This window comes from Hakea prostrata, chromosome 9, assembly GCF_041222555.1.
Source record: "Hakea prostrata isolate BN-2017 chromosome 9, UWA_Hpros_2, whole genome shotgun sequence".
NCBI lineage: Eukaryota > Viridiplantae > Streptophyta > Magnoliopsida > Proteales > Proteaceae > Hakea > Hakea prostrata.
The window spans coordinates 57974422-58076476 of NC_142608.1; the positions used below are offsets into that span (position 1 = coordinate 57974422).

The 102055-nt window shown below is 35.4% G+C and overlaps 9 protein-coding genes, 1 long non-coding RNA gene and 1 other non-coding gene across 14 annotated transcripts; 6 read left to right on the forward strand and 5 right to left on the reverse strand.

The window, feature by feature from the left end:
- Positions 1–5349: 5349 nt before the first annotated feature.
- TRNAD-GUC (transfer RNA aspartic acid (anticodon GUC)) lies at positions 5350–5421 on the forward strand. Its single transcript has one exon. It is a non-coding gene; the product is annotated as a tRNA-Asp (tRNA).
- Positions 5422–7088: 1667 nt separating this feature from the next.
- On the reverse strand, positions 7089–14970 carry LOC149005730 (uncharacterized). Of its 3 annotated transcripts, none has more exons than XR_016175668.1 (4): positions 14827–14970; positions 11909–11995; positions 8860–10462; positions 7089–7949 (listed from the first exon to the last, which is right to left on the reverse strand). XR_016175668.1 is itself a non-coding variant. In XM_089169353.1 (3 exons), the coding sequence occupies exons 2-3, from the start codon at positions 11962–11964 to the stop codon at positions 9526–9528; spliced, it is 993 nt and encodes a 330-aa protein (XP_089025479.1). In that variant the 5' UTR covers positions 11965–11995; positions 14827–14970; the 3' UTR covers positions 8377–9525. The 3 variants fall into 3 exon arrangements, 1 of the variants encoding a protein (XP_089025479.1); XR_016175669.1 differs by having other exon boundaries at positions 11909–12262; XM_089169353.1 differs by lacking the exon at positions 7089–7949 and having other exon boundaries at positions 8377–10462.
- Positions 14971–17302: 2332 nt separating this feature from the next.
- On the reverse strand, positions 17303–21063 carry LOC149005731 (uncharacterized). Its single transcript, XM_089135984.1, has 2 exons — positions 20174–21063; positions 17303–18191 (listed from the first exon to the last, which is right to left on the reverse strand). The coding sequence occupies exons 1-2, from the start codon at positions 21061–21063 to the stop codon at positions 17303–17305; spliced, it is 1779 nt and encodes a 592-aa protein (XP_088992110.1).
- A 2210-nt stretch (positions 21064–23273) lies between these two features.
- On the forward strand, positions 23274–23567 carry SMP1 (seed maturation protein). The gene has a single exon (XM_089135985.1). It carries the CDS (start codon positions 23274–23276, stop codon positions 23565–23567), a length of 294 nt encoding a protein of 97 aa, XP_088992111.1.
- A 4541-nt stretch (positions 23568–28108) lies between these two features.
- On the forward strand, positions 28109–34440 carry LOC149005733 (diphthamide synthesis DPH2 family protein). The gene is made up of 3 exons (XM_089167916.1): positions 28109–28358; positions 28467–28632; positions 32617–34440. The coding sequence occupies exon 3, from the start codon at positions 32737–32739 to the stop codon at positions 34114–34116; it is 1380 nt and encodes a 459-aa protein (XP_089024042.1). The 5' UTR covers positions 28109–28358; positions 28467–28632; positions 32617–32736; the 3' UTR covers positions 34117–34440.
- Positions 34441–35282: 842 nt separating this feature from the next.
- Positions 35283–40657, reverse strand: LOC149005734 (putative peptide/nitrate transporter At3g43790). Its single transcript, XM_089167917.1, has 17 exons — positions 40186–40657; positions 39651–39691; positions 39496–39556; positions 39301–39403; positions 39098–39200; positions 38957–39010; positions 38758–38820; positions 38356–38405; positions 38191–38266; positions 37916–38107; positions 37641–37728; positions 37416–37501; positions 37223–37330; positions 36409–36453; positions 36188–36276; positions 35998–36041; positions 35283–35673 (listed from the first exon to the last, which is right to left on the reverse strand). Exons 1-17 carry the CDS (start codon positions 40334–40336, stop codon positions 35549–35551), a joined length of 1479 nt encoding a protein of 492 aa, XP_089024043.1. The 5' UTR covers positions 40337–40657; the 3' UTR covers positions 35283–35548.
- A 10838-nt stretch (positions 40658–51495) lies between these two features.
- LOC149005735 (putative 12-oxophytodienoate reductase 11) lies at positions 51496–55042 on the forward strand. Its single transcript, XM_089167690.1, has 5 exons — positions 51496–51670; positions 53367–53507; positions 53592–53722; positions 53848–54021; positions 54133–55042. The coding sequence occupies exons 1-5, from the start codon at positions 51558–51560 to the stop codon at positions 54738–54740; spliced, it is 1167 nt and encodes a 388-aa protein (XP_089023816.1). The 5' UTR covers positions 51496–51557; the 3' UTR covers positions 54741–55042.
- A 1270-nt stretch (positions 55043–56312) lies between these two features.
- LOC149005736 (putative peptide/nitrate transporter At3g43790) lies at positions 56313–63694 on the reverse strand. The gene is made up of 17 exons (XM_089169152.1): positions 63167–63694; positions 62716–62756; positions 62551–62611; positions 62361–62463; positions 62151–62253; positions 61996–62049; positions 61829–61891; positions 60518–60567; positions 60320–60395; positions 60009–60200; positions 59560–59647; positions 59300–59385; positions 59092–59199; positions 58849–58893; positions 58648–58736; positions 57998–58041; positions 56313–56915 (listed from the first exon to the last, which is right to left on the reverse strand). Exons 1-17 carry the CDS (start codon positions 63315–63317, stop codon positions 56791–56793), a joined length of 1479 nt encoding a protein of 492 aa, XP_089025278.1. The 5' UTR covers positions 63318–63694; the 3' UTR covers positions 56313–56790.
- Positions 63695–69838: 6144 nt separating this feature from the next.
- Positions 69839–78026, forward strand: LOC149005737 (putative 12-oxophytodienoate reductase 11). Of its 2 annotated transcripts, none has more exons than XM_089167694.1 (6): positions 69839–69938; positions 76116–76180; positions 76403–76543; positions 76643–76773; positions 76884–77033; positions 77237–78026. In XM_089167694.1, the coding sequence occupies exons 1-6, from the start codon at positions 69891–69893 to the stop codon at positions 77827–77829; spliced, it is 1128 nt and encodes a 375-aa protein (XP_089023820.1). In that variant the 5' UTR covers positions 69839–69890; the 3' UTR covers positions 77830–78026. The 2 variants fall into 2 exon arrangements, with proteins under 2 accessions (XP_089023820.1, XP_089023819.1); XM_089167693.1 differs by lacking the exon at positions 69839–69938 and adding an exon at positions 70786–70865 and having other exon boundaries at positions 76065–76180.
- A 961-nt stretch (positions 78027–78987) lies between these two features.
- On the reverse strand, positions 78988–80793 carry LOC149005738 (uncharacterized). The gene is made up of 3 exons (XR_016175692.1): positions 80623–80793; positions 80457–80519; positions 78988–79068 (listed from the first exon to the last, which is right to left on the reverse strand). It is a non-coding gene; the product is annotated as an uncharacterized LOC149005738 (long non-coding RNA).
- Positions 80794–87654: 6861 nt separating this feature from the next.
- LOC149005739 (putative 12-oxophytodienoate reductase 11) lies at positions 87655–89767 on the forward strand. The gene is made up of 5 exons (XM_089167691.1): positions 87655–87866; positions 88093–88233; positions 88332–88462; positions 88573–88746; positions 88949–89767. Exons 1-5 carry the CDS (start codon positions 87754–87756, stop codon positions 89539–89541), a joined length of 1152 nt encoding a protein of 383 aa, XP_089023817.1. The 5' UTR covers positions 87655–87753; the 3' UTR covers positions 89542–89767.
- Positions 89768–102055: the final 12288 nt, after the last annotated feature.

A 102055-nucleotide genomic window follows, 5' to 3' on the forward strand; every position in this document is an offset into this window, starting at 1 on the left:
TTAGTATTCTCCTCCCCCACCCTCCTATATCCGGATTTTTATTTGCGGCAACCATTACTACCAGCAATTGGTGGTCCAAATTTTGCCACATATACAAAACACGATCGAACAGTGTCAATTGAAAATGTGGGGGTTTAGTTGTAAATATAACTTTACTTTTTTTACACTAAAGGGTTTTTTATTTTGCAAATTTACAAAAGAAACCCTGATTCTACCAAACTCTAATCATTGGTTCAAAAGCCCTCGATTGAGCCGAGTTCGATTATAACATGAATCAAAGCAAATTTACAACTTTCCCTTCCCTCCCTTTTGTTTAGTGGTTTAAACCCCTCAAATCGAAGCACAACTTTAACACAAAGTTCACAACATCTGATTGCAATAAATTTGATTCGATTTCCCCTTTTTCGAAATGGAAAATCACTAAGCTGCAATAGAGGTGGGAATATCAAAATTTTCTCATAGGGAATCAAAAAAGGGGTTGTGGGTTACATAAATACAAATAGAAGGTACTTGTTGTGTTCCATCTACATCTTTGATCGGCCTCCAATCATTGACCATTGCCATTCTGCCGATGGCAGAGAAGGAACTGGGGGGAGAAGATCTTCACCATCATTAACCATTACCATTCTGCCAATGGCCCAGAAGGAAACAGGACCAGAGAAGAATAAATTGGGAATGACTCTTCAACATCTTCATCTTCTCACTATTTCTCTTCACCATTCGAAGGTTATTCATTTCACAGGATTTCTGAAGGGGTGAAGAATCGAATTGATCTAGGGCTTGCGAAATGAATGATTAGCGTTTGATAGAATCAAGGGTTTCTTTTGTAAATTTACAAAATCGAAAAACCCTTTAGTGTAAAAAAAAATCATATTTACAACTAAACCCCTGCATTTTCAATTGACACTATTCAATCGTATTCTGTATATGGCAAAATCTGGACTACCAACTGTTGGCAACAGTGGCTATCCTCCCTATGGCAGTGGATATCAAGTACCTAGTGGGTTTCTCTGCTTGCTATATACCTAAAAGGTCCAACCTTGTTGCAGACTGGCCCCAAGATATCGGCCTAGCTCCACTTAGTGGTTGCTTGACCTTTGTTCAGCTTCCACTCTAACCATGATGAATAAATTGCATTTCTTCCATAAAAGCCAACATGTTGAGGCTATGGGCCCAACTATTTCGAGACAAATAATTTGAGGTGTATTCACATCCAAAATTCAATTTAGACATCTTACTTGTTAACATATCTAACACATGCTTTGTTTGCATTCAAACATGAAGCTACATTAAAAATATATATATCCATACTATGAAGTTGCATGTTAGTTGATGGATCGAGATCATTGAGGAAGATCAACCTCGAAGGAATTCGGTATCTTGTACGGCTTTGCAAATTTCTATTCTTGGTTGGTGCTCTTTGATTCCTCCTGGTAAATTTCTACTACTTTCTTGACAATAAAAAAAATAAAAAGGGATCTAGTTGATGAAAAATTTTGCAGGATGATCAAAAAAATATGTCTATGTCATATATATACTAGTTTTCTTATATATGGAAAGTTTCTACTAGTTTGTTGCAGAAACCAAGAAAACGGCTTTGCAACTTAAAGCTTTGTAATTTTGATGAATACGATTTCACGACTGTCTTATCCGCTATTGGGCATTTGGGCCCTAGCCCTTATGGGCTTAAATGATGGAATTACCATTTTAGCCCCTTCTTACGATATTATTAGGGTTTCGCCGTTCGTTGCTCCCCTGAAACCGCGACCTCTATAAATACCCAGAGAAGGTTTTAAAGAGACTCCTCCATGATATACGAACCCTGAAAGAATAGGCGAAGGTTACAGAGACAGAGAGCGAAGATGAGAGCCAAGGTATGTGGTTCTGTCAATCCTCAATCACATCGTTGCCTATTTCTTGCTGCCATCGCATTCCCTTTTTCTATTCGATTATGTGTTTGATCGATTTTACAAATAACTTTTCAAATCGATCGACCGCTAGATGTCTATGGTTTTTCGGTGACTTCGTTTCTTGCCGAGAAGCTTTTTCATAATTTTGTGGTGGATTGGCTCCTTATGAATATGTTTAAGATTAGGGTTTTTGTCGTTTATTGAATCTAGGGTTCTGTAGTTTCTCTTGATCATGATTTCCGCCTTTTTGCTTTTTTCTACATTGTTTTTAGGTTTTAGGTTTATGCCAAGTTTCTACAACAAAATCTTTCGGTAGTGGTGTTATGTATTTCAAGTTTTTTTATGATTATATATCCACGTTAATGGCCTTAATAATGCATTTTTCTCGTTTTGTTCTGTTATCGAACGAAGAATATGCATTTTTTTTTTGGGTACTTACTGTTGAATTTTATCGGAAGAAACAATGATTCTACTCGGATTGCCATTAAACCTATATTTTGATTTTGTGATGCTATGTTCTCTTCTCTAATTCCTTAATTCTCTCGTGATGAATTTTGTAACTTGTTGCATTTATTTCCTTGCAATTGTTTGATTCTCTGGGATCTTGTGTTTGCTAACTTCATCTAACTTTTGACATTTTGGGTTTCCTTGTTTAATGATTTGACACCTATGTATTAGATTGGAAGTAATGTTTGGGCTCTAGAGCAAAATTTGCAGCTCTGCTTATTTTGCATCCTGTTCTGTCAAAAAATAGAATTTTTTTCAACTATTGAAGTCGTTCATTTGCCATTGCATTATTCAATATATGAAGAAAATTTTTGAGATCCATTCCTGTTCCAAGTTTGATAGTTATTAGTTTTTATTTTTGGGATACAATTACATAGTGAAGTCTCTAAGAACCTTGTGCTTATTATGGTTGCAGTGGAAGAAGAAGCGTATGAGGAGACTCAAGAGAAAGCGCCGAAAGATGAGGCAGAGATCCAAGTAGATTGGTAGCAATGGTTGGTTGACACACTAAGATGGTTTGACTTGCCCATTACTCCTGTCATCTCCTTGCTGTAAAGGATGGATGGGTTGATGGAAGGTGGATCATAATTGTGCCAACTTCCCTTTTCTCCTTTTTGCAGTTAAAAACAATGTAGCCTAGCTTTTAATATCCGAGTAAAGACGAGTATCGAGTTGTTCCTTTTTTTTTCAGTGAGTTGTTTTGGATTATCTGGAATCTTCTATTGGTTTAATAGAGTTTGTGTTTGAGATTTGTGTTCACAATGCTTTGTTCTTGAAGTTTGTTTCACAGTGGGTTCGACTAATCCATTGTTTGGATTTTTATGTCGTGGTGCCGGGATTGATGGGTTTGGCAGCAATAGTACTAAATAACTACCATGGCTAAGATATCAGAGAAATTTATCTTGCCATTTTTTAGGGTCTCTGATATGCTTCCATCCCTTCTAATAGTATAAATGGAGGCCTCGTCCGTATATACTAGTAAAGCTCAACCATTGTTTGTTATGATCCTCAGAAACCACTTCTTGGGAGGCAAAGTGACAAATTGGGTGGGTATAAAGTGGTTAAACAGCAGCACTTCCCACTAATCTTGGAGCTCGACTTCAGTGCTGCAAACGATGGAGATTTCAATCTCAACTGTTCGTTTTTCAAAAGTATAAAAACACACTTTTTGGAACTAGATCCCGACTTTTGCTGCAGGGGTTGCGGCACTCAAACAATTTCACTAATCTTGTATAACCTGTTTGTTTTTCAAAAGTATAAAAACACACTCTTTGGAACTAGATCTCGACTTTTTGCTGCAGGGGTTGTGGCACTCAAACAATTTCACTAATCTTGTATAACCTGTAAAACCCTGAATGTAGGATTTGCCTCTGCTCAAGGATGAGTTCGTATAGGAATCAAGAGTAGAGGCCTTCTTTGTCATTTTCTATAAGAGCTGAAATGCTGTCATAGTTTTTCCCTTCCTACACAAGCTGGATATGACATTCCAATGGAAGTCATGTATGGAAATGTTTCATTACCTAGCTCTGGACTTCTCTCTCCCTGCAGAGCACAGCGAGAGCATTATAAATCCCATCATTAGGATTACAGCACCGATACATCATTTGGTCCAGACACTTAGCCACTAGATTCATCCTCTTCTCTTAATGAATTGAGCAAGTATTGGGTTGTAGGTGACACAATTTGGCTTAAATCCACACCTCATCATCTCCTTCAGGGACTCAAGAGCATGATCATTACGACTCTGTTCAGTGTGAACAAATAAAGATGTTGTATGCAACTACGGATGGACTATCCATCTCAGCCAGAAGCTGATTTGCCTTTTTCCACATCCTCTCGAAGCATTGACTCCTCAAAAAGAATGTCATAAGAATCATGAGGACGGTTTCACAGACCAGGAAATGGAGCAGAACTAATTAAAGAGTATTGTGCCCAGGCCATAGATGCTTGGTGGTGGCACCAGTGTCATAGGCAAGAAGTCTCTTTATCAGTTTGGTCACGACTGGACAGTGGTCACTTTAAATGTAATGTAGATACTTCCACAAATGGGAGAAGCTACAATCAAGTGGGAGGCCTAATTTGTGGGTCAATTGGAGTTTATTTGGGAGGCTTCGTGCAATGCATAGCTGACGGTAGTGTCGTGGAAGCTGAACTTGAAGCTATCGGTATAGGAATTTGATTAGGTATCTCTATAAACCTGATAACTCTTGACGTGGAGTTCGATTCTCAATAGGTGATTGATATGTTAAGAAGTAAGCGCATGTATGGAAAATTGTCTAGGGTGGTGGAGGAAATTTGATAAGTGTTGGACCTTCTGGATCTATAAGATTCAACCACATATGCAGAAGCTCTAACATTGCTGCTGATGGAATGGCAAAGATGCCGACAAAGTCAAAGAATCCTTCGCTTTTCTATCCAGATCCCCCTTTAAAAATTGCAAAAATCCTAATGGCAGACAACCAACAAGTTTAGTAGTTTAGTACTCTAGGTTCTTAAACTCTGTTTACGTAACCTTAAGAAAAAGAAAAAAAATTAAAAATTCCTAAAGAACTTGATTGCTTCTTTAGTTCTACCTTCCTAGCACAATCCGATTAGCATAACATTGTGGCTTACCAAATTAGGCTTTTCACCATTTGCAATTATTTCATCCAACAGCTGCATTGCCTCATCCACTCTCTCTCCCTGTAAGCGGGTTATAGCAAGTGTGTACACTTGGGAGCAGCCCCTCACAGGCTTATCAAAAACTGCATACTCTGTTGCAGGTTCCCATGAGTACAATCCCTCTAACAAAGTAAATTATAAGAAAAACTGTAGGGAAGCACTTCTGTTTGGTGATTGCATTGACGGACACAGAGAGAGAAAAAGAGGGGAAAATTAAAAAAAAAATTGACATACAAATAAAGAGAAAGATATAGGTACTATAAACCAACAGGTCGTTGTAGTATAGTGGTAAGTATTCCCGCCTGTCACGCGGGTGACCCGGGTTCGATCCCCGGCAGCGGCGTTTATTTTTAAAGCCTCTCCTTTTAGCAGGAAAAAAGCATAATTTGGTTTACTTCTAAATTTGTTGTTATCATTTCTTCTAGCCGTCTATCATCCATCCAACGGTAGCCTTGGTTGGAAAACTGAAAATATATCCTTTTAATTAATTCGTTTGCAAAAAAAAAAAAAAAAAAAAAAAAAAGGCGTCTAATTGTTTTTTCAAAAATTTTTGGATATACAATCCGCTTGAAGGACCTCCTCTAAACTTTGAAGAACATCCTGAGCACTCAGGATCAAGAGCAAATTTGGATATTCAATCAGCAACTTTATTTGCATCACGTTCCACATGAACGCAACAACCACCAAGATAAACACTAATCTTATCCGCTAGGTGTGCAAACCTACCACGATCTATACAACAAGGATCCAAGAGGGAGTCAGGCTCAAGATGAAGGGGAACAAACCTCTCATCCACCACTAATTTCAAGCCCTCACAGATGGCTAGAACACAGCCAAGGTGAATTTTCTGAACAAAGCCTCCCACAAACGTACCTTCAGATCCCGGAAAATACTGCCCATCTTCGCCGTGTCTCCCCTCCGGTGCACTGATGTATCTACATTGGCCTTTATCGAACCCATCGGAGTGAGACTCCACCTCACCATTGACCTTGCCGTAGAGATGCAACTGGTCCAAAAACCAAAACTCCACTCCACCATCGTAGCTCCATAGTCCAAGGCTACCATAGACAATAGTGACGAGCTAATACTGGAGGAGTTGCTATCTTTAACCTTCGTAGGTAGTAAACTGTTTTTCCCATACCTTCCATCACATATGTAGGACGAGTTCACTTCTAATCTATCTTTGCAATGCTCAGAGGAGACACTCCTCCACAATATGTGAAGGAAGGGTATGAGCGTGTGAGGGGGAGCATAGAGAATCTGAACTCAAGGGTAGAGTTCAACTATGCTCCTCTCACACCTAATGCTAGTAGAAGATTCTAACTCTTGAAGAAGTGTGACCTCATTTTCAAGTAACATCTCTTCCTGTTATATTGATTTTCCAATGAAAACAATCTACTTCTAGGCTACGATTAAATAAAAATCAGGCCCTTCTCCAAATTCAGCCAAAATATGTTCACCTGCATTGACCCATGCAGTCAGCAAATCTCAACCCAATCAACACGGATAGGCTTTTGATTCCCTAGAAGTCCTTCTTCAAGAACCATAGAACAATAAGCTATCTGATCATCTTACCCAAAAACACTGAACTAACAAAAAAGCCAAAAAAACAAAAAAAGCTCAAATAAATTCAAATAAATCGCATCTAATCGCAGCTACTTTCAAGTATTCCTAGGAACTAGGGGCAACTTTAGAAAAGGAAATTCTGACTCCAACCATTATTAATCTTGAAACAGCTATACTGTTCAACAGGATAGTGGTGTCTGGCCTTGCGTAATACTAAAAACATGTATAACAAATTCCACATGGATGAGCAGACTTCCAATCAATCTCTGGCTGCAAATGCAGGGACTCTTGAGTTCACTTTTGGGAGCCAAACTCTAGTATATCAATCTCAACAACTGCACTGAAAAGTGTTGCCACAAAAGAATTCCACCTGGTTAGATGCGCTGAAATTAAAGAACTTGGAAACTAATGACAAGAGAAGATGTTTAAGCAGAATACCTCTAGCTGCATCAACCTAACCAACAATGATTTCCAGAGACTCAGGGCCTCGCACCTTCTTAGTCGATGATCCCTTATCAACTTGATTACCCCCTTGGGGTTCACGGAAGTTTGTTAGAACTTGAAAGGAAATATTTCAATTATCCAATCATCAAAAGATATAAATATAAGATTCTACAAACAACAATAACAAATCCCACCAACTTAGCCTACAGGTAGAGTAATATATCCATCAGTAACTCATTTTCTATACCGAGCCACTTTTGAAAAACTTCAGCCCCAATATCCTCATTGACATATTCTTTTCCTTCTTTGACCACCAATCAATTAACATTGCTTAAAATTTAATACCTCCAAACTGTAAGCAGTTTCAACAACTATAAATGGTCAATCTAACTGTAAATGCTTACACATACTAAGTTTACAGAAGAATTAGAACGAAAAAAATACGCTTGGAGAAAACAGAAAACACACACACACAAACACAAAGAAAAAGAAAGCATAGGTGATTAACATTGATGTCCTGATGGTTATTTGGGAATTACTGATATATTGTTCCCGTCAGTTTTATGTCTCTGTAAGAATGACATGTACTATGGGTCGTTGCTCTGGACATATCTTACCACAGGTTGGATTGACATTCAAGCGTAGATGAAGTATCACACCTAAGAGCCTCTCCCCACTTGCACTTTCACATTCATCGTTAAAGAATTTTTGGATGTCTGTATTGCAAGCCCTGATAGATGCATCAACTGACAAAAGAATAAATGCTACCGGTACGTACAGTGATTTCCTCACAGATTAACCTCTCAATCAAGACCTTTCTGCGTGCAAATTCCATGGTAGTCTGATATCTCTTTTGAAAGCCTGGATAAAAACACAAGTAGATCACTACTTCCAGTTTATCTCTAATTGATACATGTGAATAGAATTAGAAGGTTCAGTATATAAGTTCCAAGAAAACTTGCTTCAAATGGAACAAACACTTCCTTGTGATGCACTTAACCCACCTTCATCAAAGGCAGGTCAAACTAAAGCAGTCATCTAAAGAAAAAGAATTATATCCGATAGTTTGCAAGTAAAGCTGAACTGAAGAGTTTTTACCCAAGGTTGCAGTTCACCTGCATCTACCAATACCTAGAATTAAGAGGTCATGAGTTCAACTCCTTCAGCCTACCTGCTGGGAGAAATAAAAGAAAGCTAAAGAGGCTCCCCCCCCCCCCTTTTCTTTCTTTCTTTTCTTCTTTTTTTTTTTTTTTTTTTTTTGGTGGGGGGGGGGGAGGAATGGTTGGGTGCCACATCTACAAATTGAATTCATTTGGCTCATAAGAGTACAAGATACAAAAGAAAAAGAATATCGCAATAGAAGTAGAGACAAAAAAAGAATCATTGAGGAAAGGAAGCCCAAATCTTTTACATGGATACATCCAAAAGGGTTGGAACCTGTAAGCAGAAAATTCATAGCACCATTACGAGATCCCCAAAAGTCAAAACTGCCCCTGGGCTAGACTTGTAATTTGATCTAGCAAAATATTTTTATGACTTCTTGAGGATTTCGGCTGATAATGAACCAGGATTATCCAGTCCACTTACATTTGTGCAGAGATTTCTTTGAAGAACCAAAAGCTACTGATGATGATTCCAAATCCCACCCAATTGCATGTACAAAATGATATGGTATCAGAACCATTCCACAATGTAATTAAAGACACAGGTTTAAAATACTTCTGCAGAGAAATATGTTTTGGTAAACATTACTAAACAAAGGGTAACTTACAGCCATAAATTCCAACTGTCGTCATAATCGAACTCCTGATTGCCATCAAAGGGACTAATGGTGCAACTCCAAACACCAGTAGAGAGAGTCAAATATATCATCTTCTGATCCCTTGCAGAAACAGGACATATTGCTCATCACATCCAATTTGTATATATATTAACCTCCAATTAGTGACTCAAATAAAAAGAGTCACAGATTAAATTGACATGGTGAAAACCATTTTCCTCTTCTTCTTCTCTTCATTCGGTATTGAGGATCCTTTTCCACGAAAGTGACTACTGATGCAAATTTAAATTCTTAAATAAAGATCAACTAAAATATCTTCTTCCCATTTAAAAAGACTGGAAACCTTCACATTATGCACCACCCAAATCATCATGTACCATTCCTACACATTACGATTTTTCATCCTCCAGTAGCTCACACAGAGAAGCCAATTCCACATTCAATTCATAAGGTGAAAGCCATTTGTCCTTTTCTCAACAGCCAAGACTCCATTATGTAAATTCCGATATTTCATCTCTCCTCTCAATTGTTTAGCTGCGCAGTAGTTATAAGGAAATAAATTCAAATGTGCAACATTCAGATAGTGTGTGAACATCTCTCTATGTCTGGAGTTGAAAATTCAATTTATGTTTAAACTCCAGAAAATTTGATGATACCTCAGTTTACAAGTTTTCCATGAATTTCTCGCATTAATAACTTGGAATTGTCAACAAGATATTTGCTAGCATAGACAATATCAGGGCAAAGTTCATGCCTTGGTGTTGGCTTGAGTGATCTCAACTGAACAAGAGGCTCTGAGATGTGAGACTTGCAGCAGAGCTCCCTTGCAGGTTGGACATGTTCCCACCAAAAGTCAGATAGAGCAACTTTCAGAAGATTCCAGTACTCTGCATCTCTGTTTACTCTGAATAAACTGCTCCCATTAGGAGTCCAGACATAGAAATCCATCCAGTCACGGTCCAATATTTCCATTAATCCCTGAGCTTGTGGAATGCAATAAAGAGGGATTCGTTTCCATGGGAAAGCCTTCTTTATGTCACCACCAAAAAATGGACACTTAATCTCCAGCACCCCACGAGAAGGTAAACCATAAAAAGTCTGGTCAACCACCCCATCAGGTGAGGCTGCAAGCCATTCATCTTCACGATTCTTCGTCCCGTAGATCTGAAATTCAGGAAAAGAGACACTGTTTCCTGTTATCAGCTTATACCATTCAAGTGCTTTCTCTTCGTTTATATTGTTCCAACAGGTAGCAAGGTTCCCAGTGAAAGGCTCAATAGCCCCAAGCTTTTCCAGCCAGAGCTGGACTCTTCTGCGTGGCCAGAATCCAACAGCTCCGCCAAAGGTGCTTGCAGTCAATTTACGCATTCTTAGTTCCTGCCAATTTTTAAACCAGTGCTGTAGGGAACTAGATTGAAGAATTGAAGGGGTTCCCTCCTTTACAGTTTTTGTACATTGACCAAATTGACAGAAATGACTGCCTGATTGATGGTGGAAATTGCAGCTATGCATAAGTAACCTTCTGTTTCTTGGCTGTGCAAAGCAATTTCGGCAGTAGTTTCTTCTGTTACCAGGATTCATGATAAGAGAAAACCTGTAGGCAAAGCATGGTTTGTCAATGAAAAATACACAACATACAATGGCTTCCCTGGTCATGAAAGGTAAACTAGTTATTGACAGGTAGAGAGAGAAATTATAGGATAAAGAGGTAGTTCTACATAATTTGCTGAATCCTCAGACACATGTTCTTCAACAATAAAGGAAAAGAATTACTGCAAAAACACGACACAGGAATAGCGTGTGAGATTTAAGTACTACATCAAAGAGAAAATTACTGAGGCAAAGCTGAGTAGGAAAATTGCCCCTGGACTCTGCTTGTGTGGAAGCCTTCAGCACTGGATTGGCCCTTGTCAAAGAGAAAACAGTTGGTTGGCTGCTTGATATGCACGGAAAGAGTACAATGCTCTCGCAGAAAATGGCTTTTGAACAGGATATTTCACGTACATATAAATGTTAAATGACAAACTGTGCTTCACCCATTCATTCAATAGGCGTCTGTAATTAGTTGCATGAACAACAGTTACAAAACGAAAGTAGTAAACCAAACTCTTCAGCAACAGGCAATCATCTCCGCAAATATATGGATTGCATAAAAAATAAAAATCAAGGAAAATTCCAGTCAGAGTTTTTTTTTTTTTTTTTTTTTAAGGGGGGGGGGGATGAATGAAAAAATTCCACTCAAAGTTTGAATACCTACAAGTGCATTCTCCACCTTCAATAAGACTCTTAATTTAAGCACAATAAATCCTCCTAAACTTATCTCCCTTTTGCCCATGTAAATAAATACCTCCAATTTATGAATTTCCCTCATTTAAAAGTTATCGTATACTATTTACATTTTCACCATCTATCCCAGCTTTCTAATATACACAAATTGATAATAATTCATACAAGGTACCAATATATGCGTGGTAATCTCACTAGCAATGTATCTATAAACCCTTTTTTTTTTTTTTTTGGGGGGGGGGGGGGGGATGTCAACAAAAAAGTACCAAACACGCTTATTAGAAGTAAAAAAAAAACGACTTACTTCATTTCAACAGAATCCAACAGTTTATATATTTGCTAAAAGGTTCTCTGAACCAACGCATTTCCTATGCTGGAGCATATGACTTTTCATTTTTCAAGTAAAGAATGGACCCAAAAAAAGGGGATGTGAAAGATATCTAACTTGCTTCACTCTTCTAAGAATTTATGAAGTCAAGAAAATAAAGAGTCAATACGACTGAGTCAAACCAAAATAAAAACATGACAGCATGGCTACAAGAGGCAACTAAAATTTACAGCTTCCATTAATCAACCACAAACAAATTCTCAAAATATACCCCAAAAAAAAAAAAACGAAAAGCTAAGAATTATATTGGTCTAAGATGTTACCCAGAAAACAGAAATCAGAAGTGAAATTTCAAGGTATGATTTGGGTTTTCTATCTACTTGAAGCAACTTATCTATCAAGAAAATCAGAAAGAGATGAACTAACCTTAACAAAAATCCACTGCACATGAATCTCCTGGAGCTCACCCGTGCCAGCAGCATTGCAGCTACAGCTCAGCGTCATAGGTGTTTCCTAGAGAAAATAACCAAGTTCCTATCAATAAGATGAATCTAGTTCAAGCTCATAGCATGAGAGCCAATATATGGACAACTATGTCTGAACAAAATTTTCCTTTAAGTGGATAAAACAAAAGGGTGGCCAACAACCCCCAAAAAGAGAAATATTTTAATATCAAAATTTATAAAATTCTCTCTTTGAGGTACTACTTCATCACTTTTCATTTCTCCTCTTACGCTTTTGCTTCATTTCCATAGATACACAAATCATCAACCAGCCATCCTACAGCACCAACAAAAGAATTTGATGCAAATAACATAACCCAGTGATAAAGTTGTCAAGGTGACCTAAGGCAGTGAAGCAGCAGCTAAGCACATAGACAAAAAGGTGCATGCTTAAGCAATGAAGCCATGAATGAGTGGATTAACCTAGACGGTGAAGTTTAGAGTTATATTGTGCAATACATTTACATATGGAATTACAAGTTGGCATAACCATGGAACTACAAAATCACTGAACCACATAGTTGCATACTTGCATACTCATGTAATCACAGAAATATATAGGTTGGGAAAAGAACTCCTGAGCGGCAGTGAGAAAGAGATGAGATCTATATGTGCATGTGATGGGAAAAGAACTAAAGAAGTCAGGTTTTGGTGTTTTCATCAGAAAGATGCAACTTTTTTTTTCACCTTCTGTTTTTTCATCTGCCTCAAAGAACAAACAAGACACCATTGGTGCTGATCAATCATATTCTATGCTTGTTCTTATTCCCCAGCTCAGTCCCTCAAAAACAAACTGATTGAGCCAAACAAATTTCTGTTCTATAACTCCTGAAGAACAGAAGAACATGAGAATTATACACCAGTACTCTTACCAAACAGGACCTAATGTCCCAAAACGACCTACATGATGCCCAGATCCCAAGGTTCCCATCTTAAGAAGTCAAAGAAACACTATCAACAGCACAGGTCCAGAAATCTACCTCTACACCTGACGGACAACTGGACAACCCTGCCAATGACTCCGGCTAGCATTTGAATTTTAATTCTCAAACCAGATAATCCTGGCTTAAATGTTTGTAATTGAAGAAATGCATTTGTATGCACTGTTTGGCCCCTCCAATCATGTCACCAGGAATTGGAGAATTAAGTTTATTGACATATTTCTGGAATACAATTCTCATAAGCATTATACTGATATGATATGAGTCATAAAATCACTTGAGTGGAAATGTTGTGGGTTTAAGTCCTGCACAGATCGCTAGCACGCGATGTATCCCATGCCCTGTGCATCAAGGTACAGTCAGCATTGATACAAATAGAGGAGCTGAGTAATTTGTTTCCTGCATGTAAGCCTTCCTTCTTTTTTTATAAATAATCAAACAAACTGATACAATTTATGCAGTGTCCCGTAGAGTTGTGCAAAAGAGCATTTTACCTATATATGATCCTGCTAGCAAGCAAGGTTTAAAGTATCGGTATCAAGTATCGTATCGGTAAGGTGATTTTAAGAGACGTATCGTCCTATATCGAGTATTATATCGCTCTGACTAATATATTTTAGTATAATTCAATGGAGAGACGTATCGAGATGTATCGTATCGTTTGGGTCAAATATGGATATGTATCGGCTAGTATTGTATGGTATCGTGGGATACTTTAAACCTTGCTAGCAAGTAGCTAATATAGATAAGGTGCATCAACAATACCCCAAGATCAAGTGAAAATTCAAATTCATGAGTTGAGGTACTGCTGTAGGAGCCATCCACAACCACCTCCAAGGGATGGAAACCTACCTAAATGTACCCAACATAGAAGAAATGACCCCAAGTGCCCAACAAGCCAAACTTATCATCTCAGAAAACTGAAACATGAGTACACAACAAAAGATCTCAACTCTAGCAGACAAGCTATCATTTATATGCACAAACAAAGATAAAACCCCATACTAGTCCCACTAACTTCTCTGTAATGTACCGAATCAAAAAGGATGATTTGGAAGAACCCAAATAAATGAACATTGAAAAAAAATGAACTAGAGAGAAGAACCAGTAGTGATTGTTGAAAACGTAGCAATCAAATAAGCCATACAGGTAATTAAATTTATTGTGCAGTAATCAGACATTGGGGGAAAAAAGACAGATTTTTTTTTAAGAGAAGAGAGCCATGATGGTAATTTATTCTGATAATTGTTGCTGCTAATCAAGTACTCTCAGGATTTTGGTTTTCCTAATCTTGTCGTCTGATTGACAGAAAGAGATTGAGGACCTACGGTATAACCTCAGAAACCTTTCTTCCGCTTCTGATGATGGTGCTCTCAAGTTAAAGGAAGAATATCTCCAAAAATTATATGTCCTTGAAGTTGAGGTTAGTACCCCTACTTGGGTGTTCTCCTAGCTTACCTCACATGTTCCAGAACTGAATTTTTTTTCTTTCCTTCTTTTCCCCACTACGTCTCAGAGTTGAAGAAAAAGCAAGGTGCACAGTCTCAACTTTTGAGACAAAAACAGAGAAGTGATGAAGCAGCCAAACGGTTACAGGAGCTAATTCAGAGAATAAAGTCCCAAAAAGGTGTCTTCTTCGTAATCATAAAGATGATAAGCGGGTTGGAAATATACCAAGTATCATAGCTCCTTAATACAGATGATCATACAAACATTTCGCCAAACAGCTCAAGGGTATCCAAGCAATTATCACAAATAAATTTAAAAAAAATCATTAACTTTTTAAGGTTCAAAATACAACTTAATTGAACAAACAATATTCATCAGCTTTTATAGCATACAACTTTAACTGGACAAACAATATAAGGATTACTGCTTTTATTCTCACTAACATTCTTACCTAAGAATTCGATAGAGAAGGGAACAATTTTTTTATGACGACCGCGAGGAAAACAGTGAAAACAGCAACAACGACGGCAGTGCCAACCGCGACCGCGGTTACAGTGACGATGACGGCGACGGAGTAGAGAACAGAGTCGAGAGAAGAGAGACTTACGGTTGTGAGTCGAGACGAGTTGCAAGTTGCAACGCGATTTTGCTTCAGTCCACGATTCAGCCAGCCGTTGGATTATTTTGAAAAGATCGTAGCCGTTGCATCTGTTTAGTCAACAAACCGCTCGGGTAAAGTGAACAAACCGTTTTAAGAAAGCCGACCGGACGAACCAACACATTTTTCAAACAATTTTGAAAATGCCAAAAGAGAAGAACGCGTCTTTCTACCATAATTTCAGAGGAAGAAGAAGCTCTGAAAAACACTAGGCGTAGATTCGACCCATTTCTGAAGAAGAAGTTATTGGAATATCAGTGCAAGGAATCCTGGTTTCTTCTTCTTCCATGATCAAGTTGCAAATTGTGCATGTGATTTCCCCTTTGTAGTCTTTTATTTAAAAAGTTAAATCTCATCGGTAGTTATACTTAATGAGGACATACCCAGAGAGGCCTGAGGTTGAGAATGAAATAACACTTAGAAGAACAGAGACTAGAGACAGAACAGAGAATTCAGAGAGAGAGAGAGAGAGAGAGGAAGAAAAAATGTGGTTGCTATGGGAGTGGAGAAAGAAGGTGAGGCGTATACATATAGTGCAGGAAAGGACACTTAACTAGTACCGCCAGCTCCATGAGATTCAGGTTTGTTAGAACAAACATCACAAAATAGTGAATAGAAAAATAAACAAAATGAAAACACACTGAAATTTAATGTGGTTCACACACCTATGTGGTATATTACATCCACAAGTGAAAAAAGAAGAACAAAATGAAATCTCACAACCAATAGCTGAGAACGGCGTTACAAAAACTTTTACCCAAAACCCTAATCGAAAATCTCAAATATTTCAATAATGTGGTAGGTGAATATAAGATACATATATATGGACTCCAATCAGGTAAAAACTTGTCGACCCATCAGGCCCAAGACCTCTGCTACCACCACAGATCTTCGCTACATATGATTCGAGTCGCCCACTAAAATATATCGGTGAGGGTTCATCTTTTAAATCAGGTACAAGAATTTAGGTCAAAACATAACAAGATTCAGCCAAACATGCCAAGACTATGTTATGTCACTTTCTTCTCCAACCACCTCCTTTGTTTACTGGATGGTGGGATTTGATACTTTAAATGAAGTAATATCTCTAGTGCTTTTAAATGTGACAAAATTGTATTTAAACATGTACATGCACTTAGTAGATGAGAAGGGAAAGGTGCATGCCAAGGTAACCGGTTTGAATTGTATTTCAATTTTTCAATCCACTAGAGCAGCCTAACCTTTGGTATGGTTTGTTACTTATTAACATAGCATTAGAATTGAATCTACAACCTTTTCATTAAGAGATATTGGTCTTACCAACCGAGCAAACTTGCAATGGTATACTGAACACTTTTTCCCTAAAATTTTTTTTAACCACCGGGGGGAAAAAAAAAAAAAACACAACCCCCCACCAAAAACCGCCCCACCCACCCCCCCTTTCTCCCCCCCCCCCCCCTTCTCCCCCCCCCCCCCCCCCCGGGGGGGGGGTGGGGGGGGAGCCACCCCAAAACCTTCCCCCCCCCCCCCCCCCCCCAAAAAAAAAACCAATGGTCTTCACAATATCCTCTTGTACCTCCATATCAACACCTTACTTTTTTTCTTAATTCTCTTCTTCCGTAACTACTCACAAACCTTTTTTACCCATAGAAGCCACTTTCCCTACCCAATCACTCATATCCAATCCTAACGATCAAAATGTAAACCAGTTTTCTAAACCAAACAATCCAAACTAAGGAACTCTTCTAAACTGATTGGGAAGTTTCAAGCTAATTTTAAGCTAAAACTATGCAGGAAGTTACCACCTTCATTCCAGAAGTTTGGGGCGTATAAATGTTTTTATAGATTGTAAGTTGAAATTCAAAAGTTTAAACCAAAAGAGGATCTATGTAACCAACAATTGGCCTAGCAGGGTCAATAAACAAAAAAGTATTGAACAATTTCGAAACTCCCTACTTGCAAAAGAAAATGACAAGTATTTTTTATTGACATCACCCTCATCAGCCAGCCTCCAGGGCAAAAAATGAAGTGCATGAGTTGGAAAAATAAAACTATAAGTAGTGTCATAAACCCATGAATTTTTAAAAAGCTTTTAACCAATAACTAAATAAATAAATTGAATTTAAGAAAAGCTTTTATCAATAAATAAATAAATTTGGGGAAAAAATTTCCTACACACAACTTAGGTTAATGTTTTCTTTGCCTATTACTAAGGTAAATCATGTATTTTCCTTTCTCAAAAATGAAAATATTAATATGTCTTCAATTCAAGAACATGAATCGATTCGCTTTAGATGGAAGCCAGCTGATGAATTGAAAATGGTTTACATAGGTGTCCAAGAGATGCTTGGTTGGACCAGATAGAATCAGCCAACAACATGTTCACCGCCTCTGTAGGATCATAAGAGTCCCACCACACGTGAGTGAGCCCGAACCCACGCCGATGATTTATAACGTTCATCATTCCCTTGTATACATCACAATATACGATATCTAAATCTCCCAATTCCAACCTAAGCATTGAAAGTTTTTGAGAGAGCATGCTATTGTACTCAATGATCAAGTCATTTAGCTCATCCACACAATGCCCATGCCCAACCAATTGAGTCCTATGCCCGTAAGTCCCTAACAGTACTCGAGGGCTGCAACCCAATGGCGCTATACCCATACAAACTATCTTCTTGGCACCTGAAAAGTAGAGTTCTTGAATGGCCTTCACCATTACACTCACGAGATCTTGAGCGTATCTCTCATCTGAATAGTCCATGGAGGATAAACGAAGGTAATCGTTCTTACCAATTGATAAGTAAAATAATGTCGATTTCATGAAATCTTTAAAGTTAGCATGAGACATCCCAACTTCTAGGAGTCTAATGGAATCCAGAGCGCGTTCAAGCTGAAGATTTAAGGGATCAGAGTTTCCTCTTATGGTAGCAGTAGAAGAACCAAAATTGATGATGGGAACCACATCTTTAACTCCGAACAATCCCATTCGGTTGAAGCCCATCTTCTTAGCGATCATCTCAGGAATAACGATGGGTTGCGAGCCATTGCATGGAAAGAATAGACTACCGACTGAAGAACTACTTCTACAATGCACTGTTGAGTCTCCGAGAATAAAAATGGCCGACCACTTTCGTGGTTTTGGGGCTTTATAAAGCATAGGAATTATCACTAGGCTGAAGAGTAAGATCACCAAGAAGAACAAATACTTGTAGTTCATGGGGAAGCCGATAGGGACAAGAAAACTCCACCTATTCCTTCTTCGATTTGTTGGTCGGTTCCCTCCCGCGTTTTCCATTGCTTAATTCTTAACTCAACAAGCTAGATAAGATACTAAGATCAATTTGATCGGTTCCCTTTTAACTCTTAAAGCAATGTAGTAATCAAGGGAAGATTATTTTTATTTTTGTCAAGAGAGATTTCAGCTACCTATAAATTATAAAAGGAGAGAGATTCTCTCCCAACAAACTAGGAAACCCTAGAAACAAGGTTACAACAATTTAGGATAGTTAAATAAAGTAAATTATATTTACATCTCTTCTGTTTGTAAATAACGACGTTTACACAATTTGAAATTTATTCCATGATGATTACATTTCTTATGTTTAGAATTATATAATAATTGTATGTTAGAATGACAGGGTTAAGTAATGAGGTAATATTCAATACCCTTAAAGAAGAAAGAAAAAAGAAAATTTGTGAAGTCTCCTATCTTTAGATTCTTTACTAGAAATTCTTTTGTTTTTTCCTAAGAAGTTTTCTAAAAAGTCTCCTAAATTAAAGAAAGTCGATTCACTCTAAGATTAACTGACTTATATGTATATTTCTATTTTTATTATTTTTTTTAAAACTTACCGTACTAGGCACAGAGAAAAGAAAATAAACAGAATTGATTTAGCATTATGCATTTCAATAGGGCCAAGAAATAATTTAAAAAAAAAACACTTTTTATTAACCTCACTCGTATAGGCTGCTAATGAGGGGCTTCACGGAAAAAAGAGGTGCATCAGTTGAAAGTGTAAAACTAAATCACTCTCTTCATTTTCATTTTTATTTTAAAGATTTTTGGAACATGTGATTTTTTTTTGCCAACCCCGGTTTTCAAGGCTTTGACCTGACTAATCCGGACTAATCCAGTGTTCAACCCGGGTCGCACACTTGGCTGTGGTCGGTGAGTCTCCCAGCAGGGATTTTTTACATCCACAAGATTTCGATACAGGAACCTTGCTTAAGTTGACCAACCCCCGTTGGTTGAAACATGTGATTTTTATATATTGGGATGAAAGTATTACATAATATACCATTAGAGTTGAATCCACAACCTCTTTATTAAGAGATATTGGTCTTACCAACCGAGCACCTTGCAATAGTAAATCCACTTTCCCTACCCAAATTCACCCATATCCAATCTTAATTGATAAAAATGTAAGCCTTTCTGAACCAAACAATCCAAACTAACCTTCTAAACCCTAGTTTTAAGCTGAAACCGTGCAGGAAGTTACCACCTTCATTCAAAAGTTTGGGGCGCAAAGAGTTTTATAGATTGTGGAAATTTAACAGTTTGAACCAAAGAAGGATCTATGCATGTAAACAATGATTGGTCAAATAGGGCCAAGAAAAAAATAAGTATTGAACAATTTCAAAACTCCTTACTTGCAAAAGAAAATGACAAGCTTTTGTATTGACATCACCTTCAACCCTCACGAATAAAAATGAAGTGCATGACTTGAAAATATAAAACTATATACACATATAAGTAGTCTCATAAGCCCATGAATTTAAGAAAAGCTTTTATCAATAAATAAATAAATAAATTTGGGGGGAAATTTCTTACACACAAACTAGGTTAATGTTTTCTTTGCCTACTGCTAAGCTAAATCATCTATTTTCCTTTCTCAAAAATGAAAATATTAAATTCAGTTCAAGTACACGAATGCTAAGCTAAATCATCTATTTTCCTTTCTCAAAAATGAAAATATTAAATTCAGTTCAAGTACACGAATGCGAGCAGCTTTAGATGGAAGCTAGTTGATGAATTGAAAGTGGCCTACATAGCTGTCCGAGAGATGCTTGGTTGGACCAAATAGAATCAGCCAACAACATGTTCATCATCTCTGAAGGATCATGCGAGTCCCACCACATAGAAGTGTACACATACCTATACCAATGATGTAAAATGTTCATCATCCCATTATATACATCACAATATACGATATCTAAATCTCCCAATTCCATCTTGAGCATTGAAAGTTTCTGAGAGAGCATGTTGTTGTACTCGATTATCAAGTCATTTAGCTGATTATCCACACAATGCCCCAATTGAGCCCTAAGCTCGTAACTCCTAAGCCCGAGACGCAACAGTGGTCGAGGGCTGCAACCCAATGGCGCTATACCCATACAAACTATCTTCTTGGCACCTGAAAAGTAAAGTTCTTTAATGGCCTTCACCATTACAGTCACGAGATCCTGAGCGAATCTCTCATTTGAATAGTCCATGGAGGATAAACGAAGGTAATCGTTCTTACCAATTGATAAGTAAAATAATGTCGATTTCATGAAATCTTTAAGGTCAGCTTGAGACATCCCAAGTTCTAGAAGTCTAATAGAATCCAGAGCACGTTCTACCTGGAGATATAAGGGATCAGGGTTTCCTCCTATGGTAGCAATAGAAGAACCAAAATTGATGATGGGAACCACATCTTTAACTCCGAACTGTTCTGTTCGGTTGAAGCCCATCTTCTTAGCGATAATCTCAGGAATAGCGATGGGTTTGGAACCATTGCATGGGAAGAATAGACTACCCACTAAAGAATTGCTTCTGCAATGCACTGTTGAGTCTCCGAGAATAAAAATGGCCGACCACTTTCGTGGTTTTGGGGGTTCTGGGGCTTTATAAAGTATTAAAATTATCAATATGCTGAATAGTAAGATCACCAAGAAGAACAAATACTTGTAGTTCAGGGGGAAGCGGATAGGAATAAGAAAACTCCACTTGTTCTTGAGATTTGTTGGTCGACTCCCTCCGGCATTTTCCATTCCCTCTGGCATTTTCCATTGCTTTTCAACTCAACAAGATGGAAAGATACTAAGATCAATTTGGAAACAATCTAACCTAGTTTTTCGTTCCCTCTTTATTCCTAAAGCAATGCAGTTAACCAACGGATTTATTTTTATGAAGAGAGATTACAGGTACGTATAAATAAGAAAAGGAGAGATTCTCTCCCTACAAACTATGAAACCCTAAAAACAAGATTACAACAATTTAGGACTCAACGAATTTATTTTTATGAAGACAGATTACAGGTACGTATAAATAAGAAAAGGAGAGATTCTCTCCCTACAAACTATGAAACCCTAAAAACAAAATTACAACAATTTAGGACTCTTAAAAAAGGTAAATTATATTTACACGTCTTGTGTTTGTAAACAACTATGTTTACACAACTTCCACTTGAAATCTATTCCACGATGTATACACTCCTTATGTTTTGAGTTATATAATAATGGTATCTCTTTTGTTAGAATATTAAGTTTTTTTTTTTTTTTTTTGGTAGTGAGAATATTAAGGTTAAGTAATGAGGTAACATTCCATACCCTTAAAAAAAAGTGTGAATTATTATTATTATTTTTTTGGATACTGGTGCTTTTTTAATATTGAAACTGAAATGCCGTCCGCAAAGATTGAAACCGAAGACCTCTCCAACCCTACATTGGTTAAAGTCTACTACCTTTACTATAAATTCTTTTTTTCCAAGAAGTTTTCTAAAAAGTTTCCTAAATTAAAGAAAGTCCATTCACTCTAAAATTAACTGACTTATATGTATATTTCTATTTTTTATTATTATTTTTTTAAAACTTAAGCACAAAGAAAAGAAAATAAACAGAATCAATTTAACTGTGACCCACTCCTTTTATTCAAGGAATAACATTTCCTTATCTTACTAAATTAGAACTTCCATAAAGTATCTAATTAATCACCGAATTCCAAACTCTCCCTCAAACTATGTGTGTATACAATATGAGAATATTACATATGCGAGTATACCATGCCTGTCTCACAGTTAGAATTTCATTTGAGAGAGAATTCTTTCACATTCAAATTAATGAGTGGGAGATGTATATTAATATTATTTGAATTTGAATTACAACTTGTTTATGATCAAACTCTACAACTTGTTGAGTTATTAATACTTTAACTATAACTCAAAATCTTCTTGATCTGTTGGAGATAAGATCAATTGAGGATAGAGTTAGCTACAGTCGATTAGAATTTGAATTTGAATTCAGAGACTTATCGTTTACCCTTCCCTGCAAAGTCATTGGTTGAGAACAGATAGTGAGCTTGAATTTTAAAATTTTGAATCTTGGAGCAGATAAGCCTTTGGTGAGAATGTCCGCCATTTGGTATCCTGTGGCCTGTGGGAACAAATCGGATTGAAAGATTTATTGTGGCGACTTGTTCACGAACAAAATGATAATCAATCAAGCTGGCCCGGATGAACCTCATTCCAAAAAAAAAAAAAATGATAGTCAATCTCGATGAGTTTGGTTCGTGCAGGAAAGACCGGATTAGCAGCAAGGTAAATAGCTCCAATATTATTGCAGTATAGAGTTGATGCAGAAGTGACAACCCCAAGTTCATGCAGTAGCTGACGTAACCATATCAACTTAGCGGTAGCATTAGCAACCCCTTTGTACTCAGATTCTGTAGAAGAGCGGGCCATAGTGGGTAATTTTTTGGAACTCCAATAAATCAAGTTAGGGCACAAGTAAACACAGTAGCCACTTGTAGATCATCGATCAATCGAGGATAGAGTTAATTATAGTGGATTTGAATTTTGAATTTGAATTCAGAGACTTATCCTTTAACCTATTCACATAATTTTGGGAAAAGCTTTTACCAAACATAAAAAGTTGAAAGAAAAGAAAAGAAAAAAAAATCCCACTCGCAGCTTAGGTTAATTAAATATCCATTTTCATACAAAGTCAATAATACCCTAGTTTTAGGAGGTGAATTTTCAGACAATCACAATTCACAAATTTAACCTTGTGAATACCCTTCTTAGGCCACCTCCGGGCCAATATTCAACCGGGTTAGCCCGGAAAGAGCTGCCACCCTTGTTAGTAACTTCTCAAACAAATGCCACGTACCCATACGAATTGACACTTGTTCACACTCACTCTTCCCTTCTATTTATGCCAACAACAATGCTGGATGTGATGAAAACCTTGCAAGAGAGAGAGAGATAACGGTGAAGATGGCAAAGAGCAACGAAGATTGGAAGTATGGAACAGCTCAGGCGAAGATATCACCTGAAGAGACAGTAAGGGTGCGATACAAGTCTGGCACTCCTATTGAAGGAGGAATGATCGCCCGGTCTGAACCGGTCGATCTCTTCTCCAGTGCTCGCAAAGTTTCCGAGGCCAAAAACTCCGATGATTCTGGACGTGTTTCTTCTTCTACTCAACAACAGTCACACCATAACGACGGCGAAAATGGAAAAGATCCAGACCGCAGCGGTGCTTCTGCCACCGCCCCAGCTGCCGGTTGAGCTTTTACTTGTTATAGGAAGAGGGTCTCAGCTTCCATTTCTAAGGATATGGTTGGTGTTCCCATGTACGTACGTAGTTCTCTGGTTGCCCTAGCTAGCTTCTAATTTCTGCTTTGCTTTATAAATAAATGAACGCTTGCTTTATTTATTGTCACGTGTTACTATCCTGGGTATAAAAAAAGATGATCATAAGAACTGATATGGGTAAGAAACTAATGAGGGGGGCTATTCTATAGATATGGTAGACGGGCCCATCCAATTCTTGTTTGTCCATTCCTCTTTAGTTCTTCTATTCAGCTATTCAGCGCGGGGTAGAGCAGCTTGATAGTTCGGCTCATAACTTTGAGGCTTGATAGCTGGGCTCATAACTTTGAGGTCACGGGTTCAAATCCAGTCTCCTCAACAATTTTAAAAATCAAATGGAAGTATGACTGTTAATTAGTAATTAATGAGAACCACTACGTGGATTATACCAAAAAATTTATCTTATTACATGTATTGCTTCAACATGGGCGGCAGCATGAATCGAACCCATGTCTTTTCCTTGGCAAAGAGAAATTTAACCATTTACTTTAACGCATTTAACGCATTCCGGGTAAGGGTGTCAATTTGGTTAAAAAACCGTTAAGCCGTACTGTACCAAACCGTTTAAACCGTACCATACCGAACCGTTTCCAAATTCGGTACGGTACGGTTATGGTATAAGGTATCATACCGTCAGTAAATACCGTTTAACATACTGTTAAACCAATTACCGATTACCGTTTACCGTACCGCATATTATACCGTATACCGTAAAGTTATTAACCCTTTAAAGTTTAAACCCTAAACTCATCTCACTCTTCACTTCATACCCACCTTACAGTCTCAATCTGCTTAATGAAAAGAAATTCTGCAGATATAAACATACAAGGAGACCCAGTGAATTATCAAGTTAATAATAGTTTTGATCCAGCTAGACAAGCTTATGACCCCAATTAGGGAGGCTGGGCTTCCAAGACTAGTCATTGGCCATTCCATAATGCATTATAACATCATTGGCAAGATGTTTAGAATGGTGGTTGTATTAATTCAATGACAATTCAACTTCACACGACTTGGTTGAGATATTTGAATTTTAAGTAATTTGCTGTTAGTTTTCTGTTTAGGTTTGATTTTCTCACTTGTTTCCATACAATACCATAACAAAACCGTACCGTATCCCGAACCGTGCTGTTTTTCCATACCGATTTTATACCAGTTTCATACCGTACCGTTTTTAAAAATATCATTTTCATACTGTACCATATAAATATGATTTGAGGTTTTCAAATTCAATACCGTATCATACCGTACCGAACTATTATTACCGTGCCGAATTGACACCCTTAATTCCGCGGCATCATACTGTCTCATGGTATAACTTTAAGGAAGGCGTGGGATATATTGGTCAAATAGTTCTTTCTGTTGCATGTGAGATGCATTCTGCGCATTCTCATTTGCTTGCTTGGCTTGCTTGTTAGAAAGGACTTGTGGAAACTTCGGATGCTTAGCCTGTACCAATGTCCAACTTCGCCCACTACGGGCTTCACTGTTCTCAGTCGTTGTCTTTCTTGCGCCCTGATTTTGAGGCCTTCAGTTGGCTGCTGGAACTTCGGGCTTGCCCCCTGGCTCTAAATAGAACAAGTCGGCCAGATGGCCCATCCTTGATAAGCTTGTCATGATGATCTTTAGTCCTCCTAGCCGAAGTTAGTTTCTTTGGCCTAACCACGTTCTCAAGCTGCTTTCCTTTTTCTGATGATTGAGGCTGGGGTTCCTTCTCTGTCCGTGGCCTCTTGTTGGTTTTCGGGGCCCTACCCCCCAAGCATTTCCACACTGATTGGGGCTATTCAATCTTCTTAACTTGCATCTCTTGCCTCTTTGTAGAATTGAGAATGAATGAAACTTAAATGAGTGATGTATAAAAAAGACGATCATATCAGAACTGATATGGGTAAGAAACTTATGAGGTTGTATTTTTCACCGTTTAAAATATAAAAGCTGTATTTAACCCTTTTATTTGGTCACCCCACAAAATGAAGTATAAATTATAGTCTTTCATTTTAATTAGGGATAATTATTGTTGTCACTTGTATTATAGCTTAATTATTAAAAGGACAGTGTTCTTTATGAAATTATTGTTGTCACCTTTAGTTCTAACAGTGTTAAAAGACCCTTACATTTGAATGTTTAATGTCTATTTTGTCATTCTAGAATTATGAAGTCAAAACACAATATTATTCTCACTTTTCTTATAAAAAAACCATATCAAATACCAATTCTGTGATTGAATTGGTATCATTTTGATTTCAAAAAAAGACTACCTAAATTTTTGTTTTTTTTGAATAAGAAAAAAAAACCTTCTTAAAATTGATAACGTTAAATTAGATAGTAAATAAATGAAAACCTAATGGAAGTAGGAACTTTATAAAACTAATAACATCAAATTAGAAAGTAAATAATAAAAACTAAAATCAAATTGAAAAGTAAATATAAAAAAATTAAAAAATAAGAAACTGTCAAATTAGAGTTAATTTTTCCTAATTATTATGGTACCAATATAATTTAATATAAAATATAAATCAGTAAAATAAAACTTTGGGATTATTTTGAAATTTGTAAATAAATAAAAACTATTACATCATCATTTAATTAACGGAGTTTAACGGTAAGACAACCGTAATTATAGGTAAAGTCTTAAGTTGAATTAGTAATTTCAAAAAGTGCAGGAGTTAAAGTAATAATAAAGCTATAACAGATGGGGACAACAATAATTATCCCTTTTGATTAAATATAGATCAAATTTTTTTTATAGTTCGCAAGTTTATATTGGGGGAATATTACTAATATAAGTACTGTTAGATGGGTGCGAATCCAAGACCTCCCATGAAAGTTTAGGCTTCCTTTTTATTTTTTATTTTTTAATGAGGTTTACCTTGGTTTGCAACACATCTACCACTCTTTAGGGGACTGGGAGATGGGAGGTTAGGATTCGTAATGAGTTTATCTTAATCAAGTTGGATCTGCCAAACTTCTAAATTAAATATGTTTGGTAAACGTGAAGTAGCGTAATTACATTTTTTTTTATGACTTTACTTTCAACAAGAATTGTCCTATATGCTCATACCTTCGTAATTTTTTTATATTTTTTTATAAGTAATTTATTTCAATTTAAAACCTCTTTTTTTTTTACCATTACAATTTAAGTTATCAAACACTAAAGACTACACTAAGAAAGAACGAGGATTAGAATCGCTCCAAAAATATTGCTGAGTCGAGGCACTTTTAGAAGCCAAGCAATCTGCTGCACAATTTCCTTTTCTAAGAGCATGTCTAAACTCAATCGAATCAAAGGAGGCTATAAGAACTCTACTATAAAGAATAACTTATATGATCTTTTAGGCAAGATCTTTGTTTTCTGTTGAATTAGCTTGATCACTTCAAGATTATCTCCTTCTACAATCAGATTTAATAAGCCAAGATTTCTTGTTCAGCAAAAAGCTTTTCTAAGTGCATAAGTTTCTGCTTCAATTGTTGTTATGTGGTCACATCCTTGATAAAAACAAAGATGCATTCTGCCAAGGTTATATCTGATAATACCTCCATACCCTATTAGCATAGAGTTATTTTGACTCCTCTTAGCTAAACCATTAATGTTGATTTTAGCCGGCCTTCTGGAGGGGCTATCCATTTGATTTCTCTCTTGTCCTCGTGTTTGTCTTCTTTGTTTTTCTTCATTTTGTAGTCTTGACTCTTGAGTAAGTTGAAATGCTTGTTGAACTATAACCCAAGGAATGAGAAATTTTCTTGCATGAATAGCATTGTTGCAATTCAACCAAATCAGCATAAACAATTCATATGCATCAAGAAGTTTGAGGTCAAATCTGCGTTCGAAGTTGGTAGCTATAGATGATTGTGTAGTTGTTGTTGTATGCCTTCATTATTATTCTAGAAATTTGAATTGGATTTGTAAATGTCTCGATTAGAATATCTCTTATACGGTGTTTGCTTTGTATTATTTTTAATTCTTACATTGTCAATGAAAGTTGACTCAGTGCAACGTAGAGTTGTTCTAATGGTTGAAACCAACACCTCTTAGTGAAGAAGTCAAGGGTTCGACTCTCGCTGAGGCTGAGGCATATTAATATCCCCATCTCCAGCTTAATAAAGCCCCTTTGTACCAAAAAAAAAAAAAAAAATTGATTCAGTTGGCAAAAACCAATACTTCATAGTGTGAATTTAAATTTAAAAGTTCAGTTCTTTCTTGGCCAAGGAAAAATCCGGCCCTATATTAAATAGCTGTAAAAACTCTAGAGAATGTAGTCTAGACAAACATCAGTTGAAGAAAGAAAGACAACATTGTCAACGAGCTCGACCCTTGCGAACGGCATTATATTTACAGTAAAAATATAAAAAAAAAAAATTTGTCAACGAATTATTGAAAAAAAAAACCAAAATTTTGCTAGACGAATGTTATATTTAAAAGCGTTTTATTACTCCATTATACCAGGCGTATTTTTGTCAAGAGGGAAGTATGGGGGAAGAAAACTGAAAACCTAACTGGGAAAAACGTTAGGAAGTGGACACTGCATGTTTTCATGTTCTTCTCAAACGAACCTCGTAACCCTAGTCGCTGGATTTCTCTTCTTCATCTTCTTTGCCTCCAGTGACTTGGTATATCGTAATTAGCTTGTTGGAGCGATTCATCTCTTCTGCATCTTGTTTGTCTCGACGTCCCCTGGTGGTGGGTCTGTGGGAAGCAGAGCTGTTAAGGTCAGTGAAATAATCGGTTTTTCCCATTAGGGTTCTTCTTTGGTCGTAGTATTCTCCTTGTTTTCGTCTTTTCTCTCGAATTTAATCAGATGGTTCTTCTCCTTATAGGGATGCTCTTTGTTCGTATATATTTATGTTCTAGTCAATCGAGAATAAACAACCGTGGATTTCAGACCTCTGGAATCTGATTTCTTGATTAACTATACCCTTCTGAACGAGGCTTATGAACGATGTGCTGAGGTCTGTGCCGAATATGCGAAGACATTTTACTTGGGTACTTTTCCTTTACTTCGTTTAGTTTTTCTCTTTCTGTTGGGCTTATTCTCTGTAGCTTGTCTCTCAACTCATTCTTGGTAAAGTTTGCTCCTTCACTGCTTCTGGTAATGGATTTTGAATTGTTTCTTGAATGAAAAACAGTTGTGATGGCTGGACATTTTAGGATTTTCTGACTGATTTTGATTTGGAATAATCTATTTTGTGGTATTTTTTTCCTCTTGAAGTTGTCATGGGGTATCTGGTTTGGTTCCTTGATGTCAAATCTTCAAATTTAGACGTGGAACACAGTATCTGTTTAGTTTTAGATCTTAATCAGACTCGCTTGGTTCTTTCTTATCCCCTTGTTATTGCTTCTGGAAATTACAGGAAAGTGTTTTCTAGTTTATTTCTGCTGTTAGAAGATTGGAGTTATGATTTCAAATTCAAGAAGATCATGACATCACTTAATCAAACTCTGAATTTTTCTTTCACGGACATTACTAATGACTCCAGAGAAGCAAAGGGCTGTGTGGGCAATATATGGCATGCTTAATTAGAGAATCCAGTTGTTTATGTCATTTATATAATTCTGTCTTGCAGTCTCATTCTGATCTTTTAAGCTTTTATCTGTCCCAATGTTGTGTGTGAGATTTGAGAGGAAAATGACTGGATTTGTGATAAGAATTGCAGTTTTCTTCAATCATGGATTGAACAACATATTTTTTACAGTTGCACTTCCAACCCGTGGGTAACTAAGTTGAACAATTTGATCAATTCAATGCTTTGAACAATTGAACACTCCATTGAGATAATTTTTGTTTTTGATGTACATCATAAATCTTGCCACAGGCTGAAGTGGATTAAGCCCAAAATCTCCCCCCACCCCCACCCCCACCCCCACCCCCACCCCCAAAAAAAAAAAAAAGAAGAAGTGATCCTCATAAACATGAAGCATCACAGGGATCCTGCCTCAGGTTCAACAGAGCAGTAAAACAATATGATGATTTGTAGTGTAACTAAGTCGAATCATCAAATCTGATCCTGATCGCACAAGAGTCTGATGATCCTGGACTTACAAATCAGGTACTCAACAGAGCAGCTAGCCCATCTTCTCAGAAAACAATATGATGATTTGTAGTGTAACTAAATCGAATCATCAAATTCTGATCTCTGATCGACACAATATGAGTCTTGATGATTTACTGTGTAACTAAGTTGTACAAATAAATAAAGAACCTACTCATGAACCAGTGAGTCTTCATGCGCTCAGACCATCATCTTCTCAGAACAGACCTAGATGCTCTTCCATTTTGAGCTAAAGACTTGCATGGGAATTTAATAATTAGCTTGAATGTATTTATGGACAGCAAGTGCAAACTAATAAGCAGCTCTCAATGGCTTTGTCAAAGATCTTCATGAAAATACCCTAAAGATAATAATACAACTTAATAACGATTCGTCCTAGTGCTAAAGATTTACCGAGATCCAAGATTTTAAAACCTATCGTGAGCTTGTACTTCCCACCATCTGGTAGAATTGCACTGTTGACAGAGAGTTTCTGAGTTTCCAACAGTCAAAGCATTAATTACTTTATCAAGGTACAATGGTGCAATTATAGTGTTAATTGCCATGAGAATCAATTTAGATATCTGGGTTTGCCTTTGTGGTCTAGATCAGAATCAAAGGAACAAAGAAAAATAGGGCAACTTGAGATAATACTTGCAATTAAAATCCACAATTTGTACAGACTTGAAGATGCTAATTGCAAGAGAAACCATGAGATGCACAAATTAAAGAATAGGTTATCAGTATTGAGTAAATTTTAATCATGAATATTTACAGTAGACTATTATCATATAGTAGACATTTTACTGAAAAGCAAACTAACAAGGGCAAGCTAAGCAATATTAAAGACATCTACTGAAAACCAAAACTATTTCTAGTTGAAACCCAAAACTAAAGATGCAAATATGAGCCTCAAATCTCTCTCCTCAAAGGAGCACAATCTGTACCATGGAACTTCTCCACTGAATTTCCAATTACATAAGATAAAATTGACACAAATATCCTTTGCAAAAACTCATCTAGTCTGTCTTCTCATACCAGAAACATCCTCTAGAAAACATAACCTCCCACAATTAAGGATTATGAAGTGGAAATCCTAATGGTCTTGATAGCAAATCCCTTAATGTATCCCTTTATCATTCTTTTGCACATTAAAGCACTGACCAAGGACATAAGATTAAGTTTAAAATGGAAACTGTAGAACCCCAAAATTGGAAGTACCTGCAAGACCAAAACCACCAAGAGCAACCATTCATTAAAGCATTGATCAACAACATAAATATATATTTTTGAATGGGCATCTGTGAAACCCCAAAACAAAGCACCCCAGGACAACCACTTCATTTCAGAGAGAGTTCTCAAAACCCAATATGTAAACTTAGGGCAACCTACCTCAGTAGCCAAACACACAGATTTTCCGATCCTTATTGAAAGCTAAATCTGTATTCCTTCCACTTTTACCAACTGCACTGCGAGACATCAAACTGATATGACGACTAGCAAAGAGGAGGGAGCGGAAAGAGACAAGATTTGTGTGATTTTTCAGATTTTTGTGATGAGAGAGGAGAGACAAGAACGGAGAGAGATTTTGGGATTTTTCAGATTTCGTGAGAGAGGAGAGACAAAAACAGAGAGAGATTTGAGGGATTCTTCAGATTTTGTTTCTAATTAGGCATCTAATTGTGACAATTGGATAATTAGATATCATATGTCACAATCTTAGACCCTAACCACAGGGAATTGCTAGGAGGGGGATTGTAGAGGATGTGGATCCGGATAATTAGTCGAAAATTTATCCAGTTCATTTGTCAGTAATGGACCATCCATTTCCCTATGGATGAGTGACACTTGTCCATAAATCACATTAAAGTGTTGTGATTAAATTAAATTAAAAAATTTCCATCTTCTAAATCTAACCTCAACCTATTTGATGCGATACATGTGTTACTCATCCATAAGGAAATGGATAGTCCATTTCCTTGTTAGAATGGACTGGTTGTAAATCCATAATTAGTCTTGTCTTTAGGTACAATAAAAGCAGAAGCCTCTTTTGTGTCATTCCATCTGTATATAAAAAGAGAAAGGGAGAGAGATTATGAGTAAGCAACCTTTGGTCAGTTTCTGGGAGCTTGAATTTGTAGTCTTAGAGTTTTCTGTAGAATAAAATTTTATTTCTTTTGTAGTTTCCCTGTTTTCTGAAACCTTCCCTGTTTTGATGAAATGATGGTGGTTCAATTTCTGACATATTATATGCTTTAATTTTGTTTGATTATTAATCAGAATTGCAAACATGGGCTGCTCTTTTGATCTTGTGCCACTGGCAAAATGATAATATATCCCATCTGTGTTTTAGAAAAATATTGGCATATTGCAGCACCATTGGCATATCCCATCTGTGTTTTAGAAATCTATTGGCATAGTGCATGGGCAGCTCCTTTTCTAGCTGAAGGTGATAAGGTCTGCATTACATTGCAGCACCATTGGCATGGCTACATTGAAAATTGATGTTTTGGTTTTATGATGAACTTTATTTTTTGGGTTCGTGGATATATGATGGGTGATTTTTTCTTACCTGTGATGATTATCTTTTATATTCATGGTTTTAGACATTATGAGTTATGACACATCTTTATTTTGTGGATTTCATGAATTTTATGATGGATACTGTGTAGGCATCTCTTTGATAGAAAAAAAATATGGGGCTAGAGAATGCTGTATTTTGTTTATTAGATTGTGAAGATCTATTATATAGGTCCATATTATTGCTTATGGAGAAGCCATATTGAATTCGTATTAAACATGTACATATCGTTGCTGCATATTTTATTCTGCCAGGTTTTTGTTAAAGTAATTTTGCTGCCTAGCTGTTTAACTCTTGTATATGTACTTGTATCATTGCCGTTCCTGAACTTACTAAGATTGTTAATCACTGTTACAGAATCAGATCACTTCGATTCCTAGCTTGGGCACAGTTCAAACTTCAGCGGTTAGCTTTCAAAGGTGAAGTAGGGTCTAATTCCTCTGAGATCTTCTTTTTTCTGCCACCCAGCTCTGCAAAATGGAGGACTCTCTTGTCCTCCCCTCCCAAGATCCTAAACCCCGACGAATCCCCAAACGTTTCATCAAGAACCAAATCCCAGATTCCATCACTAACAACCCCTCTCTTAATGCTGCTCTCTCTCTCCTGCCTTCCAATTACAACTTTGAAGTCCACAAATGCATTTGGCGTATCCTTTCCTCAGGTGCTAAACGTGTTGCTCTCCAATTTCCTGAAGGTCTCCTTATGTATTCCCTTGTTCTTTCCGATATCTTCAAGACCTTCGCTGATGTTGATGACTGTTTTGTCCTTGGTGACGTCACTTACGGCGCTTGCTGCGTTGATGATTTCTCTGCTACTGCCCTCAATGCTGATCTCCTAATTCATTATGGTCATAGTTGCTTGATACCAATCGATAACACCAAGGTCCCTTGTCTATACGTGTTCGTTGAAATCAAGATCGATGTAGACCGCCTTGTTGACACGGTTAAATTGAATATTGATTCTGTGGAGACCAAGAAGATTGCACTAGCTGGGACAATACAATTTGCAGCTGCAATTCGGGCTGCAAAGCCTTTGTTGGAAAGTGCTGGATTTGAGGTTTTGGTTCCACAGTCGAAGCCCTTGTCTGCTGGTGAAGTTCTTGGTTGTACTGCTCCCACGCTGCCGAGTGGTTCTGTAGATATGGTTATATTTGTTGCTGATGGGAGGTTTCATCTTGAAGCCTTCATGATTGCAAATCCAGCAATTACAGCTTTTAGGTATGATCCTTATCTTGGGGTCTTGTTCTTAGAGGAGTATGATCATGGTGGTATGAAGGATGTGAGGAAAAATGCAATTTTGCGGGCGAGGGAGGCTAGGAGTTGGGGGATTGTTCTTGGTACATTGGGGAGACAAGGAAATTCTAAAATTCTGGAACGGTTGCAGAAGAGGATGAGAGAGAAGGGTTTTGATTGGACCGTCATTTTGATGTCAGAATTATCGCCTGCAAGGATTGCTCTGTTTGGAGAATCTGTGGATGCCTGGATTCAGATTGCTTGTCCTAGGCTATCTATTGATTGGGGTGTGGCCTTTGAGAAGCCTCTTTTAACCCCATTTGAGGCAGAGATTGCTCTTGGATTTATTCCTGGTTGGTGGGAAAGAACACCTCGGACCTTGAAGTCCAGCTTGAATTGCAATGATGGTTCACCCTGTGAGAAGAATGAATCATGCTGCAGGAGGTGTGACAAGGGGGAAGTGAATGCTACAGGAGATGTGGCTACGGATTACCCGATGGATTATTATGCTCAGGATGGAGGGGAATGGAATTGCTCCTACTCTAAGAAGTCATCTCGTCCCCCACGAAGAAATCTTCAATCTTCTTGCGGTAATGGGAACACCTCTTGTAATGGTTGCAGTTGATTCATCAATATGATCATCACGCTAAGAGCGTATATTTAGTTGGATGTTTGAGGTTGAAAAAAAAAAACATTTTGTAGGGCATGGCATTCTCTTTTGTATGTATTTTACTATCATATTTATAAACTGAGTTTATTTTTTGGATTATTTTCGTCCCACAATGTCTTCTGCTTTTATAGTGGCTCTCATTTTCCAATTGTTGAGACTTGAAACATTTTACGATCTGGCTTCTCTTTTTGCTAAAGGTAGTTACACAGGCTGGGATTTCTTTTAGTAACCGCGTTGTGATTACTTATGGATTATCAAAATTTATAGACATTTAGAGCATTGGGACGTTCAGAATTCAATTATAGATTCTATGGATTGGCATACTATGGAATGCCAGGATTGAAAATCATTTATTGAGAAGGTCTTGTGGTACTGGCCCTCTCTTCTTCCTCTCAAGACTATAGGGAAACACGCACAACTCCAGCAAGGAATTCTCTAAACTCATTCAAAGCCTTCTGGGAGCTGTGACTAAAACAGGTCTAGTTACAAGGAAAGATTTCCTTCACCATGTTGTGAATATTCAACTTCTCCAAAACAGATTCTCTGTTATTAGAAGGACGAATTTGCTGTTTCATGTCTGTAACTGTTAAAGATCCTATTACACATTACCAGGGTTTTGATTTTCTGGAGGACGTTGGTAGTTTCCATTGTAAGTTGAGTGTTTTCACTGGCTTGTAGCCAGAAGTTGGATCATCTAGCCCTGCATTAGCATGGGGGCAAATGAAATGAGAGTACACATATAGGCATAAACAAAAGGGCAAGTTCTTTGCACTTCTCCCTTTTATTTTGAAGGGTGTGTTTTAAAGATTTGGGTTCTCATGTTAAACTTAGATGATATCTTGTATCTCTCACTGTTATTATGTTGCCCTTGTGCTCTGTTGCCTTTCCTGATCTTGGCAGTGAATGAAAGGGAAAATAAACCTGGTAAGCTGAGTAGCAGAGCATGAGAAACCACAACTAGAACCTCCAAGATGGCAGGAGTTCAAGTACCCATTGTTATTAGCAACCATTAATTTGCCTTTTTGAGTCACCTTGATTTACATGACTTTGGAACTCTTCCTTTCCACCTTAACCCCAATTGCTAGGAACCACACCTAGGGTTTAAAATTTGGAAGCAGACATTGATCCAAATTGATTCCTATGAAGCCCTAGAATCAACTTTCAAATGCAAAAACAGATAACTTGTATGATCGTTATTTTTGGATACAAAATCATGAGCTCTCACAATTATATTATGAAAAAACCAGTAATTGCACATACCGGTAAAGAAATAATATTTGCTCTTGAACAAAGAAAACAGTAAATTGAACCATCTACAGATCAGCTATTTCAAGCATGTAGTATAGGACAAGTATGATATACAACCAGACATCTCCAGTCTCTCCATTCACAAAGTTGGAACTTTTCCTTGGAATATTTTCCACTCACGGGGTGGTGGTAGGAACGGCTTGAAGGTCATCAGCACCCCAACAAAAGTAATTACATTTAAAACAAAGAAAACCGCATGATCACCTGCAATTCAATAAGCTCATCATCATTATCCATTTTAATTGGATTGAGGGATCATCATTATTTACCAACATAAATAAAGATTCATGCTTATGCTCAAACTAGTTCTCAAACATTCTTCCAGGGGTTGTGTGGTTCAGGTCAGGGTTAAAACCCTGATAATGCAGCTCACCCTTGCAGACTGGGTGATGTGAGCTTGCAAAGCAGAGAGACTTGTAAGAAGCACTCCATCCTCTAACCAGCTAAGCTAATGCAGGGGTGTTCTAAGAGGGTTTTCAATAATCCATGCATTGTATAGACTCCATAGTTAAGATTTAGATGTTATACCTGGGAGAAATGAAGCATTTAGGCGCTTTTGTGCCCATGAAAAGCTGCAAACATAAAAGCCCTAGGTTATTCTTGTAGCAATTTATTGTACTTGTACCTTGCAACATGAATTTTTTTTCTTCCTATTATCCACATGAATCTAAATCAGTTTTTATCATGGTTGATGTTTGTGTTTCACATGAATACTTACATGATACCTGCCCCCGCTGGACCCAATGCTTTGAAGAGAGACATTAAAGTCATAGAAATGCCATTTGCTGCTGCTCTTTGATGTTGGGGCTGCCATAGCAACATCATGTAAGATTCATCAGCAAAATATGAAATCAAAATCAGAAGAAAAAAGCACACCCAAATGGAAAAAAAAATGTTAAGACAAAGCTAAGATCAGACTAAGGAAAAAGTGAAACTTACAACTGCAACATTCTGCAAAATGAATAATCCAGTGATGGTGGACACCTGCTCAGGATTAAATTGTTAGTGAACAAGTGCTATGCCACAATCATTCAAGACAAAACTCTATCCTCTGCCTATGCTACACATTGACCTATGTGTGTGAAGGGATGTGTTAGCAGATAACAATAGTAGTATCTAGAGAGAACAGACAAAACCATATACCTATTCCTTCATTGGTTAGATTCTTTAGAGAAATATTTTGACTGTTATAATCGACCAGAGGGGAATATTAGATTTGTTTACTTTTGATTGATCGTTTGTGCTAAAAAATGGAGGTTATTCCATGACAATAGGCTCAAGATTAGAAGAAACAAACCTAAGACATTGGAAGGCATAAAGCATGAATTCAAGAATAAAAGAAAATGTCTTGATTACGTTCTCCCTTTGATAAGATTATCACCAAATGGTACTTAAAAGTTGAAGAGAACTAAATAGAACCATCTATTGATTTAGCTCGAAGTCGGGACTGTTGGGCTATTCAACATTGTCCTCAAATTTATACTATGAAATTAAATTGAAGAAAACACCAAACAGAGAAAAAGAACTTGAAGTTAAAGATTAAGAAGTGATCACACTAAAGCTTCAACGATGAAAGTTCTATGAGGAAAAGATATTTTTTTGGGTCATAGCTAGATTTTGTGAACAATGATCCTTGAATATGCATACAACATCCTTATGAGAGAGAGAGAGAGAGAGAGAGAGAGAGAGAGAGAGAGAGAGCTTATATATGAGAAAACAAGCACTAGCAGTTGAGAACTTGAGAAATACTTACAGATAAAGCATTCTTGAATATGCATACAACATTTAGTACCAAATCGAGAGTGAATCCAGATAGCCCAGAAATAAATGGGTAACTTAGTGTTAATGGAATTGATAAAAGCTGCAAAATTGAAACATGACAATTAGGCACATGTACAGAGATTGCAAATGAATGCAGTCTATCTTTGATGAACATAAAAACATACCGCAGAAACACGAGTAACCATTACTGGTCCAAGCCACTTCTCAAAAGGTGGAAATACGAAAAATTGAAATAGTAAAAGTCCAAATCCTATTCATGCCACAAGTAATTAGTAAGTCAGTTTCCTAAATCTATAATGACTCTGCACAAGTAGATTACAAGAAGAAATAAAAAATTAATGAACATTAAATTTCCACATCTTGGAGATTATGTAAGGTAGCCTACAAACCTGAGATTGCAAGAACCTGACCAACTCCCTGAGAAGTAAAGCTTAAACCTCCATACTTCTTACCACTAACAGCCCATAGTGAGAATATCTGGAAAGCATAAGAGTTAGTTTTTAAATGAAAGAACTTAAAATATTATGCACTTGTCAAATATTACGTACTTTATGACTTTTGCCAAACCCACAATAGAAGAAGCCTCGTGCATTGAGTATGACATTTAGGATAACAGAAGATGGGAATAACTACATTTAAATAGGTTTGAAAAAAGAAAGCTCACCTCCGAGTAAGCCATCTCGTGCAAAGAGAAAACACAATAAATAATGATGGTTGACATTAAGGGCCAGTTCTTCAAAAGATTCTCATCAGTTGATGAATTTTCCTTTTTGACTTCTTTGACAATTCCCTTCTCATCAGATCCATGTGAGCAACCTTCTTCATCATTTTCTTTTGGATGCATATGCAAAGTTTCCTGCAACAAAAATTGAATATTTGCAAGGTATCAAATAGAAGTTCAGACAGAAGTTAATAATTAGTTATGAGAAGGTAACTTACTGGAAGCCAGAAACAAGCGATAAATACAAATCCTGAGAAGATTGATATAGCAAGGCAAGGTAACAAGTAGGGAAATCTACAGAAAATAGCCTTATTAGTTTGAAGAAAAATAGTAATAAAAGAAAATTAAATAAATAAAGGAATGATTCAGAGGGATAGCACTACCTCCCAAACAGTGAAGTATGTGAAAATATGTGTGGGAACTTCTCTGCAGGCTGATATGCAAAAACAAATTGGAACTAGTATCAGTTACATTCACAAAATTAAATTTATAGAAGAGCATAAAGTGAAGATTTATGTTTTGTTCTTTAAAGGGTACAATGAACTTAGAGCTGTATTCCATTTTCTTCATCTTTCCTCATAGTGAAACCCAGCATCATTGCTCGGTCATGGAGTTAGCTTTCAGGTGAACCATGTAAATCCTTGGTTGTTTTCTTCTCCGTTTATAATTTTTTCCTTCTCTATTTATAAGTTTTGGTTGTGTAAATTCACTAACAATCATAATTTTAATGAAGAAACAACACAACAATACAAGCATCCACTGATACCCAAATTAATAACCCATACCTGTGCAAGATAACCTCCAATAGCTGGACCAATAATCAATCCAATGCCTCTTGATGTACTAACCTGAAATCAAATGCATGTTGAGCTAAATTATATTATTCTCCGTAAATGAATACATACATACCTAACACAGAAACTAAACTTTAAAAATAAAAAAATATTTCAAATAGACAATAACTGTTTAATTCCGAGTTCATACTACTGATTGTCCCAAAGCACGATATTCATCTCGGGCAATTTCAGCAGCATATGCCTGCATTTAAAATTTTAACTTAGCAATGTTAACTCATTCAGTTCTGCTTAAAGGTCATTTGTGTTAAAAAAGAGAACATGCATATACCCTAATTGAGCCAAGTACGCAATTGAAAGCTCCAAGAACAAATCTTGTAGAAATTGCCATCCAATAATTTGTACTAAAGCCAAAGAGTGTATTGAATATAAGCCTGACACAATCAAACATAAAAACAGTTTACCAAAGATGAAAACTATTTTCTCAGAATAATTTGTCTCTTAGAAAATAAATTTGTAGTTTGAAGAACTAACACAGAAAATGTCCCAATCATTATGATAGGCTTTCGGCCATATCGATCTGCTGCTATTCCCCATAGAGTAGAGGTCAAAGCTCTCCCAACCATAAATGAAGATCCTTTACAGAATAAGATAAAATTAAACCATTGTCAAAAAAATTATTTAAAAGAACATTGTTAATATTCATTTAACCAATAAAACATTAATTACCAACAAATCCTGCATAGAAACCGATATCCTCTACTTTTTTTGCAATGTGCAAGTCCCTAATCTGCAAGTAAAGAAAAGGACACGATGAGAGATGCAGACTTCAATCTTGTATTTATTTTTTGGAATATTCAAGCTTTTATGGATAGAATTCTTACCATGAAGTATAAGAATGGAAAAAGGGATGCAATTGGTAGAGCTGAAATAAGCCAAAAAGAAAAGAGTTCAAATATGAGGGCATTATTACAGAAATCAAAACAATCTAAAAGAAATCTTTATCTAAGATGAATAACAGGGATCTTTGATTTTTTTTCCCCAGTTGCTCATTGAGGGCACCAAATTCAGTTCAAATATAGAACACAAAATTCACAGAGACATTACCCAGAACTCAAAATTAAAAGAACCAGAAGAAGAGATCAAAAGAAAAAAGGAGCACAGAAAATTAATCCCATGAATGCTGATTCAATCCAGCATATGTTTGAAACTAATGTTTCCCCTTTTCAGTTAAACATGCAAATAAGAACACACAGAACACAGTTTATGAACAACCAGCTTTGACCAATAGGTACCAAAACGTCACTAATTTGACAGTTCAGTTGACCTCATATGCAAAGAGAACACAGAGAGAAGCTTACCCAACCAAGCAAAACCACAGAATGATAATCCATAAGAAGAGAGCATATCATCACTAACCAGTACATAAGGAGCATAGCCAAATGAAGGATAAGAATCTGAAAGGGACACCCTTCTGAGCTTCCTTCAGACGCTCTGTCTTACAACCAGGACAGTTCTCATAGTAGACCTTCTTCAGTAAGGGTTCCGTAAGACTTCCCCCTTCAGCCATTAAAACCCACAAAGAGAAGTACAAGAACACGCCCCACAACAAGTGCTCTCTCTCTCTGTCTCAGCGTCTCTAATGAGCTCTCTGCTAGTAAAGCAAGCGTAGACTTCAACGAACATAAATACCACTCCACATTTACTGGGTTAAAATTTAAAACCCATAAAAAATTCCAACTCTCCCAAAATAACTGATAGAAGACAAGAGCTATAATAGGTAGCCATTCCTACAAGTTGCCGGACTCAAAACAAAATATAAGAACAAGGGACAAGGAAATTTTATTTGAGCGGACAAGAAAATTTATTTGGGTAGGAACAAGGAAACTTCTAGGCAACACACCCAAGGGAGAGAGAAATTCTCATCAAATAATGGTGGTGGAGTGATGGTTAAGCATTGAAGTTTTCTACCCAAAAAAAAAAAAATGTGTTTGAAGTGTGATTTGTGAGCCAGTGGCAGTGGGCATTAAATGAATTTAATAAACGTGAATCAATTATTTGTGTGGCAGATAAGTGTTCATACTTATTATGGGCCAATGCTCTTATATAAGGATGCTCTGTTTTCTCTTTCCTACCACACATAGACACACCGTACATCTCTCTCTGTCTCTTTCTCTCTGTATATCTGCAAGATCACCATCAGGAATCGACCAATTGCTCTATTATTGATGAAAGTCTGGAACGGGTTGATGTTGTTTATGGTGACTGAACATGTTTGTGGGACATGATAGAGAACCGCCATTAGAATCAAGTGGTTGAAATTCTTTCTTTTCCTTTTTGTGCGAGCAAATCAGAATGTATTGTCTTATCAATGATGGAAAAAGCGGGGGGGGGCCCCCGGGGAATTTCCCACCCATGGTGGTAATGTGTTGCCCTTTCGGGTGGGACTCTGAGCCACCCAATTTTTTTGGACTTTCATTGCGGCAAGAGGACTAATGACGTCCTGATTACAAAAAAAGTCATGCTTGCCACAGAGATGCCTTCCTAGTAGAGTCAGCACACGTTGCCGCCCTGAATGGGCTCTAAACCGAAAGAGTCATGTTGGTATATTGGCCGGAACAAGGGGGGGGTTTAAGGGTAATGATGAAGCACATCTTTTTGGGTAATGATGAACATGAGAATTACTGTGAATGTAGAAGTGTTCAATTCAATGAGTTCATCCTCTTCAATTTTTAATCTTGACTTACTCCTCTTCTTCCTCTTTTTCCATGATTTTGTTCCCAATTCAGAGTTTTAAGTATTGTTATGATTTTTTTTTCTTGGAATTTTTTTTGAAAATTATGATATTAAGGTTTTGTTGTAGATTTAAGAATCAAAATTCATTCTAGGGTCAATCAAGATGGCCATAAACTTCTATTTCATTTTGACCCGTAACTACAATTTGAAGAAAGTTATTCTATATTGAATTTTTATATTTGATAGGCTTTTTATGTGAGACTAATTTTACATGGTTGTTGCAAGCAATATGAACATGTATTCCAGTAAGAAAATTTGATTTGGAAGGAAGCTTACGCAAGCTTGGACCAATCTAGATTTAGAATTGATTAAAAAACTAACTCATCTTTGATTATTTTATAAGATTTAAGTACTTTTCTTTGGGGGTTTGTTTATTTAATTATTTCAGAAGGATTATTGTCTTGACCTTTAGGCTGCATTTGTTTGCTGGAATAAAAATGGGGTGGGAAAATTCTTGAAAAGAGTGTAGATTTTTTTACTTTTGCCTTAAATCTCAAAATGGTAGATTGTTTGGTTGCTTGGGCTGAGAAAGTGAGAAACAAGTTTTCTTGAATTAATCCAAAGAAACTTGTCTGGTGATGTAACACCCCAACTTTTCCACTCCAACTCATTTTAAAATCCCACATATTTGATGGGACTTTGTGGAAAAGTTGAGAAAAGTAAAAAGTGGGACCCACCACCATTATTTTTCCACAAAACCCTTTGTTTTCCGTTCCCCTCATCCCACTACACACGAGACTCACATTTTTTTTTTCCCACCCCACATTTGCAAACAAACGCTGCCATAGTGATCTTAAAGGGATTTCAGTTATATTTTTTTACATCATATAGTGAACACGTGATTTGTGATTTATTGACAAAGTAATACGATGATATAACAAACTAGAATCAAGGTTTAAAGTATCTCACGATACTATACGATACTAGCTGATACGTATCCATATTTGACCCAACCGATACGATACATCTCGATACGTCTCTCCATTGAATTACATTAAAATACATTAGTCAGAGCGATACAATACTCGATACAGAACGACACGTCTCTTAAAATCACCTGACCGATACGATACTCGATACCGATACTTTAAACCTTGACTAGAATTATACAACAAATGGATTTTACATGGTTTACTCGAAGATAATGTCCATGATCAAATAGTTCTAGTGAAAATAGTGATAGTGATCTTCACTAGGAGGAAGATGAAGAGAAGTGATGTTTCTAACTTTGTATTATTTTCTCAACAAGGGGATAGCCATATCTAAAAAACAAAATAAAAAAAAATTATCAAAACACTACCACTCAAGAATGTCTGATCACTTTTCATGGCCGAGTCCGGATCAATTATCTGTCAGGGGAGCACAGACGGCTTTACCACCATAAATACAGGGGGACAAAGGGGTTAGGTGAGGGGTTCTTTTTTTATTTTTTATTTTTTACCTATGGGTCCTACAGAATTTGTGATGGTAAAGCCATCGGGAAGCACAGAGTGCTCACCTGACAGGATGATGATCCGGATTCTTCAGAGCCCATGATCAACCATTTTGAAGATCTTGACATACACCATTGAGAGTGATGCTCACCCTTTTTCTTGTGATTTATGTACATTTAATCATCGAAACAGGACATAAAACATCCTCTTTCAGTAAAATCAATCTTTGTTGATAATATGATGTTTAACATTTCCAATGAATGTAAGACATCATGTTAGTTTGTCAATCACATTCTCCTTCTGTGTTGTCTTTGCTATGTATTGTTTTGTTGTTCTTTCTTCTTTTATTTTTCGTAAAAACTTTTGTGGTCCTATATGCTGATGTACATCATTCAACACATCTGTCTTTGTACAAATTATTTTTGTGAAGTGGGCCAGCCGGTGTATCTTTATTAAATATTTGGTGGGCCATTTGGTTCTCATGTCACACATATGCTTCCAAAACCTAAAACTTTATAAATAATTTAAGAGATCTTATCATCTTTATGGTGCAACACTAACATTTTTGTTGGTCTCATAAAGACCTGGGGCCATATATTCAAAAGATGAAAAAGAAAGGAAAATATGTAGAAGGATAGAAATTTGAATATAAAACTTTGTTGATCTCACTCTTTAAAAAGTAATTTTAATCTATTGCATTTGGTCTGAAATATAATTACAATTATTTGCAATTATGGGAGTATGGGATGATTGATAAATCCCAATTAAATTAAAACAATTTTTTATTTCTAGTCGATCTATTCACAAACTAATAATACAAATTAAATAATAAAAAGTTAAAGAATTATTCTTGATTGGCTCAATTTGGCAGACAAGGGCAGCAAAAACAAAGTTTAACACTACTACATGAGAAGCATATCCATTGGAAAGTTAACATTCACAAGCATTGGAAACATGGGCGGAGTCAGGATTTAATATTGGGAGGGGCCAAGTTCAAGTATTTTACATAGAAAACAATGAATTCTCTATCCATTATCCTTACGGGGTTCAAATGGCAATATTTCACACATGGAAAGATGGTCAGAAAATTTTTTTCTTCAAAATTTTAAAAAAGGAATAGGAGAATTTTCAATAAATTAGGGGAGGGGGCAAATGTTGATATTTCACGCGTGAAAAGATATTTACAAGGTAAAACAATTAGCCGACATTTGCTCGAAATTCGACTGTTTCGCCGAAGGGCAATTTTTAGATACGACTATAAGCAATATGTCGCTGGAAAATCATCGATTTTCAGGCAAACTGCCAAACTGACAAAATACAGGCGAAACTTCTCCTCTGCCTCTACACGATCCTCTATGATGGCTCTATCTTTGCGCTTTTGTCAACTGGAGATATGAACATAACAGCTAGCAACAACCGTAGGAAACCACTTGAAATGAAGAAGAATGTGTAGAAAATTGTGAGAGGCCATTAACAGTCTTGGTCACAGACTGAGAACTAGTAGGAGATATCAAAACAATATTACCAGAGTTGCACCCTCCCGCGTGTTTAAATTGTATAACCATTAATTTCATTAAAAATACAAACGCATTTCCAAGAGAAACCCTAAGTTAACAAATTGATATATGCACAAAATGAATATTTCAAAGCTTCAATTGACTGTGGATTATGATCACCACCTTGATAAATTAGGAAAAAGTATAGATGAAATTCAAACCAACCGAAAGAAAATTGCACAGCTGAGATGAGAGTTCAAATCAATTTACCATGGACACTTAGAAATTTCACGGCCGGGGGGCCCCTACGGCTTCTTGAAGCTTGTAATCAGGATGTCTTGGCTTTTTCTTGCCCTCCTTCTAATTAAATCTCCTTTTACCAAAAAAAAAAAAAAAATTCAGGATGTGAGACTCATCTGGAATAGAATGAAAAATGAAAAAGAATAACTTGACGTTAAGCTTTATTAGCCACACACGTGGTAGATCAATAATCTTCATTTTTTTTTCCCTTATCAGTTATTATCTTATTTTTTTATTCTTTTTTGGATGAAATTCACCGCATGGTGAAATTTCGTTGATTTTGATTCGCTGGTCTTTAATCATTGCGTTTTTAGAGAACCGAACTCTCAATCATTTATTTTTACATTAATTTCACGTGCCATAAATAAACTTTTTCAAACCAAATAAAATAAAAAAAATGTATGTAGACGCAATCACATCTAGATGGATTGGTTAAAATATTTGGTCAAAAAGTAAAATATTTTAAATATTTATGTGTTTTTTTTAAGGGTAAGCAAGACAAAACATCATTATCTTGATTAATTTTTGTATTTTCAAATTTGACTCTACATGTACATGCGAAGTGATAAGATTTATGGATAAAATAACGTGTTAAACTATAAGGATTTAAATATAATAATAATAATAATCAAATTTTAAATTATTTAGTATTTTACGAATTAAGTTATCAATGATTCATTACTTAACTTTGTGGTCTAAGAAATAAATCAAATAGGGTTTACATCCTCTACAATTCTCACAAGGAATCAAGTCCAAACAACCCAGGGTTCACGTCTCCTGCAATTCCCTGTAATTCCTACCTAGAATTGTGACACGTACAAATGGATCCACATCCTCTATAATTCCCAATGTTCCTAGAATTAAAATCTAGGGATTTAAGGAATCAAGAGTATCTCAATAAACTAGAGTTTCAAATAAAACTCAAATTTAAGGGTGGGTTTAAATAAAATTCAAATCTATTTCAATTGGGTACTTGGATAATTCCTACTTAGAATTGTAACACATACAAATACACCAAAATAAATAGTACAGCAAAACCTTGTGAATGCAAAAAAATTCTCGTTGGGAGACTCACCCACTACAGCCAGGTGTGCGATCTGGGTCGAACACCGGATTAGTCAGGGCAAAGCCTTGAAAACAAAAAAAAGAAGAAAAATACATGTACATGTACGGAATTATTGATACTAAGATGACGGGTGAATAGTAGAAACCTTTGTTTTTCTATAGTGTGAAACAAATGAATGATTGCCTTCACAATCACCATCTTTATCATTCATTGATCATCCTTTTAATTATCTGTGCTTTCTTATAATGAGTTTTAAATGGGGTTGGCAACTATGCATTAAGTTTTGTCTGAAACACTAATTTATCATGGTTGTTGCAAGCCCACACAAGCATGGACCCATATGGATTATAATTATTAATAATGCTTATCTTGACTTCAGCCAACTTGAAATAATTCTTTCCAAATTGAACTTTTATAAGATCTGAGAACTTTTTCTTCTATATTTTTCTATTTTGGAAAAGATTCTACCTTAGCTTTTGGTGATATTGAGAGATCTCTATTAAGTATTAACACATCTGGGTGGTTGTGTCAACATTTAATGACATGAAATGTTTGTCTGCTTTATTCTCCCTTTCTTTCTTGGGGCCCTTTGTGCTGATACATACTTTTATTTATGAATTATTGGTGAGTTAGTTACTACTTATGTCATTTAATTGATGTTAATTCACTGAAGCTTTCAAATTTATAACAAGTCTATTCAGTGAATCTTCAAATTTATAACAAGTCAAAAGAGGAAACTTCCTAGCAATCTAAAAAAGAGGCATTCAAATGTTGACATCTATTTACAAAAAAAAAAACACTGAACATTCAAAAGATATTTTAAAGTTGGACTTTTATTAGACACATCAATTTAATCAGAGTTGTTGGAGAATCAATCTAATGAAGAAGAGTAGATGAGATTTTTTCGCCCCATTATAAATAAGGGTATAATGGTCTTTATAATTATATTACTAATCATTCTAACATGAACAAGAACTATGTGTTCTTCAAATATAAAGTAGGGTGTCAATGTTTAAATGTCACTGTTTTGTGGTGCCAGAGCAATTCGCTCTGCTATAAGACATTTTTATCAATCTTATCTCACCCTTGAATGTTACCCAACCACGGATGTAACTGCATTTGAACTGGTACCTAATTGATAATTATAGCCTTAGCAAAGAAGAATATTGATAAGGATCACCATCAGTGAAACGTACGTTTTATGTTGACTATGAAACCGAATATACGTGTCTTTCTTTGGCTATAAAACATCTGTAAGAGCAAAAAAGGTGGGGGAAAAAAGAATAACTTTCGATCACTCATCCAATGATGAAGAAAAACCGAACACGTATTCTTAAGTTTGTCGGCAAATAAAATTGTGTATAGATTACAAATTGAAACATTCAAATAATTGAAGGAAGAGATTAAAAATCAAAGGGAATTTTGATATGTTCATACCTAATGTTTCATCTCACTATCAGTAATGGAATATTCAGATCTGATCACATTGGATACTTATCAATTTGTCTACTTCATGATGCAAGAAGCAATTTTTCTTTCCCTTTACATAAATGGCCATGAATTTAAAATTTCACGTGCTATAATGCAAAAGATATTATAGCAACAATTACTTACGTTGATTATTTTTTTGAAAATTTGTCTTTACTTGTGAAATGATAAGATTTATGGATAAAATAATGTGTTAAATTATAAAAATTTAAAAATAATAATAGTAAATTTTAAATTATTTAATTTTTTTAAGAATTAAGATATCGATAATTCACTATTTAATTATATTCATGGTCTGAGAGAACCCAGATATGCTGCAATGAAGAGTATGACAAAATTTTAAGTAATTCAAAATGATATGGAGATAGATACGTATAATTCGAATTTTTGGGTCACTAAAGTTAGGTAGATGAAATTAGAAAGTTTGTTCAAGAAATATGTACGGAATTATGAATGCTAAGATGACGAGTGAATAGTAAAAAATTTGCTGTCCATAATGTATAACAATTAAATGATTAACTCCATAAATCACAATCTTTCTCGCACATTGATCATCCTTTTAATTATCCATGCCCTCTTATAATGAATTTTAAATGAAGTTGGCAGCTAGTCATTAAGTTTTGTCTGCAACACTAATTTCTCATGGTTGTTGCGAGCCTACGTAAGCATGGACCCATATGGATTATGATAATTAATAATGCTTATCTTGACTTCAACCAATTTTGGAAAAATCTATCCTACTTGGGCCCATTAAGGTATTCATGATTGTCTATTTCACTATAAGATTTAACATATCATATTAATGTGTGAACCAATTAATTCTCAGTATCGTCTTTATGTCATTTTAATTTGTTCATATTTTTTTGGTGTTTTTAGTATCGTATATTTTATTTATTCTACTTGTAAAATCAGACACATAACACCCTCAAAGCCAACAACATAAAAAGGGAGAAAATAACCCAAGAATCAATCATGGAAGCTAGTTTTAGGAATCATACACTCAAATATACATGTAGACAAAATCACTAAAATGTATATCTTGACAACATCTCTAACACATCTTTTTGGTTGTGTCAGCATTTAATGACATGAAATGCTTCTATGCTTTATTCCCTTTTTTGGGCCCTTTGTGCTGATGATATCAATCAATTACTGTCTTTTCTTTATGAATTATTGGTGAGTTAGTAACTACTGATGTTATATGGATGCAAATTAATTAAAGTTCAAAAATTTATAACAAGTCTTCACCAAAAAGAATATATAACAAGTCAAAAGAGGAAATTGTTCTGGTAACTTCCAGTATATAAAGGCCATCAAACACTGACATTTATTTACAAAAAAATGGAAAAATAAAAAAACCGACATTTCACTTTATTTTTAAGAAATTAAGATGTCTTAAAGTTCAACTTTCATCAAACATATTAATTTAATCAATTTTAAATGCCAGTTTGGTTAATTTAATCCAATGAAATTAAGAAGGCTAGATGAGGTTTTTTCCATCCCAAGAGTATAATGGTTTTACAATTATACCACTAATCATTCTAATGGAATTGGAACTATATGCATTTTAAAGATAAAGTGGGGACAAACATCTTCTACCATGCACAGCTCTCTTCTGTGCTCAATAATGCACATATGTACCAAATGGGCGGCTAAGAAAGCATGGCAACTAGAAAGCTATTGAGAATTCTTTTTTTTAATCTAAAATTAAGCTTTTAATCTCATATTTTAATTTGATTTAAAAGGTGCACTGTTGTACATAACAGAGATTTTTTTTTCTTCATAAAATGAAGTATCAGGGTTTAAGGTCACTATTTTTAAGGTGCTGGAGCAATTTGTCCTATTCTTTTATATATATTTTTTTATTTTATAACAATTTTTCACCCTTATTAATTTATTTTTTTGGATAAATGGAAATTTTATTTAGGCTCTCCTAGCAAGAGCATTCACGACTTGATTCGCATATCTGGAGATTACATTCAAGGTAAAAGCAGGATAGGTTTCTTGCAGGGTACGGTACCTCTTGCCCTTGATTGTTATTCAAGCACGGATGTAACTAGATTCCAACTTGGATACGTAATTGATACTTAAAACCATATCAAAAAAATATATTGATAAGGGTCACCATTAGTGAAACGTACGTATCATGTTGACCACCATTACTTTATCATCATAAATTTATAGCACATGCCAGTCTTATCTTCTTAGGCCATAAAATATCTATAAGATCAAAAAGGGTTGAAGAAAAAGAATACCTTTCGACCACTCATCCAATAATAAAATAAGTGTGGTGACAGATGAAACATGTATAGAAAATAAAATTAATCATTCTAGCAATTGATGGAAGTTTGAAATCAAAGAAAGATTCGATAAGCAATCATATATATGTCCATAGTTTTTTTTTAGTATAAAAATGGAATATTCAGATTCGATCACATTGGATACTCTATGTTGCAAAAAGCATTTTTTTCTTTTCTCCTTTACATAAATTGACATGAGTTAAAAAAGTTACATGCTAGATTGCAAAAGGTGGCAGCAATTATTTGCTTGCTTTTTTTTATGGAGTGATAGGAACATTTCAGATTTCGCATTTCACCTGAGTGATGTGGATCAGTTGTAGGACCTAACTTTAGTTCGTCATGTGATACATTTTGGTTTGTCAGAACGAAGTCTTGACCATTGACATTCAATGGTTGAGATTGAAATCTCGACCGAGATTTTGGATCCAACGGTCTGAAATTTCACTTGATCGTCATGTGGGTTTAATGCGCATGGCTGAAACAATTGTACTTCCAACTAGTATGGGCTTGTGGCTTGAATGAAATGGACACTTTATCATTTAAATATTCATTCCTCACTTTGTATCATTGTCGCCTGCTTGGTTACATGAGTTTGGAGATTTCAAATATCTAGAGATTTCAAATCTGTGGAGTCATAATTTATAAAATTAAATGTTTGGTTGTGGAATGAAATTTGTGGATTCATCCTAAAAAACTATTTGATCGACGTGATTTTTGTGAATGTGTAAATGTATAGTTTTTTTGAAATCTCTGGATTTCACCCCTTACCCATAAATCTACGAATTCACGTTTTTAGTGTAAAAAGGTGAATCTCTAGATTTCATGAATCTAGAGATTTTTACAACCAAACAGGTATAATTCTCAGATTCATGAATATCTCTGGATTCATGTAACCAAACAGGCCCATAGTCTTTTCTCTTTTTTTTTCAAATAGAAATGAAAGAGAACCACAAAATCTCTAAGTAAAAACAATTAATCTGTTCCTTCAGGCATCTATAGGAGATTTTGGAGCAAGGAGAGAGAGTGCTTGGAGCTAAATATATGAATTTTTCATGACTAATGCGATGAGTTTAAGATGGCTGACAAGGGAAACCCCTTTCTAAGCATTTCTGAAGTCAACAAGTAAAGATGGATGGATAGGTTTTTTTAAAGAGATCAAAAGAAGAATAAGATTACTTACATAGCTTTTTAAAATAAGGCAAAGACTAAGTTTCTCTCCATCCACATGTCATCTGTCATAAATGTCAATGAGCTATCTATTATCAGAATACCATCTCTTTTTTCATTGATAGAGAAGTAGCCTTGAGAGGAATGAAATAGCTTGGAAGAAGTTGTGAATCTTGGGAGAAAGCATCACAAAGATGTTATTGAGAAAATACTGAAACATTGTAGAGTTTTATATATCCTAAGATGATGGATGAACCATCCTCCATAGGTGATGGAAAACCTTATCCATGATCCAAAAGACACTATAAAGTATAGAAAATATGATTGAATCTCTCCAATCACCACTGTATATGTTCATGACTAGATGCAACCTTTCATTGTCCATGGCCATACCCACTTGTCCACTTGCAGATCACTTAACTCACATGCCACTTGACCCACATCCTTGGCTTAAGCCAAAATGTACCTGCAAAGGCAGGCCTAGATGATGAACATGTCCCTCATTGACTGGAATTATCAATTTCTGTGGTATGAATGTGTGGTGGGCTCTACCCACCAAAAAAAAAAAAAAAAAAAAAAAAAAAAAAAAAGAAAGCTTACACATTGAAAAAAGTGATTTACAGCTCATGAACTTCCTAGCTAGCTAGCCATTTATTTCAATTAATCTATAAATAACTAGCTAGTTCTTGAATTGCTGGGATATCAGTTTCAGAGAGAGAGAGAGAGATTGGCTTAGGCAGTGAATATGGCAAACCCAGTGGGAGTAGTGGAAGATAAGAAGAGTCATGAGGAAGCAGAAGCTTCTCCTATCCCTCTTCTCACTCCTTATTCTAGGGGTAATCTACATCTGAGCCACAGGTCTGTTAGAGCACTTTGAAAGAAAAACCAAGAATATTTTCTGATTCTTATGCTTTTTGCTTTTTTTTTTTTTTTTTTTGGTAAACAGTACTTCATTTAGAAATAAAAAAAGTACAAGCACTGCATGAGGTCACAAGGTTCAAAACAAACCAAGGAGCGGCAAAAGACCAAACTCTCATACATGCAATAGACCGGGTCAGCCAGGATAAGGGTTGGGTCAAGGCCAAAATGGATCACATCCACAAAACCCTTAGAACAAACACACCACACCCACATAGGGGGACAGATATACAACACCCACAAAGGGGGACATACAACACGCCTCAAGGGCGGACAGAAAACTCCTACAGTTGGAGCGATGGTAGCAGCGAAAGTGCGGAGCAGGGTCAGACCTGCCATCCAGCTCTGCCGTATAGGCGTTCCTATCAAGCTCGACGCAGAAGAACTTGTACCCAGAGTTGGAGTCGTTCTGCGATGTGCACCAAAGAACCACTGTAACCAAAAGAGTTGTTATGTTAAAAAAAACAAAAAAAAAAACAAGAAAAAGTACTGCAACCAAACAGATCTAAGGGGAAACCCTAGATCTAGTTATTGAAGCGGAGCAGAGGAGAGAGGGGAAGAAGTAGAGAAGGCGGAAAGGAGAAAAAGAATGAAAGGAAGGCGGGAGCAGGGGATGAGCAGAGGAGAGGGAATCGGGGCGGAGAGAAGATGGTACGTAGCAGAGCAGAGGGGGTGAGGCGGAGAGGGGCCGGAACGGAGCAAGGGAGAGGGCAGAGAACAGGGAAGCGTGAAACGGGAGAAGAGGAGGGCGGAGAGCAGAGCAAGGAAGGAGCAGAGGTGGAAACGGAAGAACAGAGGAGGGCGGTGAGCAGGGAAGCAGGGGCGGAGCGAAGCAGAAGAAACGGGAGAGGAGGGGCGGGCGGAGGCAGTGAGCAGGGGAGGCGGAGAGACTAGCAGGCGAGTCTCTCCGCCTCTAAGACAACACAAGGGCGGTGGGCGACGATCAGAGTTGCAGAGCGTCTCATGCTTTTTGCTTTACAATATCTGATTTACTTCTTGTTTGCCACGACTTAATCAACCTGAAGCTTCAATTATTGACAAACAGTCTATGTTATTTCCTTGTTAACATCATTGCTTGCAAGGCAAAAAGCCCATCTGGTATAGAGAGCAGAATGGCAAGTTCCTGCCTTATCTTGTTGTTGGCTTGTCTTCCATCAGTTTCCAAGCCATACATACTAAAGCAATGAAGTGCTTTAAGTAGCTACAGATGTGTGTTTTCAGTTATTTTCATATTCTCTGGTTGTCTTCCATGACTGTTTAGCAATCCTTGGTGAACAGTCTTTGTTTCCAACTCAGGTGAAGTGTGTTTGTCTCTACTTTTAGGGGTATTGTGTTTAAAATCCTGAAAGTCTACTAAACTTTGCTTTAGTTCTCTAATAGAAAGATTCTCATAAAGCTTTACTGGATTTTCATTCAATATGAATAGTTTTGATACTAGTATCCTTAAAAGTAAGGTCAGAGTTTTTTAAGGTCAAAGTATAATCTTAAGATCATCAATCACAACCTTCTGTTTGAGATATCATTGACCTTGAAGTCCTTAAAGCAAACTTCTCTTATATTCCTACGATGATTTTTTAAATGAAGCTATAAGATGAAAAAAAATTCTGATCTTATCTTTTTCTATTTGGATTTTCAGAATTGTTTTAGCACCACTAACCAGACAGAGATCTTACAACCATATTCCTCAGCCACATGCCATCTTGTACTATTCCCAAAGAACCAGTAAAGGAGGATTGATGATAGCTGAAGCCACTGTAATTTCAAAATCTGGGCGAGGGTAAAGTTCTCCAAATGAAGCTACTGGTTTTTTAGTTCTTTAAATTAATTTTTATTCTAATTTGGAATTTACTGATGGTTGAAGGTTTGCACATACACCAGGTATCTGGTCAAAAGAACAGATAGAAGCCTGGAGACCAATTGTAGCAGCAGTTCATGCTAAGGGAGGGATCTTCTTTGATCAGATCTTCCATGTAGGGAGGGTTTCCAATAAGGGTATTCTATTAACTTCATCTTGTTTACATGATGGAATGCTTATATTTATCAAAAGAAGAACATTTTTCCTGTTAAGTACTGAGCATGGCTACATATTATATATGATCCACATATCATGTTTGCAGCTGCACTAGATGGGGAGGATCCAGTCTGTCCTTCAGAGAAAATGTTGAAGCCAATCATTCGTGCCAATGGTGTCGATGTAGCAGAGTTCACACCTCCCCGTCGGATAAAAACCGAGGAGATTCCTCATTTTATCAATGAATATAGAACTGCTGCAAGGAATGCTATGGAAGCAGGTCAGAATTGGGTGAACCTCATCTAAAATTAAAATTAGCAAGAAAATCAGATAAAAATTGAAGTTGCAATTGTAAATATTTTTGTTCACAAAGAAAAACTTTTGGTTGCAGGGTTTGATGGAGTTGAAATCCATGGGGCACATGGATACTTACTTGAACAGTTCATGAAGGATGAAGTAAATGATAGAACTGATCAATATGGTGGAAGCCTTGAAAATCGTTGCAAGTTCCCACTAGAAGTAGTTGAAGCAGTAGTGAATGAAATTGGAGCTGAGAGAGTTGGAATAAGGCTTTCTCCCTTTGCTGGTTACAAGGAGTGTGGAGACTCAAACCCAGAAGCTTTAGGTCTTTACATGGCTCAACAACTAAGCAAATTTGGGCTTGCTTATTGCCATGTGGTTGAGCCAAGGATGATAACTTCTGGAGAAAAGCATGTAGTTCCTCACAGTCTTCTACCCATGAGAAAGGCTTTCAATGGTACTTTTATTGCTGCTGGTGGTTATGATAGAGAAGAGGGTAACATAGCTGTTGCCACGGGTTATACAGATCTTGTTGCTTATGGTCGTTTGTTCCTAGCAAATCCTGATTTGCCGAAGAGATTCGCGCTTAATGCTCCACTCAATAAGTTTATTCGAGAGACAGCTTATATACAGGACCCTGTTCTTGGTTACGTTGATTATCCTTTCCTTGAAGATACCACTTCCAATGGAGAAGCTTGATTCACTGCCTTGATATCTTTGGAAATTGTTTCTTTAATATCATTTTTCTTCTATGTATTTGTTATAATGCCTGGATTTTATTCTGGTAGAAGTTTTTTTATGCCTTCTTATCAGTAACTGTTATAGTGTTATGGTATTCTCATAAATAAAGAGTTCCTTTTCCCCTTTGAAGTTGGGAATATCAAGAGCTTTCTCTTGTTGGGTTTGTATCAATTGGAACTGGATGGACGGTCTTTCTGGCCCTGGACCACCTGGGATTTCCAAGAAAGCAGCCATGTAGCTGTTTTAATTAATTCTGGACAGCAATAAGAAATCTTCAATCTCTATTACCATTGCCTTTATCACCATTGATTGCATGCATCTTCGATTATCATGCTTCCAATTTCTTTCACACCACATTGAAGGGGTATGAGAAGAATCAAAGATTAACAACCAAAGATTTTCTTTTCCACTAAGAGGAGAGTTCCTCAATTTAAGGAGTCCTCCACTGGACTTCAAACCACAAGAAGATCTCCTTCCACACTTGAACACTGACTTGCTTTCAGTAGCTGTGGCACACTATTTCATTTAAGGTACTGATAATGTTGTTCATCAAATATCTCTCTGGTTAACTGCTCTGTTATGGTTCAAACAGAGTGGAAATCAAAGGTGTAATTTATCATAGAATTATACTTGTAATTTCTTTGGTTACAAATTCATTATACTACTTTTGTAAGGCCCTACATTGTTCTCCATTCTGTGCAGATGCACGAGCATTAAATGCAGATGGGTTAGCAGAAATATTCATTTGAAAGGACATAGACATTCTTGTCCTTCCTTATGGCAAAACAAGGAAACATGGGCAACATGTTCTGGTGGTCTTCCTCCTTCACATGGAGGTGGGCCAACATATCTTCCAACCACAACTACATTTTTGAGATCTTGTTGAATAATGAAGTTAAAAACAAAGAAAGAAATGAGAAGAGACAAAGTAAATACTGAAGCAATTGAGGAAACAAGGAAAAAAAAGGAGGTGGATCCCACTCTTTACTGCATAAATAATGTAGTAGGGTAGGGACACAATAAATAATTGAGTATAGAGCTTGGGTATAGAGGTGTGTATTAACCTAGTGGAGTAGCAGGTTTGTTATTATCTTCAGGGTTAAGTGTGTGACTTGAAAGATGGTTTACAAGGGTATTCTGTTTTGATGAAGGATTGCTGATTTAAAATCCAAGCATTATACTGTTATTATTCTCTGTAATCTCAATGATGAAGAACTCCCATTATGCTGGTGAATGTAGGCACAGCCCAACATGTTCAATTCCAATTATTTGTCACACAAAATTTTCAGCTTCTTGAAACCATTGCTTGATTTTCAACATGAGCAGCTAGTTCCTGGCTTTCACAGTTCACATTCACTTCACAACTTACTGCTGAAATGCATGACTATGCTGCCATCTCATCGTGTTGAAACCAGGAGAATGTTCTACTGACCATATGCCCTTGGGAAGAATAAGTACAACTAGTATTTTTTTTACAGATGGATGAATCTTAGAACTGAATTTAAATGGTCTTAAGTTCTATCCAGTTAATGAGTCCCAAAATCTACTCTGACAAGCCATTCACCATGCCTCTTTCTTAATTGGAAAAATGCTGCAAGATTAGAAGAGGAAAAGCTTTGTAAACTGAACATATCTGTGCACTTCTTGATGACCTTTATTTTCATATACAGAACCATAGGTTCTCAAAAGTACAGGATGAAATTCACTGAGCTGGATAATGCTTGCTCTTGGACATTCTACCAAAACAAAACCCTGCCCTTGCATATCTATTGAAAAAGAATAAAACTTGCTCCTGGACATTCTATCAAAACATAAGACCTGCTCTTGCAGCAAAAAAAAAAAAAAAAAAAAAAACTTGCCCCTGCAGTCATGGGATTTAGAACCAAGATGACAGCAAATTAAGCATCTCCAAAATAGCGCTTTTCACTAAAGGGCAGTGGGTAGAGAGGAAGACCGGAAACGAACTCTCGCTCAACGTATGGTTACAGGAGTCATCCATTTGCTCCATTCATAAAGTTGGAACCTTGCCTTTAAATATTTTCCACTCACGAGGTGGAGGTAGGAATGGCTTGAAGGTCATCAGCACCCCAACAAAAGTTATTATGTTTAAAACAAAGAATACCAAATGATCACCTGCAATTCAGTAAATTAATATTGCTCAATTACTCAATTAAAAAAACCTAATTATATACTGCAAAAATTCAGGAAATTGACTCTATTTTTTTTTTTTTTTTAAATTATGTGCTGCACTAAATAATTTATGTTTTCACAAATGCAAATTATATTACAAGATGAATTGCAAGGGAAACTATCTCCTCCCTTCTAGTGGTCTGAAACAGCCCTTGGCCTCTCAGACCACATCCTTGTTCTAATTTCTTGGTCAATAGGACTGAACTTATCAACCAAATTTCCCCTTTTTAGGGTTAGTCTGAGTTTTTTTTCCCTCCAAAAAGTGGAGTACCCAGTGGACAAGGAACCCCACTGCAGGGTCAGGGGAGGGTTCCAAAGAGACTGTTCCCTAACTTGAACCCAAGAGACCATAGCCATTGAATCAATGCCTGACTACACAAAAATTAAATCCTTAGCTTCTGATTTTCAATCAAAGTTTTGTACAGTTGCCTCTTTCAGAAAGATAATTCGTGGGCTTCTGCTTTTTATATCATAGAAAATTAGAAAATGGAGTGTCATAGGAACAAGGACAGATAAACAGGGTAAAAACATAATCTAACAGAGAACAAAGAATCAAGTGTACTCAACTTGAAGCCAATAATCTAAAATTCTATACCAAAGAAAGTAATTAATTGATTCTTGATGACTCATCAAACATTCCAAATGATCTAGGCTGTTGGATTACTAAATCAGAATCTTTTCGATCATCTTCTTTAAGGATGATAGCACTCTGGTGACCGATCTGTTATTTATTTAAGTTTTAGAACTGCCAACCTTCAACTTCAATTTAAATGGTGATCCAGAATGGATTTGACTTACATAAACTGAATTTGAAACATGAATCATGTAGCTGAAGCTTTAGTTGGATCATGTGATTTATCATATCTATTGACCTAAAGATTCATGGTTGTGTTTAAAGAAGTTGCATTTAATAAATTCCTGTTCATACAGAAACTACATGATCTGAAAATTTCTACTCTGTTCATGAAGAGGTATTTTGATATTGCATTGTACTTTGGTACGGAGGAAAAATTAAGACTTCATACCTGGAAGGAAAGAAGCATTCAGACGCTTTTGTGCCCATGAAAAGCTGCAAAAATAAAAAACTGTTAGTAACTAAATGCACAATGGAGAAAGAATATAAGACAAAGCTGTAGGAATCTACACAAGACTAAGTTCTAGGAATCTATTTCTTTATCTCCTCATGAATCTTATGTTCAGCTCAGTAGGAAAATTTTTCCCAACTCTAAAAACTAGATGTATATTGTTGATTCTTTTGAGCATTCCCCTTTAGGGATTCTTTATCTTTATCAACACTGACTTGGGTGCAATTGGTACACTCCAAAAGCCTCTAACATGTTTTACCAGGTATGAACTTCCTTCCTTTCGGATTTTGATTCACAAAACTCATCAATTTTTTAAGCAAACCAAAGAAGAGCTAAAAGTAACATTAAAACAAATATAATGACTTTGCAACCATACAAATCTTTTAATCTCAACATGCATTTGGATGTCTTGGTTGTATGATATTGTTTTGTTAACCTAGTTCCACATTTTATTCTATCTCCATCTGTTAAAAACCAAGTTTCAATGAGGTAAAGTTCCATTTTTATTTCTCTTCTGAGAGTGACTTTCTGCCCAAATCATTTTTTACAACAGTTTAATAGTTTGTTTTTCACATAAAAATAAAACTTACAGGACACCTCCCCCTGCTGGACCAAAAGCTTTGAAAAGAGACATTAAAGTCATAGAAATTCCATTGGCTGCTGCTCTTTGATGCTGGGGCTGCCATATGAATATCAGATATGAATTTTCAGGAAAAAAGAAGAAACTCAAAAACAGAAAGAGAAAGAAGCTTTTTTAAAAAAGACATAAGGTCAAGGAAAGTGAAACATACCACAGCAACATTCTGCAGAATAAATAATCCAGTGATGGTGGATACCTAATTGGAATTAAAGTATTAGGTGGAACTCTCATAAGCAAAAGTGCTATACCATTCATTAATAACAAGAGTAGTGCACGGACAGAACAATTCCCTTATCTTGATTCAATAAATGAAGAGAGATTGAACATTATATACATATGCATGTACCTAAGATTAAAAATAAAAGGATTAGAGTCAAGTTTAAGTAGTACTTACAGATAGAGCATTCTTGAATATGCAGACAACATTTAGTATCAAGTGGCGACTAACCCCCGATAAACCAGCAATAAATGGGAAACTTTGTGTCAATGGAAGAGATAAAAGCTGTAAAATTGAAACATCAATAAAACATGGAATCAGAAGGTACACAAAGACTGCAAATGGAACCAAGCTTTGAATACAAAAGAGAAAGTTGAAAACATACCGCTGAAACACGAGTAACCATTACTGGTCCAAGGCTCTTCTCAAAAGGTGGGAATACAAAGAATTGAAATAATAGAAGACCGAAACCTGTTGACAGCACAAGTAATAAGAAAATCAACCAGAATCCGAATAAAGAATAAACCACAGAGAAAGAGAGATACGAAGAAAATTTGAAAGAGAAAGAAAAAAAATTTATGATTACAAACAACCACATAAATCAAAATTATCATATCTTTCAGAATTATATGGATGCCTAAATACCTGAGATTGCAAGAACTTGACCAACTGCCTGAGATGTAAAGCTCAATCCTCCATACTTGCTATCACTGACAGCCCATAGTGAGAATATCTGGAAAGCATAAGTGTTCATTTTGTAAGGTATGTTGATGAAAGCGTATAAGAAAATTAAAACCCCCACAAATATAAGAAATATCTGAACTAGAAATCTACAAATAGACTGAGATCTACATAAAGAGAAGATTTAAACTTTTTTGTCATTTTACCCTTATGTATTCTCCAATGCTAGTGAATAAGAAGGTTTAAAATAAATACAGATTTGCTTATAAATGTAACATGTGGCAGAAAAATATTTGTGAGTATAATAACGTAGGATACCTTCCTAATAAAAATAGAATACGAGGGAAAAGAAATAGTAAGCACCACATTGAGAACATAAATAGATGAAAACAGATTCAAAGAAGAAAACTCACCTCTGAGTAAGCCATCTCATGCAGTGAGAAAACACAATAGATAATGATGGTTGACATTAAGGGCCAGTTCTTCAAAAGACTTTCATCAGTACTCGACGTCTTATTTTCTTCAGTTTCTTTGATAGCTTCTTTCTCATCAGATCCATATGGAGGAGTTTCATCATTTTCTTTGGGATGCATATGCAAGGTTTCCTACAACATAATCAAATATTTTCAAGTTATCAAATAAAAGCTAAAACAGAATTTATTAGTCTTCATTCTAGTACTAAGAAAGTAAGAGGAATTAAAACTGTCTTTAAAAAGTAACTTACTGGAAGCCAGAAACAAGCAACAAATACACATCCTGAAAAGATTGATATGGCAAGGCACGGTAAGAAGTACGGATACCTACAGAATATAGCCTAGAAACATTAAGCATGACAAGGTACACAGGATAAAAAAATAAATAAATAAATAAAGGGGGAATGATTAAGGGGAAGAACTAGCAAAGTTTAAGTACTGTGACACACCTCCCAAATAGTGAGTCTTTAGAAAAAATGTGCGGGAACTTCTCTGCAGGCTAATATACCATGACAAATTCAAAGAACTTAATCAGTAAAGTTAATAAAATATTTGATGAGTCAAATATAAAGAGGGAAGGTGGAGATACTCCATAAAAATTTTCATGTTTAACTTGAATGGTCTAAAATTGAAACCATGATTATAGATCATATATCAGACTGATTAAGAACTAAATAATTAGGTCTTCTTTATCTTTCTGCATTTTTCATTCACCACATGTGAAAAACAAAGTTAAGAAGAAAAAAACAAAACCAGAATCTGAAGAGCATCAGTAGCTTATAAATCCTTCTAGGGTGGACTTTGGCTTAGTCATAAAAAACCCCAATGAAAGATAGATAAATGTCTCTTATAAAATATGAGCACAAAATCCAATTAGAGCACAAACTTACATTTCTCTTACCCTAGTCACCACTACTTTGGTCATTACTTTTGAAGTGTTGTTCTGTAACAAGCTCATAATGTTCACTAGAACATCTGTGGATATTATCATCAGCTTGATGAAATAGTTTCAGGTCCTATCAGAATGGGTCGTTCAAAAGAATTATCCCAGTCTTCCATCAAATACTCTGTTTTTCATGGATAGTTGGGTTCAAATGCCAACTCTTCATTTGCTTACTGGCTTCATACAATTCAGAAAATCCAACTTCCATACCTATTCAAAAACTGTTGAAAGAGGGAAATCTTATATGTATTACCAATTAGATTTGAAGTTGGACTCAAGCTACTCTACCAGCATTATCTCAGCCATCCTATTCCAACTCAATATTAAACCTCTCTAAAGCCAAACAAATCCTTAATAAGAAGAACCGAGAACCCTTACTACACTATAAGGCTAAGTTTAAATCTGGTTCTCTTCGCCTGGCTTCCAAAATGATTCAGCTTTAATTGGCAATCTCGTCTCTTGGTTACTTGTGTGGTTTTCCTAGATTATCTTGAAGTCATCAGAAGATAAAGGGTTCAGCAATTCTAACTAGTTAACAATTTTATACCCCTTGACACTTGCTGTTCAAGAATTTCATATTTAGAAGAGTTTTTTCTTGCTTCATGACTTTCTCTCTTGCCCAACAAGATTGATCTTTTCTTTTCCCCCCTCTGTCCTATCTATCAGTTATCTTTCTGCAACTCTCCTTCCCCCACTTATAATCTACTTTCCTAGCCCTACAGCAGTAGTGTCTTCCTTCTCTTCTCCTTTTTTCTCACATAGTTACTGTAGTATGAAGATGGATATGAATATAGTTCATAGCAAAACTAATCCATACCTGTGCAAGATAACCTCCAATAGCTGGACCAATAATCAGTCCTATGCCTCTTGATGTACTAACCTGAAAAAATCGAGTTAACACATTACTCTCCATAAGGATAACTTTAGAATAAAACACAAGAAAGAACAAGTTACTGTTAAATTCTAAGAAAGAAAGTTCCATACAACTGATTGTCCCAAAGCACGGTATTCTTCTTTGCAAATCTCAGCAGCATATGCCTGGATATAGCCAAAAGACAATGTTTATTACATGAATATTAACTTAACAGTTCTTACACTGATCAAATCAAAATACTTTTCATGATGTAAACTAGGCTTACCCTGATTGAACCAAGTACACAATTGAAACCTCCAAGAATAAACCTAGTGATAATTGCCATCCAATAATTTGAACTAAGCCCAAAGAGTGTGTTGAATATAAGCCTGACACAGATACAGTTTGCTACTTGTTAACATTTGGCAAATCAATTCCTATCTATTAGATAACAGACTGCAAATTGAGAAAAAAACCAAGCATTCAAACCACTAACACAGAAAATGTCCCGATCATAATTATAGGTTTTCGACCATATCGATCTGCTGCCATTCCCCATAGAGTAGAAGTTAAAGCTCTTCCAATCATAAACGAAGATCCTTTAAAGAAAAAAAAAATTACACTATTAGGATAATATTCTTATGACCAATATTTAAAATTCATATCACTGTTGCACAAAACATTACCAACAAATCCTGCATAGAAACCGATATCTTCCACCTTTTTCGCAATATGGAGGTCCCTAATCTGCAAATGTGTTGTAAGATACAAATATATTAATTACAAATTATAAGTTATAATGCACATGGAAGGAAAATTATTATGCAAAGTTTTAAGGGTAGCATACATACCATGAAGTATAAGAATGGAAAGAGGGATGCAATTGGCAAAGCTGAAAAAATAGTATAATTATTAGAGCATTACAGCAGAAAACAAGCTAATTTGTTTAACCTATAATTCTCTATTGAGTAAAGCAAAACATAAGGGAAAAAGAAAAGAATGCAGGGGTGCTTGATTCTGTTCAGATTGCAATTTCAGGAACCAAACTCAAAATAGTTTATATGTTTAGTGAATCAAAAGAAACCATGACACCATCCAGCCCCTCATTGATGCTACAAAACATAACACTAAGCAATTTCTACATTCCTGATGATCAATACCAACACACTATCCAGAAACTATTATTGCTAATGCTGGTTCAGTAGTCTATGCTCGTCGGTTAATAGCTGAAACAGTCTGCAAACTAGTCATGGAACAGACACAAAACTCAATAAATAACAATCAGAACAAAGCATTACTCACCGGTGCATAAAGAGCAGAGCCAAATGAAGGAAAAGTGCTTGAAAGGCACACCCTTTTGAGCTGCTTTCATACGCTCTGTCCTACAACCAGGGCAGTTTTCATAGTAAATCTTCTCCAATAAGGGTTCCCTGATACCCTCTCCCTCACCCATTAGAAACCACAAAGAAAGATACAGAAACACCAACAAAAAGCACTCCCTGAACTCTCTCTCAAAAACCCGCTTGAGCTCTGCTACTGGAACAAAACCTGCACTTCAGATGAATATAAATACCATCCCAATCTTACAGTCTCAAAAAATGGGTGAATATCTCTCAGTACCCAATAACCCACCAAACAATTTGAATTGAACTACCATTAAATAAGAAAGAACCGTATTATCTACAGTAGAACTATAGAAAGATTTAACAGAACCCAGAAACTGTAGATTGAATATGAAAGACCCACAAACACGATAACAACACAAAGGGAATAAATTATAAATCAAATTAACTTGCAAGCCGCTGATGTCGAATGGGTAAAGCCAGCCAGCCATTCCCCAGTTTTGTTCAAGTCACAAACACGTGATGATTCGTTCATACAGGTTGTCTCTTTCACCTAATTAGTAAACATTTTCCAACAAACAAGAAAGCGCTGTTCGGTATTGACTTGTTAAACCCAAATAAGATAAAATCTCAATCGAACCAAAAAGATGATCAAATTATAGAAATGGAACCACTTAATACATGTATTTTTATCTATTTATCTATTTATCTATCTATTTTGAAAACGTGAGATCTACTTATAATAAGGATGATATTTTCTCAATTTTAATTAATGGTGCTCTGTGATGTCTGGGGTATTTTTTTAGATTCTTAAAAAATAATAAAGGTAAAAATAGAAAACAAGAAAAGATTGAGATCTCTATCCTTAAGGCTGTGTTTGTTTGCAAAGGTGGGGTGAAAAAAAATGGGTGGAAAAAAAAAAATGTGAGTCCCATGTGTAGTGGGGGTGAAGGAGAAAGAAAGGAAAATATTTTGTGAAAAAGTGATAGTAGTGAGTCCCACTATTTACTTTTTTCAACTTTCTTACAAAATCCCACCAAATATTTTGTGTTTTAAAATGGTTTGAGATGGGAAAGTTGGACTACTACATCACCAGACAATCTTCATTTTCCCACCCCAGGCAACCAAACAATCTAACATTTTGGGATTTAAGGAAAAAATAAGAAATCACTAAATAGCCATTCGAATTGTATGGAATCACTAAGCACTCATTGGGTGGTGCAGGATATTTTTAATGATATTCAGGAGATCAAACAGAGATTTCACAGGGTTGTGTTCGTCCATCATGTCCGTGAATCTAACATGTGTGCTGATTTTCTTGCTAACTTTGCTACGGCTTCTTCGGAAACCGTCTTGGACCCTTGTAACCTTCCACGTGGCTTGTCCGAACTAGTTTTAGAGGACACTCGTGGGAAGCGTTATCAGAGGATGTAATCTCTTTTTCTTTCTAGTTTCTAACTCAAAGCACATTTTATCAAGAAAAAAAAAAAATCTACACTTTTTTCAAGAATTTTCCCACCCCACCTTTATTCCAGTAAATAAACGCAACTTAAGGGTAGAGAATTCTTTTGGAAAAAAAAAGAAAGATGAGACTTACGTTTGTGTTCCTTTGTGTTTAAGCTTGACTCTCAAGATTCTTTTATTAGAGAATTCACATGATAGTTTTGCTTATATTTCAATTTTCAAGATGATTAAATGTATTTGTCTAGAAGTTTGTGTGGATAATATACTTGACATTATGACTGTTATCCTCTCTTTAGTTGAGGAACTTTCTATATTCTTTGCCTTGACCTTTCAGCTTTGTAGGTTCAAGTTTCAAAATAAATGGTGACTTTTCTAAATAAAATATTATTGTTTATTTATAATTTCATGGGGAATAAGAAACCAATCCTAATTTGGTTTAAAACTGATTTTGGTTCTGATTCTCACTCAATGAATTTGGATTAGATCCTATATAAATCTCTTAGTCTTGACATAGTGGATAAATAGGGGTGTAATGGTGCAATTTGGAACAGTTTTAGACTGGGTTTAACAGTTTTGAGTTGAGAAACGTTCAGCCTAAGCACGGCCGACCCGTTAGGAAAATAACAGTTTTTAGCCAATTTTTAGTTTGGTGCAGTTTGGATTTGAAATGACTAACTGTTTAGACTAAACTAAAAGACTTTGAAAACAATTAAATTATAACAAACTATATGACAACAATGTTATATAACAAAGTAAAAAGGAAAATCATATATTTTACTAAAATCAAGAAAAATTTAACACATATGCACAGTTAGATAATTTTGTTGACAGGGCATGCTCTTCTTTATTATTATTATTATTTTAATTTTATTTTAAAATCATTCATAGGATATAATTGGTTGCAGTTTAGTTTTAGGCTAGTGAGGGCTCCGGCCCCCTTAGTCCAAACACAACCCATTAAGATTTGGTTTGAGCTGATTCGAGATATAACGGGCCGGTATGATTCGATTTTAACGATTTGAGTTATAAATTGACACGGTGACACCCTATGGATAAGGACTCTCCAAAAATCTTTCGTACTATAATTAAAGGCTACCTTCTTAGATATTTTTTTTTAATATTTGTTTTCATTTTCAACTGACTGTATAAGGACCACATAATTAAATGCTTGAGTTTGAACCTTGTTCTTGAAATGCACGAGCCCAATTAGACATTCCCACAATAAAAATGATCATAGAATAAACTAATTCTTTATTTAAAAAAAAATTAAGATTCGCGTGAATCAATTTATATAGAGCTTAAATACATCCTTAAGATACTCATATAATTATTTAAATATATAGTGAAAGTTGGCGTCATGTCATATAATCAAGCCGTGTTCTTTACAATTTGATAATCAATCAAAATATATTAAATTAAGAAATCCAACCGTTGAATTATTTTCCTTAAACCACAATTTTGAAAAAAAAAATTAAAAATTAGATTAGGACATTTAATGCTAATGATTTAAATAATCCAAATATCATCTCCGCCAAACGTTTGAGCTGGTTTAACGTGGGGATGATGCCCACTTGGCATGATTGCATAGGAGAATTTGGAATCAATTTCACATGCAAATGAGAGGTACATGCACGTACGACAAATCAGAGTTGCATAGAGATTCACAGAAAAAAAAGAATCTAAATTAAAATAAATCCAAAATGATGCTTGTACGTCTCAATTATGATTTAAATAAACCTGAAATAAAATTTTTCTTGAAACAATGAAGAACACGTGATTCTGTATTATTTCTTAGAGCATTTATGATAAGTGTCTTTGAGTACATTAGAAAAAAGGTTAGGCATTATTAATAAAATAAAATAAAGTATTAGAACGTTTCTCTCTCCACCCAAGCCAATAATTCTTTTTATTTATTTTTTTTTTTTTTATACATAAACGGGGTTAAAAAACCCAAATCAATTTAAAGAGAGCTGGTCAAACGATCCACCTGAAGGAACTCCTCTATACCTTGAGGGGGTTTCTGAAAGAAATGCGTAGGAGACTCCAATGTTGTTGTTCTTTTCGCCATCCAATCGGCAACCATATTTGCTTCTCTATTAGTATGAGTAATGATGATATTTCCATGCAAATCTACCAACTCTCGAATCGCCACAATAATCCTTGTCATCCTTCCTTGATGTTGAGCACTCAGTTTCAAGCCAATAATTCTTTATTATAAAAAATCTTCAATCCAACTTTATCGCATAGGGTCAGATGAATAATGGAAAACTGGTTTAATTACAATCGCTAGATGAAAAGACTGAAACGGAATTAGTTTGCTTAAAAATAATTATAATAGAATCAGTCTCATTCAGAAGATATGATTCTTCTCTATCCGTAGATTGTAATTAAACTAATTCATGTATCGTTCATCCGATGGTAAAATATACAGACAAAAAGCAATGCAAGACTGAAAAGATTTGAATCTTAAAATATGATCCTCAGATCACGCAGTGTTAGGTTGAGTTAGACCTGTAAAATATTCAACCTAGGAAGAACAAGTAATGACTTATTATTCTTAAATGTTGATGAAAAGTGCAGATGATAAAAGAATTCTTTCTTTTCTCAGTATTTTTTTTTTTTCATTTTAAATTTTGATATGAAATTAGATTCAATCGAACCAATCAGCTTTTGGATCTATGAAATTATAATAATTAAATATATATAAAAAACAAGTGATGATTTTTTTTTATATTTATTAATCAATGATGGGTGATTATAAGAAAATTCTGTCACATGTCAAGGGGGGAAAATATTATTTATTGACAGACATCGACTTTTCCTATCACATGTAAAGTGATAAGAATCGCAAGATAAGGTTTTCAAAATTTCAAGAAACAAAATTGTTATAACATATTGAAAACTCAAGTTGATAAGCTGTCATTTTAAAATTGTGTTTCAGAAATAAAATTAAAATAAGTATTTCTTTTGCAATGATTTAGGCGTGATTATGTTTAGTTCTTCGACGTGATTAATAAATAAAAAAAATCTATTTGTTTCTCCCATGGTATCTATAATAAAGATTAATAAAAATACATCATCATTTTTAGGAATAAGATGCTTTTAGATTTTTCTGATTTTCTTTCTTAACTAGAAAAATGTTCAATTAAAAGGTTAATTGAGTGCTAAATTTGTTGGTGCCTGTTGTTGCAGAATTCTGATCCTCCTGGTCGATCGCTCGAACCTGCAAAAACATGTTCAACCGGTGTGGTCGAGTATCGTCTCTGACGGACAAGTCAGTTCACTCTAACACAACGACTAACCTCTCTATCCCTCAATATCCAGTTAATAGAATAACTAAAGAGTGCATACCTTATGTCGATGGTTACATGTGTTTATTTAGTTCTCATTGATCGATTACCTGTGGAGTTCTTGTTTAAAGTTGTATCAGGAATATGTCTCTCTTAGGTTAGTTGAACTCCACTCAAATTGTATTGATAGAGTTTGATACGGACTCCTCCTCTTACCTCTCGTGGCTCCTAATCTTATCCCAAGAGTTAACTCAGGTTCGTCTTGAATCATGGTGGTTTGGTTGGACCGAATGTTCGACCAGTGCAAATCCCCGTTCAACCACAACAGTATCTCATATCTCTGTTAAAGATCTAATGAAGTTGGAGAAAGAAAATCCAGAGAGCATTTGGGTATTTTGGTCAATAAAAATAACGATGTCTCCTTAGTATGCCTTTTCTAGATCTTTCTTTTTTGACAAAGAAAAATACACTTTATTAAGTACGTAGAAAAGTAAGAGACAAAGCCCTTTGGCTCCTGTTAGATCCAAAACTAAAGTATCTACAAGGGGATGAAACCCACCAAGACTTTGAAAGTCTCAAGCTCAAAGCCCCCTTTCGCTAGAAGATCAGCATCTCCGTTCCTAATACGAGGTACTGATAAAAGGCACCAGAGTTGAAATTAAAAAGCAAAGTAAACATGTCTTATTTTGTTGTAAGAAAAATAAACGTGTCTTTAACTACTAAAGAAGTAGCCCAAATTGGGCTATGGACAACAAACTTAGATAAGGCACCAAATATAGATAAGCAATCTGAGTACACCATAATCTATCCTATCTCCATCGCACTAGCAAAAAGCAAAGATCCCAAACACTTTCTACCTCCGTTGTTACAACTAAGAAGGTGAACCCTGCAACACACTAAACTGTAATGAAGCAATCATCAAACCCTTATCGAACCCCCCCACCCCCCCCAACTATGTTTTGGTGTTGTTTTTCAAGCCCCCATCATCGAACACTATGTCAATATGTTCAACAGGAGTTATGAACATACTTTAGATTCCTATTAACAAAGTTATGATCATTCTCAATAGCTATTTGGAAATCATGCATTGCAACTACAAGATTGGGATCTTTACGCTCAAAGACGGTTTTATTTTGAGTTTTCCACACCTACCAAAGCAAATGTAAATTTCTTTTTTGGTTAATCTATATTATAATTTTGATTCCATTTTACAAACCTTGTGATTTGAAATCCAGATTCAGGTTCATAAATTAGCATATGGTAAAACAAACAATTCGACTTTAACACATAAGAGACCAATGTAAATTCTCCACAACTTGAATGGAGTCGTGAATTCAGGCTAGATTCATAGATGAAGTCTTTCATTACAAAAAAAAAAAATAAAAGAAAAACAAAAGTAGATGAGCTGTCCACCTTTTTAAATATTTTTATTTTTAAAAGCACATGTATGGATCAAGAATGGAATAAAATAGAAGAAGATGTTGGCAATCAGAGCTTATGAGTTATCAAAATGAAATCAAAGCGATAAGTTGAGTGATCTATGAGCCATCATGTGGTCCTAGCTGTGGCTTTGTAACTTATGATTAAAATTTTCAATCTTAAATCTGACCAACAATTTATAAAAGACAAATCAAACATGGGTAGCAGGTTTTGATACAGATTTGATGTATCCGAATGAAAAGATTCCTTTTTTAAAATAAGGTGATGGTTGCTGATCAGATCTAGCTAGTAGCTTAATGACAGTTCATGAATCCAGTATGAATAATTAACCCCTGAAGTATTGATTTGTATTATCAGTTTAAGTGCGGGTCTTCACTAAGTTTTTATGTATAAATAACTAGCTTCCCAGCATTGATTAATATCAGTTTCATAAAGGTTGTTAGTAATTAAACTGAACTAACTCTTCTTGATTAGAGATTAAGAGCCAGAATGAGATCTGGGAATGCAGAGAAAGTGGCTGAGGCAATTGCAGTGGAGGTTTCATCCCACTTCTCACACTATGGGAAGGTTCCAGCTCAAGCACAGGTTTGTGATGGTCTCCTAAGTTCTTCTCAGTTCCTTAATTTTCTCTGAGTTTGGTCTTTTGAGCTTTTCTCAGTTCCATTTTCTTCTCTATACCTGTTTAACTACTAGGCTGTGTTTCAGTGTTCGTAAGTGTGTGATAAGTCAATGTTTTAATGGTTTCATGGAGAATTCTTTCTTGGGTGGAGGAAAAAGATTCTTATTAATCTACTTATGATCTTTTTCAGAATTATTTTAGCACCATTGACAAGATAGAGATCTTACCACCACATTCCTCAGCCTCATGCCGTTGAATACTCTGCCAAAAGAACCACCGAAGGAGGACTGATGATAGCTGAAGCCACTATAATTTCCAACGACAGTCGAGGGTAAAGTTGTCCAATAACAGAAATTTTCAATTAAGTTTGTATACTTTTTTTCATATTAATTTGCTAATTTCTGCTGTTATCTCTTTAATTTTTGTGAAGATTTTCAAATATACCTAGTATCTGGTCAAAAGAACAGATTGATGGTTGGAAACCAATTGTAGAAGGTGTTCATGCAAATGGTGGGATTTTCTTTTCCCAGATCTTTCATGTTGGAAGAGTTTCTAACAAAGGTACATATCCTGTTAGCATTTTTAGTTTTTCTTTAGTTCTTCTAAAACTTAGAAATTTTTTCTCTACTGCTGATGATATTTTACATGTACTAATTTATTTACTTTTGCAGTTGCTCTTGATGGGGAGGATCTAGTCTCTTCTTTAGAAAAGATATTGAAGCCAATTATTAGGGCCAATGGTGTTGATGTTGCAGAGTTCACACCTCCTTGCCGGTTAGCAACAGAAGAGATTCCTCAAGTTGTCGAACAATATAGGATTGCTGCAAGAAATGCCATGGAAGCAGGTAAAAGATTATAATTCAGTATGTAAGGTACTTGACCGATATGTCCAAAGCTGATTAAATATATTAAATCAAACTCTTAACCTATCCTATATTACTAGTGCCCTATACACTAAATAGAGTCATAGTATATATGGACATTGAAAACATTTCCAAGAAAATTGAAGTTTCGATTTTGAATGGCTGTAGGGTTTGATGGAATAAAAAAATAGAAAAGAATAACAGATTCTCTATCTGCAAGGGTGGGGGATTCTTCCAAGGGGAAAAAGAAAAAAGAAAGATGAGACTTACATTTGTGTTTAAGTGTAGGAAATGCTTTGACTCTCAAGATTCTTTTATTATAGAGCTCACATGATAGTTTTGCTTATATTTCAACTTTCAAGATGATTAAATGTATTTGCCTAGAAGTTTGGGTGGCTAATATACTTGACATTATGACTCTTATCTTCTCCTTGATGAGCAACTTTCTATGTCCTTTTGCCTTGAGCTTTGTAGGTTCAAGTTTCAAAATAAATTCTCACTTTCAACCGAAAATAATTTTTTAATTTATAATTTCATGGTGAATAAGAAACCAATCTTAATTTGATTCAAAACTGATTTTGGTTCTGAATCTCATTCAATCAGTTTGGATTAGATCCTACATAAATCCGACTCTAGACATGGTAGATAAGTAGAGGTGCAACGGTACTATTTGGAGCAGTTTTGGGCTGAGAAACACTCAGCCCAACAAAGCCCATTAAGAAAATAATGGTGTTAGACTGGTTTTGATTTAGTGCAGTTTGAATTTGGATTGACTAACGGTTTAGATTAAATTAAAAGAGTTTGAAAACAATAGACTATAACAAACCTTGTGGATGCAAAAAATCTCCGCTGGGAGACTCACCCACCATAGCCAGGTGTGCGATTCGGGTCGAACACCGGATTAGTCAGGGCAAAGCCTTGAAAACCGGGGTTGGCAAAAAATAAAATAAAAATCATATATCTAATTAAAAAGAAGAAGAAAAAAAAAGACAATACATATGCACAACTAAATAATTTTGCTAGGAATATTGCTTGGAAAGGTAATAACTACATACACTTTAAAAAGCATTCGAAGTGCAACTATAATCAAACAATTTTTTATCGTAATACTTGAACAAGAAGAATGTGCCCGACAATTTCAAATTCTAGCACCACCTTAAAATCAAAATATATGATTATTTTTTAAAGATCTCGTAAATTCATAACACAAGAGAAACATATAAACAACGTAATTATATTATAAAATAAATAAATAAATAAACAATTACCAAACTAAGATATCCAAAGAAGTTTTTCGAAAGAAAAATACACCAAACCAGCAACCCCAAAAAAAAATAATTCATAATACATTAGCATAACTAATACATAGAGCTCATACAATAGTAAACTTTGTGACCGCCGTTTTCTCTTTTTTTTTTTTTCTTTCTTTTCTTCTTCTTTTTTTTCTTCCTTTTCTTCTTCTTCTTCTTCTTTCTTTCTTTTTTCTTTTTTTTTCTTTTTTTTTTTTTTTCCTTTTTTTTCTTTAATTTGTCATTCATAAGAAGAGAGTGGTAAAACTATAAATCGGGTTATAATGGATTGTGGTTTGGTTTTAGGCTAGTGCAGACTTTGCTCCTCTTAACCTAAACACAATTTATTAAGGTTCAATTTGAACTGGTCCGAACTATAACGGATCGGTGCAATTTTTATTTTAATTGTTGTAGTTGCAAATCGACACCGCTATGGATAACGACTCTCCAAAAATCTTCACTAGTATCAAATATAGGACAAAAAGATTTTAAATTGTATTTGTTCAACCTCCGTAGATGTTTTTTTATATTTATTCTCATTCCCCATTAAGACTTTATAAGGACCACATAATTAAATGCACGAGTTTCAACCTTCTTCTTGAAATGCACGAGCCCAATTAGACATTCACACAATAAAAAAGCTATTTCTTTTTTCTTTTTTAAATTGAGATTCGTGTGAATCAATTTATATAGAGCTCGAATATATCCTTAAGATACTCATATAATTATTTAAATATATAGTGAAAGTTGGTGTCATGTCATATAATGAAGCGGTGTTCCTTTACAATTTGATAATCAATCAAAATATATTAAATTAAGAATCCAACCCTTCAATTATTTTCCTTAAACAACAATTTTGAAAAAATAATTGAATCAGTCCGTTTCAGAAGACATGATTCTTCTCTATCCTTAGATTGTAATTAAATTAATTCATGTACCGTTCATCCGACGGTAGAACATACAGACAAAAAATAATGCAGCCCTAAAAAGATTTGAATTTTCAAATCTGATCCCCAAATCACGGGTGAATTTTTTATTCAGTGTTAGATTGAGTTGGACCCATAAAATGTTTGGTTTATGAAGAATAACTAATGACTTATCATTCTTATACATTGGTGATAAAAAATTCTTTCTTTTCTTTGTATTTTTTTATATTTTAATTTTGATATGGAATTAGATTCAATCGAACCAATCAGCTTTTGGATCTATGAAATTATAATAATTATATATATATATATAAAGAACAGTGTTGATTTTTTTATATTTATAAGTTAATGATGGGTGATTCTAAGAAAATTCTGTCACATGTCAAGAGGGGAAAATATTATTTATTGATAGACGTCGACTTTTCCTATCACATGTGAAGTGGTAAGATAAGGTTTTTAAAATTTCAAGAAACAAAATTGTTATAACATATTGAAAATACAAGTTGATAAGCTGTCATTTTAAAATTGTGTTTCAGAAAATAAAATTAATAAATATTTCTTTTGCAATGATTTATGCGTGATTATGTTTAGTTCTTCGACGTGATTAATAAAAAAGTATATATTTTGTATTTGTTTCTCCCATGATATCTAATAAAGATTAATAAAAAAATACATCATAATTTTTAGCAAAAAGATGTTCTTATATTTTTCTGATTTTCTTTCTTAACTAGAAAATGTTCAATTAGAAGGTTAATTGAGTGCCAAATTTGTTGGTACTTGTTGTTGCAGAATTTTGATCTTCCTGGTTGATCGCTCGAACCTGCAAAAACATACTCGACCGGTGTGGTCGAGTATTGTCTCTAATGGACAAATTAATTCACTCTAAACACAACGACTAACCTCTTATCCCTCAATATCCAATTAATAGAATAACTAACAAATGCATACCTTATGTTGACGGTGATATGTATTTATATAGTTCTCATTGATCGGTTACTTGTGGAGTTCTTGTTTAAAGTTGTATAAGGAATATGTCTCTCTTAGGTTAGTTGAACTCCACTCGAATTGTATTGATAGAGTTTGATACAGACTCCTCCTCTTACCTCTCGTGACTTCTAATCTAATCCCAAGAGTTAACTCAGGTTCGTTTTGAATCATGGCGGTCTAGTCGGACTGAATATTCGACCAGTGCAAATCCCCGTTCGACCACAACAGTACCTCATACCTCTGTTAAAGATCTAATTAAGTTGTAGAAAGAAAATCCAGAGAACATTTGGGTATTTTGGTCATAAAAATAATGGTGTCTCCTTAGTTTGCCTTTTCTGGATCTTTCTTTTTTGACAAAGAAAAATGCAATTTTATTAAGTATGTAGAAAAGTAAGAGACAAAGCTCTTTGGTTCCTCTTAGGTCCAAAACTAGAGTATCTACAAGGGGATGAAACCCACCAAGGCTTTGAAAGTCTCAAGCTCAAAGCCCCCTTCGATAGAAGATGAACATCTTTGTTCCTAATACGAGATATTGACGACAGGTAGTAGAGTTGAAATTAAAAAGCAGAGTAAACGTGTCTTACTTTTTTGTAAGGAAAATAAACGTGTCTTTAACTACTAAAGAAGTAGCCCAAATTGGGCAATGGACAACAAACTTAGATAAAGCACTAACTATAGACAAGCAATCTGAGTACACCATTATCGACCCTATCACCATTGCACCGGTGAAAAGCAACCATCCCAAACACTTTCTGCCTCTATTGTTACAGCAGAGAAGGTGAACCCTGCAACACACCAAGCTGCAATGACACAGTCATCAAACCCTATAATCAACCCCCCCCCCCCCCCCCCCAAAAAAAAAAAAACTATGTTTTGGTAGTTGTTTTTCAAGCCCCATCATCAAACACTGTCAATCTATTCAATAGGAGTTATAGACATATTTAGAACACAATAGAATCCTATTAAGAAAGTTATAACCATTCTCATAGATATTTGGAAATTATGCACTGCAACTACAAAATTGAGATTTTATGCTCAAACATGATTTTCTTTCATTCCCATCCCAGTACGTTAGAAGTTCTTAATCCAAAAAATATATATATATATATATATATATATAAATTTTTGTTATTAATATATATTATAATTTTGATTCTATTTCTAAGGTAGATTCCAATTTATAAACCTGTGATAATTTGAAACCCAGATTCAGGTTCATAAATTAGCATATGGTAAAACAAACAATTCGACTTTGATACATAAGAGACCAATGTAAATTCTCCACAACTTGAGTGGAGTCATGCATTCAGGCTAGATTCATAGATGAAGTTTTTTTTTTTTTTTTTTTTGATAGGAAAAAAGGAAATTGAATAAAAATTACGTCAAATAATAGTTACAGATGCTGTAAATTGTTCTTTTACAGTCATCTTGAAAGGTTGCTGCCGTTTTGGCATACCCTTCAAAATATATCTGGAGCATTAGATTTGTGAAAGGTTTGTATTCCCACATTTTTGTCGCTGTTGTCAACTCTAGTAGAATTGGCAGTTTCCGAAGAGTCCATTTTTTTCTTGAAGGGCATAGTATGATAGATGAAGTCTTTCATTACAAGAAAATAAAAGAAAAATAAAAGTAGGTGAGCTTGTTTACCTTTTTTAAATATTTTTCTTTTTAAAAGCATATGCATGGATCATGAATCGAATAAAATAGAAGAAGATGTCGGCAATCAGAGCTTTTGAGTTATCCAAATGAAACCAAAGTGATAAGTTGAGTGATCAATGAGCCATCACGTGGTCCTAGCTGTGGCTCAATCTTGAATCAGCTGACCAACAATTTATAAAAGACAAATCCAACATGGGTAGCAGGTTTAGATACAGTGCTTCACTGATTTGTATGTATAAGTAACTAGTTTCCCAGCATTGAGTGATATCAGTTTCATAAAGGTTATTAGCAATCAAACTGAACTAACTCTTCTTAATTAGAGAGTAAGAGCCAGAATGGGATCTGGGAATGCAGAGAAAATGGCAGTGGAGGTTGAAGCCTCTCCTATCCCACTTCTCACTCCTCACACTATGGGAAGGTTCCAGCTCAAGCACAGGTCTGTTATGGCCTCCTAAGCTCCAGTTCCTTAATTTTCTCTGAGTTTGGTCTTTTGAGCTATTCTTAGTTCCATTTTCTTCTCTGTGCATGTTTAACTATTGGGTTGTGTTTTAGTGTTCATAAGTGTGTGATAAGTTAATGCTTTAATGGTTTCATGGAGAATTCTTTCTTGGGCTGGAGGATAAAGATTCTTATTAACTCTACTTTTGATATTTTTCAGAATTGTTTTAGCACCATTGACAAGACAGAGATCTTACCATCACATTCCTCAGCCTCATGCCGTTGAATACTATTCCCAAAGAACCACTGAAGGAGGATTGATGATAGCTGAAGCCACTGTAATTTCCAAAGGCGGTCGAGGGTAAAGTCGTCTAATAAAAGAAATTTTCAATTAAGTCTATATGCTTCTTTCCATATTAATTTGCTAACTTCTGCTGATTTCTCTTTAATTTCTCTGAAGGTTTTCACATACACCTAGTATCTGGTCAAAAGAACAAATTGATGGTTGGAAACCAATTGTACAAAGTGTTCATGCAAAGGGTGGGATTTTCTTTTCCCAGATCTTTCATGTTGGAAGTCTTTCCAACGAAGGTACATATCCTGTTAGCATTTTTAGTTTTTCTTTACTTCTTCTAAAACTCAGAAATTTTTTTTCCGTAACTGATTATATTTTACATATACTAATTTATTTACTTTTGTAGCTGCTCTTGATGGGGAGGATCTCGTCTCTCCTTCAGAAAAAATATTTGTTGATGGTACAGAGTTCACACCTCCTCGCCGATTAACAACAGAAGAGATTCCTTCGATTGTCGAGCAATTTAGGATTGCTGCAAGAAATGCCATGGAAGCAGGTAAAAGATTATAACCTAGTATGTTAAGTACTTGACCTGTGTATCAAAAGTTCGAAGGCTGACGGAACATGTTAAATCAAACCCTTTAACTTATTTCATACTAAGCCGATGCCTCCACACCAAATTGAGTCCCATTAGGCAATTAACACAGCATATAGCTACTTTTCTAAGAAAATTGAAGTTTCAGTTTTGAATCGTTGTAGGGTTTGATGGAGTTGAAATTCATGGGGCTCATGGATACCTGCTTGACCAGTTCATGAAGGATGAAGTGAATGACAAAATTGACAAATATGGTGGAATCCTTGAAAATCGTTGCAGGTTCCCACTAGAAGTAGTTGAAGCAGTTGTGAATGAAATTGGAGCTGAGAGAGTTGGAATGAGGCTTTCTCCCTTTGCCGGTTACAAAGAGTGTGGAGATTCAAACCCAGAAGCTTTGGGCCTTTACATGGCTCAAGAACTAAGCAAATTCGGGATCGCTTATTGCCATATGATTGAACCAAGGATGATTACATCTGGAGAAAAACATGAAGTTCCTCACAGTCTTCTACGTATGAAAATGGCTTTCAGTGGTACTTTTATTGCTGCTGGTGGTTATGACAGAGAAGAAGGTAACAAAGCTGTTGGTACCGGTTACACAGATCTGGTTGCTTATGGCCGTTCTTTCATAGCAAATCCTGATTTGCCAAGGAGATTTGAGCTTAATGCTCCACTCAATAAATTCATTAGAGAGACAGCTTATATACAGGACCCAGTTGTTGGTTACACTGATTATCCTTTTCATGAAGAGAAAGCTTAGAGCTGCAGCACTGGACACCATGGAGAAGCATTGATGAAGGAGATCTCAGTCACACTAGGAAGTTTCTCTTTGAAGTTCTTTCTCTCCTTGTGTTTCTTTGTCTTTTTCTTCCTTAAGATTGGTTTCTGTTTTGATTTTATCCTATAATAATAAAGGGTGCCTTTATCTTTGGAAATTAAACCGAACTCTTTACCACAATTGTCGGAGTTGCAAAAATGGTACGTATGGATTTGTTTCCTCTGTTGAATTTTGGATAGAGCAAATTCAGTTAAAGTCCAATTGTAGTTCGGTTATAGCCCATTTATGGTAGCCCGGTCACAAGTCGACACCAACATGCCCAAAATGGCCTTGGACTGGATTAGACCATACGCTAAACAGGCTGTAGTAGCTCCAGCCTTTAGGAGCAATAGGCCCAATTAGGCCCAACTAATTGACACCCTTGAATTAATTCATGTCTTTATATAAAGAAGTCTGGATCAAGGTTTTAAGTATCGTGTATCGACAATGTATTGGTTGGACGATTTTAAGAGACGTTTCTGTTCATATCGTATCGTATCGAACATACATGTTGATGGGTGAATAATAGAATAGAAATTATCAAAATTCATATGAAAGTAATATAATTTAAATAGAAAATAGTAGACTCTATCTTGAGAAAGAAGGAAATGGCCATAAGAACAAAAAAACCATCTTTCAATTGAGAGGCTTGTATGTCCAATCTATTATTTTGCAACGGTTAGTCACATGGCTTGCATATTGCCCTGAAGTAGTTCATGCCTTCAAAGATTCAAGGTTTCACCTCACATCTTTGTTCAAATTGGTGTCAAATGCATCTTCTAGTACATGTCCAAAGGCTTAAGGGGTTTGGAAGTTGTTTTCTTCGACATAGTACATTCTTCAGTTTGAATATTAAGTTCCCCTAAGTTTTGGAGTTGTGCAAATCTAGGAAATTTCTCCTCATGTACAAGATTGAGTGTCAATGAGTGAGCAAGTCACAAATAGTAAGAAATGCAAGAGTCTGTTGCTTGTCACAAGGCGTTTTTTTCCCTCTTTTGAGTTGGATCTATACTTATGGGTATGTATAATTGTATATCACATCGAATCGTTATGTATCAGTGAAAAGAAAAGAAAGAAAAAAAGAAATGATTTAGGGTAAAGAACTAGAAAAATTTAAGTAATGTGATACACCTCCCAAATATTGAGTCTTTAGAAAAAAATATGTGGGAACTTCTCTGCAGGCTAATATATCATGATAAATCCAAAGAACTTAATCAGTATAATTAATAAATATTTGATGAAGCAAATATAAAGAGGGAAGAAGGTGGAGATACTCTACAAAAATTTTCATGTTAACTTGAATGGTCTAAAATTGAAACCACGATTACAGATCATATATCAGACTAATTAGGAACTAAATAAATAGGTCTTCTTTATCTTTCTGCATTTTTCATTCACCACATGTAAAAACAAGTTATGACGATACCACCCATTACCAAATATGAAATGGAAAAGAAGAAGGGGGAAAGGAAAAAAATCTGGAGAGCATCAAGTAGCTTATAAACTCTTCTAGGGTGGACTTTGGCTTAGTCATAAAAAACCCAATGAAGATAGGTAAGTGTCTCTTTATAAAATATGAACAACACCACATCCTACTACTAGAGCCTAAACTAGAGAGCACTGAGAAACATATAAACCCTTTTTAGGGAGGACTTTGGTTTAGTCATAAAACATCCAATGAAATATGAGCAACACCAAATCCCAGTGCAAACTTACATTTCTCTTACCCTAGTCACCACTACTTGGTCATTACTTTTGAAGTGTTGTTCTGTAACAAGCTCATAATGTTAACTGGAACATCTGTGGATCTTATCATCAGCTTGATGAAATAATTTCAGATCCTATCATAATGGGTCGTTCAAAAGAATTCTCCCACTCTTCCATCAAATACTCTTTGTTTTCTTACTGGCTTCATACAATTCAGAAAATTCAAATTCCATACCCATTCAGAAACTGTTGAAAGAGGGAAATCTTACATGTATTACCAATTACATTGATTCGAAGTTGGATTCAAGCTACTCTACTAGCATTATCTCAGGCATCCTATTCCAACTCAAAATTAAACCAGTCTAAAGCCAAACAAATCCTTAATAAGAAAATAAGAACACAGAACCCTTACTACACTAAAAGGCTAAGTTTAAATCTGGTTCTCTTGGCCTGGCTTCCAAAATGATTCAAATTGCTTTAATTCACCCATAGCAGTCTTGTCTCTTGGTTACTCATGTGGTTTTCCTAGATTATCTTCAAATCATCAGACGTTAAAGGGTTCAGCAATTCTAACTAGTTAACTATTTTATACCCCTTGACAGTTGCTGTCCAAGAATTTCATATTTAGGAGAGTTTCTCTTGCTTTATGATTTTCTCTCTTGCCAACAAGATTGATCTTCCCCCCTCCCTCTCCTATCTATCAGTTATCTTTCTGCAACTCTCCTTCCCCCACTTATAATCTACTTTCCTTGCCCTGCAGCAGTAGTGTCTTCCTTTTCTTCTCTTCTCCTTTTTTCTCACATAGTTACTGTAGTATGAAGAGGGATATGAATATAGTTCATAGCAAAACTAATCATCCATACCTGTGCAAGATAACCTCCAATGGCTGGACCAATAATCTATCCTATGCCTCTTGATGTACTAACCTGTAAAAATTGAGTTAACACATTACTCTCCATAAGGATAACTTTAGAATGAAAAACAAGAAAGAAAAGTTATTGTTTAATTCCAAGAAAGAAAGTTCCATACAACTGATTGTCCCAAAGCACGGTATTTTTCTTTGCAAATCTCAGCAGCATATGCCTGGATATAGCCAAAAGACAATGTTTATTTCATGAATGTTAACTTAACAATTCTTCCACTGATCAAATCAAGATGCTTTTCATGATATAAGTTAGGCTTACCTGATTGAACCAAGTACACAATTGAAACCTCCAAGAATAAACCTAGTGATAATTGCCATCCAATAATTTGAACTAAGCACAAAGATTGTGTTGAATAGAAGCTGACACAGATACAATTTGCTGCTTGTTAACATTTGGCAAATCAATTTCTATCTCTTAGATAACAAACTGAAGATTGAGAAGAAAACAAAGTATACAAACCACTAATACCGAAATGTTCCGATCATAAATATAGGTTTTCAACTATATCGATCTGCTGCCATTCCCACAGAGTAGAAGTTAAAACTCTTCTAATCATAAACGAAGATCCTTTAAAAAAAGAAAGAAAAAAACAAAATTACATTATTAGGATAATATTCTTATGACCAACATGTTGAGATTTATATCACTGTTGCACAAAACATTTCCAACAAATCCTCCAAAGAAACCGATATTTTATAACACAACCGATATTTTCTGGTTCAGTAGTCTACGCTCGTCGGTTAATACTGTGTCATGGAACAGATCGACACAAGCCAGCATCACAATAATAAGTAAATAACACAATCTAATGCGACCACGGAACCCAAACTAGCATTCGACCGCAATTAAGCCATCATGATATCAATTTGTTAATTAAATCAAACAAACATCACCCAACTCAATAAACACCATCAGAACAAAGCATTACTCACCAGTGCATAAGGAGCAGAACCAAATGAAGGAAAAGTGCTTGAAAGGCACACCCTTTTGAGCTGCTTTCATACGCTCTGTCCTACATCCAGGGCAGTTTTCATAGTAAACCATCTCCAATAAGGGTTCCCTGATACCCTCTCCCTCACCCATTAGAAACCACAAAGAAAGAGTACAGAAACACCAACAAAAAACACTCTCTGAACTCTCTTTCAAAAACCCACTTGAGCTCTGCTGCTGGAACAAAATCTACACTTCAGATGAATTTAAATACCATCCCAATCTTACAGAGTCAAATATGGGTGAAATATCTCTCAGTACCCAATAAGCCACCAAACAATTTGAATTGAACTACCATTAAATAAGAAAGAACCGTATTATCTACAGTTGAACTATTCCAGAAAGATTTAACAGAACCCAGAAACTGTAGATTGAATATGAAAGACGCACAAACACGATAACAACACGAAGAGAATAAATTATAAATCAAATTAACTTGCAAGCCGCTAATCGAATGGGTAAAGCCAGCCAGCCATTCCCCACTTTTGTTAACTCACAAACACGTGATGATTCGTTCATTCAGGTTTTCTCTTTCACCTAATTTGTATTAATTTTCTAACAAACAAGAAAGCGCTGTTTGGTATTTAAACCAAATACGATAAAATCTCAATCGAACCAATAAGATGATCAAATTATAGAAATGGAACCACTTAATACATGTATTTTTATCTATTTATCTATCTATTTTGAAAACGTGAGATCTACTTATAATAAGGATTATATTTTCTCAAACACTAATTAATGGTGTTATGTGCTGTCTAGGATATTTTTTTCAGTTGATGCAGAATTCAGTCCTCCTGGTCGAAAGCTTGAACCTGCAAAAAGGTGCTCGACCGTGTGTGGTCGAGTTTCGTCTCCGACGAACAAGTTAGTTTAGACGAACTAAGGAAACTAGCTCAATCCCTCAATGTCTTCAATAACTTAAGAGTGCATACTTGATAATGATGAATATGACTTAAGAGTGCATACCTGATAATGATGAATTATATGAGTATTTATAGATCCTAGGAGATTTACCTTAACTGTGCAGTAATGGAGTTCGAATAAAACTTTGTCATTGTTACTAGCTTCCTGAGGAGAGGAATCTTATCCGACAAGACAATATTACTTGGATTGTAGTTGTGGAGTCCGATCTGGATTCTAAGAATAACCCGACTTGATCGGAATCCTTATCCCTATCTTTAAGGAGGTTGGATATGATTCAAATTGTATACCTTATTTAGTGCCTTCGCTTTATTCATGGTCCGACCAAGGTTTGATCGGTCCAATTCTTCTTTGGTTGACCTAGACAGGTCTATTATAAAATATCCATAACAAGATCCTTAAAAAATAATAAAGAAAAAAATAGAAAAGAAGAACGAATTGAGATCCTCCATCTTCAAGGGTAGGGGATTCTTTGAGAGGAAAAAAGAAGAAGATGAGACTTACCTTTCTGTTTAAGTGTAGGAGATGCTTTGACTCTCAAATTCTCTTATTATAGAGCTCACATGATAGTTTTGCTTATATTTCAACTTTCAAAATGATTAAATGTATTTGTCTAGAAGTTTGTGTGGCTAAAATACTTTACATTATGACTGTTATTCTCTCTTTGTTGAGGAACTTTCTATCTTTTGCTTTGAGCTTTGTAGTTTCAAGTTTCAAAATAAATTCTCACTTTTCAAGTGAAAACTATATTTTTAATTTATAATTTCATGGTGAATAAGAAACCAATCCTTATTTGATTCAAATTTGATTTTGGTTCTGACTCTCATTCAATCACTTTGGATTAGATCCTACATGAATCTTACTCTAGACATGGTAGATAAGTAGGGGTGTAATGGTGCAATTTGCAGTAGTTTTGAGTTTGACTTAATAGTTATGGCCCATTAAGAAAATAACAGTTTTGGACCGATTTCGATTTGGTGCGGTTTGAATTTCAGTTTGACTAACGGTTTGAACTAAATTAAAAAACTTTAAAAATAATCAGACCATAACAAACTATAAGACAATTCTACCAAAAAAAAAAAAAAAAAAAAAACAATAAAACAACAACGTTATATAACAGAGTAAAAATGAAAACCATATATCTAACTAAAAAGCCAAAAAAGACAACACATATGCACAACAAGATAATTTTACTAGGAATGGTTGCTTGGAAGGATAAAAACCACAGACACTTTAAAAAGTATTTCAAGTGCAACTATAATCAAACAATTTTTTATCGTAATACTTGAACAAGAAGAACGTGCTCAACAGTTTCAAATTCTAGCACCACCTTAAAATTAGAATATATGATTTTTTTTAAAGATCTCGTAATTTCATAACACAAGAGAAACATATAAACAACATAATCACATTATAAATAAATAAATAAATAAACAATTACCAGACAAGGATCCAAAAAAGTTTTTCATGAGAAGATGCACCAAACCAACAAACCCCCACCACCCCCCAAAAAAAAAAAAATCATAATACCGTAGCTTAACTAATACATAGAGCTCATACACGAGTAAACTCTTTGGCTTGTTCTTCTGTTTTCTCTTCTATTTTTTTTCTAATTTGTCATTCATAGGAAATGAATAGTAAAACTAAAAAATGGGGTTATAATGGGTTGCGGTTTGGTTTTCTTAAACACAACCCATTAAGGTTTGGTTTGAGCTGGTCTGAGTTATAACTGACCGGTGCAATTTAGTTTTAACGGTTCGAATTACAAATTGACACCCCTATATATAAGAACTCCCCAAAAATCTCCACTAGTATCAAATGTAGAAGAAAAAAAAAAATTTAAGTTGGATTTGTTCAAGCTCCTTAGATTTGTTTTTATATTTATTCATATTCTCCACAAAGAGTGTATAAGGACCACATAATTAAATGCACGAGTTTGAACCTTGTTCTTAAAATGCACGAGCCCAATTAGACATTCACACAATAAAATGATTGAAGAATAAGCTAATTCTTTTCTTCTTTTTCTTTTAAATTGAGATTCGTGTGAATCAATTTATATAGAGCTCGAATATATACTTAGGATACTCATATAATTATTTAAATATATAGTGAAAGTTGGTGTCATGTCATATAATGAAGCAGTGTTCTTTACAATTTGATAATCAATCAAAATATATTAAATTAGGAATCCAACCGTTCAATTATTTTCCTTAAACCACAATTTTGAAAAAAAAAATTAAAAATTAGATTAAGACATTTCATGCTAATGATTTAAATAATCCAAATAATCCCACTTGGCATGATTGCATAGAAGAATTTGAAAAAAAAAAAAAACATCAGAACGTTTTTCTCTCCACCCAAGCTAATAAATTTTTATTAAAAAAAATCTTCAATCCAACTTTGTCCCGTATTGTCAGATGAATAATGGTAATCTAGTTTAATTACAATCGCTACATGAAAAGGCTGAAACGGAATTAATTTACTTAAAAATAATTATAACAGAATCAATTAGATTCAAAAGACATGATTCTTTTGTATCCTTAGATTGTAATTAAATTAATTCATGTATCGTTCATCCAACAGTAGAACATACAGACAAAAAGCAATTTATATCTGAAAAGTTTTGAATCTTCATATCTGATCCTTAGATCATGGGTATTTTTTATTCTGTGTTAGGATGAGTAAGACCCATAAAATGTTCGACCTATGAAGATAAAAAAATTCTTTCCTTTCTCTCTTTTTTTTATTTTTTTAATTTGATATGGAATTAGATTCAATTGAACCAATCAGCTTTTGGATCTATGAAATTTTAATAATTAATATATATATATATAAAGAACAAGTGATGATTTTTTTTATATTTATAAGTTAATGATGGGTGATTATAAGAAAATTCTGTCACATGTCAAGGGGGGAAATATTATTTATTGATAGACATCGACTTTTCCTATCACATGTCAAGTGGTAAGATAAGGTTTTTGAAATTTCAAGAAACAAAATTGTTATAACATATTGAATATTCAAGTTGATAAGCTGTCGTTTTAAAATTGTGGTTCAGAAAATAAAATTAAAATAAATATTTCTTTTGCAATGATTTAGGCGTGATTATGTTTAGATTTCGACGTGATTAATAAAAAAATATATTTTGTATTTGTTTCTCCCATGGTATCTAATAAAGATTAATAAAAAATACATCATTATTTTTAGGAAAAAGATGCTCTTACATTTTTTAGATTTTCTTTCTTACCTAGAAAATGTTCAATTAAAAGGTTAATTGAGTGCCAAATTTGTTGGTACCTGTTGTTGCAGAATTCTGATTCTCCTGGTCGATCGCTCGAACCTACAAAAACATGCTCGATTGGTGTGGTCGAGTATCGTCTCTGATGGACAAGTCAATTCACTCTGAATACAACGACTAACCTCTCTATCCCTCAATATCCAATTAATATAATAACTAAAAAATGCATACCTTATGTCGATGGTTATATGTGTTTATATAGTTCTTATTGATTGGTTACTTTTGGAGTTCTTATTTAGAGTTGTATCAGGAATATGTCTCTCTTAGGTTAGTTGAACTCCACTCAAATTGTATTGATAGAGTTTGATACAAACTCCTCCTCTTACCTCTCGTGACTCCTAATCTTATCCCAAGAGTTAAATTAAGTTCGTCTTGAATAATGGTGGTTTGGTCGGACCAAATGTTCGACTAGATCAAATCCTGGTTCGACCACAATAGTACCTCATACCTCTAATAAAGATCTAATTAAGTTGGAGAAAGAAAATCTAAAGAGCATTTGGGTATTTTGATCATAAAAATAACAATGTCTCATTAGTATGCCTTTTCTAGATCTTTCTTTTTTGACTAGGAAAAATACAACTTTATTGATTACGTAGAAAAGTAAGAGACAAAGCTCTTTGGCTCTTGTTAGGTCCAAAACTAGAGTATCTACAAGGGGATGAAACCCACAAAGACTTTGAAAGTCTCAAGCTAGAAGATGAGCATCTCCGTTCTTAATACGAGGTATTGACAAAAGGTACTAGAGTTGAAATTAAAAAGCAAAGTAAACGTCTCTTATTTTTTTGTAAGAAAAATAAACGTGTCTTTAACTACAAAAGAAGTAGCCCAAATTGGTCTATGGACAACAAACTTAGATAAGGCACCAACTATAGATAAGCAATCTGAGTACACCATAATCTATCCTACCTCCATCGCACTAGCAAAAAGCAAAGATCCCAAATACTTTCTACCTCCATTGTTACAGGCTTACAACTAAGAAGGTAAACCCTGCAACACATCGAACTGTAATGAAGTAATTATCGAACCCTTATCGACCCCCCCCCCCACTATGTTTTGGTGTTTTTTTTCAAGCCCCCATCATCGAACACTATGTCAATCTGTTCAACAGGAGTTATGAACATACTTTGAACACAATAGATTCCTATTAAGATTGGAATCATTCTCAATAGCTATTTGGAAATCATGCATTGCAACTACAAGATTGGGATCTTTATGCTTATCGGTTTTATTTTGAGTTTTCCACACCTACCAAAGCAAATGTAATTTTTTTTTGGTTAATCTATATTATAATTTTGATTCCATTTTACAAACCTGTGATTTGAAATCCAGATTCAAGTTCATAAATTAGCATATGGTAAAACAAACAATTCGACTTTAACACATAAGAGACCAATGTAAATTCTCCACAACTTGAATGGAGTCATGAATTCAGGCTAGATTCATAGATGAAGTCTTTCATTAACAAAAAAAAAAAAAAAAAAAAAGAAAAACAAGAGTAGATGAGCTGTCCACCTTTTTAAAATATTTTTTTTAAAAGCACATGTAAGGATCAAGAATGGAATAAAATAGAAGAAGATGTTGGCAATCAGAGCTTATGAGTTATCAAAATGAAATCAAAGTGATAAGTTGAGTGATCTATGAGCCATCATGTGGTCCTAGCTGTGGCTTTGTAACTTATGTTTAAAATTTTCAATCTTAAATCCAACAATTTATAAAAGACAAATCAAACATGGGTGGCAGGTTTTGATACAGATTTGATTTATCCGAATCAAAAGATTCCTTTTTTAAAATAAGGTGATGGTTGCTGATCAGATCTAGCTAGTAGCTTAATGACAGCTCATGAATCCTATATGAATAATTAAGCCCTGAAGTACTGATTTGTATTATGAGTTCAAGTGGGGGTCTTCACTTAGTTTTTATGTATAAATAACTAGTTTTCCAGCATTGATTGATATCAGTTTCATAAAGGTTGTTAGCAATTAAACTGAACTAACTCTTCTTGATTAGAGAGTAAGAGCCAGAATGGGATCTGGGAATGCTGAGAATGTGGCTGAGGTAGTAGCAGTGGAGGCTGAAGCCTCTCCTATCCCACTTCTCACACCTCACACTATGGGAAAGTTCCAACTCAAGCACAGGTTTGTTATGGTCTCCTAAGCTCTTCTCAGTTCCTTAATTTTCTCTGAGTTTGGTCTTTTGAGCTCTTCTTGGATCCATTTTCTTCTCTATACATGTTTAACTACTGGGTTGTGTTTCAGTGTTCATAAGTGTGTAATAAGTCAATGCTTTAATGGTTTCATTGAGAATTCTTTCTTGGACTTGAGGATAAAGATTCTTATTGACTCTACTTATGATCTTTTTCAGAATTGTTTTAGCACCATTAACAAGACAAAGATCCTACCACCACATTCCTCAACCTCATGCCATTGAATACTATGCCCAAAGAACCACTGAAGGAGGACTAATGATAGCTGAAGCCACTGTAATTTCCAAAGGCGGTCGAGGGTAAAGTTGTCCAATAACGAAATTTGCAATTAAGTTTGTATACTTTTTTTCATATTAATTTGCTAATTTCTACTGTTATCTCTTTAATTTCTATGAAGGTTTTCACATACACCTGGTATCTGGTCAAAAGAACAAATTGATGGTTGGAAACCAATTGTAGAAGGTGTTCATGCAAAGGGTGGGATTTTCTTTTCCCAAATATTTCATGTTGGAAGAGTTTCCAACAAAGGTACATATCCTGTTAGCATTTTTAGTTTTTCTTTAGTTCTTCTAAGACTCATAAATTTTTTCTCCGCACTTGATGATATTTTACATGTACTAATTTATTTACTTTTGCAGCTGCTCTTGATGGGGAGGATCCAGTCTCTTCTTCAGAAAAGATATTGAAGCCAATTATTAGGGCCAATGGTGTTGATGTTGCAGAGTTCACACCTCCTCGCCGGTTAACAATAGAAGAGATTCCTCAAGTTGTCGAGCAATATAGGATTGCTGCAAGAAATGCCATGGAAGCAGGTAAAAGATTATAATCTAGTATGGTAGGTAGTTGATCAGTGTGTCAATAGCCCTGGGGTTGATTAAACATGTTAAATCAAAGCCTTTAACAATGTCTTAGGTTAGCCCAATCTAGTGCTCATACACTAAATAGAGTCACAGAATATATGAACATTGAAGACATTTTGAAGAAAATTGAAGTTTCAATTTTGAATTGCTGTAGGTTTTGATGGAGTTGAAATCCATGGGGCTCATGGATACCTGCTTGAACAATTCATGAAGGATGAAGTGAATGACAGAACTGACAAATATGGTGGAAGCCTTGAAAATCGTTGCAGGTTCCCACTAGAAGTAGTTGAAGCAATTGTGAATGAAATTGGAGCTGAGAGAGTTGGAATGAGGCTTTCTCCCTATGCCGGTTACAAAGAATGTGGAGATTCAAAACCAGAAGCTTTGGGCCTTTATATGGCTCAAGAACTAAGCAAATTCGGGATCGCTTATTGCCATATGGTTGAACCAAGGATGATTACATCTGGAGAAAAGCATGAAGTTCCTCACAGTCTTCTACGTATGAAAATGGCTTTCAATGGTACTTTTATTGCTGCTGGTGGTTATGATAGAGAAGAAGGTAACAAAGCTGTTGCTACTGGCTACACAGATCTGGTTGCTTATGGTCGTTCTTTCCTAGCAAATCCTGATTTGCCAAGGAGATTTGAGCTTAATGCTCCACTCAATAAGTTCATTAGAGAGACAGCTTATATACAGGACCCAGTTGTTGGTTACACTGATTATCCTTTCCTTGAAGAGAAAGCTTAGAGCTGCAGTAATGGTCACCGTGGATTGTTCTAATGGAGAAGCTTTGATGAAGGAGATCTCAGTCACACTAGGAAGTTTCTCTTTGAAGTTCTTTCTCTCCTTGTATTTTTGTTTTTGATGCAGATGGGTTTCTGTTTTGATTTTATCCTATAATAATAAAGGGTGCCTTTATCTTTGGAAATTAAACCGAACTCTTTAGCCCAATTGTCTGAGTTGCAAAATGGTACATACAACTAAAACCCAATGGGCTTGTTTTCTAACCTTTTTGGGCTTTCTATTCATGTTAAAACTTTCATGGGCCTTGAACTTTGTGGTCTGGAAACAAGACTGAAAGTCCAACTTCTGTCAAGTTAGTTTGAAGGCCTCTAATGGGTTATTGTAAATCATCATTTTCAGAACCCTATGGATTTGTTTCCTCTGTTGAATTTTGGATAGAGCACGTTCAGTTAAGTCCAATTGTAGTTCGGTTATAGCCCGCCCATTTATGATAGCCCAGTCACAATTCAGACTCATGGGCCCAAAATGGGCCTTGGACTGGGTCAGACCATATGCTAAACAGGCTGTAGTAGCTCCAGCCTGTAGGAGCAATAGGCCCAATTAGGCCTAACTAATTGACACCCCTGAATTCATGTCCTTATATGGAGCCTGAATCAAGGTTTAAAGTATCGCAGCATCGGCAATGTGTCGGTTAGGCGGTTTTAAGAGACATTTCGGTTCCTATCGTATCGTATCGTATCGTATCGAAGAGACATATCGCTAGGTGAACAATAGAATAGAAATTATAAAAATACATATGAAAGTAATCCAATTTAAATAGAAAAAGTAGACTCTATCTTGAGAAAGAAGGAAAATGGTCATAAGAACAAAAAATCATCTTTCAATCAAGGTTTAAAGTATCGGTATCGAGTATTGTATCGGTCAAATGATTTTAAGAGATATATTGTATTGTATCGAGTTTTGTATCGCTCTGGCTAATATATTTTAGTGTAATTCAATGGTAACATGTATTGAGATATATCGTATTGGTTTGGTCAAATATGGATACGTATCAGCTAGTATCGTATGGTATCATATGATACTTTAAACATTGCTTTCAATTGAGAGGCTCATATGTCCAACCCATTATTTTGCAACTACTAGTCATGTGGCTTGCAAATTGCCTTAAAAATAGTTCATGCCTTCAAAGATTCAAGGTTTCACCTCACATCTTTGCTCAAATTGATGTCAAACTCATTTTCTAGTGTATGTCTAAGGCCTAAGGGATTTGAAAGTTGTTCTCTTTGACATAACACATTCTTCAATCTTAACATTAAGTTCCTTTAAATTTTTTAGCTCTACAAATTCAGGAAATTTCTCTCCATCTAAAAGATTCAGTGTCAATCAACAAGCAAATCACAAATAGTAAGAAATGCAAGAGTCTGCAGCTCGTCACGGGACCAAGCTTTTTCCCTCTTTTAAGCTAGATCTATACTTATGGGTATGTATCATTTTGTATCACATCGTATCGTTATGTAGCGGTACGTATCCGCCAATACACTTAAAGACTTGAAAGACGATTTGGAAAAACAGAAGTTTAAATATGTATCGTTCTGTATCGTATTGCAAGCTTGCGATATAGATACGTATAAGTCACTATCTGCACTCCTTTCACTTTTTAACCACATATAGTAGTAGGACCCACCTATAAATATTGAAAAAATAATAAATAGTAGAAATCTCAGTAGGTCTCTTGTGGACCCCACCCTTTATTGTGTAGTTCAAAAGCATTAGGGGAGCACATTATTTTCTCCATTGCACACTCCATACAAAAGTGTCCATTGTGACATCTCAAAGTATAAATTAGGCTAAACTAGAACCATCCCAAAAAGCACAAATTGTTGGTCAAATGAAGCATCTATAAGGCTAGCAAAAGCCATGCCAACACATCTCACCGGTTTCTTTCCTGTGAGTTCCCTAATGCCGTTTTCTTGCTTTTGGTTTCTCAACGTGCAAACTATAGAGACCCTGCACACTAAATTCTTTTGTATGAATTGACAATGAACAACAAGGGCGTTGTTTTATAAATTTGAAAATTTTAGTTAGAATATAGTTTCAAAGAATTATAATTATAACTATAGTTTCCCATTTTGAACCATTTTAATTATAATTTTGTAAATTTGAAATTTTAAGATCCTTATTTTCATCGCACTAGCTAAAAGCAAGGCATCTTGGACTGTTTAAGAAAGTCAACCTAACAACACACCAAGTTGCAATGAAACAATCATCAAACCTTGTGATCAACTAATCTGGATCATCGATCCCACATCTGAGCTCCGACTCCCACACGACTATGAAAAACACTCTTTGGAAAAATTTAAAAAAACTTCCCCCATTGGATCCCCTTCCCGTTCTCTTATCCGGTTCCACCGATCAGCAACTCTCCCCACCCACTATGGTTTGGTAGTTGTTTTCCAACCCCGTCAACAAATACTTTTGTCATCAACAAGTTGTCAATATCTTCAATAGAGTTATGGATCTAATTAGAATACGATAAATTCCTATTAAGAAAGATATGAACATTCTCAATACGTATATGAAAATCATGCATTGAAACTACAAAATTCTGGTTTTTAAGCTCAAAGATGGTTTAATTACGAGTTTTCATAGACCTACCAAAGCAAATGTAATTAATTAAAAGTGACTTAAGTCAACAAGACAACATGATCAATGTTTTTGAAAGGCCCGTTTGATTGATTCAACTGAACACAATGTCATGTCCTAACCCTCCAGCGGTTGATCCACACCCTCCCTCCTCTCTCGTCCTTTGCAGCAAACCTACCTCCATCAACACAGCTGCAACTAGACCTTGAAATTCTCTTTTCCCCCTCCTCATCCATATCTACTCCCAAAGACTGATAACCCATTCCCCCCGGACCCATTCCGCTTCGACTATCTCGATGCCACCGTCTGTCTTCTAGATGGTTGCATCCTACGACTGGCAATCAACAATCATCGGGCCAAATCCTTGGTCCCTGCTCCTTTGGTCATGACACCACTAACTGCTCCCCTGGATTGCTTGTTGCTCCTCCTCAAGTCCTCCATGACTCTCCACCGGTTGAACACATGTCGATCATAGCTGCCCCTACTCCCTTCCTTGACATCCTGGAAGAAATTAACCACTATTCGATGACTCCTCTTTTGTCCCTACAGTCGCCACAGAATCCACTGAAGCTATTGATGATTCCCCCGCCTTTGCCATGAATCACTTCTTCACTGCTCTTGTTGATGAAGTCTCCATTCCTTCCTCTATAGCTCCCATAGATGCTTCGCATCCTTCTGTCTACTCTCGCTACCGGCTTAACCAGGAGGCTTCGGCTAGCTTCTTCAGTGGGATTCAAATTGTTTCTCCCACCTTGTAGTCTTTGACACTGTTGTCTCTTTTGCTACCTCCAAAGACAACCTCCAAAGAAAACGCCACCAGCCCCCCCCCTGTCTGTCTAGTTTCCCCCCCAACTTTGCACTGCTCCCACCCAGCCACGCGTTGAACAACACATGCCTGCCACGCCACGGGGCTCCCATTTTCCCGTCCCCCCCCCCCCCCCTCTCCCAGTGGGACATCCATAACACCCCATCTCTTGTCCCAATCCAAGCATACTCTCTCACCTGAATCCACACCCCTTCTCTCCAATCTTTCAATTCCTTCCTACTCGGCCCACAGGCCTAATTTTATTAACCCCTCCACCTCACCTCACTACACTCTCCCCATCCCTGTTTTCGGCCTCTTGGCCCATTCCTCTAATCCCTCCCCTCATTTCACCTCTCACCCTCCCACCCCTAGTCTCTCTATTCCATCATCAGCCATTGCTTGCATTGCCAAACCTCTGGCTTGCGATATAAACCGTACAAAGCATGGTTATGGTTCTCCTATCTCCCCCCGCACATGATCTTGTTAGGCCGAGTGTAGGAGTAATCGAACTATTAAAATGCACAACCCATTTGTCGACGACGGGTTGATCTCAAGTCCTCTAAGAGGAAGAAGAAAGACAAAAAAAAAAAAAAAAAAAAAAAAAAAAAAAAAATCCACAAAATAGTTTCTTTTGGGACTACTATTTGGCCCAACTTTCTTTGGGTTCTACCTGGGTTTGCAATGTCTGCGCATTTAAGTTTTGCCAAATTTCTGCCTTGACGTATGTGCGATTGTTCTTTTCTTTTTTATTGAATTTATTAAATCAACCAAAAAAAAAAAAAAAAGAGTCAGAACTTAGGTCCAAATGAAAATTATCCTTTTTTTTTTCTTAATATATTTTTTAATTCTGATTCCAATTCTAAACTTAGATTTCAATTTATGAACCTGTGACTTGAAACCAACTAATTCAAATTCATAAATTAGCATATGATAAATGAACAATTTGAGCTTGACATAAGAGATCAATGTAAATCCTCCACGACTCAAATGATCCTAGCTGTGGTTTTAGTACTTTTGATTAAAATGTTCAATCTTAAATCTAACCAACAATCTATGAAAGACAAATCAAATATGGGTCTAGATTTTGACTTGATATATTCAAATTAAAAAAAAAAATCCTTTATTTTGTTTTATCTTTATTATTATTTTTTGAGTAAGTTCCCATCCTTTATCTAATTAAACACAAAGGTAAGTCTCAAATTTTTTTTTTTTTTCTTTTTTCCTCCAAAGAATCCTCTACTCAAATATCATCCTTGTTATAAGTAGATCTCACGTTTTCAAAATAGATAGATAGATAGGTAAAAACACATGCATGATGAAGTGGTTCCATTTCTATAAATTTATCATCTTATTGGTTCGATTTAACAAGTCAATACCGAACGGTCTATCTTGTTTGTTGGAAAGTAATACTAATTAGATGAAAGAGACTATCTGTCTCAACAAATCATCACGTGTTTGTAAGTTAATCCTGATCTTGGTCCTAATTCTAGCCCTGATACTGGACCTGATCTTAACCCTGATTCTGGCCCTAATTCTGGCATTGATCTTGATCTTGATATTGGCCCTGATCTAGGATCATGATTTTGGCATTGATCATGGCCCTGATTTGTATCTGGATCCTCTACCCATAAGGAGATAAAGTTAATTCTAATCCAAATAAGTGAATACTTGACACGTGTCAAATTTTAAAAACATGATCATGTTTTGTAGAAAATTAATAAAAATAAATTATATCTTCATTACCAATGTAGTAAGTCATCCATTTTATTTTGGCCCTGATCCTGACCTTAATTTTGGCTCTAATCTTAATATTAGTTTGCTCTGATCATGTACTAAATTATTACCCTAATCTTCAAATTAACATTGATATAACCGTAAGTCTCAATTTTGACCTTTAATCATTTTGATCATATTAAACTACTAGTTAACTTTTTATGTTATTTTTAAGGTAATTTTTATTTTTCGAAGTAAGTCACTTTCAATTCCCAAAAAACATTGACTTTTTTCTTTTTGGGATTAAGGCGAGATAATATATTATAAATAATAAAAACTAATATATAGAGAATTAATATCTAATAAATCTACACCTCAACTTCTCATCATGAATATTGACATCTTTCTTTAGCCTTCAACAACGTGATATCTTAGAAAAACTTATTCAGGACAGATAGTTGTGTTTGTAACTAAAATATCATTTTCTTTAACTACGAAAAAAATACCGATACTAAATTATCGTTGATTTACTTGTTAACAAGGTTTTGAATATGGATTTTTTTTGTTGAATAAGGATATAATGGGAGAGGTTTTCAATTTCCATCACCAAAGCAATGAAAGACTTTCAAAGCTCAGTATAGAATTATGAACTATAATTAATTTATGCTTAAAGCAACACTATCAACTTATTAACTATTTTATCATTTTGTAGGAGCTTGAATCATCTTATATTTCTATGAATTTTATTTTTGGTTTACTTATGATACTCTAATCAATTCTGGATCAATTAGGAGAACATTTTGCTAGTAATAATAGTAGAAATAGTATTTCTACCACGTCGAGATTTTAAGGACTTGTGACAAAATTCAGAGTTATTGTCACTTTACTGTAGCCATCATATTCTAGATTTCTGGTACAATTTTGATTCCTTAGCATGTATAAGGAACTTTAACTTGGACACAGCCAGTTTCTCATGTATAATAACTTCATCATCAATGGTATCAGAGGCTAACGTTCATGTATAATAACTTTATCATCAATGGTATCAGAGGCTAACGTTCATGTATAATAATTTCATCATCAATGGTATCAGAGGCTAACGTTGTTATTTATTATTTTTTGGGTAACTATTGTTTCCCATCCTTTGTCTAAGCAAAGATCTTGGGATTTATGAAAAAAACAAAATTATCAAGTGATGATTGTTGCTCAGATCTATAGCTTAATGACGGCTAATGAAATCCTCTATGAATAATTAAGTCATGAAGTACTGATTTGTATTATCAGTTCAAGTGTGGGTTTTGACAGCTCAGGAATTGATCAATCTTCACTTAACTTTCATGTATAAATAACAACGTTTCTAGCATTGGATGATATCAATTTCATAAAGGTTATTAGTAATTAAATTGAGCTAACTCTTCTTAATGAGAGAGTAAAAGCTAGAATGGGAGCTGGGAATGGAGAGGAAGTGGCTGAGGCAGTTGCAGTAGCCTCTCCTATCCTCCTTCTCACTCCTCACACTATGGGAAAGTTTCAAATCAAGTTTAGGTCTGTTATGGTCTCCTAAGCTCTTCTCAATTCCTTAATTTTCTCAGAGTTTGGTTTTTTGAGCTCTTCCCAGTTCCATTTTCTTCTCTGTGCATGTTTAACTACTGAGTTGTGTTTCAGTGTGCACAAGTGTGTGATCAGTTTCAATGCTTTAATGGTTTCATTGAAAATTTTTGGGCTGTAATATAACACATTTTTATAATTTCTACTTATCTTTTTCAAAATAGTTTAGCACCATTGGCAAGAGATCTTACCACCACATTCCTCAGCCTCATGCCATTGAATATTGTTCCCAAAGAAACACTGAAGGAGGACTAATGATAGCTGATGCCACTGTAATTTCGAAAGGTGGTCGAGGGTAAAATCATCCAATAACAGAAATTTTCAATTAAGTTTCTATACTTCTTTCCATATTATTTTGCTAACTTTTGCTGTTATCTCTTTAATTTCTGTGAAGGTTTTCACATTTAGGAGTGCAAGTTTGGCCCTGGAGGCCCTAAGTTCGCCCTGAGCCCAAATAGGGCTTGGGCTAAAGATTTTGGCCAATAGGGCGGGTTAAAGCAAAAATATTATGGCCCTGAAATAGGGCCAAGGGCGAGCCTGTGATTACTCTCTGGTCTGTCTAGCACGTCCCTGATTTTGACCATGATCTTAGCCTGATTCTGGCCATGATATTCGCCCTGATACTGGCCCTGATTCTGGCCCTGATTCCGGCCCTGATACTTGCCCTAATACTGGCCCTGATTCTGGCCCTGATCTTGGTCCTAATTCTTGTCTTGATTCTGGCCCTAATACTGGCCCTAGTTCTGGCCCTGATTCTGACCTTGATATTGGGCCTAATCTAGGTCCATGATTTTAGCCCTAATCTAGGTTCATGATTTTGGCCCTGATCTTGGCCCTGATTTGAGTCTAGACCCTCTACCCATAAGGAGAAGAATTAATTCTAATCTAGATAAGTGAAACTTGACACGTGTCAAATTTTAAAAACATGATCATGTTTTGTAGAAAATTAATAAAAATAAATTATATCCTCATTATCAATGTAGTAAGTCATCCATTTTATTTTGGCCCTGATCCTAACCCTAATTTTGGCTCTAGTCTTAATGTTAGTTTGCCCTGATCATGTACTAGATTATTACCCTAATCTTCAAATTAACATTGATATAACCGTAAGTCTCAATTTTGACATTTTGATCATATTAGACTACTAGTTCACTTTTTATATTGTTTTTAAGGTAATTTTTATTTTTCAAAGTAAGTCACTTTTAATTCCCAAAAAACATTGATTTTTTTCTTTTTGGGACTAAGGCGAGATAATATATTATAAATAATAAAAACTAATATATAGAGAATTAATATCTAACAAATCTACACCCCAACTTCTCGTCATGAATATTGACATCTTTCTTTTGCCTCCAATGTGATATTTTAGAAAAACTTAGTGAGGACAAATAGTTGTGTTTGTAACTAAAATATCATTTTCTTTAACTACGAAAAAAAATCGATACTAAATTATCGTAGATTTACTTGTTAACAAGGTTTTGAATATGGATTTTTTTTTTTTTTTTTTTTTTTAAGGATATCAATGGGAGAGGTTTTCAATTTTCATCATCAAAGCAATGAAAGACTTTCAAAGCTCAGTATAGAATTATGGAGTATAATTAATTTATGTTTAAAGCAACACTATTAACTTATTGACTATTTTATCATTTTGTAAGAGCTTGAATCATCTTATATTTCTATGAATTTTATTTTTAGTGGGCCAAGAACAGCCAATCAAGGCCAACCCATCCCGATCCAATCCAATTAGGGCAAATTAGGACGGGAATGGACTTGGCTTGGCCCTGTAGGGCTTAGGGCTAGGGACAATAATCCTTGGCCCTGAACAAGGGTATGGGCGGGAATTAGGGCTGCAACTGGGCCGCGCTAAGCCAAGCTTTTGCAATCCCAAGCCCAACCCTATATGTTCTAATCTGAACCCATTCCCATCCTGACCCTAGTTTAGGGCCAAGGATTATTGTCCTGGCCCTAAACCCTATAGGGCCAAGCCAAGCTCATTCCCGCCCTAATTGGGGCCGGGTCGGGATGGGTTGGCCCTGACCCTAATTAGCCTTGTCCCTGGCCGGCCCTAGCCTTAATTGGTCCTATCATTGGACCTAAAATATCAAATGTAAATTCGTAAAATAATAATAATAATAATAATAATAATAATAATAATAATAATAATAATAATAAAAGTATCATAAATAAACTAAAAATAAAATTCATAGAAATATAAGATGATTCAAGCTCATACAAAATGATAAAATAATCAATAAATTGATAGTGTTGCTTTAAACATAAACAAATTAATACTCCATAATTCTATATTGATCTCTGGAAGTCTCTCATTGCTTTGATGATGGAAATTGAAAACATCTTCCATTACTTTGGTGATGGAAATTGAAAACCCCTTCCATTGATAAAAAAAAATTCAAAACTTTGTTAACAAGTAAATCAACGATAATATAGTATTGATATTTTTTTCTTAATTAAAGAAAATTATATTTTAGTTACAAACATAACTATATGTCCTTAATAAATTATTTTTTTCTCCTCTAAAATATCACATTGGAAGCAAAAGAAAGATGTCAAAATTCATGATGAGAAGTTGGGGAGTAGATTTGTTAGATATTAATTCTTTATATACTAACTTTTATTATTTATATATTATCTCGCCTTAGTCCAAAAAAAAATCTATGATTTTTTGGAACTAAAAATGAGTTAGTTCGAAAAATAAAAATTATCTTAAAAATAATATAAAAAGTGAACTATAGTCTAATATGATCAAATTGACTGAAGGTCAAAGTCGAGACTTATATTTATATCAATGTTAATGTGAAGATTAGGGTAAAAATCTAATACATGATTAGGGTCAAATTAACATTAAGACTAGAACCAAAATTAGGGTCAGGATCGGGCCAAAATAAGGTGGATGCTTCCTACATTGGTAATGAAGATATAATTTATTTTTATTAATTTTTTACAAAACATGACCATATTTTTAAAATTTGACACGTGTCAAATATTCACCCATGTGGATTATAATTAATTTCTCTCCATATGGGTGGATGGTCCAGACTCAAATCAAGGCCAAAATCATGGGCCTAGATCAAGGCCAAGATTAGGGCCAATATCAAGGCTAAGATCAGGGCCAAGATAAAGGTCAGAATCATGGCCAAAATCAAGGCCAAGATCAGGGCTAAGATTAGGGCCAATATCAAGGCCAAGATTAGGGCCAAGATCAGGGCCAAGATCAGGGATAGAATCATGGCCAAAATCAGGGCCAAGATCAGGGTCAAAATCAGGGCCAAAATTAGGGTCGAGATCAGGGTCAAAATCAGGGCCAAAATCAAGGCTAGAATCAGAGCTAGAATCAAGGTCAGAATCAGGGCCAAGATTAGGGCCAAAATCAGGGACGGGCCGGGATGGGCTAGGCGGGCCAGAGAGTAATCCCAGGCCCGCCCTTGGCCCTAGTTCGGGGCAGAATATTTTGGACCTAACCCACCCTTAGGGCCAAAATCTTTAGCCCAAGCCCTATTCGGGCTCAGGGCGGGCTTAGGGCCGCCAAGGCCAAACTTGCACTCCTAGTGGGAATGGGCTCAGATTAAAACATATAGGGTTGGGCTTGAGATTGCAAAAGCCCAGCCTAGCCTGGCCCTGTTGCAGTCCAATTCACATACACCTAGTATCTGGTAAAAAGAACAGATTGATAGTTGGAAACCAAATATTGTAGAAACTGTTCATGCAGAGGGTGGGATTTTCTTTTCCCATATCTTTCATGTTGGAAGAGTTTCGAACAAAGGTACATATCCTATTAGCATTTTTTGTTTTTTGCTAGTTCTTTTAGAACTCACAACTTTTTTCTCTAATGTTGATGATGTTTACATGTTTTAATTTATATACTTTTGCAGTTGCTCTTGATGGGGAGGAGAATCCTGTCTCTCCTTCAGAAAAAATACTAAATCCAATTATTAGGGCCAATGGTGTTGATGTTGCAGAGTTCACACCTCCTTGCCGGTTAAAAACAGAAGAGATTCCTCAGGTTGTCGAGCAAAATAGGATTGCTGTAAGAAATGCCATGGAAGCAGGTAAAAGATTATAACCTAGTATGTTAAGTACTTGACTTGTGTACCAAAAGTTTTGAAGCTCATGGAACATATTAAATCAAACCTTTTGACTTATCTCATACTAGGCCGACCTCCATACACCCAAGGGTGGAGCTATGAAGGGGCAGAGGGGCCCCCCATATTTTTTAAAATTTTATAAGAATTGCCTTAATTCGGTTAATTTTTTCAGTTTTTTCTCTTCCTACATGTGAAATGTCACTATTTGGCCCCCAATACTGAGAACAAATTTTAAAGATAAAATAATGGGTGTAAATGTCATTCCTAATTAAAAACTAATTTTTCAATCCCTATTTATTCTCCCCTCTCTTTTCTCTCATCTTTTCTTCTTATTTATTCTCTTATGTTTCTATAACGTGAGTTAAAGGAAATTTTTGAAAAAAAATCTTATTAGGTATTCAAAAATCAAATGTCATTCTTAATTAGAAAGAAACTCTTCAATCCCTATTTATTCTCTCCTATCCCCTATTCCTCCCTTTTTTTTCCCCCTATTTATTCTCTTCACTTTCTATAAGCTTAGGTTAAGAAAATTTGGGGGAAAAAAAAATCTACTCCATAATTAGGTACTCTTTCTCTTTCTCAATTTATTTATCGTTCTCTTTTTCTCCTCTTTTTATTTTTTATTCTTTAATTTTATATTCTATGTTTATTTATTTCTTTTGTAATTTTTGTTATTTGATTTTGTATTGTGAATAAAATGTCCATAGTTAGTAGGTAACTAACTACCATTGGTATGCATCTCTTACCTAAAAAAAAATTTGGTTTACATCTCCTACCAAAGAAAATGTTGGCTTACATCTAACTTTTTATGATTGAAATCATGTGTGTATGTATATATATATATTATATTGTTGCTTTAATTTTACCTATATTTTGTTGAAAAAAATATCATTATCAATAATTTACTTTTTTTTTCAAATATGTGTGGGCCCCACAAAATATGTGAGTCTATTCATTAACATTCATTAATATAATAAAATAATTTAGAGGTGAAAATGGGTCTTATAAGGACTCACACAATGTGTGCTAAAAAAGCATTAGCGCTTCCCCAATGGGAAGGTTATTTGGTTTTCATTTTTCGGCCCCCCCAATATTGCATCCTGGGTCCGCCCTTGCATACACCAAATTGAGTCCCATTAAACAACTAACACAGTATATATGAACTACTTTTCCAAGAAAACTGAAGTTCCGGTCTTGAATGGCTATAGGGGTTTGATGGAGTTGAAATCCATGGGGCACATGAATACCGCTTTGACCAGTTCATGAAAGATGAAGTGAATGACAGAAGTGAAAAATATGGTGGAAGCCTTGAAAATCGTTGCAGGTTCCCACTAGATGTAGTTAAAGCAATTGTGAATGAAATTGGAGCTGAGAGAGTTGGAAATGAGGCTTTTTCCCTTTGCCGGTTACAAAGAGTGTGGAGATTCAAACCCAAGAACTAAGTAAATTGGGGATCTTATTGCCACATGATTGAACCAAGGATGATTACATCTAGAGAAAAGCATGAAGTTCCTCAGAGTCTTCTACGTGCAAGGCTAGCGAAAGCCATGTTCACATCTCATGTGTTTCTTTCTTGTGAGTTTATTCATGTGTTTGTACGTTAACAAAATTGGGAAATAATGGCTGGTTTTACCAATTCGACATC

What these genes read in the sequence shown, in the direction of transcription:
- LOC149005730 (XM_089169353.1), bottom strand. Translation starts at nt 11,964, where the DNA reads ATGCTGCTGGCACGGGTGAGCTCCAGGAGATTCATGTGCAGTGGATTT. An exon ending in TGCAGTGGATTTTTGTTAAG is followed by an intron (nt 10,463 to 11,908) that starts GTTAGTTCATCT and finishes CTTTGCCTACAG; the next exon opens with GTTTTCTCTTATCATGAATC.
- LOC149005731 (XM_089135984.1), bottom strand. Translation starts at nt 21,063, where the DNA reads ATGCCAGAGGGAATGGAAAATGCCGGAGGGAGTCGACCAACAAATCTC. An exon ending in ATTTTACATCATTGGTATAG is followed by an intron (nt 18,192 to 20,173) that starts GTATGTGTACAC and finishes CTTACTCTTCAG; the next exon opens with CCTAGTGATAATTCCTATGC.
- SMP1 (XM_089135985.1), top strand. Translation starts at nt 23,274, where the DNA reads ATGGCAAAGAGCAACGAAGATTGGAAGTATGGAACAGCTCAGGCGAAG.
- LOC149005733 (XM_089167916.1), top strand. Translation starts at nt 32,737, where the DNA reads ATGGAGGACTCTCTTGTCCTCCCCTCCCAAGATCCTAAACCCCGACGA.
- LOC149005734 (XM_089167917.1), bottom strand. Translation starts at nt 40,336, where the DNA reads ATGGCTGAAGGGGGAAGTCTTACGGAACCCTTACTGAAGAAGGTCTAC. An exon ending in GCGTACTTGGCTCAATTAGG is followed by an intron (nt 39,011 to 39,097) that starts GTATATGCATGT and finishes TTTTAAATGCAG; the next exon opens with GCATATGCTGCTGAAATTGC. An exon ending in ACGAGATGGCTTACTCGGAG is followed by an intron (nt 37,729 to 37,915) that starts GTGAGCTTTCTT and finishes TATGCTTTCCAG; the next exon opens with ATATTCTCACTATGGGCTGT.
- LOC149005735 (XM_089167690.1), top strand. Translation starts at nt 51,558, where the DNA reads ATGGCAAACCCAGTGGGAGTAGTGGAAGATAAGAAGAGTCATGAGGAA. An exon ending in AATCTACATCTGAGCCACAG is followed by an intron (nt 51,671 to 53,366) that starts GTCTGTTAGAGC and finishes TTGGATTTTCAG; the next exon opens with AATTGTTTTAGCACCACTAA. An exon ending in AAGGAATGCTATGGAAGCAG is followed by an intron (nt 54,022 to 54,132) that starts GTCAGAATTGGG and finishes TTTTGGTTGCAG; the next exon opens with GGTTTGATGGAGTTGAAATC.
- LOC149005736 (XM_089169152.1), bottom strand. Translation starts at nt 63,317, where the DNA reads ATGGGTGAGGGAGAGGGTATCAGGGAACCCTTATTGGAGAAGATTTAC. An exon ending in TTGGAGGTTATCTTGCACAG is followed by an intron (nt 60,568 to 61,828) that starts GTATGGATTAGT and finishes ATGGTATATTAG; the next exon opens with CCTGCAGAGAAGTTCCCGCA. An exon ending in ATGAGATGGCTTACTCAGAG is followed by an intron (nt 59,648 to 60,008) that starts GTGAGTTTTCTT and finishes TATGCTTTCCAG; the next exon opens with ATATTCTCACTATGGGCTGT.
- LOC149005737 (XM_089167693.1), top strand. An exon ending in AGGTTCCAGCTCAAGCACAG is followed by an intron (nt 76,181 to 76,402) that starts GTCTGTTATGGC and finishes GATATTTTTCAG; the next exon opens with AATTGTTTTAGCACCATTGA. An exon ending in AAGAAATGCCATGGAAGCAG is followed by an intron (nt 77,034 to 77,236) that starts GTAAAAGATTAT and finishes GAATCGTTGTAG; the next exon opens with GGTTTGATGGAGTTGAAATT.
- LOC149005739 (XM_089167691.1), top strand. Translation starts at nt 87,754, where the DNA reads ATGGGATCTGGGAATGCTGAGAATGTGGCTGAGGTAGTAGCAGTGGAG. An exon ending in AAGTTCCAACTCAAGCACAG is followed by an intron (nt 87,867 to 88,092) that starts GTTTGTTATGGT and finishes GATCTTTTTCAG; the next exon opens with AATTGTTTTAGCACCATTAA. An exon ending in ATTTCCAAAGGCGGTCGAGG is followed by an intron (nt 88,234 to 88,331) that starts GTAAAGTTGTCC and finishes ATTTCTATGAAG; the next exon opens with GTTTTCACATACACCTGGTA.